Source organism: Ischnura elegans, chromosome X, assembly GCF_921293095.1.
Source record: "Ischnura elegans chromosome X, ioIscEleg1.1, whole genome shotgun sequence".
NCBI classification, from domain to species: domain Eukaryota; kingdom Metazoa; phylum Arthropoda; class Insecta; order Odonata; family Coenagrionidae; genus Ischnura; species Ischnura elegans.
In genome coordinates, this window is record NC_060259.1 from 69,577,871 (window position 1) to 69,721,066 (window position 143,196).

At 37.6% G+C, this 143,196-nt stretch overlaps 5 protein-coding genes and 5 long non-coding RNA genes across 10 annotated transcripts; 5 read left to right on the plus strand and 5 right to left on the minus strand.

Annotated features, from left to right (window-relative positions):
- The first annotated feature begins 3,859 nt into the window (after window positions 1-3,859).
- Window positions 3,860-8,155, plus strand: LOC124171373. The gene is made up of 4 exons (XM_046550546.1): window positions 3,860-3,952; window positions 4,051-4,426; window positions 6,169-6,396; window positions 7,578-8,155. Exons 2-4 carry the CDS (start codon window positions 4,103-4,105, stop codon window positions 7,740-7,742), a joined length of 717 nt encoding a protein of 238 aa, XP_046406502.1. The 5' UTR covers window positions 3,860-3,952; window positions 4,051-4,102; the 3' UTR covers window positions 7,743-8,155.
- A 23,844-nt stretch (window positions 8,156-31,999) lies between these two features.
- LOC124171698 lies at window positions 32,000-34,971 on the minus strand. Its single transcript, XR_006867914.1, has 3 exons — window positions 34,845-34,971; window positions 33,186-33,356; window positions 32,000-32,109 (listed from the first exon to the last, which is right to left on the minus strand). It is a non-coding gene; the product is annotated as an uncharacterized LOC124171698 (long non-coding RNA).
- A 19,729-nt stretch (window positions 34,972-54,700) lies between these two features.
- LOC124171718 lies at window positions 54,701-56,551 on the minus strand. Its single transcript, XR_006867921.1, has 2 exons — window positions 56,370-56,551; window positions 54,701-54,871 (listed from the first exon to the last, which is right to left on the minus strand). It is a non-coding gene; the product is annotated as an uncharacterized LOC124171718 (long non-coding RNA).
- A 532-nt stretch (window positions 56,552-57,083) lies between these two features.
- On the plus strand, window positions 57,084-65,883 carry LOC124171826. Its single transcript, XM_046551173.1, has 2 exons — window positions 57,084-57,132; window positions 65,370-65,883. The coding sequence occupies exon 2, from the start codon at window positions 65,370-65,372 to the stop codon at window positions 65,685-65,687; it is 318 nt and encodes a 105-aa protein (XP_046407129.1). The 5' UTR covers window positions 57,084-57,132; the 3' UTR covers window positions 65,688-65,883.
- Window positions 65,884-73,938: 8,055 nt separating this feature from the next.
- LOC124171640 lies at window positions 73,939-76,918 on the minus strand. The gene is made up of 3 exons (XR_006867894.1): window positions 76,793-76,918; window positions 75,131-75,301; window positions 73,939-74,048 (listed from the first exon to the last, which is right to left on the minus strand). It is a non-coding gene; the product is annotated as an uncharacterized LOC124171640 (long non-coding RNA).
- Window positions 76,919-77,506: 588 nt separating this feature from the next.
- On the plus strand, window positions 77,507-86,905 carry LOC124171719. The gene is made up of 2 exons (XM_046550992.1): window positions 77,507-77,555; window positions 86,392-86,905. Exon 2 carries the CDS (start codon window positions 86,392-86,394, stop codon window positions 86,707-86,709), a length of 318 nt encoding a protein of 105 aa, XP_046406948.1. The 5' UTR covers window positions 77,507-77,555; the 3' UTR covers window positions 86,710-86,905.
- A 14,201-nt stretch (window positions 86,906-101,106) lies between these two features.
- LOC124171621 lies at window positions 101,107-104,082 on the minus strand. Its single transcript, XR_006867886.1, has 3 exons — window positions 103,958-104,082; window positions 102,296-102,466; window positions 101,107-101,216 (listed from the first exon to the last, which is right to left on the minus strand). It is a non-coding gene; the product is annotated as an uncharacterized LOC124171621 (long non-coding RNA).
- Window positions 104,083-104,671: 589 nt separating this feature from the next.
- Window positions 104,672-111,099, plus strand: LOC124171744. The gene is made up of 2 exons (XM_046551021.1): window positions 104,672-104,720; window positions 110,586-111,099. The coding sequence occupies exon 2, from the start codon at window positions 110,586-110,588 to the stop codon at window positions 110,901-110,903; it is 318 nt and encodes a 105-aa protein (XP_046406977.1). The 5' UTR covers window positions 104,672-104,720; the 3' UTR covers window positions 110,904-111,099.
- Window positions 111,100-122,451: 11,352 nt separating this feature from the next.
- On the minus strand, window positions 122,452-127,200 carry LOC124171778. Its single transcript, XR_006867955.1, has 3 exons — window positions 127,083-127,200; window positions 125,409-125,575; window positions 122,452-122,559 (listed from the first exon to the last, which is right to left on the minus strand). It is a non-coding gene; the product is annotated as an uncharacterized LOC124171778 (long non-coding RNA).
- A 596-nt stretch (window positions 127,201-127,796) lies between these two features.
- LOC124171775 lies at window positions 127,797-134,222 on the plus strand. Its single transcript, XM_046551098.1, has 2 exons — window positions 127,797-127,845; window positions 133,709-134,222. Exon 2 carries the CDS (start codon window positions 133,709-133,711, stop codon window positions 134,024-134,026), a length of 318 nt encoding a protein of 105 aa, XP_046407054.1. The 5' UTR covers window positions 127,797-127,845; the 3' UTR covers window positions 134,027-134,222.
- The last annotated feature ends 8,974 nt before the right edge of the window (window positions 134,223-143,196 follow it).

Genomic DNA, 143,196 nt, shown 5'->3' on the forward strand with positions numbered 1-143,196 from the left:
AATTCGTGGAAAGGCAGCCATGAGAGCACATGAAAAATCGTAGACACATATATAGAAGGTTTAGATATAGAGTGGTTGAGGTTTTAATGGTTTTAGGACAGCACCTACTGCTGTTTTAATTTTTCCACCAAATTTCCACGTGGGTTCCACGTTGATTCCACGACCAAAAACACGTGGTATCCACGTTAATTCTCCACGTGGGTTCCACGTGGATTCCACCACCCATTTCTCACTGGGCTTGGATAGGAGGAGAGGGTCGTGAAGTGCGACACAAAGGGCACACTGCAGACGACGCTGTAGTTTACAGAGAAATCCGTTCCAGCAAAGATATAGATGAACTAACGAATGACATTGCTGCTATCCAAGCTTGGTGCGATGCTTGGCAGTTAGAATTAAATTTGAAAAAATGCGTCGCAATGAATTTCTGGAAGAAGAATAACTCCCTACAGCGTAACTATATCATTCGGGGCACCCAGTTAAAGGCAGTTGAATCCGTGAAATATCTAGGGGTTAGACTCAACAATGATCTATCGTGGAATAAACATATTCGAGAAATAACCGGTCAAGCTAATCGTAAAATGGGTTTTGTTAAAAGAGTATTAGGAAAGTGCGACGACAAAGTGAGAGAAATCTACTTTTCCCTCGTTAGACCACATCTGGAATACGCTGCCAGTGTTTGGGACCCTCATGAAAAAGGCTTAATAACAGAGTTAGAACGCGTGCAAAGAAGAGCTGCCAGAGGTATGTGAAAGGTCGTTACGATAGTCTTGTTAGTGTAACTGACCTCTTAGATAAACTCGGATGGGAATCTCTGTCGGACCGTAGATTGAAAAATAGACTAAACCTTTAAGGTAAATTCAAGAGCAGTGTCTTTTCTGACGAAGTTAACCATATCTTGCGGACGCCAACGTACTACGGAAGATCAGATCATATAAATAAAATAAGAGAGATAGATTGCAGAACAGACAGATTCCGAATGTCATTTTTTCCACGATCAATAAGAGATTATAACGGCAGCAATAGACCTCGTAAATAGATTGCATGACTGGTAGTGTAGCCTACTAACCTATGTAAAACTTAATGCATGTTTCTTAATTCAATTATTATTTCTAACAGCATATAGTAGTATAGTTTGTTATTATACGGGACGTTTTTTGGACGGTGTGGTGTGCATGTGGGAGTCCAAATGCATGCTGCATGCTGGTGATTGATCACCCCCTGCCAAACACCCTAGAGGTGGCTCGCAGGTTATTATGTAGATGTAGATGCACAACCAAAGATTATATACTCCTGCACACAAAGGATGGCTTTAGAAAGCGAAGCCGTTTCCCCACTTTGGACAGCTCGCGCTCCCTCGACAGAAGCCCCTGGAAGCAGTGGCGCAGCGAGGGGGGTGGGGGGTTTGGGGGATAAATCCCCCCCCCCCCCAGAGCTCAGAGAAACTTTTCATTTCAATGCATTTTACTTAATTTGATTGATATTACTCCTAGAAGAGTGTAAGGACCAATAAAATACCCCTCAGAAATCTGTAAAACTCACCATGTAGAACCATTTATCTTTAAAATTTTCTAGGCAAGGGCCCCCCGCACCTCACGCTTATCCTGGCGGGTATACCACCCTCCAGGTTTAGTTGCAACTAAAACCCCCCCTAGCCTTAATTCCTCGCTGCGCCCCTGTCTGGAAGAGCCTACTTTCTAAGAAACGGTCTTGGTCGCCTTGGTTGGAAAGAAGAAAAATCTTCTTGTATCTTCGATTTTCTTGCTTTGGTCTAAAATCATCATAGAATAGAAATCTTTATTGTAATTGGTCCAGAGTTGCTGAAAATAAAAATTCCGCAATCAGGGAACACGCATAATGTAATGGAATTAAAATTTTAAGACGTAAGAGCTGCGCAAACTGCTACCACCAATTCATATAAATTTATTCATTGAAATCAAAAGTATTATCGGGAATAACTAATGAAAAATCCTTATCTGAAATCTGCGTAAGTGTTTATGCAACCAGTTTCTCTTTATTCTGCTCTCAATACGATTATTTTTTGCATCCCGTACTTCTTATAACAAAATGAGTTTGACGAAAGATAAAATGTAACAGTGGAGAGGAAATAACAGAAAGAGATTGGCACAATTAAGTACAGAAATTATAGTTCGTTACGTAATACCGGTAGAATAAACAGTTTAGTGATATAACTATCAACCATTCGGCATATTTTTTTAAATATCCAATTCCGACATACTGATATAATTAATGTTGATCCCTAGTTTTCAAATATGTCGATGACCTCGCCAAATCTGATCATATTTTCAGCAAAAGATATGCCTGACATGAACTTATGAAAGAACTCTTATAAGTGTAAAAAGTATGCTTATGATACACGTAACTCCTTTTACTAAGTTTAATCTCCATTTTCGGGAGGACGTTTGGAAAATTAGAACTGATTATTACAATTTGTCAAAGAGATTATTTCACTTCCAATCTCATCCGCAGACACGGAAAATTCTAGTGCACTTGGACACAATCGTAGATTGAAATAATTTTCTACGGTTTTTTTTCTGCGTTTATTCACTTTTGAAGGGAGAACAGTTTCGTTTTCCTTCCAGCTGGTGTCGGAAGGCCCTGAATAAGACTCAATCTTTTTATTTATGAGATATTATTCCCGCGCTTACTCATCTGATGCGCATAAATTTGGACTCTATTACATAAAGAGCCGTGTTAACGTTGAAGCTGGTGGATAACTTGTGTCTCTGTTTAAGTTCTAAATACTTTTCACTGTTTCGATGGTTTTCTTTTCTAGCATTTATTATTTCCAAACTCTGCAGAAAGTCGCGTATCCAGTTTACTACCATTTATTTTGGTCTGCAAGACTGCAACTTGTATAAGTTCTTTTTGATGTACCGTGTCGAAGGCTTTACTAAAATCTAGAAATAATGCGTTGACTTGTCCATTCGATTCACTAGATTTGAGAACCTCGTGAAAAAAGAAAGCAAGCTGCGTTTCGCATGACCAAGCTTCCTAGCTTAATATTTAGATATTTATGAATTTTTCATATGAATCCGTGCTGACAGCCATGGAGGAAGTACTTACTGTCCATGAAAGTCATCATATTGCGAACGACGATATGTTCAATTGTCTCGCCTATAATCGATGCGAATGAAATTTGTCGATAGTTCCCGGCGTCATGTCTGTTTTTCTTTTTCAGTATCGGTGTAAAGTTTGCAATTTTCCAGCATATTATCTTTCAATCAGACAGTCACTTTTTAAATATCATCACTAAAAACGGTAAAACCGCAACCAAAAAAAGGAGCGGAATAGTTGACAGCAAAGAAAATATTGAAATATTTAATCGATACATGATGTCACAGAAACATGATGTCACATAAACATGATGCCATTGAATTAAGGAATCAGGAATGAAATTATCCGCCCTGTAAAACAATTAGCAGGATAGACGAGATATTCTCAGCATCCGAGACTTATGGACGTAAACAAATGATGTTGCTTGATAAAAATTCAACGGATAATCCTAATGCTCACAGCCATAACTTGCGGAAACAACATTTATTCATAGAGATAACAAATTTGACCAGCTCCGCATACCTCTCTGACAAATCATACCATCGCCGCTGCACCTCCCTTATCTGCTTCCAAAGTAGAATTGCCAGCCCAGCGTCTTTGACGGGATCCTCGTGTGGCTTTTTGATGAAATGACAAGCCACACATTTTGCACTTCTTCCAAATTCCTTCTTCACAGCTCATTGCCGGAGATATGTGGTGGGGAGGGGGTATAAGGGAGACAACCACAAATCTGAGGTCGCGCTTTGGTTGCACCGTCAGAGCGCGAATCAGTTGGTGTCGTGACTTCATATGAAGCAGATCAACACTGTGTACCACTAGTTAACCTTGTATTTCTCGTGAGTGAAATTGAAAAGCGCGTCCATCAACCATATCCTAAGTAAGTACAAACAAAGGTAGTTGCTTATTTACTTGGCAGAGGTATTTTATCACAGCAGTGAATATTTTACTCGGTAAAATTTTTCATTTTTTCCAAAGGTTTTGTTTTAAATAACCGCACCATTGCCATTGGAGAGGGAATCAGCCAACGATGCAATTCTTCCTTATCCTTGGTCTCATTACGGTGGCTACCGTGATTGTGAAACTGGGCTATAGTGAGAATGGTCCACCTCCGTTAGACAAATTTGCAAATGCCACCGAGATGAACGAGGATAACGTATCAGAAGTATTGAAGGGCCAGGGAATCGGTGGTGGTGAGCCTGGCATAGGAGGACCGGATGTGATTGAGAACACTACGGCGTCCGACACAGTACCAGACTTCGGATTAGACCACTTCCTCCCTCCCAATGCCACGGGCGGTGTAAGCACAACCATCGCCTCACTCCCCAACACCCAGGACGGTGACCACGAGAAGGTATGTCCAGTGAAAATACCAATTCTATTGAGAGTGATTAACGATTTAAATATTTAACGATTTTCGATTGGACAGTGTATCCCAGGTCTTGATGAAGGGTGCAATTATCAGTTTTTCCATGCATGTCAGGTTTAATTGATGTATACGACTGTAAATATTTGGTAACCTTGTGTCACTTCTATCCAGGTATAGTTACTGCTACCCATAGATAAAATCCGATTGGAATATTACTTCATAATTATTTTTCTGTGCTTAAAGTGTGCATAATTTTCTGGCTTGTATTATCTGCAAAATTGTTCAGGATAATTCTACACTAATTTTTGCAATCGATTAATATTAGCTTATCATACATAACGTTAGTGTTTCACAAAGAATCTAATATTTGCTCATTTATGAATTGTAGTATGCGAGGATAGCTATCAAGTACAGCAGAATGTTTCTACACGTGAAATATTTTTTTATAATTATTTCGAAAATGTACATGTTATAGAAACCAGGAATAGTTTTGACCGCATTCAAATTAAAACATCGGGAATAGTCCTATTATCTTGTAATTTTCCAAATTTTGGTACTGTAAACGTTGCTGTGAAAATTTCTTCGCGTTTAGTCAATGCAGGTTGATATGCAAGAGCTTAATAGTAATTTTTTAAATGCTAAGAAATTTCTATTCATACCAACGACGTCCTGGAAAATCGTTCTACAAATTATAATAAAACTGATCCTCTGAGTGTCATTCCTACGGCATGGATATTAAAAATGGGAGAGTATGGTTTTAGAGCCATAGTTAGTCAAACCTAATACCAACGATTCAAAGTGATCAGACGTATATTTTTGCAACTTTTGTTCTTTTGTTAAGTGAAAATATTTAAACAACATGCTGTATTTTGTACCTGTTTCAGAAGTTTTAACACAGCAGGTAATCCTTAGGTCATTGATTAGAAGGCATATAGCATGTGTTTTATTACTCGTAAAATAAAGACGATTTATGATCAATATGATGCAGCAAATTCACATTCAATCTTTTAATCGCATTTATGTGATATAATTTGCTTGTTTCCCGTCTTTTCTGAGGTTACGGAAAGCATCGCGTATGCGCATTATTGTGCATGGTAGATCGGTACATGCAGGATATAAATGCATCATTTTGAGATGCAGCTGTGTATCAACCTGATGTAATTAACAGCATCGTATATTAATATATTGTTATATCTCAAGAATTTCTTGCATTTCAAAATCTCATGCATGCATGCAAATTTATTCATTATTCACTTGTATAAGCCTGAAAATATTTTGTAATAATTGGCACCTTTATTTGCGAGTATTTTGTGTTTGTATTAATTTAAAATTAGTCCGTTGACATCGATGTTGATGTTTTTCTTTTTATTTCATAATGAAAACTTATCCCAAGTATTAAATAAATATTTATCTACATCTACATAATACTCTAAGAGCCACCTCTAGGGTTTTTGGCTGGGGTGATTTATGTTATGTAACGAAAGAGAGAGATCACAATTTTACACTCATTTATTTAATATTGTACCCCGCATTTTCACCGCCAGGTCATTTTCAAGTACATTGCACGGTACAATTGTACTTGAAAATGAACTAACGGTCGAAAAGCGTCGTAGATTATTTAATAAATTTATGTAAAATTTCCACCTCTCTTTTGCACTAAATCAGGATGACATTCCACTATATATCTCGCTTGTCTCCCTAACTTAAATATATATGTCTTTATTTAGGATATGAATAATGAGCAGAATATGAAGAAACCCCAGCGCGCCCGCGAAAATCGCAAAGGTGGAGCCAAAAGTGGCAAATCGGATCGCGGTAGCAACGGCATGCGCAATAGAGGAACCACCGCACCAGGCCTGCGGAGTGACCTCTCGACCGATGAGACATGGGCCACCTCATTTTCCCGCAATTCAACTGGAGGACCAAAGCCAACCGAACAGCCCGGCCGCCAAACGGTAGACTTGCGGAAAACTTTATACATACAACTCCTTACTCTCCTCTGGACACTAAAATCCTTCATGTATTCTGGTGGCTATCTTGAATGCAGGTGTTAAAGGCCCTGACGATTACTTTTTAACAAATCAAACTAGATTTCTCCCGATAGCATATCTTTGAAAACTTGACATCACCTGCCAATATTTCCATAAGTTTTCCAATTAGTCAACTACAATGCCTTTTCATCCTTATTAGCTCGAAAAATAGCATCAATTGTGATGAGCCATGGTAATCTTACAACTGTAAATTTTCAAACGTGTTTAGTTCACGATCTCCATCGGTTTGGACGGTTCCACGTCCACCGGTAAAGTTTAACTCTTTGACCCGTTGACTTCCATTGGGACCGTGCAATTAAAAAGTACGGATGAACACGAAGTTAACCATTTCAAAAGTTACTGTTCTCAAACCACAAAGATATGCGCGACTGCATCAGTTTAATTGAGAATCATAAGCATCCTATAGGCTAACATTTTTATGCCTACTATGGATATGCGTATCCATTATTTCAAGAAAATCTTCCCTCTTCTATCTCTCAGGAGATGTAAGGTTAAAAGCTAACACCTCCTAACAGTTAAGGTTAAGTAAGATAAGTATAAGGTTAACCTAACTTCAGTTGTACTGAACTGCATATGAAATCAGAACCATTCCTATACTTATGCTTTATCATTACAGTCGCACAATGATACATGAAACATCATTATTTGGGGTCAGCATTAAAATAAAAATATCATTATCACTTACTATAGCATCAGAAGACTTATCAAAATAACTACTGAAATGATGAAATTCGAATGTAGCTATTAATAATCTGCCCATCTTAGCGGTTATGATTCCATTAATAGAAAAATCAATTAACTTAATTAAAAAACTAACATTGGCAACTCCGGCGGAAATATTTAACTCATAATTAAGTGTTTTTCAACACAAGCCTTGAGTTTTTTCCATAGTTTATAGATCAAACATTATTGAATTTACATTATACCGCCAAAATAATACCCAGTCTTTATACTTAATTTATGCTAAAGATGGATATTGACTAATAATTAGATACTTGTCCACCGTTATAATTTCAAAGAAATTTTGCTGTGATTATGCCAAGTTCTGGTTTATTCGTGACTGAAGTAGTTATTTTTCCTTTCAGGTTATAGGAGTTCACACTGCTATCGTCGCATTATTATATTTTGGGATTATCCTTTCTCTTGCGGTACTAACATCAAAGTTTATCAAGAAAAGGTGGAGGTCCTGCCGAAATAGAAACACGCCATCCACGACAGACATCAACGAGAAATCAATCTACCCTTTGTAATGTTATAGACCCAAATATATCGCCGAAGATGTTACCCGGAGAGGCAGGAGGCGTTCGTTTGGAAACAAATTATTTTTAGAGAGGGGTTCATCAAGTATCTATGCTTTTGGGAGAGGGAAGTGATTCTCATTGTGCATTTGTGATGGTATCACCCAAGATTTTCGGGGTAGAGGGGTAAATTTATAATGCAATACATTTCAATAGGGTTTCGTTCAGAAGGCGTACGTTGCGATGTTTTCATTAAGAAGGGGAAGTATTCTGGACGTGGGAAGGAGACCGAGACAATATATTATTTTAATATTTCCAACGGAGTGGGATTTGAGCTCCTTGTCCAACACCTATGGCTTCGGCCACGTATTATTTCCGATCAGAACTTTATCTGTTCTACATGATATTTTTTCCCATAAGTAATTGAAAGGGCAAAAATGTTTATACCAAGCCAAAATGTTTCACTTGTAAAACAAATGCATGACACGGCGTTATTTTCTACTTATATATCTTGTATTTGGGCTAGTAACGAAATAAAGCTTTTTGATGAATAATATTTACCTCATGACAACTTTTCTTTCATAACTTACTCCTAAAATCTTTAGATTTATACATGCTTTTCGCTTCATACTTCGCTAGGTAAAAGTATTGCCATTATTTAGAATTTCTGTAGTTAAAACAAACTCTTGAAACGTTTCTTGCGCCGCAATGTTTCTGCAACGTTTTCACAACACCTTTGGTTTACAGAGGAGTCAAGTACTTTCCCTGAGCTGTCTCAAAATGCGGAAACAATGCTGTGGTTTCCACTTCTTAATCTGGGTTCAGAACTCAGAACCCTTGTGTGAGTAGCCCAACAATCTGCTGACTAGGCTACCACGCTCTTCGTAGTTTAAGATTTTGTATTCTCAATTGCACTAAAGAATTAAAATCAAAACAAGAGTCAAAAAGGGAGATGAATCAGTCGAGAAGATACCAAAAAGCAGGCAATGATAGAGATGGTACTGCAGAGGGAGTGTACCGAAATGGCATTTTGCAAATCCCTGAAAAACTGTGTATGAATTATTCGTATACTATAACTTTGTGCGAGTTGTGAGCTAGTTAGAATGGAAAATTTTACCATAGGCAAAAGGAAAGGAAAACATAACTTCAGGTTGACCAGTATAATAAATTTTAAAAATCTACATACGCTTAAAATATTAGTGCATGTAAATATTAGTTATGGGTTGATTCCACAATTTTAGCGATTCCGATTCTGACAATTCGATTCCGATTTCACCAATGTTGATTCAGACGATTATGACGCCAATGTCTCAAAAAAATTACTTAATTTCAGGCAACAAGAAAACCACGCAAAAAATTATTACTCTGTGAAATAATCAGTTAGCAAAAGCATCACAGCGTAACTAAAATGTAATAGCTACATTTCAGAACCAAACTTATGCATATTTAACATCATTACGGGACTGCGATATGGTATAAAAGGTCATTACGCTGATTCGAATGCATTTTGCTTTCACGATTATGTGGCGCGAATCAATTGAAATTTCAACTGACTGGTAAAAGCACGGTCGTATATAAATTTGTGGTTTGAAGTACTACTGGAATTGGAATCGATTATTCACCTTGGTAAGTACTCATCATCGAAAACCATTTGCGGGCAAGCCATCAAGGTCAAACTTACAAAATCCAGCTTGACAATGACATCAAGCATAGGTTTTACATCCAAACGAATTTACCCTAGAGAATTTGATAAATGATGCAATGAGCATAAATATAACATCTGAACAATTTTCATCAAAGATCCTGAGAAATCTAATTTTTTTCATTCGGCTATTGCGTTCTTATTCCGAAAATTAACGAATTAAAAATCTATGCTTTGCATTGCAATATATTTACTTTACCTCAGGATATGCTAAAGGTTTATATCGTTACTTAAGAAGCGCTATGTACTACACTCTTTTTCTGTTCGATCAATCAAAGCAAAAGAAATGTGACTGGTCTCCTAAAAATTCTGCAAACACAGTTGATTCATTTGTTTCCCATGTTCTATCGTTATCAGTAGTGTGCAGGCACCCACTAGTCCCATTTAACTCGTGGGGCCGGGCCGGTGGAAACTTGGAAGGTTGGCACATGAAGCAACCGGCATCACGGCACCAAGAGCCGACGCGTCTGAGCTATCGAAGCTGGAGTCAAACTCCAGGAGCAAGAGCACAAAAGAATAAAATTAGCGGACGAAATGCTCTGCTTAACTCACGTCCGCAAGTGGGAGTCGTTTGTGCCTACATACTATTGAAAACGATCGTACATTGCCCAGAGCATTTTAGGCTCCTGAGCGATATTCTGCCCTTACTTTGAATACTGACAGAATGCATTGATATGTGACGATTAACGAGGCCAAGTTTTTCATCCCTGAAGAAAGGGTTCACGCTCGAAATTATTAGAAATATCTTATGTTTTCATGGCGATGTGAAATGTGTATTAGCTTATGGGCACACACAGTTTTTTACAAGCATATCGACATCTAAGAAAAAAACATTTTCGAAGTCGATAAATTTACAATTACGGCGTTATTTTCAACTTTAAGGTACCTCATATGTTTATCATGTTGGATATTTATGCAGAAAATGAAGCATTAAGGGAAATGATTAAGAGAATGAAAATTCAATACGGCAAAGGAATATGATAGGTTAACCTCCCCGGATTTTTCTGCTTTAGGATGTTTTTTTTTACTATGGATAAGATGCGGTAATTATTTATTCTAAGGTTGAGGGGGGTGGTGCATTGGCTTACATAAAAAGCGGGGCAGAAGTTGCAATGAAGGAGGTAAATGATATTGGCGGAATTACAGGTGGTAGACGGATATATCGGGAGGCATTTAAGTTTGGGGAGGAAAGGGGTGGAGAGAAAATCTTGCAGATTTTACATCTGGGACGGTTACACGGTGAGGGTGGGGTAGTGGTGACTGAATGCGATTTTTGAAGAGGTCGAGTGGCTTTGAAGATGGTACTTAGGTTAGGTGGTCTCTTATAAGTGATCCGTGGAGTAGAAGGGAAAATCTGGGCGGTGGATTTATGGCTGGAGAGAATGAGGTAAAAGTCCTTCAGGATATCCTGTAGGGCATGAGCGTCGGGAAAGTAAGTGGTGAGCAGCGATGGGAAGCATTTTTTTCCGCACGGTGTTTATTAAAAATGCATGTTTTTTCTTATTTTATTAATTAAAAGTTTATCAGGATACCTGTGGCGGAGAAGAGACGTGCGTAGTTTGGAGAGCAACTTCTGAAGGTGTTCGGGGTTATTGCAGATCTTATGTCCACGGACGGAGAGAGAAAAGGGATTGAAGGTTAGGTGTGTGGTGTATAGCAACTGTTGTAGTGGAGGTATTGCTGTTTTTAGTGGCTTTGATGTGAACCGATGTCTTGAATATGTGTTTTTCAAAAAGGTGTATTTCGACATCAAAGAAAGTGATATTAGTTTTGGAGATGGAAGAAATAGAAGAAACTGAGGCAGAAGAGTTGAGTAAAGAAACAAAGGTGTTAAGAGAGTTGATATCATGAGACCAGAGAATAAAAAAGTCGTCAATGTATCTAAGCCAAAGAAGAGGTTTTAGAGGGTAATTGGCTAGGAAATTTTCTTCGAATAGGCCGAGGAAATGATTGGCATAAGAAGGGCTAAACCAACTTCCCACTGCACTGCCGGACATTTGCAGATAGTAGTTGTTATTGAAAGAGAAGGCGTTATGGGTGAGAATAAAATGGGAAAGATCGAGAAGAAAGTTAGTGCTAGGGTTTTGAGGTGTGGGTCGTAGTGAAAGATAGTGGCGGAGAGCAGCGAGACCCTCAGAGTGAGGGTCTCGCTGAATACATTAAGGTATAGAGGTGTGAATATAATTGAGGTATACAGTGAGGTTACATCAATAGTGGCCAGGGGTGCCGACTTACAAAAAATACTGGGGGGCCCAAACCGGGGATCTTGCCCCGGGAAATTTTATAAGTAGTTTTAAGCTTTTTGAGCATTTTAGAAGAGTCATATGATCAACATTAGAACCCTGATAACTCGAATCTCGACATCTGGACACTCCGGGGAAAATCGACAAGCCTGACACATTTTTTCCTCACATCCATAATGAATTTTTGAGGGGGCTCGGGCCCCTCAGGCCCCATGGAGTCGGCGCCACTGATGGTGGCCATGATAATGGGCTGATTGGAGGGGAGGGAAATAGAATTGAGTTCAGAAAAGAAGTCCTGAGAATCTGTGATGTATGATGGAAGGGACTGAACGAAGGGCCGGAGATGGAAATCAACGGATGCAGAGATGCGTTCCGTAGGAGAGTTTTCAGAGGAAACTATGGGGCCTGCGTCATTTGCTTTATGAATTTTAGGAAGGATATAGAAAGATGTCGTAGTGGCTATTAACATTATGTGCAACGAACATTTCATTTTTCCAAAACATTGTGTATATATTTTTTTAAATTTGAGCAGGATGTACCCTATGTAACCATCATCAATGTATGATTTTGCACATGTGTTCACTTAATTCACAGATTCGCTCGATTCATTCTGAAATGGACATTCGCAAACACAACAATATCAACGGGTGCCATTGCGTGTCTCGTGTAAATCGGTTTAAAAAATGGCCATGAGACTGCCTTTATGTGAACCGGATCTGAATTTTCTCTACAGAATCTGAATCAAGGGAAACGAAATGTTAGAAAATAATATCTGATGCTTTCCCGGCAAATATAGTCAAAGAAGGCTGTTCGAGCTTCCAGCTGGGTGGTCTCTCTCCGTTCTGCCGACGTTTCGGAACTCGATTCGCGTTCCATCCCCAGGGCTGATGGCGAGTGTCATCATCATCATCATCACACCTCAAATTGACTGGGTTATATACCCGTGGATGGTCCAGCTACCGGTGAGTATATATACCACCTCTTCAGCGGCGATGAATGTACGCAAAGTGCACACGGGGGACAATAAATACAATACAAGTGTAAAGGGACCAGTGTAGTGTGTTGTTAGACTGTTGTTAGTTGTGTGTAGACTTTCCAGTGTTAGTGAAGGAGAATTAGAAAGACAGGCTTCTAGTGAGCGCGTGCAAAAGCACTCTAAAATTAACAAGACTAATCCGAACCGGCGTCGGAAGCCGGGAACGGCCCTGATTGGCCCAAAACACGACATAACCAGAAATACAATTTTTCATGATTTTTCACAATTATTTCACGTTTTTTGGTGCATTAGTATGCATTTTGTTCATTTTATATATTTTTGCACATATTTTACCAATTGTATCATTCTTTGTTTTGAACAATTTTATATATACATTTTTTTATATGGCGATTGGATGAAGTTGGCCAGCTTAAATATTCTTCATCACGTGAGACCTTCTACCCGATGAAAAGTATATAAGCTGGCCAACTTCCTCCACTCGCACCGCTATCAAGGCATTGGTCATATCAAAAGTCACTGCACTTTACCTCCGAGGTGCGTTCGCTGCGGCCAGGACCATTTAAGTAATGATTGTGTTAAGCCTAAAGAACTGCCGGCTAAATGTGCTTTGTGTGATAACGCTCATCTTGCCAACTACCGCGGCTGCATCAAGCACAAGGTGGCAAAAGCGGCAATGGCCGCACGACGTGCCGCTGTTTTACAAAATCCTGCTCCCCCACCTCCCCTTACTAAATCATTCGCCGCTGCCGCAAACCCTGACTCCTTTCCTTCCCTGCCAACCAAACAACCTTCCTCTGTTCCTTCCGCCAACGAAAACCAAGACCTCATCTCATGGTTCTTAGGTATTAATTCACATTCATCCTCTCTAACTTCAATAGCCGAAAAAAATCGTTTCTACTGTCACAACTTTTCATTATCCATTCCCAATAATTGTCCAGGCTACAGGGCTATATTAAAACTTTCACAGACATTAATCAAATACAAATTAATTATTACTGCCTTAATTATTATTGACGACTAAGCAAAAGAGAAAAATGATATAACCTGATTAAAAAATGTTTCATCATCTTTCCTTTTCTACACAAACAATCATTTACACAGACAACGATACACTTGCGCCAATTTTAATCAATTTCTTTTGTAAACTGGCTGGTTGTGGTGAGTTTTGTTCTCGCCGGTACCGCAATAGTATACGCGCCTCAGGCGCTGACAATTAATGATGTCCACTCGTGTTGTCTCTCTGACGACGTGTTGTCCATACGTGACGACGGTTTCTCCAGCCATCCTGCTGGCGTCTTCAGGTCAGAATTAGCGATGTATAAATTTGGCCGTCTTATATCTTCCTTGCCATGGGTGCCTGGATGTGGTGTTTGACGGCGACACAAGTTGGTAGTGTGTTGGAATCTCTGCATCGTTGAAGGACAGCCAAGGAGGAGAGAAGTTTGCACTTCTTCTTCCGTAGCTTTTCAAATCTCCTATTCTTCCCGCAAATTTCCTCCCCATAGAGGCGTTTCAAGTTTGATCTGAGATTTCCGCGGCGTTTAATGATACTAACTTAATTTTTTATGACCATAATCCCATTCAGCTAATGAACGAGGTAACAGAAACTACACACAATTTGATGAACTGGCTCACCGATAATATGCTATCTTCAAACGTTAGTAAAGCCCATTATTTAAACTTCAATCTCAGAAAAAAGTTAATAAATTTTAATCCAATAATTAACAGTTACCCCATAAAAGAACTAAAGGTAACAAAGTTTCTATGTATTTGAATTGACTCTAATCTTTCAAGGGCAGATCCAAAGCTGATGGATCTGCCCTTTTGAGCGGATGTTCTCACCCAACTTCTGTGATTGCCTCACCCTTATTCCTCCCTACATTGCTTAATACCCCAAAACCAAAATACCTTCTCCCTTCAGAATCCAACTTCATGACTACTAGCTAGCATCGCATCCTCTCCCTCAAAATCAGTCCAAATCAACACCTCCCTCAGGAGGTCGTAAATCCCATGTGAGCATTTTAGCGACATTGAGATTGAATACGAGTCTATTTTTGTTGCTGTTGACAACAAAAATAGCACACATGCTGCTTTTAAAAATTTTTCACTGTTGTGAAAGCAATGTTAAAGAATAAATGTGCAACCCTTGGAACCCATTAAATACGTAGTAACTAGGTATTCAGTTTGGTGTATGTTTTTGCCAAATGCTCATTTTTCCATTATAAAAATAACGCAGAAATAAAGGCATTACTTAATTTTACGCGACGGAGCCTTTATTAATAATTCTTGGAAGTATGCAATAATTTGAAGGGTACTCATTAAGGGAAACCTATTGTAAAATAAGCATTATGGATCTCGTGGAAAAACTAATGAATTTCTGAATAAATTTTTTAACCACTCCTTATCAGCTTTTATCATTACATCGTAATTGCCCTATTATATTTTAGGACTACGTCGACGACGACGCCGGACGACGTCCCCCCAATTCTGGTTTAGCGTGTCCTGAAGGGAGTTGTGTCACCAAAACCCAAGCACCTTCATAGGGCGCGGGGAAACTACCCACGGGTTGATGTCATTCGGTGGTGGGGACCCTTTGATTACCAAAAGTTTGGACTTAGTCTCATTCGATTCTAGACCCCCGGGTTTGAAAGACGATATAATGTCGTGCGCCTGGCGCAGTTGTTCAGGTCGACTTATGAAGAGGGTCAGGTCGTCGGCGTAGAGGACGCCAGTGTGATGCATGCCATGCAGAGACACCCCGACGCCAGCCTCCCGCATGGCTCTGATGACCGGGTCCATGGCGAACGCGAAAAGGAGCATCGAGAGCGGGCACCCTTGGCGCACGGAGTTGGTGACAGGGAAGGGACCCAAGATCTCGTCGTAGACCCTCACGCGTGCGTTAGCATCGCGATACAAAATAAATAAATATTCAGTGAATAGATTAGGAAAGCTCATAGTTTTTAGGATAAAAACGATATATTCAATCCTGACAAAATCGAAGGCTTTCCTACAATCTACCGCTAAAATGCTGAAGAAGGGTTCAAGCGAGATAGGTGCGGATAGTAAAACATTCCGAATTAAAAATGATGAGTCGAAAATGTTACGACTGGGTGACACCGCGTACTGAGACGTATCCAAAACCTTGTCAGAGACCTTAAATAGTCTTAGTCTTAAAATGTGCGCTAAAATCTTGTAGTCAGAGTTTAAAAGCGCGATTGGCCGAAAATCGTCGAACGATTTCGGCCTATTCTTCTTTGGCAGCAGGGAGATCACTGCCTATGGGTCAGCGAGCCGTTGGCTAAAATCGCGTTAAATACGCGGGTTAGAACGGGTTATAAAATGTCCCAGTACGCGGTGTACACCACGAAGGGGAGACCATCCATGCCGGGAGCTTTCCCGCGAGGCAATGAAGAGTGCATCCATTTCTTTTCTGTTATTTTTCCGACTTGCAAGTCGCAGTCATCGGCAGGTTGGCGAGGGAGGGGCGGGAGGGGAGGGCAGTCGCTCTCCCTCCAGGGAGCGTACCTCGAAAATGTGGCCGCATAATGGGCGGTTGCGTCTTGCATTAGGGATTTTTTATTCTGGGTCGGCTCGTGTTCTCCCCGTGTAATCGCACGCTTCAATTCGGAGACTGTGAGGGGCCCCCAAGTATCAGGGTGGATCTCCTCCTGCCACCTGTTTGGGGCATACCGTGTTGTCTCCAGTTTGAAAATAATTCTCTTCAGGAGAGACGCCTGGCTACAGAAATCAGCGGGCTTCGTTAGTTCCTCTAACGCCTGCCTATGGAAATGGATGCTGTTTCCTAGCTCTCGCCGCCATTCTTTCGTCAGCAATTTGATATATTTCGCAACATTCGGTTTGAAGACGTTCTCCCACCACTCACTCGCATCAAGGAAATTGTCCATGTCATTGGCGAGTTTGGCTATTTTGACGCGAAGAATCCCTCGGAAGTCACGATCCGCGAGGATTCTAATGTCCATCCTTCAGAGGGGAGGTGGACGGCGGGGAGGGTAAGACAGTGGTGGGAGGGGGTGGGACAAAGTAGATAAGACGGCAAGGTGGTCGGAGAGAGAATATGGCAGGGTCTGGCATGAGGTGAGGTGACATGAGAGAAAACGCGAAACAAAAACGTAGTGTATTCGACTTCGTGACGCGTTGCCTATCCTTGAGAAGGGGATTTGCGATCCGACGTCGAAAGCAACCGCCGCATCCACCGCACACGTGGACGCAACGAACTCACTAAGAGCGCGGCTCGGCCGATGCATGACGCAGTTGACGGGAGTCCGAGTCTTGGACACGATAGATGGCGTTGAAATCTCCCCCCAGCACCGCCTTCCCTGCAAAACACTCCACGTAGGGAACGATCGTCTCCTCGAGAAATACCTCCCTTTCGGCTCTATTGGAATTACCCGAAGGCGCATAAAAGTTAATGAAGGTTGTGTCCCCTATTTACAGGGAGATGATTCTACCCGATTCATGACGGCGAAGGGCCTTCGCGCAATAGGTATTCTTCACCAAGGTTGTGATTCCATTTCGCGGACCAGTGGAATTGGAGTATGCATTATACAGGGGGTCGATCCAGGAGACTTCATTTGAAATCTCCTGTAGGAGGGCAACATCCGGGGAAAGATGGTGGATAAATTTTCGACGGTTGGGAGATCTTTGTCGGGTTGGAGATGCCTGCTATGTTAAGCGTCATGACTCTCAGGTGGGAGGTGGGTGGGTTACCTTCACTGACTCCTGCCATTGCGCCGCCCTTTGGATTTTCGTAAGCGGCGCCTGCCCTCTGGCGGTGACGTATGATGGGTCGTCTGCTACTCTGAATCCTGGTCCATCAAGGGCTGAAACTGATTGGGGGTGATGGAGGATAGGGGCGGAGTGCATGACGAGGTCGTGGCGGTCGGGGAGAGGGATCGCGAACGGGAAGTTGAATGGTGACGGGAAAAAGGGGTCCATTCTATGCCCGGGGTTTCAGATGCACGAAAGAGGGAAGGTGAGGAGAGGGTAAAATCCTCCACCTGGGCGTCATCTTCCGACACATACATATCCCCCCAATCTCTGGAATCTGCGATTGTCTTATCTCTCTCGTTGTGGGAGTGTTCCCCTACTCCTCCTTTCTCCCCCTCCTCAGCAGTCACTCTCCCCTCCGACGCCGCCTCCCCCTCCGCTGGAATCTTCCCCTCCACTGCCACCGCCGTCTTCTCCTCCGCCGTCCTCGTCTTACTCCTGCTCTTCTCTTCCTGCACGTCGCCTTTTTTCGTGGTGGCGTTGCTAGACAAGAGTTCGGGTATTGGGGGTGTGTTGGTTGCGGATATAATGGGAATGGGAGAGGGGTTGGGGGGAATGCCACGTGGTGGGGAGTCGGAGACGCGAGGCCATTTCGTGGATTCCTCCTAAATTTCCTGAGGGCCGCGTTTGACTCGTCCGGCTTCCAAAGTCTCCTCCGCTTCTTTGCCGGGCGTTGTCACATCCATCTGGGCAAGTTCCCTAGCTCGTTGCTCTAATATGTCCTCATCGTCTTGGATGGCGTCTGACACATTAGCGGCGTCTGCACAGCTTCGGGGAGCGTTATTTCTGGGGCAGTGGCGCCTCACAGGCCCCTCCTGATGACAGCGCGCATAGGTCCTGCGCTGCCCTTCGTACATCACGAGGCCGCGACCCCCATTCACCATGATATATGAGGGGATGTTCCTTTCTACAGTCATCTGGAATATTCTGGTCCCCGTCCTCACCCTCAAAAATCCCTTGCCCCCCCACTCGACGTCCCAGCTACGCTGTATTTTGCCGTATTTGATGAGCTCGGCTTCGATGTCCGCCATGGATGTTTCCCCAGGAAGGCACATCACCTTCACATTAGTCGGGGTCCCGGTGGCGATTTTTATTGTGCAGTCCATGACCCGATCCTCCTTCGTGGGAAAGGGCAGCTTACGGATCCGAGACTGGTATATTCTTTCTAGAATTTCGGCAGAGGCCATGTTCACAAACATGTTCCGTTTGGTGTACCCAAACTGAATAATCAGAACTTCGTGTTCAGTAGCTCCCAACGTTTCACGAATAAACCTATGGCATTCCAACGGCGTAGGTACGCGCTCACTCTGGCCAGTGGTGACCAGAAAGGTGTTCACCCTTGGTACCACGATTCTTCAACTCGCAATCAGCGAAAACACAATAAATGGCTTCAAATCACTCAAAGTTAAAAAGGTCCCGTCGTCACCTCCTCGCTGCACACCTTGGGCGAGATCACATGAGCCGAAGAAAACTTGAAAACCACTTTCACAAGAAAAATAGTGACAATTTCGGGGGACCGCCTCAAATCAGGGCACAAGGCCCGAGCTCCTCGTGGCCGGTTGCCGCCGGGCTACCGCAATCTGACCACTACCCTGCCAAAAACCGTTCCGCTCGGTTGCACACTGGAGCGACGTCGAGGCACGTCCGACCGCTAGGACGCTATCCAGGTTCTTTAATTCCCATGGCAATTATACCGAGGCTCATGGCATTTTTCTCATGGCAATTCTTGTATATTTCACCGCCGTTCACGCGGCAGGGTTAGAAACATTACAAAAATAGCACCATTTTTGCACATATCTTTAGCACAATTATTAAAAATCCCTAATGTAAAACTTTGAGGTGCAAAATTATTATTTTTAGGATCGTAAAAAAGTCGAAAAAGGACATTTTTGGATCCAGGAACGAGTTCTTTACGTTATAGCCAATCTTTTTTAAATTAATATATTTTCATCTGTCTCTGCTATCTCAATCGCAGAAGAAGCAACAATGTTTCGTGTCGTCAAGCTGTAATCCTAGTAAAATTGCAGCTACTTTTAAGTTGCCACAAATTTTGTGTAGTGAAAAATTTACTCCATATTCTGGTAAGATTCTTTCATGTAAGTTCCAGGAGCTAATGCTTTCAAGGGGAGTTAAATTCCATTATGTTAGAAAACAGCCTTTAAACTTACGTTAGAGGAATCAATGAACACTCCCTAATCATCTATGTTGAATTCAAAACTAAGAGCATCCATAACAGAGAGAACATCATTGAAAAAATTGACGTTTTTTGTATTTGGATCCCGCAAATACATGCCCTTCAATTGTGATCCTAAGATTTCACTCTGATTTCGAGACAAATTTTAATCCTATTTCGTCATAAAATGAGATCTAACAGATATGCTTGGTCCGAAAATTGGGTCTTTTGAGTTTTCGAATCCTTCATTCTCACATACTTTCTGAATATTCGCTGAGATTAACATTTTGTGCGGTTCCGGCACTGGTAAATTTTTCAAGTTGTTTGGATGTTTTACTGTGTGTTTTGACTTCGGCGTAAATCCTTTAATTCCTGTTCAACAAAAATAGTAGTCAGAAATATGATCCTTAGCTTCCCGCTGAATCACGAGGACGGCAAAATTCACATGATGTTTGCCATCCGTCCAACCAGTGAGAAGTTTTACACACCTGCTACATATCACATAAGGCTCCGATCCTTTATCCAGGTCACCAAAAGGATATTCAAAATAAAGTCTTAAACACTGTCTCCGTATTTAAGCCATGTTCCGCCTTTGAGTCTTGAAAGCAATTTCACCGCACACGTAACAAAAGTCATCGTGGTAGTTCACGCACTGTCTAGGCATGATGAAAACTAAGACACTTCACAACGATTACAATGTAATACGCTGATATTTCCTGCGAGCAAAAAAATTCTCAAACCGTCTTCAGATGAAAAACACACATCTTCACACGCCGACAGTCACATACTTATTTGGAGCGGCAGCTGATTATACGTTGCATCGACCAAAGCGATAGTTTATTGCAAGTTAAAATATGTTTTGTCGGGATAGGAAGGCATGCCATCGTAGGTAAACATGTTATGACAGGAATATTTATTTTTACCTGTTCATGTTATTATGATAGATAAATGAAATAAATTACTACTTTCGTAGAAGAAAAAACATACATTAAGCTGTCCTAAGGAAAGCAGACGTGATGGAAAGAATCTAAGCCCAAATTCCGAATCAGCACGAAAAATACGTCTAAGATCATCCAACGACGTCTCCAGGAAAATATCTTTATTCACCATTGTGGGAAGTTATGTGATTAAAAGCACTAATGCTTTCCTTCCATTGGGAGTGCGAACTACAAATATCTCTAAGGAATAAGTGGAAGTAAAATGGCACATCAAATCTTTCACCCTAAATAATCGGACGAAGGGGCGGCCTGGGGTGATTGCGTGACCTCGGCTGGGGCTCTCCTTCCTGGGGGATTCGGGGGTCCTCCCCCGGGATATTTTGGGAAGTCGCATGCCGAGAAATGGATTTTGACGCTATTCTGGCTCTTGAAATTTAGGTAAAAGTTAGCAATTTCGTAAATAAAAATTTTACAGCTTAAAAATGTAATTAGGTATAATGTGTCTATCGTCTATTTCATATATTTATTCCTTAAAACAACCCTGAAATATAGATAATCACCGCCAAAATAACTTTCGAATAACCCTTTCAAAAAGCATAAGGCTCCCTTTCTTCTCTTCACCTTCTTCTTTCCTTCATCTTCTAACACCTTTATTTAATTTATTTTTTTGCAACCTTTGTATGCTGATTATACTGTAAATAAAGCAAATAATTAAAGCTTAGAATTTTCGATTGTTAAAAATACTGTGGTTCAAGTAACCTGAGTTTTTTTACTACACCTTTCATATAAGCTTCGAGGTAGATCGGACAAAAATAAATAATTATAAATTTATGACCGATTGGATATCATCCATTTCTTCAACGGAGATTTGACAGTCGCAAGGATAAAATATAACCTCTGTCACTTCCCCTGATTATTTCCACTCATTGATTAGTCGCTAAAAAAATTCGGTGTTAATATCGGAGTCCGCACGGAGTCCGCAAGAAAACATTCCGACGGGTACACCTGTGCGTGAACATGAGTTTCCCCAATCCATTCTATCCGCTGGGGCATTTGAGCCTGTAGTTTGACTCCTGTCTCGCTAGCCCGGTCGCACAGTGGGCTGAAATCGAAAATAGCTGGCCAAAATTGAAAATCTCGACTTTTTCATTTCGAACCGGGAGTACTCTATTATCATTTTAGAAAGTCCAGGGCATGTAAAACTAAATTTAATTTTCTGTCAAAATTTTTTGTTTAATTTTTATAGCTCGCCAAAAATCAATAAAAATCTACGAAATCAAGAGTGCGCGATTTATACGTAAAATTTCAATGTTTGTTACCCATGAAATGAAATACAGTTAATAATTCGGAATTTTTGAGGATATTTATTGATAGTACCACTCTTTTACTTAATTAAGAGTGAACTTTTGTTTTAGTTCATTGTTATTTATAAACTTTATGAATTGTTAAATATATCACTGTTTTTCGTTAATTTTTTACCTAATGCTAGGATAAAAATAGTTACCGCCGCTTGCCGCTCCTATGATATTTACAGCAAGAGTTAGACTGAAGTCTATATTATTAGACGGAAAAGAAAAATCTTGCTCCAACTAGCTCCCCTCCGACTTTTTCGTGGTAAAGCAAAATGATGTCGGGCGGTTGTCGCGACCCATTACCCGCAATACACGGCGCACAGTGGGCTGAAATCGAAAAAAGCTGGCCAAAAATCGCTGTAGTCCTAAGTATTGCTAAATGAGTGAAACTTTTTGCGAATTGGTTATTGTATAGACACAATGAAACTTATTTAGGATTATTTAGTCCAGAACATTGTTTAGGAGGGCAGTTAAATTGAAAAATAGGTGAAAGTTATGCGGGAACCATAGTATACAGGGACAAGTCGAAATTTTTATATGGTATTATCAAGGGAAAAATAGCATTTCTTCCATATTCAACTATGTTTAGGCTATCTGGTAGCTTTTCATAAGGTATGTGATGATTGAAAATTGCTTTTGAGTCTTTTAAACCTGAAATTTTGGTCATTGAAGAGTAATAATAAAAATGAATACCATTGACAAATATTTTTATTGCAAATTTCTCAAAACAAAGCTGTGAGATATAAAAAAGAGACATACAAATAACCTGACTCAATGCTGTGGGGGACCCTAGGGGTGCAATAAAGCAGAACAACCTGGCCATCTGCGAGAGCAACAGGGGCAATGGGATAGTGATCTTGAATCGGGAAGACTACATCAGTAGGTAAGTGTCAAGACTTCCTAACCCAAAACAAGTGCGAAATTCTCCCGAAAAAACCCACACCTGCATTTAACACCCGAGTAAAGAGTGTGATAAAATCTAGCACCTCACTCTTTAAAATCAACAAACAAATCAGAGTCATGATCCCGGAGGCCCCAAAACTGTGTGCACTTCCTAAACTGCAACAAACCCAATGTTCTGATTAACCTGTTGTATCAAACCGAAACTCACCCTCTCATAAGCTTGCCTTTAAGCTGAACCATATCTTCAGAGAAATCACTAATTTTAAAGCTAAATATTCAATAGACAATTCGATCACATTAACGAATGAGCTTAAAAATTAAGTAATACTTATTACTGCCAAACTAGTATTTTTTGATGTCACAAATCTTTTCACTTCCATCCCAGCACGTGAAACAAATGGCAAAAGAAATTCTACTCAACACTGCTACACCGAATGAACAAATTCAACACATTTATGTGCCCATGAATCTTTGCGTAGAGCATAATTATTTCAGGTCAAATAACCAGTTTTTTAAACTACGGGAAGGGCTTGCTATGAGTTCCCCTTTTTTCTCTTCTTTTAGCTGAGCTATTTTCATGGTTAACTAGAAGAACAAAATCTATAGCTCAAACCAAACCACGACAAATAACAAAATATACTGGTATAGATATGTAGACGACATCCTATAATCCTGGGGATGAACTAAAAGACAACTAAACACCTTCTCCAAATTCCTGAACCCCTCACACAGAAACATCAACTCAGGAGCAGACACAGATGAAACTCAAGGGGGTGGCACAAAGGATATCTTGAGCTACCTTTGCTTTTATCGTAATAAAAAATTAATCGAACCATGTTTTGAAGTTGAAGAAAGTTTTATTGAAACTCATATCACACGTATATAAGACAATATCTTACAATATAAAAAGTTGAAATTGTGGTTCTACAATGTTCAGCAAAGGGGGCGGCCCCGCAAGGGGGGGCAAGCACCCCCTGTGCCAATCATCTGTATCCACCACTGCATCAACTTCATCATATTAGTCGGAATATTGTAGAAGTTGTTCAATATCTTGGTGGCAATAAATGTTAAGTCAGTTCGCATATATGTATTCCGAAAGTCAAAAGTCAAATGATTCCACAGTGGTTAGACACATTTATTTTGTACTGAATTCCAATGGAACCTATCACCCTTATCTTGTTGGTTTAATTTTTGAGTGCCATAGTGCCTCACTAATTCTATTGCATTAGGTACAAAAGTCTCTGACATATTTGTGTTACCAGTTTTTTAAACCAAATAGTGCTTTGATTTTCAGTAATTTACTCCTCTATCAGAATAACTATCATTTTTTAGTATTGCGGATATTTAAATAGATTTCCAGCATTGGTAATAAAAGAGTTTGTGAACACAAGATACTTAGACTAAATCCAGAAGTTTGTTATGAGTAATACTAAAATTTTGTTTAAAAATTATATAACCACTTCACAATGGATTCCGGCAGTAAGGGGGATCATAAATGAGTGAGAGGGTCAAGCTAAATTACCGAGGAGTGGCCCTAAGATCCCGCTAAGCTGTGTCTCAGGCAGGACCTGAATGCATCTGAGAATTCCCCTTTCCTAGCACCAGTTAAAGCCAATGCCCAGTCGTTTGCGTTGATCCATGCCAGCTATATCCGACGTTAGCTTTCTGTCTATGAAATTGCTTCTCGGTTCCACCCAGCATTCAGCATGAAAGGGTTAATGAGATGGGACTTCATATGGAGGTAGATAGAGGTCTATAATTGCAGTGGTATCAGAGGACTGCTAAAAAGGAATATTCTTGAATCCCCCATTCAAAAGCACTAATGTGAAACTGAGAACCTATTTGAATGCTTGATTTACGCTGCTGGGTATCATGTGGGTGCATGCTCAGTTTCAGGGTTGGGTCATACAATTTACCTCATTTAATCAAGAGAAACAGTGGTCTGCCCATTATATATGTGAATTGCAGAGAGAAATCCTCTAAAATTCATTTTCCTTAGGTTTTTCAGCAGTTAGTGTTACATGGCAAATCCCCGGATCTTCATACCATGAACACTCATTTGTTCCATTATGCTAGATAACCATTTGGAGTTGCATTAGCCCCAGCCTTTCTTCATAGAATCATTGATCAAGCCATGCAGGGTCTGAAAGGAGTTGTTTGCTTACAGGATGATATTGTTGTAACTGGAAGCAGTGACAAGGAACACTTGATGAGCTTAGAAAGGGTGATGAATAAGTTAGGTAACTGACTTGGGGTTCAAAGTTAACAAAGGGAAATGCAAGTTTAGGCTAGAATATGTGGAGTTTCCGGGCTGCCAAATAGATCAAGAAAGACTTCATCTCACTAATTCCTAAATTGAGGCTATATCGTATGCAGAACCTATTCACCAAAGGCACAAAGGAACAAGTCGCTTAGTAGGGTACTAGATTTTTGTAAAGGGTAGAACCAAAAAGTAGTAGGACTGAATTAATACTGAACTAATTGGAACAAATCCTTAGTATACCTTGAAATAGCCCCCTTTTGCTTTGAGATAACCTGTATAACGCACTTTCCATTGTAAGCATGCCTTCTGGAGTTTTCTTTCATGGATCTCCTTCCGAGAGCCAGTCACGGCCCCTTGGTCATCTTTTAGGGTGCTGCATTAGTTTCCCTTAAGGTCTCACTTGATCCGAGGAAAAAGAAAGAAGTCTGGTGGTGCCAGATCTGGACTGTAAAAAGTCTGGTGAGGTGGCATTGTAACTCTGTACTTGGCCAGAAACTCCCTCACCAGTAGTTCGGCATGGCACAGCCCATTGCCAAGGTGAAGCTACCAACATTCCATGTGTGATCAACAACCAAAGATGGTCTGTGCTGCTGCAATTAAATCCTTCTACTTTATGATCCTAACCTAAATGTTTGGATGGCCCACCAAATACGAAGTGAAGTATTTGAATGACAGCGGAGCGAGGGCGAATACTGTGGGGTAATAGGGTGATCATCCCATTGAGATCCTTGGTTTTGAGGGAATTACATGCAGGCCACCAGAGGAATTTGTCAAAATGAAATCCTTGGCTGGGTCTTATGTTTGGTGGCCAAAGTTGGATATGGCTCTGTAGTTATTTGTGAAATGTTTAGAGTTATGAATAGACTTTTAACAAGGACGCAATAGACTTTTAACAATAGAAGGCCCCCTTCGTTGTAGGGATAGGCTTGAAAGAGCACATGGACTCAGTGAGTCCATTTTTTAATAATATTTTCTTGATAGTGTTTCATAGTGTGACCAAATGGCTGGTGGTGGCCCAGTTAAAGAATAAGGGAGCTGGGAAATTGTAAATTATTTACAACTTTTGTTTTCAACACAAGGGCGGCCGGGACAGATTGTCAGAGATATGGTTCACCATTTGGTTCACCTACACCACTTCAACAGCAGTTATGTAAACCAAATGGAATTTTTCATAAAATGTATCCTCCCATCCACCCACCAACCAACAAGTGGGGCAGCAGAAAATCTAGTGAAGTGATTAAAAATGAAATGATGACCTCATTACATTCAGGGGTTCTATTACACATGGTTTTGTCTCAATACCTGTTTAATTAATTAATAGGATAAGCCCTCACAGTGCCATCGGAGAAGTGCTTAACAAACTAATAATTGGTCGCTCACTTAGGTCTCCGTCAGCCCTCCTACTTCGGTTACACATATCTTGGTGGAAACCTTCTATGTACTTCTTCATCTTCATATTCTGATACAGGCAATTGAACCTGCACCGCAGCAGTAGCTACGGGTATAGTTTCTATCTTCATCATTATAATCCTTTCATTAAACTACAGGTAGCTTTTTAACACACATTCTAGTACTCTTTCTAAGCATTATCCCTACTCCAGCATTACCATTCAGCTATCCCATGTGTATCCTCTTGTTGACTCAAAAAAAGGGTAACTGGTGTACTATACAGAGTTTGAATCTGCAGCGGCATATTTTCCACCGTATCCTTAGGTGGAATTTCAAAAGTCATGCATGCTAATGATGAACTCCAGCTGTTTCTGATCAAACTCAGACAGGGGTTAACAAATATAAGCTTTATGAATTTGGTTTGGGGTTACATTGGAAACACTGAAGTTAGCGTTCAACTACTGGTTACTAATGGTATACTTTTGCCAGGGATGCCTAAACATTTTCCCACATAGGGATGTTATACGTATCAAGATTCACTCCTCCTGAATTAAAAAATAATCCTGACCACTGTAATTATTCTTGATACTACGGAGGTGAAGATAGGAATACTGTCATCGTTATTGTTGCAGCGGCAATTATTTTCTACTAACAAATCTGCCAGCATCTTAAAAGGGCTGGTTGACTGTGATCCAAGGGATGGAATTATTGTTGTCCCCCTGTTGTTCACCAAATAAATATCTGACAATCAGGTAACTGAGGTGAATAGCATGTATGAGTTTACATTTCAGTGAAAAATACCAATAACCCAGATTTTCCTCATAAACGAAATGTGGTCAGTATGCAGCATTCTTTCTGTGTTCAGGTGTATCACTCAGAGTAAATGTTATTAATACGATAGCGCCCATATTTTCCTAGCCTTATGATTGCATGATTTATTTTTATTTTTTTTTAGTGAATGACCTTGATTTATCCTTCTGTGTCTGTTTTTATATATTACAACCATGTTTGTAATTCTGATATTTTTGCATACAGCCCCTATTGCTAGTTCCTACAACTGAAATGAATCTATTTCTTTAGCTTTTTATATCTCAGTAAACTTAAGTTCCATCATTATTAAGAACCACATACTCATTAAATATGAGTTGACCGCGTACAGGTTAAATTTTGCAGCCATTCTTTTTTTATCAAAGGTCCTGTGTTTATTCCTATGATATGACCTCGATTGCATTTATAGTTCCTCCTTTTGCAGTATGCATTTGAATTCGGGAAATACTTAACAGATAAATACTGTGGTGGTACAGGTTTCCACGTCTAAGAAGGCGATAAGGATCAACCCTTTTAACGGCCAAGGGACATACATGTCCCAAATATTCTGAATTCTTTCAAAATAAAATGTGAGGGTCAATGATTATAACAATAGGTTCTACTGAAGGATAGGCTATTGGTTTCTAGTTTTAAATTCTGTTTATGATATCCTTTACATATTGTTGTTTCCTCATTGCTAACAACTTTTACTTGAAATGCTGTTTACGAAGCGGGAATTTAATATTTTATAACAAATCAATGACAAGGTCAACTATAACAGAACTTTCAGTTTAGACTTTATGTGCATCTAGCCTATGGAGTTAGTACAAAATAATTTGCAGCTGTGCTTTAGTTTTGACAAAATTAGTGTTTATATGCCATGGGACACATATGTCCCTATGGACCATAAGGGAGCGAGAATTGGTATTATTTCACTTAAATTGATTGGTAATTGAATGGCTAACGATATTAGTACCACGTAAACAGTAACTGAGGTTGAATGCAATAGCTACCCCACATTGAGATGGATTTAAATTTTTGCTTTGTGACTGTTCTGGAAATGGAAGGCTGGAGGTAATATGTTGCTTGCTGTGTCCCAATTTAGAGGTATTGTTTCCAGCAGTGGCGCAGCCAAGAATAAAGGGTAGGGGGGGCTTTAGGCACAACTAATACTTTGGGGATCTGGGTATTGCATACCTACCAGGGTAAGCATGAGTTACGGGGGCCCTCCTCCAGAAAATTTTAAGATTACTGGTTCAAAATGGCGAGTTTTAAGGCTTTCTGAGGGATATTTGATTAATCATAACACTATTCTATAAGTAATACTGATCCAATGTAAGTAAAATGGATTAAACTCAAAAATTTCTCTAAGCTCTGGGGGGGGTTTTATCCCCCAAAACCCCCCCTCGCTGCGCCACTGGTTTCCAGTATTCCAGCTGACGCTTGCATGCAGTATTATAACCTGCTCTCGGTACCATGTTCCCTGGCAGAAGGGAAACTGCCTTTACGTTTTGTATGCCGTGTGTTACCTCTTGGTGTAGATAAATTTACTAGACACTGACCCTGGAGAAAATTTACATATGCTAAACTGACTGGATGCCACTGGTCCCACTATCCTCCATGGTACAAGCCTTCTGCAAAACTCCAGCCCTACAAATATTTCTTTATCATATTTGAATCACAAAGTGTTCCTAATGATCTCAAAACTCCTTCCAGACATTATATTGTGAATTATTGACAATATACGGCACTTGCATGTCAGGATCAGAGGACCAATAGTCCCTAAAACTCGGAACCACATGATAACTCATCACAAAATTCATCACCAAACATGCTAATCTCTGCAACAGTATTTTGGAAAGAAGAAATGGAAGATGCCCCCATTTGTTTCCTGTTCAGTTCACTTTGTAGAACGATAATAGTGACCAGTTCATCAAAACCGCATGCTTTTCTAAACACATTCCTAAATGAATTTTCTTATTTGAGGGGAGTATAGACCCTTGTGGTTGTGGCTGTGGTCTCCATCTAGAAGGCAGGCAATGAATGAAATGCTTCCTCCCCACTTTTGATGAGCTGTGTCGTAGTTTGGCAATGTACACAATAATATCACAACACATGGGATAATTTTCTGACGTCTTTGGCACTCCATGCTCAGAACTAACCAGAAAAGCAGCAAAAATAATACATCCATGCATAAATCAACAAGCCCACTGTTTGCTCTTGTCACGATTGCTAACTGCAAACAGGATGATGACTCCGCACATTTTTATACAAAGTAAATTCAGAGGTCTATAACAAATTATCCATATTTATGCACATATTTACCGTAATTTAGCATTAATTTTTTTGACACCTGCCTGGGCCCTAAGAAGTCCAAATCATTTGCTTATCATTTGGGGTGCAGTTTTTTTCTCTTTTCAGCACCTCTGCAAAAAAGAATGGCATTAGCTGCTAAATTGTTAAAATACTCAGCTTTGTAAATTTCAGGGCATGAGAGGTAGCTCTGATGATGATACAATTTCTCATCTTTTCATGTCTTTTTGACTCTTCCTTTTGTTAGCTGTCCGCTTGTTCGAATATACCACGACCCATGGCCTACTTTAATATAAGAATTAACGGATCAGTGGCACCCACCTTATGACGATGCGGTAGTGTTGTACAGTGAAAATTTTCATTTCATGAATATGATGATGACTATTATTCACATAATATCACAAAAGGGAGGTATAATATTGATATTTACCAAGAGAATTGAAAACTCGTTAAGTTATAATTATCCTCTTTTTTAATGTGAAATGGAAAGAACCACATAAACAAGATGTATATTGGGGGATTCGTCACCTGGGTTATTATGGTGGATTTAGGGGGGCATGTTCACGCCCGACCCCCGTAGACGCTGAAAAAATAGACAAGATTTTTAACATGGCTATGACTTGGTTCGTTTTTTTTTGCATTACAGAACCTTGATATTTTTAGCCTTAGCCCCAGTCAAGAAGACAGAGTTGGCCTTTTGCTAATCAGCTCTCGAAAAAAATTATCACCCAAGTGGGAAAAGGGCTCGAAAAATATTATTGCCACTATACATATATGTTATTAATTTGCATTTATCATATTAAAAATAATGATAATACTTTGTATAGTAATTTTTATATGTTGTTATTAATTTCAAATATGAGATAATCTTTGGCCTGTCACTCACACTCTTAGGCCCCAGAAAAAATCTATGATCTACCCTTGCCTGGGATCCCCCCACAGAGCAAAGTCATCCTTAGGTTGCAACTTATCTAATCGTTAGGACAAACATTCCACCAGGATGTGTATAATTTCCATTCTGCCACGTTAACGGCCGTGAAAATCACATTATAGCCATGAGAAAGTAATCCACTAGACCGGGTATGGAACTAAGGTCCTCAGGCTTTCCGGACCATCGCGCACACTACTACACTATCTACGTTCATGAATTACGTACTAAAGAATTGTACCAAGGCTCAAGGTACCAAGCGGGCGACATTTTCATGTGGATTTGGCCTTTTTGGGGAGTCCTTACCCCTGTCACCACTCCCCACTGCTACGCATATGATCCACGAACACTCATTTCTGAATGAGAAATGCATTTTTAAATAAGACTCTGATTACAACAGTTGTATCTGAACTAAGCTTGAAATGTCCTTTAGGTTCTATGACCTTGCCTTAAATGAGAATCAGAAGTATTAACTATAATATGTATCAATAGTACTTCAAATATTACCGAAATTAAAGCATCACATTGTTTTGGAAAGTAACTTGGTGGAAATTGATACTATGATTGAGTAAATAAGAGAGGACTAATTTTATTTATAGTATTATTTCCATGTTTATTGAAATATACCTAATATTTTGCCTAGCTACACTTTGATAATTCTCATGAGAGAATACCTTACCCATATGAACAGTAGCCATTAGCTAGGACCATTTGACTGGAATGTTTTATAGATCAAATCCGATCTTTGATGACCGCTTTCTTTTACAAACCCAGCGTCATTCCTCTCTTTTCTCTAAAGCACATACATATGCTTTACCCTGCTATCATATACATGTCTTCTCTTTTCTTGTGCCTGAATCTTTTCCTGCAAATCTTTTATTCATTCAATTCAACGCATTTACTTTTATATCCTTTCTAACCAATCTGCTCCACCTATACACATTCAATGCACATTTCAGCAAAGCATCAATCACATACGTAAAAGCCTCAAAAGAGAGACTGAAGGAAAAATACTCTGCGATGCCTGGTGCGATTTAAAAAAATACATGTGACATCTGACAGGAAACATTCCAAAGATAATAGCAGGAATGGACCGGATAATGAACACGAGCAAGTCAAACTCTACTCCGCGTCTTCATTGGATGGAAAACATTGGATATTCAGCAAGGGAAAAAAGAAATTATCCCAAATTAAGGTCTTTATGCGATCCAGGAAAATAAATTATCTTAAAAAGTGATAACTGCTTCAGAAGGTATTTATAATGTTTCTACTAAATGACTACTCGACAGTCCAATCCAATTCCCAGCAGCTAAAGGATATTTACATGACATTGTAATTTATATTAAGTAAAAACAGAACTAAAAAAAGATAACTTAAGACTTTTTTTTATCCCCCAACCAAGGGTGTTTCATTCACATATTACCAAATTTTAATCTCAGGGTCAGGATCTAGGAAGAATACATGAAACGCCAATAAAGGAATCAAATCTTTGATTATTTATTATTCCTAGCTGTCGGGTAGACCCAATTTACATTTTTATACTCTTCATTTTTACTTCTGTCTTTTCTCCCCTTTTCCTGCATCTGCAAAAAAGTAATATTATCAAAAATAAGTGAAATTTAAATTTTAAAAACCAACAAAATTTTCAAGTTCCTTACATTTTGCAAAATAATGAGTTTTATATATTTAAAACTATTAACCAAAACTTTCACTGATGACAGCAATTGATTCTGAATGCAGCTTTCAATTTCGGGGGCACCCTCTGTAATGACTGACTTGTTTCCATTGAGCAGTCAGAAACTTACAATTATACATGATTATTTGTGTTTGAGAATTTTTATTTGTCTTCTCATAAGGGGATATTATGAGTATTTACTAAGAATTTTAGACAAATATGTTGAAATATGTAAGTAATCTAGGTTCAAAGTCATTAAAAAGTATGAAAGGGACAAAACGACAATGAAAAGCAGGAAACCTTAAGCTGAAAAACCCAGCTCATATCAGTTCCATTTAATGAATTCTGGAAAACTGACTGAATGTCGAGAAACTAGTGAGGATCAAAATGATATCTGCCAAGGATTTTACAGTAGTCCCTTTAGAAGTTTGTTCAAAGAAAAGTTGTATTGTATTGTTGTTCAATATTTGTTTGTTCAAGTTATATAGTGCTGGAGAAGATTATATAAATAATATCATCATCAAATTAAAGCCGTGGGACAAAATTCATGCAGCACCAGATATCCTTAGCATTTTCATGATATGCAACACGAATCAAAGTTTTTCAGGACAGAAACATACTAAAGAAATCAACTTGAATTTAGACATATTTGTTGAAGTGAAGACAGAATTTATAGGTCAGTGGGTTCTAGTGCAATACAATGGCGATTTATTTCGAGGCAAAATCAAAGTAATTGTCTCAGAGAAGCAATGTAAGTCAAAGTCATGGTACCCAGAGGCTAAGCCAGAGGGGGAAGGGTTTGGGGGATAAATCCTCCCCCCCCCCCCCCCACAAGAGCTCAGATAAATGTTTAAGTTTCATCTAATTTAGTTGATTGGATCAATATTTAATCTAACAATTTATAGCTGTTTCAATTAAATACAAAAAATATAAGGAGCAGAAATAATATTTTAAAGTTGTAAAAATTAGTACAATTGTCCATACTTAACGGGCCTGAGATATATTCCGTATGGGCCGTATATCAATTCGTCGAACATGGCCATCCTGTGATAAGAGGGTGATCACGACTACGCGGCACCTTTCAGCAACCTGGGTGTTTGTTTCGGTTGGTCCCTCAGACTCCTCCATCTCCATCCTTTTCCGTTTTCCTCCCATCTGTTCAAAGAAAAAATTCAATGTAATATAAGATAACCCACAGTATGAAATGCAACGTGTGGGTTAAGCGACATCTACTGGAAGCTAAATTTTTAGTGCAAAAATTATATAAAATGTATTTTTAAGCATGTCCTCTTTCAAAATATTTACCAGATTTCGCCTGGGGGAGAGGGGTCGCCATTCCATCCCACCCGAGGGATGTTCCTGGTTACGCCACTGGGTAGGTAAGATATTTTTCCCTGTCAATGTTGTGTTTGAAAAAGTGAATCCCAAGGCATGCTTATTATTATCTTGCCATTCTAAGGTAGTTCAGGCACATGACCAGAGGGTTCGGGTGCTTCATCCCCCCTGAAATCTTTCGCCTCGCAATGACTATCCATGATACATCTGCTGATGAGACTTCCAGTCCAGGGGCATGTATCCCATGATAGTCCATCTTTCGATTACGGTCACATTTCATGATTTCTGCCGATTGCAAACGGTGAATTTAGCTTACAGCAGTGTGAGTAAGAAATATCTAGCTGAACTATTGAAATTTATGGTTTTCCGATGCGTGAGAGTTGGAATCCGTATGCACATGCAACCAACATTCTCCTCAAGCACTCCCTGGAGTAAATTTCAGATCACGTGATTAATGTTGTCGAAATTAATTGAGCTTACTTTTAATAAGCGCAAAATTCGCATGCTCCTAGATAAACCCATAATGTAGATTACAGCACAGTCTCCTACTAAGTGCGATGGCAAATGCAGGCTTACTTTAGCATAACCTAAAAGCCAGAAATTGCATGCTACTTTAGTCCACTATTTTCAAGAGCTGATATTACCACGTTTTTATTCAGCCCCTTCTTTACAGGAGCAGCAAGGAATTAAGGCTGGGGGGGGGGGTTAGGTACAACTAATAACGTAGTGTGTGGGGGTATGGAATACCCACCAACATAAGTGTTAGGTGCGAGATCAATAAATTGCGGAATTTTAAGATAAATGGTTCAAAATGGTGAACTTTGACGGCTTTCGGAGGGATATTTTATAAATTTTTACACTCGTCTATAAGTAATATTATTCGAATAGAGTAAAATAGATATCCTTTAATAATAAAGCTTTAAGCATAGGTATTCAATTATAAATTACAAGAAAACAGTTTGGTGTTTTGAAAATTCTGAATGAACGCCGATTTCACGACTGCGGCGTGGAGACACTAGCCACGCCAACGAGAAATCTTTTACGATTAGGCTTAAGAATATACACCTTTAGCTAATGTCTTCAAATAGTACACATCTTCAGCACTGTGTATCAAAAATGAATTCCCAATTTTAACTATAAGTTAACAAAACGGCAACTTTGCCGCTTTTGCTTCGCAAGACAAACGTCCCCGTCCACAACGTTTTCTTAAGATAAATGTGGGAAATTTAGCGTGCCTATTAGCTTTTAGTAGGTAGGCATATACCTTACAAATAATCTTAAAAGTTGAAATTTATTTAATTTACTCACCTTCTTTGCCTTTTCGTAGATTCAGGAGATATATTTGTTTGGCCTGGTGGTTAAGTCGACGACCAAAGACGGCACTGATACTTTCTTGGCACTGGTTCGCCGATGTATGGATATTCTTCTTTCCTCACGTGGTCTCAGGAATGTGTAAATACTGATATTCTTCCCGTGAATGGAAGATATTTCCTATTTGTTGAATATAATTCAATATCTTTTCAGCCAGTTATTCTAATGTCAAATATTTTTTACATCAAGAGTTTATTATTTGGCACTATTTTGTCAGCGCGGAACAAATTCGCGCTAAAATATCTGGTAGGGTTTACATATTTTGGCGCGAACTTTTCCCGCCTTGTTCGTTAAATATTCTTTACACATTTTTTCTGCCAGGTTTTCGGAAGTAAAATATTTTTCTGCATCGAAATTATTTTTTTGGAACTTTTTTCACACGGTACAAGTTCACGCCAAAAGATGTTAGCCTACAATATATTTTGGCGCGAACTTGTCCCGCGAAGACAAAATAGTACTAAATAATGTACCCTTGACGCAGAAAAATATTCTACCCCGGAAAAACTCCCTAAAAATATGTATGAATTTAATTTATAGGAAAGGAAATATATTCCATTACTTCAAAAACACTCACGGAAAGAATAACATTATTTATGCATCTCGTCACCGCATGACGCAATAACCACATTCATACATCGACTGACAAGAGCCAACACCTACCTGTCCTTCGGTACGAAATCAGCTGCTTTTCAGACATAAGGTGGGTAAATTAAAGAAATAACGACTAATAATAATAATTTAAATGTATATGTTAACCTACTGCAAACCAATACTCACGCTAAATTAGCCGCAGTTATTCGAGCATAACTTTGTGGACGGGCACGTTGTCTTGCGCAGCAATAACGGCTACGTCGCCATTTGGTAAACGTATAGTTGCAATAGAGGAGGGTGGCATTGCCTTCAACCTGAAGTCAAGCTAACATCGACTTTGGAAGGCCATGCTTTTTATATTCGTTTACATCTATGTACACCGTCATTGGCGCCGACTCCATGGGGCCTGAGTGGGCCCGAGCCCCCTCAAAAATTCGTTATGAGTGTGAGAAAAAAATTGCCAGGCTTTTCGATTTTCCCCGGAGTGTCCAGATATCAAGATTAAATTTATCAGGGTTCTAATGTCGATCATATGACTCTTCTAAAATGCTTAAAAAAAACTTAAAACTCAATACTTAAAAAAATTCCCGGAGCAAGATCCCTAGTTTGGGCCCCCCCAATAATTTTTCTAGGTCGGCACCCCTGTAAACCGCTATATTTTTGTTATTCTACAATTATAGTTGCGGTAGATTTGTTAACGTTGATTTCTGTAGGAAAGGCTGGGACTGATGATTACCCACTCAAAAGTGTTCTATTGAGGACCAGAGGTGTCACAAAGGGTTGACATTTGCGCTAGGAGCCAAAAGGTCACGGGATTTAATCCTGGTGATGCCTTTGTAAACCATCATACAACGTCGCAGGATAAAACGACTCAGGCATGGGCCTACCCAGCGAGGGGCAGAGGGGGGTAGCTTCCCCCTCAAGAAGCAAAAATGAAAAAGTCTTTAAGCAAAATCAGTACCTACTGAAATGAAACTAAAGCATTCAACAAATTTTCTTTTAACCCACAAAAAATAATATGTATTATTTTAAGATACGTAACATAAATAGAACTATTTTTTAAGGAAAAAATCTCATTAACTAATAAAGCGCTGTTATAATTTTCTTAAAATGTTGGTTTCATTCACCTTTTCCATGCTAAAATGTCACCACTGGGCTTGCCCCCCCCCCCCCCGTTATGATCCCGAGTACGCCCTTGACTGAGGCAAAGGAGTTGACCGTCCCACTGTGTGTGCGACCGCTGCAACTCCTAGTTCCTACTCCGGTAATACGATCCAGGTTGTCTCAACATAATCGGTAGAGAATTTACGATACATCGCATATCATTTTTTTCCTTCACTCTATGTGGAGATTTTTTCAATGTAAGCGATTTTATTTCATTCAATGCGCTCGTAAAACATAATATCATTCAAATCATGACATATATTTGGAGTTAAGCTTCAGCAGGAATCTGATGAATTGTAACATTAAGCCTTGACGATCATGAGTTTACGTCATAAATTTAACAATGTATCGTTGTAATTAAATATTTTTTGATTCTTTTGGCTCTAAACCCCAGAGCTAGAGTGAAAGTACTTGTGAATGTGTACCAGCAAATGCGGAAAAACTTACTTACATGTTCAACCCTATTATATTACATTTACGTTTTAAATAAAACCATGCAAGGGGGTGTCTAGTAACCATTACCGATTTTCGTTAGTCTTATTATGCGAAATAAGCATGCTAATGGTGAATTGTACTAAGCTCAGAACGAAAGTTATGAACCTTTGAACATAGGTACGTCAAGCCACGGAGGAAAAACTGAATTATAACGTAAATACTAATAACTGTGGAACAAAGAACATAGAGCAGTATATTTGTTGTTTATTTTAAAGAAGTTACTTAATTTATACTATTTTTGCACAGTTTAAAGGCTTTGAAAAACATAATAAGCAAGTAGGACTTATTTAACCAATCAAAATTTGCAACTATTTAATTGATACCTGAAAGAGGCGTCCTTTTATTTTCCTCAAATTTCTGCAGTAGCTTGATCTAAAAAAGAATACTTTTCCATCCGCATCAAAGAGCAAAAAATTATACCTTTTCATTTTTTTAATTGAGTGATCATCGCTAACTACTGCATAAGTTTGAGAAAAATAAGAGGCCGCCTCTTTCAGACATCATTTTCCACCAAATCTTTTCATGCACTCCTTCTCGCACACCAAAGGGAATTTACATCAAGGGGGATAAACGATGTTCATCATACACTGTATCACAGGCGGATGTAGGGAGGGGGGTGGGGGAGAGACGGTTAGGTTAGGTTAGACCCACCTAGATGCTTGAAAAATAGGCAAACTTTTTTATACGGTTATCATCACATTCGTTTTGCTTCGTTTATTTAAGAGCTCCACGCATAAAATGTCATATTAATAACTGTAAATTGAAAAAAAAATATTACTTCACACCATGATTGTTGTATGTTGTTTATAATCTCATTTATGAGATGATTGTTTATCGGTCAAACCCTTGAGCCCCCCCATAAAATATTCAGGATCCCCCCTGCTCATTATGCACAATGGATAAGAAGTGCTTACTGCAGCTATTTTTACATCCTGTTACTGAATACAAGTTAAATAAGGTGCTCTTATGTAGCAACAAATTCATGTTAATGCCCATGTGTGTTAAAACTTGAATAGAACATTTTTAGGGCAATACTGACACACCTCTTTCAAGAATGGTCTCCAAAAACATAAGAATAGCCTATAAATGTGATAATATTACCATGCTCCTGGAAAGGTACAGCAGTGAGTTTAGTGTTCTGCCTCTAAATGAAATAAACACTCACAATGAAGCCATTGAAGGGAGTCTTGAACACTGATGTGTCCTCATTTATCTATTATTCCCAGAGAATTATAGACTCTATTACTCTCACTTCCTCTTTACTTGTGTGGTTTACTGAGTGAATGATTATGGGCTTGTGTCTGTTCGTAACACAGACAAAGCAGCTGTTTGTGCAGTGAAGTTCGACCCAATCATTGTTTTTTGTCTGAAACAAGGTCATTAATCATATGGGAAATCTAAAAGTTTCATATCAAGAATTCTTTTCTTACATGCTTTAGAAAGGATTCACTGTGTTGATACACTCAACATAGAAGTAATACATACCTAGAATTAAAAAGTTTCAACTGCAAAGTTATTTGCATTCATATGATTTTTCATTTGTTGCTCGGAGAAGTACTTCTTCCTTATATCTATATGACTTCTCAAGTAAGTGCAATATTTTGACCAATCTTATTCCATCACACTGCTCTTTTCTATGTTCAATTTACCCAAACCACCTATGACATTCCTTGAATTCACCATTTGACACAGCTGAAACATATGAAATCTATTTTTAGAATGAGCATCCATTCCATCAGAAGTATATTTTTTATATTTCCGTTTGAAATTTATTGTGGGCATGTCATTTTCTTCTATATTCTAAATTGCAGGTGAAGCACATGCCGTGTCATTAGGCAGCTTCTCTGAATGAATACCTTAGCTCTTGATCCCTTTGTCACATAATCCCAAATAGTTAAATATTGAAAGCTGTACTTTTTGCCCCTGATTACGAACTTCACAAGAAAGAACCACCCTCCTATTTTCAGTTAAGTCATAATTTAGCACTTATTCCACCCCTTTTCGAGCTTTTAATTTCTCTTCTTTCTGACTTGATCTATCACACATCTGAATTTCATGAATAATGTACGGTATAAGACCTTTCATGGAGTAATCCTGAACTTTAACAATTTCAGCTTTCACTGACGTTGTCTTTTTCATGAATCACTTGTCACCCAATACCATGAATGCCATTTATAGGCTCTAAATTTCTGGAATTAGGCCACATTCTTGGAATCAGCCATCTACTAAGGCAGTTTCACAAAGACTAACTATAATATTGGCTTCGAGGTTACCACACCAAGTAGTGAACAGTTCCATCTGCTTCTGGAATTGGAGCCTAATAGTTGTATTTCAGACAACCTTTCTCCTCCTGTCCAGGAAGCATCTACAGTTCATAGATAAATTTGCTGCAACATCAATTGATTTATACTTTGGCAGGTGACTCGCTGGTTCGTGCCATTTTTTTGGCCATTTATCATCTATTCCATGCCAATGTAAGTTAATAGCTATATTCTACATTGAGGTTATTTTAACATTCTGTGTCTTTCAAATCTTCCTTTATTAACCTACTGAAGTATTCACTTTCCTGGCTCTAAACCTCCATCTCCTGAAAACATTTGGTATAATGGATGGGAGCAGTCCAGGCATTACTGCCAATGCTTCAGGGCAGTTCAAATAATGCAACTCAGATTCAATGCAAATGCAAATTCATAATAGAGTAAATAAAACTTAAATGAATGATTATATTCTATGATTAGGTGTTATATATAGGTTAATCTGTAGCATATAGGTTTGAAATTTGAGCAATCATACCATAGAAAATATCATCCTTTCTTAGTGGCTTTGGTTTCTCTAGATTGCAAGTTTGTGAATTACTTTTATCACTTCATACCACTCATAATGATTTCCAACATATCTCGCTGATTGGGACGTAAACAAGAGCAACTATATTCTTCATCCATATCATAGGGAGAAATATTAATATGCTCATCAGAAAGGAAATTTCCACAGCAGACTTCAGTCAAGACCATTATTTCTGGATGTTTTGGGTCTACATGATTTTAGAACAAAAGTTTTGATTGAACTAGGACAAGATATCATAATTTCTTGCTTGGAGTAACTTGTTGGTACGAGTATCAAAATTTAAACTTTATCACAGATTTTGGTAGTTGCCACTACTGGCTATAATAAAAGCTGCTGAGATGTCCTTCGACGGTGACGTTCATGTTTCACATTTATCAGTTTTAGTAATACTTGATTCATCTTGAGCATCATACGATATACTTATGTCATTGATGACTTCCGGGAAAAGATGATTTCAGGCAGCTTCCTTTTGCCCCACAAAACCCTTCAATCAGGTCACATACTTGTTAAGATTCTCATGAAGGAAATTGATCCCATTGGATTACTACCTATACTAGTCATACATTATCTGCCTAGACTTCTAGACGGTTATATCTACCAATAAAAGTATCATAATTTTTCTCAATTGCAACTAAAATATCTCCATTGATCTTGTAGTCAAATGAATTGAGATAATCAATAACCTATATGGCCATATTTTTTATATTTTTGGGAGATTTAAGCACATATCTCTCATAGGTTTGCATTTCTTCTTCTATTATTTTGAAACTATGTGTATCTGAACTCAATATCATCTACATTAAATAGCCCATCAAACATTTTATTTACATTGAACAATTTGTGATTTTGCAAAGTGTTTTACAATCAGGCTGTGGATTTTGACTATCAATCGCACTCCTCCTAATTCTCAGTAAAGAGCCAGGAGCGTTATCATGCTCCATACGCAATGTCACTGTAAGATGCTGATAATTAACTAATCATACAATTGTCAATGTTCATTTTATTTTAAAATTAACTATTTTCTTTAAATTATAAAAATTAACTCATATTGCCAGAAATTCATGAAATAATATAATAGAATATTACACATATGATAAAGATTTCCTAAAGTTTTTGAACATTTATAATTACTTGTTTTTGAAACCTAATCCTTTTTTCCTAACCTACTGCAAAATCAGCAAAAATGCCTTGGCACTTATGGCATAGTGCCTAGAAAATCAGTTGGCACTCAAAGGGTTAAGGAAACAAATTGACCCTGGTGCAATTTCAGTGTTAACATAATTTCACGGCATTCTCATGTACTGCCCTGATAATTAAGCAGCTCTTGGTGGGTTAACTTGAAGGTCAATTTTTGGATCCTGTCATATAGGGCAAAAAATATTTTATTACTTGTATATACATTTGTTGAAATATACCACGAGTGATCAAGATTTCTATAGGATAAGCTGGCTAAGATTTCTCATTGCCTTTCAGATGGCTGAAAGAAATCAACCCCCACGCAGGTCGCAGAGAACACAACCACCATCGAGGGTTGAGTCAGAAAATAGTCGTAGGCTCAGAGAAGAAAGAGCAGATGCTGCCGCTGCAGCAATCCAATTGGCGCTTCAGCGTCAAGAGCAGCAAAATGTCGCCATTGCACCAGCAACAGGCCCGCACGGTGATGCCGCTGCCACTCCTGGAGGAGGAGATGTCCCTGGGGGCAACAGGGCCCAAATTCCACAACAAGGGGCCAACCAAGGCATACTCCAACGTCATCACACAGTCAGCCGAAGAGGCGATGTCCCTCCTTGAATTCTTAAAATTTTATAATCTAGCTGTTGTAGTGCATTTTCATGAGTGATACAACCTGACATTCATTAGTTTTGTGATGTTCTACATACATTTAATGATCTTACTCACTATTAATTGTTACTTTACAAATACCCAGCTTAAGACAATGTTGGTTTGATTAAAGTACACGAATAAAATAAAAGTACAATATTTTTGATCAAAAAACTCCAAATCTTTCATCAATCTCCAGACATGGTCTTTCATTAATATTTTAAGATTTCATCCACCCAAGAACCACTTACTTTCTGAATGGAGTAGCATGGAACACAGAAATAACCAATGACCTGTGTTACATAGATATGGATACACCCATGCACGGAGAAAGATACCCTACCTTTAAATCTCCCACCATTCCCCCCACCCTAACCACCCCCGACACCCTCATGACAACACCAGTCTTCTGCTGTACCAACTGACACATTCACTGCACAACACTAGTTTATCAGCTTGAACTTGTTGAACATTAGAAAAATTTATTTTGATGTTACATATTTATTATTTACTAGTCTCTGGGTTCTTCCTGGGGCTGCAAGGAATGGCAATGGGAAAGACCATATAACAGATATCACTCCTAAAATAACATACATCATTAGAGTCCCAATTCCCGAGTGCCTTCCACATAAAAGACCCACTTCTTGCTTACCTTGCACCGACCTTGTGGTACCCTGTTGGCATTTTGTAACCTGAGGTGCCAGGTATTTTTCCATGACGGCAATTTTAAGGATTGGGAACCTGCAACATATGACAGTGAAAGTTATAAGTAACTAAGGTGGGGTTGGTGCCAGAAAATCACCTACAGTGATATTAGAAATTGTATCATTGTCCCAATGACAACCTACCGTAGTGTATTACTCTATCTCTTTGGTGAGGGAGTTTTCTATCCCCATTGGTATTCATTTCATTGCATGAATTTAGCTCATAGGATTTTAGATCAATTGCAATTATACACCCCAATAAAGCCATACCGTCTCCACAAGGAGGTCATCTTTGGCTTTAAAAAGAGGCAGATTTTCTGTATGTATTCTTCTATCATCCTGCCCTACCCTATAAGCTTAATTTATTTCCCTAGCTACTTTTTCATTTTGAGATTTTCATTAAAACTCTTCCTTTCTATCCATATAATTGGCGATATATGTATGTACCTTCTGATAGCCTGAACCATTTCAAGCATTTGAGGATCATCTTCAACTGCAATATTTATCGGTGAACACATGACTACAATATCTAAATTCATCCCCAGGACATATTAAAAACTGAGGGAGAATTGTAGAATTTAGAAATTTTAATGACCCAATGCATGTTACAAACACTGTGCAATGCATGTGGTCACAAAGCAAAGAAACACTTGCCAGTTACTTGATTTGAACTCTTTTAAGACTAATATGTCATCATATTTGAAAGCAGATGGTTTTCCTTTTTTCAAATAGCGAATACAAAGATGAGGAAAATGGACTAATTTTTTAGAAACCACATTAAATACAGGTACATCGTAATACATTATTTGTGAATGCTCAAAGTAAGCCTGATTCTCCATCTACCGAACGTCCACCCTTCATTACTGGCATGAGCAGTTTGTGATCACTTTGGACATTGATATTGAACTCAAAGATGAAATCACAAGTTCACTCAATTGAATGAATGGATCCCATGATTTCCAGTTTCCTCTTATCCTTTGGTCAGTGACAGCAGAACTTATCGTAATAACTTGGCGGAATTATATGGGTGGGGATAATCTCATTCACCTAACTTGGGCTCCTTGAAGTTTGTGTTTCCAGGAGACACGTAAAAAGTAATTAATACTTTCAGATAACAATTAGTGGTAGTAAGCAAGTAATAGTTACACTTTTTCAAACAACAAAAGGAAAAAAAAGTGGAAATATGCAGCAATAGGGATTTGATGGTATCGTAGTACTGTCAAAAATTTAAAATTTCCATTTTCAAACAGATTCTGGGATGTACTCCCAGTGGCAAATGGTGGTAATTTATCTAGGGTGTGCATTAGAGCAGATATATAGGATTATTTAATTATATTATGTTAATCCTAATCCATGAGCATCATATTTCGTTACAGATGGCTCTGTAGACGGACTAGGGTCCTTGGCGCAGGTAGTGTAGGTGACGGCTACACCACTACACTACCTACTAGTCAGTCACCAAAAATATGCACGTGCGCACTCGCATCGTTTTGAGTCCACTCCCATCACCCATTTGAACAGCACACACCCCCCCACTTACCTCGTCCCGCCAGAGCACCCTCAAGCGATCGCACAGACCGAAAATGTGCCCGGCATTATGCCACGGGATCACACACTTGTAGAGCGGTGATTTCGAAAAGGAGATAGCTGTAGCGTTCGGAGGCTCAGGTTTATTGCATATGCAGACAGTACTTCTATCCTTCTCGTTGCAAAGAAATAGTTTTCTTTTATAATTTATTCATCTTTGGGTGTGCACTTGCTAACATGCGTATACGCACGCGCCGCCACTGTGTACTACAGTGAAATAATACATGGGTTCCAATAGCATATTTTGAATAATGGGGGAAATGGGGTGGTTCACTCACAGGTAATATCCTCTTATGGGTGGGAAAGGAAAGTAATGAAAAAGAAACTTCCTTATTTCCTCCTTTTTTTCATGAATTTAAAGTAAAAATGGTATTGCTGCCCACCATAAGAGTCCCAGTTCATATACATATTCAGCGATAACTGCAAAATGCAGAAAGGAATTTCTCACATGGGCTGATTGAGGTAAATTATTGTTCCACAGTGCCTTAGCCCCTCAAGATTGTTTGCACCCATGCCTTCCGAAATAAGGAATCGTGGACTCATTAACTGATACATGCCTCTCATCTGGAGTGTTTGCAATGAATGATTCATTCAACTTATTTTGGAAAGGTCTCACTTTCTCCATTCTGTTGCCTGGAGTTATAAAACCATTTTTGCATGCATGTAACAATCTTAAAATCTCCTCGAATAAGTTTCTTCTCGTTGAATTTACAAGTAATGAATTCCAGCATCATCTGCACTCTCCCAGTACATGTGCCGGTGGGGAAGCGGTTCATAACCATTCAAATATAATACACCAATGAAATAGTACATCTCCTCATCAGTTAGCTGAAAATTAGGACAATTCTTTGTAACGACGTTTTCAATGGTTAATTTCAACAAACTCAGTTCTTAGTTCCTCACTAATAAATGCTTTCCAAAATGAATTGGGTTTGAAAATAATGGTGTGTGTGTGCCTCGTGCAGGAGGCGACGGCGTACTCTCTTGTGCCCTCTGCCCCATGCACCCCTAGTGAAGACAAGTGTGGGGGGACGGAGGCTCCGTCTGGGATTATGGGCCCATTAAAGAGTTAGTGGTACCCACAGGGTTTCCTGAGTGGCCGTGGCATCAATGGACGACATGTCTCAGCCCAACGCGTGTCATATAATGGGCGTACCCAGCAAGGGCCAGGAGGGGGCAGCTGGCAGGGGGCGCCCCCCCTAGATACAAAAATTACAAATGTCTTTAAGGCAAATAAAATTTTTTCAAGGAAATAATTTTGAAAACTAATTAAGAGCCATTACAGTTTCCTTAAAATGTTGATTTCATTCACCTTTTCTCTGCTAAAATCTTACCTTAAACTTTTGCCCCCATAGTTTTGGTCCTGGGTACGCCTTTGTGTCATATGCAATTGTCTTTCAGGCATAATGTAGGTAAAATCATAAAAAGAATATTGAAATACATTTGCCACAAGTTAAAGAATAAGAGAACTGGGAAATTGTAAATTATTTACAAGGAATGTTTTCAACACAAGGGCTAATGGGACAGATTGTCAAAGACAATGGTTCACCATTTACTTCAACAGCAGTTATATTAACCAAATGGAATTTTTCATAAATTCTATCCTCCCATCCACCCACCAACCAACAAGTGGGGCTGCAGAAAATCTAGAGAAGTGATTTAAAATAAAATAATGACCTTATTACATTCAGGAGTTCTATTACATATTGTCTTGTCTCAATACCTGTTAAATTAATTAATAAGATAAGCCCTCACAGTGCCATCGGAGAAGTGCTTAACAAACTAATAATTGGTCGCTCACTTAGGTCTCCATCAGCCCTCCTACTTCGGTTATACATATCCCTCTGTGTCTGTTTTTCTATATTGCATACAGCATAGAGAGGGGCTTCTTGGTGGAAACCTTCTATGTACTTATTCATCTTCATAATCTGATACAGGCATTTAAACCTGCACCACAGCAGTAGCTACGGGTATAGTTTCTATCTTCACCATTACTATCCTTTCATTAAACTACAGGTAGCTTTTTAACACACATTCTAGTACTCTTTCTAAGCATTATCCCTACTCCAGCATTACCATTCAGCTATCCCATGTGTATCCTCTTGTTGACTCAAAAAAAGGGTAACTGGTGTACTATACAGAGTTTGAATCTGCAGCGGCATATTTTCCACCGTATCCTTAGGTGGAATTTCAAAAGTCATGCATGCTAATGATGAACTCCAGCTGTTTCTGATCAAACTCAGACAGGGGTTAACAAATATAAGCTTTATGAATTTGGTTTGGGGTTACATTGGAAACACTGAAGTTAGCGTTCAACTACTGGTTACTTATTGTATACTTTTGCCAGGGATGCCTAAACATTTTCCCACATAGGGATGTTATACGTATCAAGATTCACTCCTCCTGAATTAAAAAATAATCCTGACCACCGTAATTATTCTTGATACTATGGAGGTGAAGATAGGAATACTGTCATCGTTGTTGTTGCAGCGGCAATTATTTTCTACTAACAAATCTGCCAACATCTTAAAAGGGCTGGTTGACTGTGATCCAAGGGATGGAACTATTGTTGTCCCCCTGTGGTTCACCAAATAAATATCTGACAATCAGGTAACTGAGGTGAATAGCATGTATGAGTTTACATTTCAGTGAAAAATACCAATAACCCAGATTTTCCTCATAAACGAAATGTGGTCAGTATGCAGCATTCTTTCTGTGTTCAGGTGTATCACTCAGAGCAAATGTTATTAATACGATAGCGCCCATATTTTCCTAGCCTTATGATTTCATGATTTATTTTTATTTTTTTAGTGAATGACCTTGATTTATCCTTCTGTGTCTGTTTTTATATATTACAACCATGTTTGCAATTCTGATATTTTTGCATACAGCCCCTATTGCTAGTTCCTACAACTGAATTGAATCTATTTCTTTAGCTTTTTCTATCTCAGTAAACTTAAGTTCCATCATTATTAAGAACCACATACTCATTAAATATGAGTTGACTACATACAGGTTAAATTTTGCAGTCATTCTTTTTTTTATCAAAGGTCCTGTGTTTATTCCTATGATATGACCTCGATTGCATTTATAGTTCCTCCTTTTGCAGTATGCATTTGAATTCGGGAAATACTTAACAGATAAATACTGTGGTGGTACAGGTTTCCACGTCTAAGAAGGCGATAAGGATCAACCCTTTTAACGGCCAAGGGACATGCATGTCCCAAATATTCTGAATTCTTTCAAAATAAAATGTGAGGGTCAATGATTGTAACAATAGGTTCTACTGAAGGATAGGCTATTGGTTTCTAGTTTTAAATTCTGTTTATGATATCCTTTACATATTGCTGTTTCCACATTGCTAACAACTTTCACTTGAAATGCTGTTTACAAAGCGGGAATTTGATATTTTATAACAAATCAATGACAAGGTCAACTATAACAGAACTTTCAGTTTAGACTTTATGTGCATCTAGCCTATGGAGTTAGTACAAAATAATTTGCAGCTGTGCTTTAGTTTTGACAAAATTAGTGTTTATATGGCTTATATTATATCCAAGAATAAAGGGTAGGGGGGGCTTAAGGCACAACTAATACTTTGGGGTGCTGGGTATTGCATACCTACCAGGGTAATCATGAGTTACGGGGGCCCTCCTCCAGAAAATTTTAAGATTACTGGTTCAAAATGGCGAGTTTTAAGGCTTTCTGAGGGATATTTGATTAATCATAACACTATTCTATAAGTAATACTGATCCAATGTGAGTAAAATGGATTAAACTCAAAAATTTCTCTAAGCTCTGGGGGGGGTTTTATCCCCCAAAACCCCCCCTCGCTGCGCCACTGGTTTCCAGTATTCCAGCTGACGCTTGCATGCAGTATTATAACCTGCTCTCGGTACCATGTTCCCTGGCAGAAGGGAAACTGCCTTTACGTTTTGTATGCCGTGTGTTACCTCTTGGTGTAGATAAATTTACTAGACACTGACCCTGGAGAAAATTTACATATGCTAAACTGACTGGATGCAACTGGTCCCACTATCCTCCATGGTACAAGCCTTCTGCAAAACTCCAGCCCTACAAGTATTTCTTTATCATATTTGAATCACAAAGTGTTCCTAATGATCTCAAAACTCCTTCCAGACATTATATTGTGAATTATTGACAATATACGGCACTTGCATGTCAGGATCAAAGGACCAATAGTCCCTAAAACTCGGAACCACATGATAACTCATCACAAAATTCATCACCAAACATGCTAATCTCTGCAACAGTATTTTGGAAAGAAGAAATGGAAGATGCCCCCATTTGTTTCCTGTTCAGTTCACTTTGTAGAACGATAATAGTGACCAGTTCATCAAAACCGCATGCTTTTCTAAACACATTCCTAAATGAATTTTCTTATTTGAGGGGAGTATAGACCCTTGTGGTTGTGGCTGTGGTCTCCATCTAGAAGGCAGGCAATGAATGAAATGCTTCCTCCCCACTTTTGATGAGCTGTGTCGTAGTTTGGCAATGTACACAATAATATCACAACACATGGGATAATTTTCTGACGTCTTTGGCACTCCATGCTCAGAAGTAACCAGAAAAGCAGCAAAAATAATACATCCATGCATAAATCAACAAGCCCACTGTTTGCTCTTGTCACGATTGCTAACTGCAAACAGGATGATGACTCCGCACATTTTTATACAAAGTAAATTCAGAGGTCTATAACAAATTATCCATATTTATGCACATATTTACTGTAATTTAGCATTAATTTTTTTGACACCTGTCTGGGCCCTAAGAAGTGGAAATCATTTGCTTATCATTTGGGGTGCAGTTTTTTTCTCTTTTCAGCACCTCTGCAAAAAAGAATGGCATTAGCTGCTAAATTGTTAAAATACTCAGCTTTGTAAATTTCAGGGCATGAGAGGTAGCTCTGATGATGATACAATTTCTCATCTTTTCATGTCTTTTTGACTCTTCCTTTTGTTAGCTGTCCGCTTGTTCGAATATACCACGACCCATGGCCTACTTTAATATAAGAATTAACGGATCAGTGGCACCCACATTATGACGATGCGGTAGTGTTGTACAGTGAAAATTTTCATTTCATGAATATGATGATGACTATTATTCACATAATATCACATAAGGGAGGTATAATATTGATATTTACCAAGAGAATTGAAAACTCGTAAAGTTATAATTATCCTCTTTTTTAATGTGAAATGGAAAGAACCACATAAACAAGATGTATATTGGGGGATTCGTCACCTGGGTTAATATGGTGGATTTAGGGGGGCATGTTCACGCCCAACCCCCGTAGATGCTGAAAAAATAGACAAGATTTTTAACATGGCTATGACTTGGTTCGTTTTTTTTTGCATTACAGAACCTTGATATTTTTAACCTTAGCCCCAGTCAAGAAGACAGAGTTGGCCTTTTGCTAATCAGCTCTCGAAAAAAATTATCACCCAAGTGGGAAAAGGGCTCGAAAAATATTATTGCCACTATACATATATGTTATTAATTTGCATTTATCATATTAAAAATAATGATAATACTTTGTATAGTAATTTTTATATGTTGTTATTAATCTCAAATATGAGATAATCTTTGGCCTGTCACTCACACTCTTAGGCCCCAGAAAAAAATCTATGATCTACCCTTGCCTGGGATCCCCCCACAGAGCAAAGTCATCCTTAGGTTGCAACTTATCTAATCGTTAGGACAAACATTCCACCAGGATGTGTATAATTTCCATTCTGCCACGTTAACGGCCGTGAAAATCACATTATAGCCATGAGAAAGTAATCCACTAGACCGGGTATGGAACTAAGGTCCTCAGGCTTTCCGGACCATCGCGCACACTACTACACTATCTACGTTCATGAATTACGTACTAAAGAATTGTACCAAGGCTCAAGGTACCAAGCGGGCGACATTTTCATGTGGATTTGGCCTTTTTGGGGAGTCCTTACCCCTGTCACCACTCCCCACTGCTACGCATATGATCCACGAACACTCATTTCTGAATGAGAAATGCATTTTTAAATAAGACTCTGATTACAACAGTTGTATCTGAACTAAGCTTGAAATGTCCTTTAGGTTCTACGACCTTGCCTTAAATGAGAATCAGAAGTATTAACTATAATATGTATCAATAGTACTTCAAATATTACCGAAATTAAAGCATCACATTGTTTTGGAAAGTAACTTGGTGGAAATTGATACTATGATTGAGTAAATATGAGAGGACTAATTTTATTTATAGTATTATTTCCATGTTTATTGAAATATACCTAATATTTTGCCTAGCTACACTTTGATAATTCTCATGAGAATACCTTGCCCATATGAACAGTAGCCATTAGCTAGGACCAATTGACTGGAATGTTTTATAGATCAAATCCGATCTTTGATGACCGCTTTCTTCTACAAACCCAGCGTCATTCCTCTCTTTTCTCTAAAGCACATACATATGCTTTACCCTGCTATCATATACATGTCTTCTCTTTTTTTGTGCCTGAATCTTTTCCTGCAAATCTTTTATTCATTCAATTCAACACATTTACTTTTATATCCTTTCTAACCAATCTGCTCCACCTATACACATTCAATGCACATTTCAGCAAAGCATCAATCACATACGTAAAAGCCTCAAAAGAGAGACTGAAGGAAAAATACTCTGCGATGCCTGGTGCGATTTAAAAAAATACATTTGACATCTGACAGGAAACATTCCATTGATAATAGCAGGAATGGACCGGATAATGAACACGAGCAAGTCAAACTCTACTCCGCGTCTTCATTGGATGGAAAACATTGGATACTCAGCTAGGGAAAAAAGAAATTATCCCAAATTAAGGTCTTTATGCGGTTCAGGAAAATAAATTATCTTAATAAGTGATAACTGCTTCAGAAGGTAACTGTAATGTTTCTACTAAATGACTACTCGACAGTCCAATCCAATTCCCAGCGGCTAAAGGATATTTATATGACATTGTAATTTATATTAAGTAAAAACAGAACTAAAAAAAGATAACTTAAGACTTTTTTTTAATCCCTCAACCAAGGGTGTTTCATTCACATATTACCAAATTTTAATGTCAGGGTCAGGATCTAGGAAGAATACATGAAACGCCAATAAAGGAATCAAATCATTGATTATTTATTATTCATAGCTGTCGGGCAGACCCAATTTACATTTTTATACTCTTCATTTTTACTTCTGCCTTTTCTCCCCTTTTCCTGCATCTGCAAAAAAGTAATATTATCAAAAATAAGTGAAATTTAAATTTTAAAAACCAACAAAATTTTCAAGTTCCTTACATTTTGCAAAATAATGAGTTTTATATATTTAAAACTATTAACCAAAACTTTCACTGATGACAGCAATTAATTCTGAATGCAGCTTTCAATTTCGGGGGCACCCTCTGTAATGACTGACTTGTTTCCATTGAGCAGTCAGAAACTTACAATTATACATGATTATTTGTGTTTGAGAATTTTTATTTGTCTTCTCATAAGGGGATATTATGAGTATTTACTAAGAATTTCAGACAAATATGTTGAAATATGTAAGTACCTAATCTAGGTTCAAAGTCATCAAAGAGTATGAAAGGGACAAAACGACAATGAATAGCAGGCTACCTTAAGCTGAAAAATCCAGCTCATATCAGTTCCATTTAATGCAATTCTGGAAAACTGACTGAATGTCGAGAGACTAGTGAGGATCAAAATGATATCTGCCAAGGATTTTGCAGTAGTCCCTTTAGAAGTTTGTTCAAAGACAAGTTGTATTGTATTGTTGTTCAATATTTGTTTGTTCAAGTTCTATAGTGCTGGAGAAGATTATATAAATATTATCATCATCAAATTAAAGCCGTGGGAAAAATTCATGCAGCACCAGATATCCTTAGCATTTTCATGATATGCAACACGAATCAAAGTTTTTCAGGACAGAAACATACTAAAGAAAACAACTTGAATTTAGACATATTTGTTGAAGTGAAGACAGAATTTATAGGTCAGTGGGTTCTAGTGCAATACAATGGCGATTTATTTCGAGGCAAAATCAAAGTAATTGTCTCAGACAAGCAATGTAAGTCAAAGTCATGGTACCCAGAGGCTAAGCCAGAGGGGGAAGGGTTTGGGGGATAAATCCTCCCCCCCCCCCACAAGAGCTCAGATAAATGTTTAAGTTTCCTCTAATTTAGTTGATTGGATCAATATTTAATCTAACAATTTATAGCTGTTTCAATGATATACAAAAAATATAAGGAGCAGAAATAATATTTTAAAGTTGTAAAAATTAGTACAATTGTCCATACTTAACACATTCAGTGCGGATGACATATATATATGTCATGAGGGCTTTTCCACTCAGGCGGATGACATAAATGTATGTCTTCGGGAGTACGTTTTTCCGCTGGTCACTAGGGTGCTCCGAGCGCGCCTAGCGTTACTTTTTCACCCTCCCGCAGTTCGGGATTGACCTTACACCATTGCGGAAGTGTCCGTTTCTAGTTCTACGTGTTCCTTCATTTTTAGTGTTTTTTTGTTTACTTTACTGCTGTTTTTGGAACAATTTGGCAGGTTGAGATTTTTCTTTTCATTTCCTTCAACTCTTTTTCATCATTCTTATCGTAAATATCATAATCATGTCTTACATATGGATTATTATTTTAAATTTGTTTTTTTACCTTTATTTTTAATTTATTCATATTTTATGTGCTATCACAAAAATTATGATTAGACTAACTTTTTTATTGAAGATATTTATCCCCGTTTCATACTCACTACATTATAAAAAAATGATCTTAGTGCGGCGCTTCAGTTAATGATGTTATATTTGAATTTCTTTTGCTAGGAACATTTTTTATTAATGCAAATTACGTTTATCCTGGGTGATTTTTTTTTGGGTCTTTTTCCTACTTTTACTGCATATTTTCTCATTCGTTTCCCTAGGTCAATTACCAATCCTCTATTCATTTCTATTTTATTTCAGTTTCTGAGTTATTCATACGTGTTGGGTTAGTTGCAGATTTTCTTCCTTTTCATAAAAAAATAACATATTAATGGCGTATGCAACACTGCATTACATTATCTACAGTATTGGTCTGTATTTTTTTACTTGTTTATTTGTTTCCTTAGCTTTGTAAACGAAATTGCGGAAAAAAATAGACTCAGAGGTATTTTAAGCATTACGGCATTTAACCATTATTTATTCCCTTGAAATAGTATTTTTATCTTATTTTTTAATTTATTCATATCTTATGTACAACCACAAAAATTATTATCAGACTTAGTTTTTGTTAATAACGTGTATTCCCGTCTCAAAACTTACTATTTTGTTCAAAAATGTTTCCATGCGGTCCAAAAGGTCGTATTTTATACTTTATTAATAATTTTAAAATAATTATTGCAAATTACGTTTTTTACATAATTTGTTTTTTTTTCCTAATTTTACGGCATATTTTCTCAGTCATTGCTCCGCATCAATTACTTGTCCTCTGATCATTATGGTGTTTTCATTTTGTAGGTCATTAATACATTCTAGTGTTAGGTACAGATACTGTCTTAATTTTCATAAAAACTAAGGTATTAATCACATATGCAACACTCCATTACACAAATTGTACTATTTTGCTTGATAATTTTTAAGGCTCAAGGTTGGAGTCCCTCCCTACCAGCGGCACTCCCAGAGATTATTTCAACTTGCAAATGATATTTTCTTTGAAATAATCCTCTCATAGACGGAGAAAAATGCTGTAAGCATTTTCTTCCAAAATCCTTCACCAAGGGCCTTCACTAAGGGCATAATGGATTGGAAGCTGTTAGACAGGGAGAACTGGAAACTTCGCTGGGCCTTCTTCTCCACATGGGCGCAATTAGGGTTAACACGATTTTTAACGATTGGAGGTCAGAATTAGTGTGAGTACCGATATTCGGGAGAAAATGTGCCGTGATAGGTTTTTAGGAATGATGCAGGCTCTTCATTTCTCCGCTAACCGTGAAGGCATCCGAAGGACAGTGACTGCAATTTGCCCAGAATGTGAAGGTCAACCAGGGCTATAAGGCCTTGCTTTCAAATATATCATTAACATTTGTGAGAATTTTTATTGAAATGTTTCAATTTTGCAATAACTCTGGGGTAACATAGATTTAAAAAAATGTTTATCCCATAAATTTATATTTTTCTTGCCGTTCATTGTGTGTTCTACTTCAGTGACTTGAAAAAATTAAATCTACGGCCGTTGAAACAAAAAAAATACACGTAAAGACTAATTCCAAGATATTTCCGCCATTAACCTAAGGAATCAATGGTAGAAGAAGTATTATAAATGGAAATATGAAAAGTTCACTCCTTCATACAAGGAAAATTGCATGTGTGTAATGCGGGTTGCGTGAATTGTCAATTACTGGTGACGGGTGGCATACATGTATGTCATTAGGGTTTTTTACTAATTGCTTGAAATAGAAACGAAAAAAATTGCAAATTCTGTTGTATTACTTCCAAGACCACCGTTATGAAGCAAAATCACCCATCCGTCACTGGAGGTTTCGGTGAAAATATCATCCGCATTGAATGTGTTAACGGGCCTGAGATATATTCCGTATGGGCCGTATATCAATTCGTCGAACTTGGCCATCCTGTGATAAGAGGGTGATCACGACTACGCGGCACCTTTCGGCAACCTGGGTGTTCGTTTCGGATGGTCCCTCAGACGCCTCCATCTCCATCCTTTTCCGTTTTCCTCCCATCTGTTCAAAGAAAAAATTCAATGTAGTATGAGATAACCCACAGTATGAAATGCAACGTGTGGGTTAAGCGAAATCTACTGGAAGCTACATTTTTAGTGCAAAAATGATATAAAATGTATTTTTAAGCATGTCCTCTTTCAAAATGTTTACCAGATTTCGCCTGGGGGAGAGGGGTCGCCATTCCATCCCACCCGAGGGATGTTCCTGGTTAAGCCAATAGGTAGGTAAGATATTTTTCCCTGTCAATGTTGTGTTTGAAAAAGTGAATCCCAAGGCATGCTTATTATTATCTTGCCATTCTAAGGTAGTTCAGGCACATGACCAGAGGGTTCGGGTGCTTCATCCCCCCTGAAATCTTTCGCCTCGCAATGACTATCCATGATACATCTGCTGATGAGACTTTCAGTCCAGGGGCATGTATCCCATGATAGTCCATCTTTCGATTACGGTCACATTTCATGATTTCTGCCGATTGCAAACGGTGAATTTAGCTTACAGCAGTGTGAGTAAGAAATATCTAGCTGAACTATTGAAACTTATGGTTTTCCGATGCGTGAGAGTTGGAATCCGAATGCACATGCAACCAACATTCTCCTCAAGCACTCCCTGGAGTAAATTTCAGATCACGTGATTAATGTTGTCGAATTTAATTGAGCTTACTTTTAATAAGCGCAAAATTCGCATGCTCCTAGATAAACCCATAATGTAGATTACAGCACAGTCTCCTACTAAGTGCGATGGCAAATGCAGGCTTCCTTTAGCATAACCTAAAAGCCAGACATTGCATGCTACTTTAGTCCCCTATTTTCAAGAGCAGATATTACCACGTTTTTATTCAGCCCCTTCTTTACAGGGGGCAGCAAGGAATTAAGGCTGAGGGGGGGGGGGGGGGTTAGGTACAACTAATAACGTAGTGTGTGGGGGTATGGAATACCAACCAACATAATAAGCGGTAGGTGCGAGATCAATAAATTGCGGAATTTTAAGATAAATGGTCCAAAATGGTGAATTTGACGGCTTTCGGAGGGATATTTTATAAATTTTTACACTCGTCTATAAGTAATATTATTCGAATTAAGTAAAATAGATTATCCTTTAATAATAAAGCTTTAAGCATAGGTATTCAATTATAAATTACAAGAAAACAGTTTGGTGTTTTGAAAATTCTGAATAAACGCCGATTTCACGACTGCGGCGTGGAGACACTAGCCACGCCAACGAGAAATCTTTTACGATTAGGCTTAACAATATACACCTTTAACTAATGTCTTCAAATAGTACACATCTTCAGCACTGTGTATCAAAAATGAATTCCCAATTTTAACTATAAGTTAACAAAACGGCAACTTTGACGCTTTTGCTTCGCAAGACAAACGTCCCCGTCCACAACGTTTTCTTAAAATAAATGTGGGAAATTTAGCGTGCCTATTAGCTTTTAGTAGGTAGGCATATACCTTACAAATAATCTTAAAAGTTGAAATTTATTTAATTTACTCACCTTCTTTGCCTTTTCGTAGATTCAGGAGATATATTTGTTTGGCCTGGTGGTTAAGTCGACGACCAAAGACGGCACTGATACTTTCTTGGCACTGGTTCGCCGATGTATGGATATTCTTCTTTCCTCACGTGGTCTCAGGAATGTGTAAATACTGATATTCTTCCCGTGAATGGAAGATATTTCCTATTTGTTGAATATAATTCAATATCTTTTCAGCCAGTTATTCTAATGTCAAACATTTTTTACATCAAGAGTTTATTATTTGGCACTATTTTGTCAGCGCGGAACAAGTTCGCGCTAAAATATCTGGTAGGGTTAACATATTTTGGCGCGAACTTTTCCCGCCTTGTTCGTTAAATATTCTTTACACATTTTTTCTGCCAGGTTTTCGGAAGTAAAATATTTTTCTGCATCGAAATTATTTTTTTGGAACTTTTTTCACACGGTACAAGTTCACGCCAAAAGATGTTACCCTACAATATATTTTGGCGCGAACTTGTCCCGCGAAGACAAAATAGTACTAAATAATGTACCCTTGACGCAGAAAAATATTCTACCCCGGAAAAACTCCCTAAAAATATGTATGAATTTAATTTATAGGAAAGGAAATATATTTCATTACTTCAAAAACACTCACGCAAAGAATAACATTATTTATGCATCTCGTCACCGCATGACGCAATAACCACATTCATACATCGACTGACAAGAGCCAACACCTACCTGTCCTTCGGTACGAAATCAGCTGATTTTCAGACATAAGGTGGGTAAATTAAAGAAAAAACGACTAACAATGATAATTTAAATGTATATGTTAACCTACTGCAAACCAATACTCACATTAAATTAGCCGCAGTTATTCGAGCATAACTTTGTGGACGGGCACGTTGTCTTGCGCAGCAATAACGGCTACGTCGCCATTTGGTAAACGTATAGTTGCAATAGAGGAGGGTGGCATTGCCTTCAACCTGAAGTCAAGCTAACATCGACTTTGGAAGGCCATGCTTTTTATATTCGTTTACATCTATGTACACCGTCATTGGCGCCGACTCCATGGGGCCTGAGTGGGCCCGAGCACCCTCAAAAATTCGTTATGGGTGTGAGAAAAAAATTGCCAGGCTTTTCGATTTTCCCCGGAGTGTCCAGATATCAAGATTAAATTTATCAGGGTTCTAATGTCGATCATATGACTCTTCTAAAATGCTTAAAAAAACTTAAAACTCAATACTTAAAAAATTTCCCGGAGCAAGATCCCTAGTTTGGGCCCCCCCAATATTTTTTCTAGGTCGGCACCCCTGTGTTTTTCTACAATTTTTTTGTTATTCTACAATTATAGTTGCGGTAGATTTCTTAACGTTGATTTCTGTAGGAAAGGCTGGGACTGATGATTACCCACTCAAAAGTGTTCTCTTGAGGACCAGAGGTGTCACAAAGGGTTGACATTTGCGCTAGGAGCCAAAAGGTCACGGGATTTAATCCTGGTGATGCCTTTGTAAACCATCATACAACGTCGCAGGATAAAACGACTCAGGCATGGGCCTACCCAGCGAGGGGCAGAGGGGGGTAGCTTCCCCCTCAAGAAGCAAAAATGAAAAAGTCTTTAAGCAAAATCAGTACCTACTGAAATGAAACTAAAGCATTCAACAAATTTTCTTTTAACCCACAAAAAATAATATGTATTATTTTAAGATACGTAACATAAATAGAACTATTTTTTAAGGAAAAAATCTCATTAACTAATAAAGCGCTGTTATAATTTTCTTAAAATGTTGGTTTCATTCACCTTTTCCATGCTAAAATGTCACCACTGGGCTTGCCCCCCCCCCCCCCCGTTATGATCCCGAGTACGCCCTTGACTGAGGCAAAGGAGTTGACCGTCCCACTGTGTGTGCGACCGCTGCAACTCCTAGTTCCTACTCCGGTAATACGATCCAGGTTGTCCCAACATAATCGGTAGAGAATTTACGATACATCGCATATCATTTTTTTCCTTCACTCTATGTGGAGATTTTTTCAATGTAAGCGATTTATTTCATTCAATGCACTCGTAAAACATAATATCATTCAAATCATGACATATATTTGGAGTTAAGCTTCAGCAGGAATCTGATGAATTGTAACATTAAGCCTTGACGATCATGAGTTTACGTCATAAATTTAACAATGTATCATTGTAATTAAATATTTTTTGATTCTTTTGGCTCTAAACCCCAGAGCTAGAGTGAAAGTACTTGTGAATGTGTACCAGCAAATGCGGAAAAACTTGCTTACATGTTCAACCCTATTATATTACATTTACGTTTTAAATAAAACCATGCAAGGGGGTGTCTAGTAACCATTACCGATTTTCGTTAGTCTTATTATGCGAAATAAGCATGCTAATGGTGAATTGTACTAAGCTCAGAACGAAAGTTATGAACCTTTGAACATAGGTACGTCAAGCCACGGAGGAAAAACTGAAATATAACGTAAATACTAATAACTGTGGAACAAAGAACATAGAGCAGTATATTTGTTGTTTATTTTAAAGAAGTTACTTAATTTAAACTATTTTTGCACAGCTTAAAGGCTTTGAAAAACATAATAAGCAAGTAGGACTTATTTAACCAATCAAAATTTGCAATTATTTAATTGATACCTGAAAGAGGCGTCCTTTTATTTTCCTTAAATTTCTGCAGTAGCTTGATCTAAAAAAGAATACTTTTCCTTCCGCGTCAAAGAGCAAAAAATTATACCTTTTCATTTTTTTAATTGAGTGATCATCGCTAACTACTGCATAAGCAGTGGCGGTTTGCCCATAAGGACTCTCGGACGCCGCCCCTCCCAAATATTTGAAAAAGTAAAAAAAATAAATATCCATTAATTTATAATTATACATCTGATTAATCAAAGCGTTTTTTCAGTCACATACATCGAAAGTGTTGGAAAAACACGAAAAGAAATAGCGCGAGAAGTTCGTTTTTGTAGCCGTGGGGCGCTGGCCAGAACGTCCCAATCCATCCCCATGCAGTTATATGGAGAGTGGTAGTGGTGGGGGCCGCTGGTGCTATGACGCGTCTAACGTTGTGTCTTATGGAAGTCTTGGGACGTCGTCCGAAAATGCGCAGAGCGACGAGTGAGTTGACATCGCTGCGCAGGCCGGCGGGCGTATAATCTGGCGTCTACTTGGTGCTGCCACAGAAAAGGGACCTACGGAATCAGAATGGTCACTGTACTGGGTGTAGTTATACGATTTTAATTTTTAATTACTGGTAGGTATTGCTACAGTAAATAAATTATCCCATTATGCTTGCGTTTTTTGGTGTTTGAATTCCGGAACACATAAAATCCAACCAGTTAAAGGCCGTATTGAAGAAGGAAAACTATTCTCGAGTATTTGACACAGTTCTGTTATGATTACGAATTTCAAGAACCTTGGGGAAACTAATATTATAATATTTAGGCCTTAACAATGTATTCATATCTTCCCGGTGATTAGAAATGCGGTACCTATTTTTCAGATAAATTTATCAAAAGACCTGCAGTATTAGGAAAATTCAGTTAACATTCCCCACTGATTTATAATTTAAGAAATAGTTGCGTGCGTGATAGGGTGAAGAATTAAATATGATTTAAATTGTTAAGCGCGACTTTAAACAGAGTCATTCAATTAATGTCATGAAGTGCCGCGTACAATGCACCTTTTGTGTGTAGGTTCATCATTTTTCTAGCCGTCCTTGTTGTATTAGTTCATGTTCACCTAATTCCTCAGCGGCAGAGCGGTAGCTGTCTGACGGAAAATGCCCACTTGGGTCTGATTTAAGTGGCCTTGAAGAGTTCATATCAGTGCGGAAATCCTTACAGCTCCCATCTGTGGCTCAGTCGAGTCGTGTTCTTTTACGATCTAGAACTTATTTTCTATTATATCATGGCAATGATTTCGAAGACACGGTTATTCCAAATGCGACCCGTTGGCGTCTCTTGTGTTTACCACATATGAATCTTAGACTCAAGGAGATGGTCCGTGACGTCCTTTGTTTGCTTGAATGCTTTTGCTGACCTTAAATTCGTCCCTCAGCTGAATCAGCATTAGTGGACCACGACTTCTATCTCAGTTGAGTCGTCCTTATAGTAACGGCAAGACTCTCGGAAAGAACGGAGTGAAATGAGTTCAGATATCATTTTCGAGGAGTTAATTGTGCGTAATTGCCGATTAAGAAGTTTCTTAGTGCTGTGTACATTCAAGAAGACAATTTTGAATTAATCAACAGTGCTCGTTTTTTTAAGGGAAATATTGGGAAAAATTGTCCCAATTCTGTGTCCAGGCACCTTGTTCTTTTTGGTCGTATTTTTCGTCGGCCTATTTTGTGTCGTCCCTTGTTTATTTATAGACTAGTGCCCTTGCCATGTGTTCAGTCAGAAAGAAATTGTTGTCCAGCGCTGATTTCAACGAACGTGTAATTAATCACTTTGCTGGACAAAATGAAAGAAGGATGGACTTTTGCAATATAACTAAAGGCCTGTGAGTATTTCATATTTTGTTACAAATGTGTGAAAAATGTCTAATTGTTGATTTTAAATCATACTGTATTCAAGAAGCAACGCGAACACCGCCATCAAAGTTTACATCTGCAATAGCAAAGCGCGCGCATTCTGGTAGTGTTTGTTGCCTAGTGGAAGTCAGATACACTCTCCTCCCTCCTCAGGTGTTACAAGTGTCATTGCTACCTAAATCATTGCCAATGTTGTATAGATTTGACAAATAACGCATTATGATTGCAAAACGAACAACAGAAGTGTATTGCGGGCATATCCGCACGAAGAATGTAGACGCTAAAACCTAAAGTTACGTATTTTCGTTTGTATTTGCAAAATATCGCAGCAAATATATTTTTATTCTTCAAGATCATTGATCAGTATCATCGAGAGTCCGGACTAAGCCGATCCGTATGACCGAGAGTCTACTGCATTTAGTATTTATTAATCAAGCTTTATTAGGAAAACTAGGTATTTTTGTTGAAAAAACGGAACGTATGGCATCACAGAATTTAATTCCTAGATTGCCGTAAAAACTTAATAAAATACACGAAATATTAAAAAATTATGACCCCCCGGTGGAGTGCGCCCCCCCTAGCATTTGACTCACGAGCCGCCACTGTGCATAAGTTTGAGAAAAATAAAAGGCCGCCTCTTTCAGACATAATTTTCCACCAAATCTTTTCATGCACTCCTTCTCGCACAACAAAGGGAATTTACATCAAGGGGGATAAACGATGTTCATCATACACTGTATCACAGGCGGATGTAGGGACGGGGGTGGGGGAGAGACGGTTAGGTTAGGTTAGACCCACCTAGACGCTTGAAAAATAGGCAAACTTTTTTATACGGTTATCATCACATTCGTTTTGCTTCGTTTATTTAAGAGCTCCACGCATAAAATGTCATATTAATAACTGTAAATTGAAAAAAAAATATTACTTCACACCATGATTGTTGTATGTTGTTTATAATCTCATTTATGAGATGATTGTTTATCGGTCAAACCCTTGAGCCCCCCCCAGAAAATATTCAGGATCCCCCCTGCTCATTATGCACAATGGATAAGAAGTGCTTACTGCAGCTATTTTTACATCCTGTTACTGAATACAAGTTAAATATGGTGCTCTTATGTAGCAACAAATTCATGTTAATGCCCATGTGTGTTAAAACTTGAATAAAACATTTTTAGGGCAATACTGACACACCTCTTTCAAGAATGGTCTCCAAAAACATAAGAATAGCCTATAAATGTGATAATATTACCATGCTCCTGGAAAGGTACAGCAGTGAGTTTAGTGTTCTGCCTCTATAAATGAAATAAACACTCACAATGAAGCCATTGAAGGGAGTCTTGAACACTGATGTGTCCTCATTTATCTATTATTCCCAGAGAATTATAGACTCTATTACTCTCACTTCCTCTTTACTTGTGTGGTTTACTGAGTGAATGATTATGGTCTTGTGTCTGTTCGTAACACAGACAAAGCAGCTGTTTGTGCAGTGAAGTTCGACCCAATCATTGTTTTTTGTCTGAAACAAGGTCATTAATCATATGGGAAATCTAAAAGTTTCATATCATGGAATTCTTTTCTTACATGCTTTAGAAAGGATTCACTGTGTTGATACACTCAACATAGAAGTAATACATACCTAGAATTAAAAAGTTTCAACTGCAAAGTTATTTGCATTCATATGATTTTTCATTTTTTGCTCAGAGAAGTACTTCTTCCTTATATCTATATGACTTCTCAAGTAAGTGCAATATTTTGACCAATCTTATTCCATCACACTGCTCTTTTCTATGTTCAATTTACCCAAACCACCTATGACATTCCTTGAATTCACCATTTGACACAGCTGAAACATATGAAATCTATTTTTAGAATGAGCATCCATTCCATCAGAAGTATATTTTTTATATTTCCGTTTGAAATTTATTGTGGGCATGTCGTTTTCTTCTATATTCTAAATTGCAGGGGAAGCACATGCTGTGTCATTAGGCAGCTTCTCTGAATGAATACCTTAGCTCTTGATCCCTTTGTCACATAATCCCAAATAGTTAAATATTGAAAGCTGTATTTTTTGCCCCTAATTACGAACTTCACAATAAAGAACCACCCTCCTATTTTCAGTTAAGTCATAATTTAGCACTTATTCCACCCCTTTTCGAGCTTTTAATTTCTCTTCTTTCTGACTTGATCTATCACACATCTGAATTTCATGAATAATGTGGTATAAGACCTTTCATGGAGTAATCCTGAACTTTAACAATTTCAGCTTTCACTGACGTTGTCTTTTTCATGAATCACTTGTCACCCAATACCATGAATGCCATTTATAGGCTCTAAATTTCTGGAATTAGGCCACATTCTTGGAATCAGCCATCTACTAAGGCAGTTCCACAAAGACTAACTATAATATTGGCTTCAAGGTTACCACACCAAGTAGTGAACAGTCCCATCTGCTTCTGGAATTGGAGCCTAATAGTTGTATTTCAGACAACCTTTCTCCTCCTGTCCAGGAAGCATCTACAGTTCATAGATAAATTTGCTGCAACATCAATTGATTTATACTTTGGCAGGTGACTCGCTGGTTCGTGCCATTTTTTTGGCCATTTATCATCTATTCCATGCCAATGTAAGTTAATAGCTATATTCTACATTGAGGTTATTTTAACATTCTGTGTCTTTCAAATCTTCCTTTATTAACCTACTGAAGTATTCACTTTCCTGGCTCTAAACCTCCATCTCCTGAAAACATTTGGTATAATGGATGGGAGCAGTCCAGGCATTACTGCCAATGCTTCAGGGCAGTTCAAATAATGCAACTCAGATTCAATGCAAATGCAAATTCATAATAGAGTAAATAAAACTTAAATGAATGATTATATTCTATTATTAGGTGTTATACATAGGTTAATCTGTAGCATATAGGTTTGAAATTTGAGCAATCATACCATAGAAAATATCATCCTTTCTTAGTGGCTTTGGTTTCTCTAGATTGCAAGTTTGTGAATTACTTTTATCACTTCATACCACTCATAATGATTTCCAACATATCTCGCTGATTGGGACTTAAACAAGAGCAATTATTTTCTTCATCCATATCATAGGGAGAAATATTAATATGCTCATCAGAAAGGAAATTTCCACAGCAGACTTCAGTCAACACCAATATTTCTGGATGCTTTTTGGGTCTACATGATTTTAGAACAAAAGTTTTGATTGAACTAGGACAAGATATCATAATTTCTTGCTTGGAGTAACTTGTTGGTACGAGTATCAAAATTTAAACTTTATCACAGATTTTGGTAGTTGCCACTACTGGCTATAATAAAAGCTGCTGAGATGTCCTTCTACGGTGACGTTCATGTTTCACATTTATCAGTTTTAGTAATACTCGATTCATCTTGAGCATCATACGATATACTAATGCCATTGATGACTTCCGGGAAAAGATGATTTCAGGCAGCTTCCTTTTGCCCCACAAAACCCTTCAATCAGGTCACATACTTGTTAAGATTCTCATGAAGGAAAATGATCCCATTGGATTACTACCTATACTAGTCATACATTATCTGCCTAGACTTCTAGACGGTTATATCTACCAATAAAAGTATCATAATTTTTCTCAAGTGCAACTAAAATATCTCCATTGATCTTGTAGTCAAATCAATTGAGATAATCAATAACCTATATGGCCATATTTTTTATATTTTTGGGAGATTTAAGCACACATCTCTCATAGGTTTGCATTTCTTCTTCTATTATTTTGAAACTATGTGTATCTGAACTCAATATCCTCTACATTAAATAGCCCATCAAACATTTTATTTACATTGAACAATTTGTGATTTTGCAAAGTGTTTTACAATCAGGCTGTGGATTTTGACTATCAATCGCACTCCTCCTAATTCTCAGTAAAGAGCCAGGAGCGTTATCATGCTCCATACGCAATGTCACTGTAAGATGCTGATAATTAACTAATCATACAATTGTCAAAGTTCATTTTATTTTAAAATTAACTATTTTCTTTAAATTATAAAAATTAACTCATATTGCCAGAAATTCATGAAATAATATAATAGAATATTACACATATGATAAAGATTTCCTAAAGTTTTTGAACATTTATAATTACTTGTTTTTGAAACCTAATCCTTTTTTCCTAACCTACTGCAAAATCAGCAAAAATGCCTTGGCACTTATGGCATAGTGCCTAGAAAATCAGTTGGCACTCAAAGGGTTAAGGAAACAAATTTACCCTGGTGCAATTTCAGTGTTAACATAATTTCACGGCATTCTCATGTACTGCCCTGATAATTAAGCAGCTCTTGGTGGGTTAACATGAAGGTCAATTTTTGGATCCTGTCATATAGGGCAAAAAATATTTTATTACTTAAAGATACATTTGTTGAAATATACCACGAGTGATCAAGATTTCTATAGGATAAGCTGGCTAAGATTTCTCATTGCCTTTCAGATGGCTGAAAGAAATCAACCCCCACGCAGGTCGCAGAGAACACAACCACCATCGAGGGTTGAGTCAGAAAATAGTCGTAGGCTCAGAGAAGAAAGAGCAGATGCTGCCGCTGCAGCAATCCAATTGGCGCTTCAGCGTCAACAGCAGCAAATTGTCGCCATCGCACCAGCAACAGGCCCGCACGGTGATGCCGCTGCCACTCCTGGAGGAGGAGATGTCCCTGGGGGCAACAGGGCCCAAATTCCACAACAAGGGGCCAACCAAGGCATACCCCAACATCATCACACAGTCAGCCGAAGAGGCGATGTCCCTCCTTGAATTCTTAAAATTTTATAATCTAGCTGTTGTAGTGCATTTTCATGAGTGATACAACCTGACATTCATTAGTTTTGTGATGTTCTACATACATTTAATGATCTTACTCACTATTAATTGTTACTTTACAAATACCCAGCTTAAGACAATGTTGGTTTGATTAAAGTACACGAATAAAATAAAAGTACAATATTTTTGATCAAAAAACTCCAAATCTTTCATCAATCTCCAGACATGGTCTTTCATTAATATTTTAAGATTTCATCCACCCAAGAACCACTTACTTTCTGAATGGAGTAGCATGGAACACAGAAATAACCAATGACCTGTGTTACATAGATATGGATACACCCATGCACGGAGAAAGATACCCTACCTTTAAATCTCCCACCATTCCCCCCACCCTAACCTCCCCCGACACCCTCATGACAACACCAGTCTTCTGCTGTACCAACTGACACATTCACTGCACAACACTAGTTTATCAGCTTGAACTTGTTGAACATTAGAAAAATTTATTTTGATGTTACATATTTATTATTTACTAGTCTCTGGGTTCTTCCTGGGGCTGCAAGGAATGGCAATGGGAAAGACCACATAACAGATATCACTCCTAAAATAACATACATCATTAGAGTCCCAATTCCCGAGTGCCTTCCACATAAAAGACCCACTTCTTGCTTACCTTGCACCGACCTTGTGGTACCCTGTTGGCATTTTGTAACCTGAGGTGCCAGGTATTTTTCCATGACGGCAATTTTAAGGATTGGGAACCTGCAACATATGACAGTGAAAGTTATAAGTAACTAAGGTGGGGTTGGTGCCAGAAAATCACCTACAGTGATATTAGAAATTGTATCATTGTCCCAATGACAACCTACCGTAGTGTATTACTCTATCTCTTTGGTGAGGGAGTTTTCTATCCCCATTGGTATTCATTTCATTGCATGAATTTAGCTCATAGGATTTTAGATCAATTACAATTATACACCCCAATAAAGCCATACCGTCTCCACAAGGAGGTCGTCTTTGGCTTCAAAAAGAGGCAGATTTTCTGTATGTATTCTTCTATCATCCTGCCCTACCCTATAAGCTTAATTTATTTCCCTAGCTACTTTTTCATTTTGAGATTTTCATTAAAACTCTTCCTTTCTATCCATATAATTGGCGATATATGTATGTACCTTCTGATAGCCTGAACCATTTCAAGCATTTGAGGATCATCTTCAACTGCAATATTTATCGGTGAACACATGACTACAATATCTAAATTCATCCCCAGGACATATTAAAAACTGAGGGAGAATTGTAGAATTTAGAAATTTTAATGACCCAATGCATGTTACAAACACTGTGCAATGCATGTGGTCACAAAGCAAAGAAACACTTGCCAGTTACTTGATTTGAACTCTTTTAAGACTAATATGTCATCATATTTGAAAGCAGATGGTTTTCCTTTTTTCAAATAGCGAATACAAAGATGAGGAAAATGGACTAATTTTTTAGAAACCACATTAAATACAGGTACATCGTAATACATTATTTGTGAATGCTCAAAGTAAGCCTGATTCTCCATCTACCGAACGTCCACCCTTCATTACTGGCATGAGCAGTTTGTGATCACTTTGGACATTGATATTGAACTCAAAGATGAAATCACAAGTTCACTCAATTGAATGAATGGATCCCATGATTTCCAGTTTCCTCTTATCCTTTGGTCAGTGACAGCAGAACTTATCGTAATAACTTGGCGGAATTATATGGGTGGGGATAATCTCATTCACCTAACTTGGGCTCCTTGAAGTTTGTGTTTCCAGGAGACACGTAAAAAGTAATTAATACTTTCAGATAACAATTAGTGGTAGTAAGCAAGTAATAGTTACACTTTTTCAAACAACAAAAGGAAAAAAAAGTGGAAATATGCAGCAATAGGGATTTGATGGTATCGTAGTACTGTCAAAAATTTAAAATTTCCATTTTCAAACAGATTCTGGGATGTACTCCCAGTGGCAAATGGTGGTAATTTATCTAGGGTGTGCATTAGAGCAGATATATAGGATTATTTAATTATATTATGTTAATCCTAATCCATGAGCATCATATTTCATTTAAATAGAATACATAGCAAGCAAAACATATCACTGGTACATTCTACCCTTAAAATTGCATGAACAGAAATAATATTAGCATGCATGGAAATAATTATTCTCCACACACCTTTACAAGTGACGGTAGTTGAAATTCATTCTCTTTTCCTTACACCCTATGAGGAAGTAGAGTAGAAAACGGCCGTACAGATGGCTCTGTAGACGGACTAGGGTCCTTGGCGCAGGTAGTGTAGGTGACGGCTACACCACTACACTACCTACTAGTCAGTCACCAAAAATATGCACGTGCGCACTCGCATCGTTTTGAGTCCACTCCCATCACCCATTTGAACAGCACACACCCCCCCACTTACCTCGTCCCGCCAGAGCACCCTCAAGCGATCGCACAGACCGAAAATGTGCCCGGCATTATGCCACGGGATCACACACTTGTAGAGCGGTGATTTCGAAAAGGAGATAGCTGTAGCGTTCGGAGGCTCAGGTTTATTGCATATGCAGACAGTACTTCTATCCTTCTCGTTGCAAAGAAATAGTTTTCTTTTATAATTTATTCATCTTTGGGTGTGCACTTGCTAACATGCGTATACGCACGCGCCGCCACTGTGTACTACAGTGAAATAATACATGGGTTCCAATAGCATATTTTGAATAATGGGGGAAATGGGGTGGTTCACTCACAGGTAATATCCTCTTATGGGTGGGAAAGGAAAGTAATGAAAAAGAAACTTCCTTATTTCCTCCTTTTTTTCATGAATTTAAAGTAAAAATGGTATTGCTGCCCACCATAAGAGTCCCAGTTCATATACATATTCAGCGATAACTGCAAAATGCAGAAAGGAATTTCTCACATGGGCTGATTGAGGTAAATTATTGTTCCACAGTGCCTTAGCCCCTCAAGATTGTTTGCACCCATGCCTTCCGAAATAAGGAATCGTGGACTCATCAACTGATACATGCCTCTCATCTGGAGTGTTTGCAATGAATGATTCATTCAACTTATTTTGGAAAGGTCTCACTTTCTCCATTCTGTTGCCTGGAGTTATAAAACCATTTTTGCATGCATGTAACAATCTTAAAATCTCCTCGAATAAGTTTCTTCTCGTTGAATTTACAAGTAATGAATTCCAGCATCATCTGCACTCTCCCAGTACATGTGCCGGTGGGGAAGCGGTTCATAACCATTCAAATATAATACACCAATGAAATAGTACATCTCCTCATCAGTTAGCTGAAAATTAGGACAATTCTTTGTAACGACGTTTTCAATGGTTAATTTCAACAAACTCAGTTCTTAGTTCCTCGCTAATAAATGCTTTCCAAAATGAATTGGGTTTGAAAATAATGGTGTGTGTGTGCCTCGTGCAGGAGGCGATGGTGTACTCTCTTGTGCCCTCTGCCCCATGGACCCCTAGTGAAGACAAGTGTGGGGGGACGGAGGTCCCCGTCTGAGATTTTGGGCCCATTAAAGAGTTTGTGGTACCCACAGGGTTTCCTAAGTGGCCGTGGCATCAATGGACGACGTGTCTCAGCCCAACACGTGTCATATAATGGGCGTACCCAGCAAGGGCCAGGAGGGGGCAGCTGGCAGGGGGCGCCCCCGCTAGATACAAAAATTACAAATGTCTTTAAGGCAAATAAAATTTTTTCAAGGAAATAATTTTGAAAACTAATTAAGAGCCATTACAGTTTCCTTAAAATGTTGATTTCATTCACCTTTTCTCTGCTAAAATCTTACCTTAAACTTTTGCCCCCCTAGTTTTGGTCCTGGGTACGCCTTTGTGTCATATGCAATTGTCTTTCAGGCATAATGTAGGTAAAATCATAAAAAGAATATTGAAATACATTTGCCACAAGTTAAAGAATAAGAGAACTGGGAAATTGTAAATTATTTACAAGGAATGTTTTCAACACAAGGGCTAATGGGACAGATTGTCAAAGACAATGGTTCACCATTTACTTCAACAGCAGTTATGTTAACCAAATGGAATTTTTCATAAATTCTATCCTCCCATCCACCCACCAACCAACAAGTGGGGCTGCAGAAAATCTAGAGAAGTGATTTAAAATAAAATAATGACCTTATTACATTCAGGAGTTCTATTACATATTGTCTTGTCTCAATACCTGTTAAATTAATTAATAAGATAAGCCCTCACAGTGCCATCGGAGAAGTGCTTAACAAACTAATAATTGGTCGCTCACTTAGGTCTCCATCAGCCCTCCTACTTCGGTTATACATATCCCTCTGTGTCTGTTTTTCTATATTGCATACAGCATAGAGAGGGGCTTCTTGGTGGAAACCTTCTATGTACTTATTCATCTTCATAATCTGATACAGGCATTTAAACATGCACCACAGCAGTAGCTACGGGTATAGTTTCTATCTTCACCATTACTATCCTTTCATTAAACTACAGGTAGCTTTTTAACACACATTCTAGTACTCTTTCTAAGCATTATCCCTACTCCAGCATTACCATTCAGCTATCCCATGTGTATCCTCTTGTTGACTCAAAAAAAGGGTAACTGGTGTACTATACAGAGTTTGAATCTGCAGCGGCATATTTTCCACCGTATCCTTAGGTGGAATTTCAAAAGTCATGCATGCTAATGATGAACTCCAGCTGTTTCTGATCAAACTCAGACAGGGGTTAACAAATATAAGCTTTATGAATTTGGTTTGGGGTTACATTGGAAACACTGAAGTTAGCGTTCAACTACTGGTTACTTATTGTATACTTTTGCCAGGGATGCCTAAACATTTTCCCACATAGGGATGTTATACGTATCAAGATTCACTCCTCCTGAATTAAAAAATAATCCTGACCACCGTAATTATTCTTGATACTACGGAGGTGAAGATAGGAATACTGTCATCGTTATTGTTGCAGCGGCAATTATTTTCTACTAACAAATCTGCCAACATGTTAAAAGGGCTGGTTGACTGTGATCCAAGGGATGGAATTATTGTTGTCCCCCTGTGGTTCACCAAATAAATATCTGACAATCAGGTAACTGAGGTGAATAGCATGTATGAGTTTACATTTCAGTGAAAAATACCAATAACCCAGATTTTCCTCATAAACGAAATGTGGTCAGTATGCAGCATTCTTTCTGTGTTCAGGTGTATCACTCAGAGTAAATGGTATTAATACGATAGCGCCCATATTTTCCTAGCCTTATGATTTCATGATTTATTTTTATTTTTTTAGTGAATGACCTTGATTTATCCTTCTGTGTCTGTTTTTATATATTACAACCATGTTTGCAATTCTGATATTTTTGCATACAGCCCCTATTGCTAGTTCCTACAACTGAATTGAATCTATTTCTTTAGCTTTTTATATCTCAGTAAACTTAAGTTCCATCATCATGCTTTTCTAAACACATTCCTAAATGAATTTTCTTATTTGAGGGGAGTATAGACCCTTGTGGTTGTGGCTGTGGTCTCCATCTAGAAGGCAGGCAATGAATGAAATGCTTCCTCCCCACTTTTGATGAGCTGTGTTGTAGTTTGGCAATGTACACAATAATATCACAACACATGGGATAATTTTCTGACGTCTTTGGCACTCCATGCTCAGAACTAACCAGAAAAGCAGCAAAAATAATATATCCATGCATAAATCAACAAGCCCACTGTTTGCTCTTGTCACGATTGCTAACTGCATACAGGATGATGACTCCGCACATTTTTATACAAAGTAAATTCAGAGGTCTATAACAAATTATCCATATTTATGCACATATTTACTGTAATTTAGCATTAATTTTTTTGACACCTGCCTGGGCCCTAAGAAGTCGAAATCATTTGCTTATCATTTGGGGTGCAGTTTTTTTCTCTTTTCAGCACCTCTGCAAAAAAGAATGGCATTAGCTGCTAAATTGTTAAAATACTCAGCTTTGTAAATTTCAGGGCATGAGAGGTAGCTCTGATGATGATACAATTTCTCATCTTTTCATGTCTTTTTGACTCTTCCTTTTGTTAGCTGTCCGCTTGTTCGAATATACCACGACCCATGGCCTACTTTAATATAAGAATTAACGGATCAGTGGCACCCACATTATGACGATGCGGTAGTGTTGTACAGTGAAAATTTTCATTTCATGAATATGATGATGACTATTATTCACATAATATCACATAAGGGAGGTATAATATTGATATTTACCAAAAGAATTGAAAACTCGTAAAGTTATAATTATCCTCTTTTTTAATGTGAAATGGAAAGAACCACATAAACAAGATGTATATTGGGGGATTCGTCACCTGGGTTAATATGGTGGATTTAGGGGGGCATGTTCACGCCCAACCCCCGTAGACGCTGAAAAAATAGACAAGATTTTTAACATGGCTATGACTTGGTTCGTTTTTTTTTTGCATTACAGAACCTTGATATTTTTAACCTTAGCCCCAGTCAAGAAGACAGAGTTGGCCTTTTGCTAATCAGCTCTCGAAAAAAATTATCACCCAAGTGGGAAAAGGGCTCGAAAAATATTATTGCCACTATACATATATGTTATTAATTTGCATTTATCATATTAAAAATAATGATAATACTTTGTATAGTAATTTTTATATGTTGTTATTAATTTCAAATATGAGATAATCTTTGGCCTGTCACTCACACTCTTAGGCCCCAGAAAAAATCTATGATCTACCCTTGCCTGGGATCCCCCCACAGAGCAAAGTCATCCTTAGGTTGCAACTTATCTAATCGTTAGGACAAACATTCCACCAGGATGTGTATAATTTCCATCCTGCCACGTTAATGGCCGTGAAAATCACATTATAGCCATGAGAAAGTAATCCACTAGACCGGGTATGGAACTAAGGTCCTCAGGCTTTCCGGACCATCGCACACACTATACACTATCTACGTTCATGAATTACGTACTAAAGAATTGTACCAAGGCTCAAGGTACCAAGCGGGCGACATTTTCATGTGGATTTGGCCTTTTTGGGGAGTCCTTACCCCTGTCACCACTCCCCACTGCTACGCATATGATCCACGAACACTCATTTCTGAATGAGAAATGCATTTTTAAATAAGACTCTGATTACAACAATTGTATCTGAACTAAGCTTGAAATGTCCTTTAGGTTCTACGACCTTGCCTTAAATGAGAATCAGAAGTATTAACTATAATATGTATCAATAGTACCTCAAATATTACCGAAATTAAAGCATCACATTGTTTTGGAAAGTAACTTGGTGGAAATTGATACTATGATTGAGTAAATAAGAGAGGACTAATTTTATTTATAGTATTATTTCCATGTTTATTGAAATATACCTAATATTTTGCCTAGCTACACTTTGATAATTCTCATGAGAGAATACCTTACCCATATGAACAGTAGCCATTAGCTAGGACCAATTGACTGGAATGTTTTATAGATCAAATCCGATCTTTGATGACCGCTTTCTTCTACAAACCCAGCGTCATTCCTCTCTTTTCTCTAAAGCACATACATATGCTTTACCCTGCTATCATATACATGTCTTCTCTTTTTTTGTGCCTGAATCTTTTCCTGCAAATCTTTTATTCATTCAATTCAACACATTTACTTTTATATCCTTTCTAACCAGTCTGCTCCACCTATACACATTCAATGCACATTTCAGCAAAGCATCAATCACATACGTAAAAGCCTCAAAAGAGAGACTGAAGGAAAAATACTCTGCGATGCCTGGTGCGATTTAAAAAAATACATTTGACATCTGACAGGAAACATTCCATTGATAATAGCAGGAATGGACCGGATAATGAACACGAGCAAGTCAAACTCTACTCCGCGTCTTCATTGGATGGAAAACATTGGATACTCAGCTAGGGAAAAAAGAAATTATCCCAAATTAAGGTCTTTATGCGATTCAGGAAAATAAATTATCTTAATAAGTGATAACTGCTTCAGAAGGTAACTGTAATGTTCCTACTAAATGACTACTCGACAGTCCAATCCAATTCCCAGCGGCTAAAGGATATTTATATGACATTGTAATTTATATTAAGTAAAAACAGAACTGAAAAAAGATAACTTAAGACTCTTTTTTTTAATCCCTCAACCAAGGGTGTTTCATTCACATATTACCAAATTTTAATGTCAGGGTCAGGATCTAGGAAGAATACATGAAACGCCAATAAAGGAATCAAATCATTGATTATTTATTATTCATAGCTGTCGGGTAGACCCAATTTACATTTTTATACTCTTCATTTTTACTTCTGCCTTTTCTCCCCTTTTCCTGCATCTGCAAAAAAGTAATATTATCAAAAATAAGTGAAATTTAAATTTTAAAAACCAACAAAATTTTCAAGTTCCTTACATTTTGCAAAATAATGAGTTTTATATATTTAAAACTATTAACCAAAACTTTCACTGATGACAGCAATTAATTCTGAATGCAGCTTTCAATTTCGGGGGCACCCTCTGTAATGACTGACTTGTTTCCATTGAGCAGTCAGAAACTTACAATTATACATGATTATTTGTGTTTGAGAATTTTTATTTGTCTTCTCATAAGGGGATATTATGAGTATTTACTAAGAATTTCAGACAAATATGTTGAAATATGTAAGTACCTAATCTAGGTTCAAAGTCATCAAAGAGTATGAAAGGGACAAAACGACAATGAATAGCAGGCTACCTTAAGCTGAAAAATCCAGCTCATATCAGTTCCATTTAATGCAATTCTGGAAAACTGACTGAATGTCGAGAGACTAGTGAGGATCAAAATGATATCTGCCAAGGATTTTGCAGTAGTCCCTTTAGAAGTTTGTTCAAAGACAAGTTGTATTGTATTGTTGTTCAATATTTGTTTGTTCAAGTTCTATAGTGCTGGAGAAGATTATATAAATATTATCATCATCAAATTAAAGCCGTGGGAAAAATTCATGCAGCACCAGATATCCTTAGCATTTTCATGATATGCAACACGAATCAAAGTTTTTCAGGACAGAAACATACTAAAGAAAACAACTTGAATTTAGACATATTTGTTGAAGTGAAGACAGAATTTATAGGTCAGTGGGTTCTAGTGCAATACAATGGCGATTTATTTCGAGGCAAAATCAAAGTAATTGTCTCAGAGAAGCAATGTAAGTCAAAGTCATGGTACCCAGAGGCTAAGCCAGAGGGGGAAGGGTTTGGGGGATAAATCCTCCCCCCCCCCCCCCCCCACAAGAGCTCAGATAAATGTTTAAGTTTCCTCTAATTTAGTTGATTGGATCAATATTTAATCTAACAATTTATAGCTGTTTCAATGATATACAAAAAATATAAGGAGCAGAAATAATATTTTAAAGTTGTAAAAATTAGTACAATTGTCCATACTTAACGGGCCTGAGATATATTCCGTATGGGCCGTATATCAATTCGTCGAACTTGGCCATCCTGTGATAAGAGGGTGATCACGACTACGCGGCACCTTTCGGCAACCTGGGTGTTCGTTTCGGATGGTCCCTCAGACGCCTCCATCTCCATCCTTTTCCGTTTTCCTCCCATCTGTTCAAAGAAAAAATTCAATGTAGTATGAGATAACCCACAGTATGAAATGCAACGTGTGGGTTAAGCGAAATCTACTGGAAGCTACATTTTTAGTGCAAAAATGATATAAAATGTATTTTTAAGCATGTCCTCTTTCAAAATGTTTACCAGATTTCGCCTGGGGGAGAGGGGTCGCCATTCCATCCCACCCGAGGGATGTTCCTGGTTAAGCCAATAGGTAGGTAAGATATTTTTCCCTGTCAATGTTGTGTTTGAAAAAGTGAATCCCAAGGCATGCTTATTATTATCTTGCCATTCTAAGGTAGTTCAGGCACATGACCAGAGGGTTCGGGTGCTTCATCCCCCCTGAAATCTTTCGCCTCGCAATGACTATCCATGATACATCTGCTGATGAGACTTTCAGTCCAGGGGCATGTATCCCATGATAGTCCATCTTTCGATTACGGTCACATTTCATGATTTCTGCCGATTGCAAACGGTGAATTTAGCTTACAGCAGTGTGAGTAAGAAATATCTAGCTGAACTATTGAAACTTATGGTTTTCCGATGCGTGAGAGTTGGAATCCGAATGCACATGCAACCAACATTCTCCTCAAGCACTCCCTGGAGTAAATTTCAGATCACGTGATTAATGTTGTCGAATTTAATTGAGCTTACTTTTAATAAGCGCAAAATTCGCATGCTCCTAGATAAACCCATAATGTAGATTACAGCACAGTCTCCTACTAAGTGCGATGGCAAATGCAGGCTTCCTTTAGCATAACCTAAAAGCCAGACATTGCATGCTACTTTAGTCCCCTATTTTCAAGAGCAGATATTACCACGTTTTTATTCAGCCCCTTCTTTACAGGGGGCAGCAAGGAATTAAGGCTGAGGGGGGGGTTAGGTACAACTAATAACGTAGTGTGTGGGGGTATGGAATACCCACCAACATAATAAGCGGTAGGTGCGAGATCAATAAATTGCGGAATTTTAAGATAAATGGTTCAAAATGGTGAATTTGACGGCTTTCGGAGGGATATTTTATAAATTTTTACACTCGTCTATAAGTAATATTATTCGAATTAAGTAAAATAGATTATCCTTTAATAATAAAGCTTTAAGCATAGGTATTCAATTATAAATTACAAGAAAACAGTTTGGTGTTTTGAAAATTCTGAATAAACGCCGATTTCACGACTGCGGCGTGGAGACACTAGCCACGCCAACGAGAAATCTTTTACGATTAGGCTTAACAATATACACCTTTAACTAATGTCTTCAAATAGTACACATCTTCAGCACTGTGTATCAAAAATGAATTCCCAATTTTAACTATAAGTTAACAAAACGGCAACTTTGACGCTTTTGCTTCGCAAGACAAACGTCCCCGTCCACAACGTTTTCTTAAAATAAATGTGGGAAATTTAGCGTGCCTATTAGCTTTTAGTAGGTAGGCATATACCTTACAAATAATCTTAAAAGTTGAAATTTATTTAATTTACTCACCTTCTTTGCCTTTTCGTAGATTCAGGAGATATATTTGTTTGGCCTGGTGGTTAAGTCGACGACCAAAGACGGCACTGATACTTTCTTGGCACTGGTTCGCCGATGTATGGATATTCTTCTTTCCTCACGTGGTCTCAGGAATGTGTAAATACTGATATTCTTCCCGTGAATGGAAGATATTTCCTATTTGTTGAATATAATTCGATATCTTTTCAGCCAGTTATTCTAATGTCAAACATTTTTTACATCAAGAGTTTATTATTTGGCACTATTTTGTCAGCGCGGAACAAGTTCGCGCTAAAATATCTGGTAGGGTTAACATATTTTGGCGCGAACTTTTCCCGCCTTGTTCGTTAAATATTCTTTACACATTTTTTCTGCCAGGTTTTCGGAAGTAAAATATTTTTCTGCATCGAAATTATTTTTTTGGAACTTTTTTCACACGGTACAAGTTCACGCCAAAAGATGTTACCCTACAATATATTTTGGCGCGAACTTGTCCCGCGAAGACAAAATAGTACTAAATAATGTACCCTTGACGCAGAAAAATATTCTACCCCGGAAAAACTCCCTAAAAATATGTATGAATTTAATTTATAGGAAAGGAAATATATTTCATTACTTCAAAAACACTCACGCAAAGAATAACATTATTTATGCATCTCGTCACCGCATGACGCAATAACCACATTCATACATCGACTGACAAGAGCCAACACCTACCTGTCCTTCGGTACGAAATCAGCTGATTTTCAGACATAAGGTGGGTAAATTAAAGAAAAAACGACTAACAATGATAATTTAAATGTATATGTTAACCTACTGCAAACCAATACTCACATTAAATTAGCCGCAGTTATTCGAGCATAACTTTGTGGACGGGCACGTTGTCTTGCGCAGCAATAACGGCTACGTCGCCATTTGGTAAACGTATAGTTGCAATAGAGGAGGGTGGCATTGCCTTCAACCTGAAGTCAAGCTAACATCGACTTTGGAAGGCCATGCTTTTTATATTCGTTTACATCTATGTACACCGTCATTGGCGCCGACTCCATGGGGCCTGAGTGGGCCCGAGCACCCTCAAAAATTCGTTATGGGTGTGAGAAAAAAATTGCCAGGCTTTTCGATTTTCCCCGGAGTGTCCAGATATCAAGATTAAATTTATCAGGGTTCTAATGTCGATCATATGACTCTTCTAAAATGCTTAAAAAAACTTAAAACTCAATACTTAAAAAATTTCCCGGAGCAAGATCCCTAGTTTGGGCCCCCCCAATATTTTCTAGGTCGGCACCCCTGTGTTTTTCTACAATTTTTTTGTTATTCTACAATTATAGTTGCGGTAGATTTCTTAACGTTGATTTCTGTAGGAAAGGCTGGGACTGATGATTACCCACTCAAAAGTGTTCTCTTGAGGACCAGAGGTGTCACAAAGGGTTGACATTTGCGCTAGGAGCCAAAAGGTCACGGGATTTAATCCTGGTGATGCCTTTGTAAACCATCATACAACGTCGCAGGATAAAACGACTCAGGCATGGGCCTACCCAGCGAGGGGCAGAGGGGGGTAGCTTCCCCCTCAAGAAGCAAAAATGAAAAAGTCTTTAAGCAAAATCAGTACCTACTGAAATGAAACTAAAGCATTCAACAAATTTTCTTTTAACCCACAAAAAATAATATGTATTATTTTAAGATACGTAACATAAATAGAACTATTTTTTAAGGAAAAAATCTCATTAACTAATAAAGCGCTGTTAAAATTTTCTTAAAATGTTAGTTTCATTCACCTTTTCCATGCTAAAATGTCACCACTGGGCTTGCCCCCCCCCGTTATGATCCCGAGTACGCCCTTTACTGAGGCAAAGGAGTTGACCGTCCCACTGTGTGTGCGACCGCTGCAACTCCTAGTTCCTACTCCGGTAATACGATCCAGGTTGTCCCAACATAATCGGTAGAGAATTTACGATACATCGCATATCATTTTTTTCCTTCACTCTATGTGGAGATTTTTTCAATGTAAGCGATTTATTTCATTCAATGCACTCGTAAAACATAATATCATTCAAATCATGACATATATTTGGAGTTAAGCTTCAGCAGGAATCTGATGAATTGTAACATTAAGCCTTGACGATCATGAGTTTACGTCATAAATTTAACAATGTATCATTGTAATTAAATATTTTTTGATTCTTTTGGCTCTAAACCCCAGAGCTAGAGTGAAAGTACTTGTGAATGTGTACCAGCAAATGCGGAAAAACTTGCTTACATGTTCAACCCTATTATATTACATTTACGTTTTAAATAAAACCATGCAAGGGGGTGTCTAGTAACCATTACCGATTTTCGTTAGTCTTATTATGCGAAATAAGCATGCTAATGGTGAATTGTACTAAGCTCAGAACGAAAGTTATGAACCTTTGAACATAGGTACTATCATTTGCAAAAGTCTTGCAACAAATCGAGCGGCGCCACTTTCGCTCCACAAAAATTGTGCCCGGAAATAGTATGGTTTTCGGGTGTATGCAACAATCCAATACTAGCCTTCATGGTTCAATGCATGGAGAACGGGTCATTGGGTGGTTGAGGTATTTTGTCATCCTTTTCAGTCTCGGGATTTGACCGCTTCCATTTAAGTGAAATTATTGTTCATGATATTCCCCCAAACACATTGTAAATAGCAATTAATGCAGTAGGAAAGATCGAAGGTAATTCCTCGGAGAGATTTTAAAAAGTTGGTAGCTTGGCTCTTTTTGAGTGATCTCAGCTCTTTTCAGAGAGCTGGAAATCACGAGTCGTTCACTGTGAACATGGTAGACTTTTGTTTACATCTATCGACTCGGGTTGATGTTTTAATACAATATATACGGCATATGATACGAGGCAGCTTTGAAATTTCCAGTGTTTCATCATATAAATATCTGAGCAAACACGTAAAGTATGAATTAGTTAAGCTGATCGGCATTAATCGTTGCGTAAGTAATAACAGAGTTCTCCGACGTCCGTCAATCGGTAAAGATGTATTCCTTTCCACTTATTCAAAGTATGAAGAGGAAAACTTAATTCCAGCCTTAAGTCCCATTTTTAATGATTGTCGGATTTCAACAGGTATTGTTTGATAATATGTTCTACTGCTGAATTAGTGTGAATGCGAATAATAACTCTGCTAAGCTGCTATGTCGTTGATGATTAAGTTATCTTATTTAGATGCAATCATTTACATATACACTGATGAATTCGGGATAATGTAGGATACTTACTTAGCATTATTAATTGAATTATCTACTTGCATTAAGTAGGTTACATTGTATAAGGAAATGTGTTTGTTGGCCATACGTTTTATGTTTAAGGCATCAGTGGAACTGCAGCTCATTTCATAAAACCTTTCAAGTCGAGTAAGAAGGACGTAAGCAAATCCTGACAGAATTTCTGTTTGTAATGAATGTATACGCTTGCTTCATTAGAAATACAAGTACCGAGTTTGAAACATAATAACAAATGATAATGACTTAAAAAGACGGCACCATACCGAAGTCGCAGGCGACAACATCATTATATTCCTATTGTATATACTAACCAGCCGAAACATAGAGTATGCGAAAGCCTCCGTGCTCAAGTTATAAACATATCAACGAATAAACGACTAATATACCGAGAAAGTGATTATTTTGATCAAATTCGTTCAAGTGAGAAGGCATAGCAGAAGCACAGGAAGGAGCTCAGTGTTACAATACCAACAAATAATCAAAATTACGACGCAATGACCTTGAGATAGAAATAGCTCAGTGGATAAACAGTCGGGCTGGTAATAGGAGGGGCCCGCGTTCAAGTCCTTCCCGTGGCCGAAAATTTTTATCCTCCGCACAGCCGTATTTTAAAGTTTTTTTTATTTTTGAAATTTATGTTAAGAGGGTACCAGCTGTTGCATTTGAGCATTTTTTGCAACAATTTCTAATTTAAATGACCGTGCGACGGGAATCATGCGTAGTTAGCGCGGTAGGACGAATCAATTGCGTTTTCTTGAAGGAACTCCAATCAGAATCACTGGTGAATGTAATTCCTAGTGCTATATGGTTTCCTTTACAGGTCCGTAACTGCTCAACATTATTAACCTTTGGAATGAGAACTATCGTAATAATCTAAGGTTCCATATACGTAATTTCTTAAATAGATCAATTTTATCTGATTAAAAAGAAAATTATGAATGATATTTTGGAGCGATTATGCTGCCCGCCTATGTTGTATGCTGCCTATTTGTCATCAACTTGTCGCCATTTCCCACCAAGTTAATTTCTCCAGTAAAGTTTTTCAGAACAATTTTACCCTTTTTCGTTTCGTAAATGAGCAGTGACGGAAACTTTTCTTAGAGATAGAAAAAGATATAAATTAAGAGAAGAATTTTACTTTTAAACCTTAGGCTTCAGTATTCTACAATCAGTGGTTTTTTTAATACAGTAATTTTGTTGGAAAGGGACAGAATGTGAGACTAGCTGATCTACTAAGTACAATCCTAGGAATAACCTATGTAATGGTAATCCTTAATCGTGCACGCACCACGGCGCTTATTTTTAAATATAGGAAAGGCTTATCTTGAGGTGTTTATCAACTATTTTTCTAGTGCGTATTTTCTTCAAGCAAATTGTGGCATCAACATGTATATATGATAGGGCTACAAATTGGCCCTATTTTCACTATTTTGGAAGTACGTGAGAATCACTTACGGCCTGCAAGTTTTACTCCAGGTAACCTACTTCCTCATCCCTGGCTGGTAAAGTTGGGATAAAGATGTAGGGCAAGACGAGGTGCAGGGCCTATTAGCTGACGTAAAGAACTATTTAATGCCAGTCAATTAAATATGGTGGAGACGACAGAGTCGTGTTTTTTTTTCGGAAAATTGCCAGTTAATTTTTTTTTCATTTATTAATTCTTCTATATCGAAAAAATATTTCAACAACTTAATATAAAGTCTCCTGAACGACGTTGAATCCCTAAAAAAAAGGGTTACGAGCGAGTTGATTTCCGTGTTCCTAATGGCGAAATCGTGCCCCCAGCCGGCCTTTTGGGGTTTACCATTGGAAGCCAGGCGTCATAGGTAACTCTCACCACTCTTTTAACGGGTAAATATTTTCAATTATCTACTCCAGTCAACTACGGGTACAAAAATAATCTCAAACGCCGCGACGACTTAACAAAATCTACGCTCGTTTACTCAACTGAACATCGTAATGACTTCCTACGTCCACTCCCGTGTCACGATGACCCGTTCGTGAGTCGTTCCCGAGCTACCATGAAGATTCATACCTAGATAGTGATCATTCAAACTTAATGGTGGCCAGAAATCGACAATGGAGCGAAAGTGGCGCCGCTCGATTTGTTGCAAGACTTTTGCAAATGATAGTACGTCAAGCCACGGAGGAAAAACTGAAATATAACGTAAATACTAATAACTGTGGAACAAAGAACATAGAGCAGTATATTTGTTGTTTATTTTAAAGAAGTTACTTAATTTAAACTATTTTTGCACAGCTTAAAGGCTTTGAAAAACATAATAAGCAAGTAGGACTTATTTAACCAATCAAAATTTGCAACTATTTAATTGATACCTGAAAGAGGCGTCCTTTTATTTTCCTTAAATTTCTGCAGTAGCTTGATCTAAAAAAGAATACTTTTCCTTCCGCGTCAAAGAGCAAAAAATTTTACCTTTTAATTTTTTTAATTGAGTGATCATCGCTAACTACTGCATAAGTTTGAGAAAAATAAAAGGCCGCCTCTTTCAGACATCATTTTCCACCAAATCTTTTCATGCACTCCTTCTCGCACACCAAAGGGAATTTACATCAAGGGGGATAAACGATGTTCATCATACACTGTATCACAGGCGGATGTAGGGAGGGGGGTGGGGGAGAGACGGTTAGGTTAGGTTAGACCCACCTAGACGCTTGAAAAATAGGCAAACTTTTTTATACGGTTATCATCACATTCGTTTTGCTTCGTTTATTTAAGAGCTCCACGCATAAAATGTCATATTAATAACTGTAAATTGAAAAAAAAATATTACTTCACACCATGATTGTTGTATGTTGTTTATAATCTCATTTATGAGATGATTGTTTATCGGTCAAACCCTTGAGCCCCCCCATAAAATATTCAGGATCCCCCCTGCTCATTATGCACAATGGATAAGAAGTGCTTACTGCAGCTATTTTTACATCCTGTTACTGAATACAAGTTAAATAAGGTGCTCTTATGTAGCAACAAATTCATGTTAATGCCCATGTGTGTTAAAACTTGAATAGAACATTTTTAGGGCAATACTGACACACCTCTTTCAAGAATGGTCTCCAAAAACATAAGAATAGCCTATAAATGTGATAATATTACCATGCTCCTGGAAAGGTACAACAGTGAGTTTAGTGTTCTGCCTCTATAAATGAAATAAACACTCACAATGAAGCCATTGAAGGGAGTCTTGAACACTGATGTGTCCTCATTTATCTATTATTCCCAGAGAATTATAGACTCTATTACTCTCACTTCCTCTTTACTTGTGTGGTTTACTGAGTGAATGATTATGGTCTCGTGTCTGTTCGTAACACAGACAAAGCAGCTGTTTGTGCAGTGAAGTTCGACCCAATCATTGTTTTTTGTCTGAAACAAGGTCATTAATCATATGGGAAATCTAAAAGTTTCATATCAAGAATTCTTTTCTTACATGCTTTAGAAAGGATTCACTGCGTTGATACACTCAACATAGAAGTAATACATACCTAGAATTAAAAAGTTTCAACTGCAAAGTTATTTGCATTCATATGATTTTTCATTTGTTGCTCGGAGAAGTACTTCTTCCTTATATCTATATGACTTCTCAAGTAAGTGCAATATTTTGACCAATCTTATTCCATCACACTGCTCTTTTCTATGTTCAATTTACCCAAACCACCTATGACATTCCTTGAATTCACCATTTGACACAGCTGAAACATATGAAATCTATTTTTAGAATGAGCATCCATTCCATCAGAAGTATATTTTTTATATTTCCGTTTGAAATTTATTGTGGGCATGTCATTTTCTTCTATATTCTAAATTGCAGGTGAAGCACATGCCGTGTCATTAGGCAGCTTCTCTGAATGAATACCTTAGCTCTTGATCCCTTTGTCACATAATCCCAAATAGTTAAATATTGAAAGCTGTATTTTTTGCCCCTGATTACGAACCTCACAAGAAAGAACCACCCTCCTATTTTCAGTTAAGTCATAATTTAGCACTTATTCCACCCCTTTTCGAGCTTTTAATTTCTCTTCTTTCTGACTTGATCAATCTCACATCTGAATTTCATGAATAATGTGGTATAAGACCTTTCATGGAGTAATCCTGAACTTTAACAATTTCAGCTTTCACTGACGTTGTCTTTTTCATGAATCACTTGTCACCCAAAACCATGAATGCCATTAATAGGCTCTCAATTTCTGGAATTAGGCCACATTCTTGGAATCAGCCATCTACTAAGGCAGTTTCACAAAGATTAACTATAATATTGGCTTCGAGGTTACCACACCAAGTAGCGAACAGTTCCATCTGCTTCTGGAATTGGAGCCTAATAGTTGTATTTCAGACAACCTTTCTCCTCCTGTCCTGGAAGCATCTACAGTTCATAGATAAATTTGCTGCAACCTCAATAGATTTATACTTTGGCAGGTGACTCGCTGGTTCGTGTGGTTTTTTTGGCCATTTATCATCTATTCCATGCCAATGTAAGTTAATAGCTATATTCTACATTGAAGTTATTTTAACATTTTGTGTCTTTCAAATCTTCCTTTATTTACCTACTGAAGTATTCACTTTCCTTGCTCTAAACCTCCATCTCCTGAAAACATTTGGTACATATAATGGATGGGAGCAGTCCAGGCATTACAGCCAATGCTTCAGGGCAGTTCAAATAATGCAACTCAGATTCAATGCAAATGCAAATTCATAATAGAGTAAATAAAACTTAAATGAATGATTATATTCTATAATTAGGTGTTATACATAGGTTAATCTGTAGCATATAGGTTTGAAATTTGAGCAATCATACCATAGAAAATATCATCCTTTCTTAGTGGCTTTGGTTTCTCTAGATTGCAAGTTTGTGAATTACTTTTATCACTTCATACCACTCATAATGATTTCCAACATATCTCGCTGATTGGGACTTAAACAAGAGCAATTATTTTTTTCATCCATATCATAGGGAGAAATATTAATATGCTCATCAGAAAGGAAATTTCCACAGCAGACTTCAGTCAACACCAATATTTCTGGATGCTTTTTGGGTCTACATGATTTTAGAACAAAAGTTTTGATTGAACTAGGACAAGATATCATAATTTCTTGCTTGGAGTAACTTGTTGGTACGAGTATCAAAATTTAAACTTTATCACAGATTTTGGTAGTTGCCACTACTGGCTATAATAAAAGCTGCTGAGATGTCCTTCGACGGTGACGTTCATGTTTCACATTTATCAGTTTTAGTAATACTTGATTCATCTTGAGCATCATACGATATACTAATGCCATTGATGACTTCCGGGAAAAGATGATTTCAGGCAGCTTATTTTTGCCCCACAAAACCCTTCAATCAGGTCACATACTTGTTAAGATTCTCATGAAGGAAATTGATCCCATTGGATTACTACCTATACTATAGTCATACATTATCTGCATAGACTTCTAGACGGTTATATCTACCAATAAAAGTATCATAATTTTTCTCAATTGCAACTAAAATATCTCCATTGATCTTGTAGTCAAATCAATTGAGATAATCAATAACCTATATGGCCATATTTTTTATATTTTTGGGAGATTTAAGCACATATCTCTCATAGGTTTGCATTTCTTCTTCTATTATTTTGAAACTATGTGTATCTGAACTCAATATCATCTACATTAAATAGCCCATCAAACATTTTATTTACATTGAACAATTTGTGATTTTGCAAAGTGTTTTACAATCAGGCTGTGGATTTTGACTATCAATCGCACTCCTCCTAATTCTCAGTAAAGAGCCAGGAGCGTTATCATGCTCCATACGCAATGTCACTGTAAGATGCTGATAATTAACTAATCATACAATTGTCAAAGTTCATTTTATTTTAAAATTAACTATTTTCTTTAAATTATAAAAATTAACTCATATTGCCAGAAATTCATGAAATAATATAATAGAATATTACACCTATAATAAAGATTTCCTAAAGTTTTTGAACATTTATAATTACTTGTTTTTGAAACCTAATCCTTTTTTCCTAACCTACTGCAAAATCAGCAAAAATGCCTTGGCACTTATGGCATAGTGCCTAGAAAATCAGTTGGCACTCAAAGGGTTAAGGAAACAAATTGACCCTGGTGCAATTTCAGTGTTAACATAATTTCACGGCATTCTCATGTACTGCCCTGATAATTAAACAGCTCTTGGTGGGTTAACATGAAGGTCAATTTTTGGATCTTGTCATATAGGGCAAAAAATATTTTATTACTTGAAGATACATTTGTTGAAATATACCATGAGTGATCAAGATTTCTATAGGATAAGCTGGCTAAGATTTCTCATTGCCTTTCAGATGGCTGAAAGAAATCAACCCCCACGCAGGTCGCAGAGAACACAACCACCATCGAGGGTTGAGTCAGAAAATAGTCGTAGGCTCAGAGAAGAAAGAGCAGATGCTGCCGCTGCAGCAATCCAGTTGGCGCTTCAGCGTCAACAGCAGCAAAATGTCGCCATTGCACCAGCAACAGGCCCGCACGGTGATGCCGCTGCCACTCCTGGAGGAGGAGATGTCCCTGGGGGCAACAGGGCCCAAATTCCACAACAAGGGGCCAACCAAGGCATACTCCAACGTCATCACACAGTCAGCCGAAGAGGCGATGTCCCTCCTTGAATTCTTAAAATTTTATAATCTAGCTGTTGTAGTGCATTTTCATGAGTGATACAACCTGACATTCATTAGTTTTGTGATGTTCTACATACATTTAATGATCTTACTCACTATTAATTGTTACTTTACAAATACCCAGCTTAAGACAATGTTGGTTTGATTAAAGTACACGAATAAAATAAAAGTACAATATTTTTGATCAAAAAACTCCAAATCTTTCATCAATCTCCAGACATGGTCTTTCATTAATATTTTAAGATTTCATCCACCCAAGAACCACTTACTTTCTGAATGGAGTAGCATGGAACACAGAAATAACCAATGACCTGTGTTACATAGATATGGATACACCCATGCACGGAGAAAGATACCCTACCTTTAAATCTCCCACCATTCCCCCCACCCTAACCTCCCCCGACACCCTCATGACAACACCAGTCTTCTGCTGTACCAACTGACACATTCACTGCACAACACTAGTTTATCAGCTTGAACTTGTTGAACATTAGAAAAATTTATTTTGATGTTACATATTTATTATTTACTAGTCTCTGGGTTCTTCCTGGGGCTGCAAGGAATGGCAATGGGAAAGACCACATAACAGATATCACTCCTAAAATAACATACATCATTAGAGTCCCAATTCCCGAGTGCCTTCCACATAAAAGACCCACTTCTTGCTTACCTTGCACCGACCTTGTGGTACCCTGTTGGCATTTTGTAACCTGAGGTGCCAGATATTTTTCCATGACGGCAATTTTAAGGATTGGGAACCTGCAACATATGACAGTGAAAGTTATAAGTAACTAAGGTGGGGTTGGTGCCAGAAAATCACCTACAGTGATATTAGAAATTGTATCATTGTCCCAATGACAACCTACCGTAGTGTATTACTCTATCTCTTTGGTGAGGGAGTTTTCTATCCCCATTGGTATTCATTTCATTGCATGAATTTAGCTCATAGGATTTTAGATCAATTGCAATTATACACCCCAATAAAGCCATACCGTCTCCACAAGGAGGTCATCTTTGGCTTTAAAAAGAGGCAGATTTTCTGTATGTATTCTTCTATCATCCTGCCCTACCCTATAAGCTTAATTTATTTCCCTAGCTACTTTTTCATTTTGAGATTTTCATTAAAACTCTTCCTTTCTATCCATATAATTGGCGATATATGTATGTACCTTCTGATAGCCTGAACCATTTCAAGCATTTGAGGATCATCTTCAACTGCAATATTTATCGGTGAACACATGACTACAATATCTAAATTCATCCCCAGGACATATTAAAAACTGAGGGAGAATTGTAGAATTTAGAAATTTTAATGACCCAATGCATGTTACAAACACTGTGCAATGCATGTGGTCACAAAGCAAAGAAACACTTGCCAGTTACTTGATTTGAACTCTTTTAAGACTAATATGTCATCATATTTGAAAGCAGATGGTTTTCCATTTTTCAAATAGCGAATACAAAGATGAGGAAAATGGACTAATTTTTTAGAAACCACATTAAATACAGGTACATCGTAATACATTATTTGTGAATGCTCAAAGTAAGCCTAATTCTCCATCTACCGAACGTCCACCCTTCATTACTGGCATGAGCAGTTTGTGATCACTTTGGACATTGATATTGAACTCAAAGATGAATTCACAAGTTCACTCAATTGAATGAATGGACCCCATGATTTCCAGTTTCCTCTTATCCTTTGGTCAGTGACAGCAGAACTTATCGTAATAACTTGGCGGAATTATATGGGTGGGGATAATCTCATTCACCTAACTTGGGCTCCTTGAAGTTTGTGTTTCCAGGAGACACGTAAAAAGTAATTAATACTTTCAGATAACAATTAGTGGTAGTAAGCAAGTAATAGTTACACTTTTTCAAACAACAAAAGGAAAAAAAAGTGGAAATATCCAGCAATAGGGATTTGATGGTATCGTAGTACTGTCAAAAATTTAAAATTTCCATTTTCAAACAGATTCTGGGATGTACTCCCAGTGGCAAATGGTGGTAATTTATCTAGGGTGTGCATTAGAGCAGATATATAGGATTATTTAATTATATTATGTTAATCCTAATCCATGAGCATCATATTTCGTTGTAATAGAATACATAGCAAGCAAAACATATCACTGGTACATTCTACCCTTAAAATTGCATGAACAGAAATAATATTAGCATGCATGAAAATAATTATTCTCCACACACCTTTACAAGTGACGGTAGTTGAAATTCATTCTCTTTTCCTTACACCCTATGAGGAAGTAGAGTAGAAAACGGCCGTACAGATGGCTCTGTAGACGGACTAGGGTCCTTGGCGCAGGTAGTGTAGGTGACGGCTACACCACTACACTACCTACTAGTCAGTCACCAAAAATATGCACGTGCGGACTCGCATCGTTTTGAGTCCACTCCCATCACCCATTTGAACAGCTTACCTCGTCCCGCCAGAGCACCCTCAAGCGATCGCACAGACCGAAAATGTGCCCGGCATTATGCCACGGGATCGCACACTTGTAGTGCGGTGATTTCGAAAAGGAGATAGCTGTAGCGTTCGGAGGCTCAGGTTTATTGTATATGCAGACAGTACTTTTATCCTACTCGTTGCAAAGGAATAGTTTTCTTTTATAATTTATTCATCTTTGGGTGTGCACTTGCTAACATGCGTATACGCACGCGCCGCCACTGTGTACTACAGTGAAATAATACAAGGGTTCCAATAGCATATTTTGAATAATGGGGGAAATGGGGTGGTTCACTCACAGGTAATATCCCCTTATGGGTGGGAAAGGAAAGTAATGAAAAAGAAACTTCCTTATTTCCTCGGTTTTTTCATGAATTTAAAGTAAAAATGGTATTGCTGCCCACCATAAGAGTCCCAGTTCATATACATATGCAGCGATAACTGCAAAATGTTGAAAGGAATTTCTTACATGGGCTGATTGAGGTAAATTATTGTTTGGGGGCCTGGTACTGGGTTCATCACATTCCACAGTGCCTTCAATTTCAACAAACTCAGTTCTTAGTTCCTCGCTAATAAATGCTTTCCAAAATGAATTGGGTTTGAAAATAGTGGTGTGTGTGTGCCTCGTGCAGGAGGCGACGGCGTACTCTCTTGTGCCCTCTGCCCCATGCACCCCTAGTGAAGACAAGTGTGGGGGGACGGAGGTCCCCGTCTGGGATTATGGGCCCAGTAAAGAGTTCGTGGTACCCACAGGGTTTCCTGAGTGGCCGTGGCATCAATGGACGATGTGTCTCAGCCCAACACGTGTCATATAAAGGGCGTACCCAGCAAGGGTCAGGAGGGGGCAGCTGGCAGGGGGCGCCCCCCCTAGATACAAAAATTACAAATGTCTTTATGGAAAATAAATTTTTTTCAAGCAAATAATTTTGAAAACAACTCATAATTAAGAGCCATTACAGTTTCCTTAAAATATTTAGTTTGACCAAATGGCTGGAGGTGGCCCAGTTAAAGAATAAGGGAGCTGGGAAATTGTAAATTATTTACAAGGAATGTTTTCAACACAAGGGCTAATGGGACAGATAGTCAGAGACAATGGTTCACCATTTACTTCAACAGCAGTTATGTAAACCAAATGGAATTTTTCATAAATTCTATCCTCTCATCCACCCACCAACCAACAAGTGGGGCTGCAGAAAATCTAGAGAAGTGATTTAAAATAAAATAATGACCTTATTACATTCAGGAGTTCTATTACATATTGTCTTGTCTAAATACCTGTTAAATTAATTAATAAGATAAGCCCTCACAGTGCCATCGGAGAAGTGCTTAGCAAACTAATAATTGGTTGCTCACTTAGGTCTCCATCAGCCATCTTACTTCGTTTATACATATCTTGGTGGAAACTTCTATGTACTTCTCTATCTTCATATTCTGATACAGGCAATTGAACCTGCACCGCAGCAGTAGCTACGGGTATAGTTTCTATCTTCACCATTATAATCCTTCCATTGAACTACAGGTAGCTTTTAACATGCATCCCAGCACTCTTTCTAAGCATTATCCCTACTCCAGCATTACCATTTAGCTATCCCATGTGTATCCTCTTGTTGCCTCAAAAAGAGGTTACCTGGTGTACTATATAGAGTTTGAATCTGAAGGGCATATTTTACCTTAAAAATTTTTCCACCGTCTCCTTAGGTGGAATATCAAAAGTCATGCATGCTAATGATGAACTCCAGCTGTTTCTGATCAAACTCAGAGAGGGGTTAAAAAATATTAGCTTTATGAATTTGGTTTGGAGTTACATTGGAAACACTGAGGTTAGCGTTCAATTACTGGTTACTTATTGTATACTTTTGCCAGGGATGCCTAAACATTTTCCCACACAGGGATGTTATACGTATCAAGATTCACCCCTCCTGAATTAAAAAATAATCCTGACCACCATAATTATTCTTGATAATATGAAGGTGAACATAGAATTACTGTCATCGTTATTCTTGCAGCGGCAATTATTTTCTACTAACAAATCTGCCAACATCTTAAAAGGGCTGGTTGACTGTGATCCAAGGGATGGAATTATTGTTGTCCCCCTGTCGTTCACGGGGTAAATATCTGACAACCAGGTAACTGAGGTGAATAGCATGTATGAGTTTATGAGGTGCTGAGGCAGAAATTATGGCTGATGACATTCACAAAGGGGATATTGTCATGCCAGACAAAGGTATATGTATCAGAAATGGAATTGAAGTTATTGCTATTTCTTAATCCCAGGAAATTAATTAACTCTTCATGACCAGTTCTTATCAATTTTAGAGAAGGAAGTGTATTTAACTTGGGTGATAGCATCTGGCCAAGTTTATGTGAAGATAGCAATAAGGAGCATTAAATCTTTTCAAACATTTCAGCAAAAAATACCAATAACCCAGATTTTCCTCACAAACGAAATATGGTCAGTATGCTGCCTTCTTTCTGAGTTCAGGTGTATCACTCAGAGTAAATAGTGTAAATACGATAGCACCCATATTTTCCTAGTGAATTTTTTAGTGAATGACCTTGATATATCTTCTGTGTCTGTTTTCCTATATTACAACCATGTTTGTAATTCTGATATTTTTGCATACAGCCCCTATTTCTAGTTCCTACAACTGAATTGAATCCATTTCTTTAGCTTTTTATATCTGAGTAAACCTAAGTTCCATCATTATTAGAGAAAAGGGATATATCATTAAAGAATAAGGGAGCTGGGAAATTGTAAATTATTTACAAGTTTTGTTTTCAACACAAGGGCGGCCGGGACAGATTGTCAGAGATATGGTTCACCATTTGGTTCACCTACACCACTTCAACAGCAGTTATGTAAACCAAGTGGAATTTTTCATAAATTCTATCCTCCCATCCACCCACCAACCAACAAGTGGGGCTGCAGAAAATCTAGTGAAGTGATTAAAAATGAAATGATGACCTATTACATTCAGGGGTTCTATTACACATGGTTTTGTCTCAATACCTGTTTAATTAATTAATAGGATAAGCCCTCACAGTGCCATCGGAGAAGTGCTTAACAAACTAATAATTGGTCGCTCACTTAGGTCTCCATCAGCCCTCCTACTTCGGTTATACATATCCCTCTGTGTCTGTTTTTCTATATTGCATACAGCATAGAGAGGGGCTTCTTGGTGGAAACCTTCTATGTACTTATTCATCTTCATAATCTGATACAGGCATTTAAACCTGCACCACAGCAGTAGCTACGGGTATCGTTTCTATCTTCAACATTACTATCCTTTCATTAAACTACAGGTAGCTTTTTAACACACATTTTAGTACTCTTTCTAAGCATTATCCCTACTCCAGCATTACCATTCAGCTATTCCATGTGTATCCTCTTGTTGACTCAAAAGAAGGGTAACTGGTGTACTATACAGAGTTTGAATCTGCAGCGGCATATTTTCCACCGTATCCTTAGGTGGAATTTCAAAAGTCATGCATGCTAATGATGAACTCCAGCTGTTTCTGATCAAACTCAGACAGGGGTTAACAAATATAAGCTTTATGAATTTGGTTTGGGGTTACATTGGAAACACTGAAGTTAGCGTTCAACTACTGGTTACTAATTGTATACTTTTGCCAGGGATGCCTAAACATTTTCCCACATAGGGATGTTATACGTATCAAGATTCACTCCTCCTGAATTAAAAAATAATCCTGACCACCGTAATTATTCTTGATACTACGGAGGTGAAGATAGGAATACTGTCATCGTTATTGTTGCCGCGGCAATTATTTTCTACTAACAAATCTGCCAACATCTTAAAAGGGCTGGTTGACTGTGATCCAAGGGATGGAATTATTGTTGTCCCCCTGTTGTTCACCAAATAAATATCTGACAATCAGGTAATTGAGGTGAATAGCATGTATGAGTTTACATTTCAGTGAAAAATACCAATAACCCAGATTTTCCTCATAAACGAAATGTGGTCAGTATGCAGCATTCTTTCTGTGTTCAGGTGTATCTCTCAGAGTAAATGGTATTAATACGATAGCGCCCATATTTTCCTAGCCTTATGATTGCATGATTTATTTTTATTTTTTTAGTGAATGACCTTGATTTATCCTTCTGTGTCTGTTTTTATATATTACAACCATGTTTGTAATTCTGATATTTTTGCATACAGCCCCTATTGCTAGTTCCTACAACTGAATTGAATCCATTTCTTTAGCTTTTTATATCTGAGTAAACCTAAGTTCCATCATTATTAAGAACCACATACTCATTAAATATGAGTTGACCACGTACAGGTTAAATTTTGCAGTCATTCTTTTTTTTATCAAAGGTCCTGTGTTTATTCCTATGATATGACCTCGATTGCATTTATAGCTCCTCCTTTTGCAGTATGCATTTGACATTGGGAAATACTAAACAGATAAACACTGTGGTGGTACAGGTTTCCACGTCTAAGAAGGCAATAAGGATCAACCCTTTTAACGGCCAAGGGACATACATGTCCCAAATATTCTAAATTCTTTCAAAATAAAATGTTAAGGTCAATGATTGTAGCAATAGGTTCTACTGAAGAATAGGCTATTTGCTCCTAGTTTTAAATTTTGTTTATGATATTCTTTACATATTGTTGTTTCCTCATTGTTAACAACTTTCACTTGAAATGCTGTTTATGAAGCGGGAATTTGATATTTTATAACAAATCAATGACAAGGTCAACAATAACAGAACTTTCAGTTTAGACTTTATGTGCATCTAGCCTATGGAGTTAGTACAAAATAATTTGCAGCTGTGCTTTAGTTTTGACAAAATTAGTGTTTATATGGCATGGGACACATATGTCCCTATGAACCATAAGGGAGCGAGAATTGGTATTATTTACCGTAAATTGATTGGTAATTGAATGGCTAACGATATTAGTACCACATAAACAGTAACTGTGGTTGAATGCAATAGCTACCCCACATTGAGATGGGTTTAAATTTTTGCTTTGTGGCTGTTCTGGAAATGGAAGGCTGGAGGTAATATGTTGCTTGCTGTGTCCCAATTTAGAGGTATTGTTTCCAGCAGTGGCGCAGCCAAGAATAAAGGGTAGGGGGGGCTTTAGGCACAACTAATACTTTGGGGTGCTGGGTATTGCATACCCACCAGGTAAAGCAGGAGTTGCGGGGGACCTCCTCCATAAAATTTTAAGATTAATGGTTCTAAATGGCAAGTTTTAAGACTTTCTGAGGGATATTTGTTTAATCATAACACTATTCTATAAGTAATACTGATCCAATGTAAGTAAAATGGATTAAACTCAAATTTTCTCTAAGCTATGAGGGGGGGGGGGGTTTATACTCCAAAACCCCCCCTCGCTGCGCCACTGGTCTCCAGTATTCCAGCTGACGCTTGCATGCAGTATTATAATCTGCTCTCGGTGTCATATTCCCTGGCAGAAGGGAAACTGCCTTTACTTTTGTATGCCGTGTGTTATCTCTTGGTGTAGATAGATTTACTAGACACTGACCCTGGGGAAAATTAAATATGCTAAACTGACTAGATGCCGCTGGTCCCAACTATCCTCCATGGTACAACCCTTACGCAAAACTCCAGTCCTACAAGTATTTCTTTATTATTTTTGAAACACAAAGTGTTCCTAATGATCTCGAAACTCCTTCGAGACATGATATTGTCAATTATTGACAACATTATGTCTCGAAGGGACTTGCATGTTAGGATCAGAGGACCTATAGTCCCTAAAACTTGGAACCACGTGATAACTCATCACAAAATTCATCACCAAACATGCTAATCTCTGCAATAGTATTTTGGAAAGAAGAAATGGAAGATGCCCCCATTTGTTTCCTTTTCAGTTCACTTTGTAGAACGATAAGATTGACCAGTTCATCAAAATTGCATGCTCTTCTAAACACATCCCTAGACGAATTTTCTTATTTGAGGGGGATATAGACCCTCGAGGTTGTGGCTGTGGTCTCCATCTAGAAGGTAGGCAATGAATGAAATGCTTCTTCCCCACTTTTGATGAGCTGTGTCGTAGTTTGGCAATGTACACAATAATATCAACACAAGGGATAATTTTCTGACATCTTTGGCACTCCATGCTAAGAACTAACCAGAAAAGCAGCAAAAATATGTAATACATCCATGCATAAATCAACAAGCCCACTGTTTGCTCTTGTCACGATTGCTAACTGAAAACAGGATGATGATTCCGCACATTTTTATACAAAGTAAATACAAATTAAATACAAAAAGAAGAATACAAAGTCTATAACAAATTATCTGTATTTAGGCACACCTTTACCGTAATTTAGATTTAATTTTTTTGACACCTGCCCGCACCCTAGGAAGGCAAAATCATTTGCTGATCATTTGGGGGTGCAGTTTTTTTTCTCTTTTCAGCACCTCTGCAAAACAGTATGGCATTAGCTGCTAAATTGTTAAAATACTCGTCTTAGTAAATTTCAGGGCATGAGAGGTAACTCTGATGATGATACAATTTCTCATCTTTTCATGTCTTTTTGACTCTTCCTTTTGTTAGCTGTCCGCTTGTTCGAATATTCCACACACCGTGGCCTCCTTTAATACAAGTATTAAAGGGTCAGTGGCACCGTCCTCATGACGATGCAGTAGTGTTGTACAGTGAAAATTTTAATTTCATGAATATGATGATGACTATCATTCACATAATATCACATAAGGGAGGTATAATATTGATATTTACCAAGGGAATTGGAAACTTGTAAAATTATACATATCCTCTTTTTTAATGTGAAATGGAAAGAATCACATAAACAAGATGTATATTGGGGGATTCGTCACCTGGGTTAATATGGTGGATTTAGGGGGGCATGTCCACGCCCAACCCCCATAGACGCTGAAAAAATAGACAAGATTTTTAACACTGCTATGACTTGGTTCGTTTTTTTTGTATTACAGAACCTCAATATTTTTAACCTTAGCCCCAGTCAAGAAGACAGAGATGGCCTTTTGCTAATCAGCTCTCGAAAAAAATTATCACCCAAGTGGGAAAAGGGCTCGAAAAATATTATTGCCACTATACATATATGTTATTAATTTGCATTTATCATATTAAAAATAATGATAATACTTTGTATAGTAATTTTTATATGTTGTTATTAATTTCAAATATGAGATAATCTTTGGCCTGTCACTCACACTCTTAGGCCCCAGAAAAAAATCTATGATCTACCCTTGCCTGAGATCCCCCCCACAGAGCAGAGTCGCCCTTAAGTTGCAACTTATGATATCATTGGGGCAAACATTCCACCAGCATGTGTATAATTTCCATCCTGCCGCGTTAATGGCAGTGAAAATCACATAATAGTCATGAGAAAGTAATCCACTAGACCGGGTATCGAACTAAGGTCCTCAGGCTTTCCTGACCATCGCGCCCACTACTACACTATCTACATTCATGAATTAGGTACCAAAGAATTGTACCAAGGCTCAAGGTACCAAGCGGGCGACATTTCCATGTGGATTTGGCCTTTTTGGGGAGTCCTTACCCCTGTCACCACTCCCCACTGCTACGCATATGATCCACGAACACTCATTTCTGAATGAGAAATGCATTTTTAAATAAGACTCTGATTACAACAGTTGTATCTGAACTAAGCTTGAAATGTCCTTTAGGTTCTACGACCTTGCCTTAAATGAGAATCAGAAGTATTAACTATAATATGTATCAATAGTACTTCAAATATTACCGAAATTAAAGCATCACATTGTTTTGGAAAGTAACTTGGTGGAAATTGATACTATGATTGAGTAAAAAAGAGAGGACTAATTTTATTTATAGTATTATTTCCATGTTTATTGAAATATACCTAATATTTTGCCTAGCTACACTTTGATAATTCTCATGAGAGAATACCTTGCCCATATGAACAGTAGCCATTAGCTAGGACCAATTGACTGGAATGTTTTATAGATCAAATCCGATCTTTGATGACAGCTTTCTTTTACAAACCCAGCGTCATTCCTCTCTTTTCTCTAAAGCACATACATTTGCTTTACCCTGCTATCATATACATGTCTTCTCTTTTCTTGTGCCTGAATCTTTTCCTGCAAATCTTTTATTCATTCAATTCAACGCATTTACTTTTATATCCTTTCTAACCAATCTGCTCCACCTATACACATTCAATGCACATTTCAGCAAAGCATCAATCACATACGTAAAAGCCTTAAAAGAGAGACTAAAGGAAAAATACTCTGCGATGCCTGGTGCGATTTAAAAAAATACATTTGACATCTGACAGGAAACATTCCATTGATAATAGCAGGAATGGACCGGATAATGAACACGAGCAAGTCAAACTCTACTCCGCGTCTTCATTGGATGGAAAACATTGGATACTCAGCTAGGGAAAAAAGAAATTATCCCAAATTAAGGTCTTTATGCGATTCAGGAAAATAAATTATCTTAATAAGTGATAACTGCTTCAGAAGGTAACTGTAATGTTTCTACTAAATGACTACTCGACAGTCCAATCCAATTCCCAGCGGCTAAAGGATATTTATATGACATTGTAATTTATATTAAGTAAAAACAGAACTAAAAAAAGATAACTTAAGACTCTTTTTTTTAATCCCTCAACCAAGGGTCCCAGATAACACGGCATTTGTATTACATCTGTATAACATCAATAATACACAAAAAATACGTGACCAAATACATATGTATAAGATGGAATACGATCGTATTACATCGGTATATTTCACGTAGAAGTGGTTCAAAAGTCCCTATGGATGTATGTATTCGTGCGTATTACAAATTGGAAATCTGAATACCCATACATGAATTATACATATGTATACAATGGAATACAATCGTATTACGTCTGTATATTTCACGTAAAAGTGGCTGAAAAGTCCCTCAGGATGTATGTATACATGCGTATTACAAATTGGAAATCTGAATATCCTTACATGTAATATACATGTGTATCTGCAGGCCCTCGTACACGAATTATACATATTGATTTTCTGACCCACATCCGCTTAATATCAATACGGATCAAACAGATGAATAAACATAAGGAAACCAGAACATACAGATAATAAAACATTTATTCAAAGAGAAAAATAAAATAATACACACAAATAACAAGTGTGGCCATGAATATTGCTAACAAGCATTAAGGGCCAGCAAACAGTAGGTGAAACTTAGTTTAAAAAAATGGCACAAAGATAAATCAAGTACAAACAATGGTTTGAGTTGGAAAATAGAAAAAAATGTTAGCACGGAACAAGCGTTGTAACCCATTGCACAAGAAGAAACCTGAATTCAGGAAACCAACTCTGCACCATTAGCCACTTCCTGAAAGGAGAAAAGAAGAAGTCAAGTTTAAAATTCATGCAAAAATATATCTTTTTGTAAGATCTGAATATAGGAGCTACAGGCCTTTCAATTTTATTTTTTTCAATTCATATAGGCAGTCAGTATTCTGTGAAGTCTGTAATTTTAGTACTAATTCTGTATTCTGAATGCAAATGAAAGTTTGGCTTCTCTGCTAGATTCCAGACATAAGTTTTAAATTTTTTCATTTACCAATTATGTCGAGGTACCAGCTAGCACAGATTTGACCTTGTCCTTTGAGAAATCATATATTTTGGGGATATGCTTTCATTTTACAAAATTAATAGCCTTTCTCTTAAGAAGAATGAGAAATATGAGAAAAGATCATATGACTACTTTTAAATATAAATTAACTAGGAAAACGTGAATCCATTGGTATGCTTATTTAGTACATGATACTAATATATTAGTACCATGATTTAGTAGCGGATGACTCACACAGAAAAAATATAAACTTGTGATATCAAATTTTCAAACAAATAAATTTCATACATAACCGATAATTTCAGGCTTAACTTTAAGAAACCTCTCCATTATGGTAAAAAAAAATTTCCCTCAAAGCTTACCTCGGTATTAACAATTCCACCTGGTCTTCTGGCTTTGCTTCGTCGTCTTTTCCGTAATCCATTCTCCTCTTGTCCAGGCCAAGCTATTTACATCGTCGCCTGCTGGGTAAGCGCGAAAGAGCATGAAAAGAAAATTACAATTACCTAATTAATTTGGCCCGTACGCACCTTTTTCTTACATATAATGACAAACTTTCGCATGAAAATTACGTATTTATCTTGTGTTAATAATAATGACGACATGCACCTTGATTGACTGCATTTCAAGATGAAAGAAATATTACATTTTGCTTTAAGGGAACCGATATTACACGACCAATACTTCTTGTTCGTTAAATAATTAGAAGTAGAGGGCAAAACCGCTCGGAACCTCGAGGAATCTAATAGTGACAAGGCTACGCTGATAAGTCTAAGGTCAAAGATGTTATGACTAAAGCATAGGATAACTAGGAATGCAAGAACTACAATACAGTAGGTTGTGGTAATAAACAGCGATAAAACAACTTACACGTGAACGAAAACATTCCTTTAAACAATTTTTTCTGCTCTTAATTAAGAGAAGAAAAAATGTAACTTCAGCCGCGAAGCACGGAATTACTATAAGACGCATAATCTATTAATTTATACGTACAAGATTGACATTACTATGTTTTACCCGTTTTACCATATAACTTCAATGGAGACCAGTCTCCTCGATACATAACTCAACAAAAAAGGAAAACAATAGCCAAACAGTGGTCAACACATTGCGCCAATAGTTGTATCCAAATATACTCAAATAACATAATTAATGTAGTCTATGTATGCGTACAATATAATAAAAGATAAATCATACCTTACCTTAATTATCCAGTGACAGGAAACTGTTGGAGCTGGCTTGCACGAATCGCAATAACGTGCGGGATTGAAGCACATTTCCAGCAAAACATAGCTTCGGTTTGAGCACACCATCCACACGCACCGGTTATCGAGGATTAAAACACTATGTCAATTCTTCCAATACGTATAATAATACAAACAAATATAAAATTAACTATACATCAGTAGCCGGAGTTCCTTCTACAGCACGTTCTTGACGTTCTCGTAGTCTCGAACGAAATGCCGAGCTAACTGTTAACGAGATTATCACTCCCACTCACTTCCCTAGCTTATTGCGACAGAATTGAGAATTTAATTTTTTTGTTTAAACAGTTAATTTAAAATATTGTTTAAAAAATTAAACTTCGCTTTTACTTTTGCGCTGTGCAAGAACTATTTTTTGTATTTTTCATGTATTGTGAACCATTTTCCATGTGTATATTTCGCGGATGGAAACTGAATTTTACATATGTAATACGTCTGTATTTCGCGTGCATTTACAAATTAACATAAATATGGTCGCCATACTACCCTTGCTCACATCGATCAGTATATGATTTATTTTTAAGCTTCCTGGGTATAAATTCGAATGGATGAATGATCATTGAAATGAGGAAATCTGGCGTTTGCAGTGAACATATTATTTCTGCAAAAATGTTTCTGAACATTTCACTAGACGCCACGAAAATCCACCTCTCAAAAATAACAGAAAATATACATAATGTATATTTTGTGTATTTTTGACCACATTTACATATTTATTTCCTCTGTATTCATACATATGTAAAAGTAACAAGTGTTACACGATATTTACATTTGTATTTTTGACCACATTTACATAAGTATTCAAATTTCAAAAATACAAATGTATTTATCGTGTAAACACGTACCACTTTTACATATGTATGAATACAAAGGAAATACATCCAATAATACATATGTATTACACATGTTATACATAACAAAAATACATATGTATGTGACCCATGAAAATACAATATAAATACATTATGTATATCCAAATGTGTGCTGTTGGGGGTGTTTCATTCACATATTACCAAATTTTAATGTCAGGGTCAGGATCTAGGAAGAATGCATGAAACGCCAATAAAGGAATCAAATCATTGATTATTTATTATTCATAGCTGTCGGGTAGACCCAATTTACATTTTTATACTCTTCATTTTTACTTCTGCCTTTTCTCCCCTTTTCCTGCATCTGCAAAAAAGTAATATTATCAAAAATAAGTGAAATTTAAATTTTAAAAACCAACAAAATTTTCAAGTTCCTTACATTTTGCAAAATAATGAGTTTTATATATTTAAAACTATTAACCAAAACTTTCACTGATGACAGCAATTAATTCTGAATGCAGCTTTCAATTTCGGGGGCACCCTCTGTAATGACTGACTTGTTTCCATTGAGCAGTCAGAAACTTACAATTATACATGATTATTTGTGTTTGAGAATTTTTATTTGTCTTCTCATAAGGGGATATTATGAGTATTTACTAAGAATTTCAGACAAATATGTTGAAATATGTAAGTACCTAATCTAGGTTCAAAGTCATCAAAGAGTATGAAAGGGACAAAACGACAATGAATAGCAGGCTACCTTAAGCTGAAAAATCCAGCTCATATCAGTTCCATTTAATGCAATTCTAGGAAAACTGACTGAATGTTGAGAGACTAGTGAGGATCAAAATGATATCTGCCAAGGATTTTGCAGTAGTCCCTTTAGAAGTTTGTTCAAAGACAAGTTGTATTGTATTGTTGTTCAATATTTGTTTGTTCAAGTTCTATAGTGCTGGAGAAGATTATATAAATATTATCATCATCAAATTAAAGCCGTGGGAAAAATTCATGCAGCACCAGATATCCTTAGCATTTTCATGATATGCAACACGAATCAAAGTTTTTCAGGACAGAAACATACTAAAGAAAACAACTTGAATTTAGACATATTTGTTGAAGTGAAGACAGAATTTATAGGTCAGTGGGTTCTAGTGCAATACAATGGCGATTTATTTCGAGGCAAAATCAAAGTAATTGTCTCAGACAAGCAATGTAAGTCAAAGTCATGGTACCCAGAGGCTAAGCCAGAGGGGGAAGGGTTTGGGTGATAAATCCTCCCCCCCCCCCCCACAAGAGCTCAGATAAATGTTTAAGTTTCTTCTAATTTAGTTGATTGGATCAATATTTAATCTAACAATTTATAGCTGTTTCAATGATATACAAAAAATATAAGGAGCAGAAATAATATTTTAAAGTTGTAAAAATTAGTACAATTGTCCATACTTAACGGGCCTGAGATATATTCCGTATGGGCCGTATATCAATTCGTCGAACTTGGCCATCCTGTGATAAGAGGGTGATCACGACTACGCGGCACCTTTCGGCAACCTGGGTGTTCGTTTCGGATGGTCCCTCAGACGCCTCCATCTCCATCCTTTTCCGTTTTCCTCCCATCTGTTCAAAGAAAAAATTCAATGTAGTATGAGATAACCCACAGTATGAAATGCAACGTGTGGGTTAAGCGAAATCTACTGGAAGCTACATTTTTAGTGCAAAAATGATATAAAATGTATTTTTAAGCATGTCCTCTTTCAAAATATTTACCAGATTTCGCCTGGGGGAGAGGGGTCGCCATTCCATCCCACCCGAGGGATGTTCCTGGTTAAGCCAATAGGTAGGTAAGATATTTTTCCCTGTCAATGTTGTGTTTGAAAAAGTGAATCCCAAGGCATGCTTATTATTATCTTGCCATTCTAAGGTAGTTAAGTCACATGACCAGAGGGTTCGGGTGCTTCATCCCCCCTGAAATCTTTCGCCTCGCAATGACTATCCATGATACATCTGCTGATGAGACTTTCAGTCCAGGGGCATGTATCCCATGATAGTCCATCTTTCGATTACGGTCACATTTCATGATTTCTGCCGATTGCAAACGGTGAATTTAGCTTACAGCAGTGTGAGTAAGAAATATCTAGCTGAACTATTGAAACTTATGGTTTTCCGATGCGTGAGAGTTGGAATCCGAATGCACATGCAACCAACATTCTCCTCAAGCACTCCCTGGAGTAAATTTCAGATCACGTGATTAATGTTGTCGAATTTAATTGAGCTTACTTTTAATAAGCGCAAAATTCGCATGCTCCTAGATAAACCCATAATGTAGATTACAGCACAGTATCCTACTAAGTGCGATGGCAAATGCAGGCTTCCTTTAGCATAACCTAAAAGCCAGACATTGCATGCTACTTTAGTCCCCTATTTTCAAGAGCAGATATTACCACGTTTTTATTCAGCCCCTTCTTTACAGGGGGCAGCAAGGAATTAAGGCTGAGGGGGGGGTTAGGTACAACTAATAACGTAGTGTGTGGGGGTATGGAATACCCACCAACATAATAAGCGGTAGGTGCGAGATCAATAAATTGCGGAATTTTAAGATAAATGGTTCAAAATGGTGAATTTGACGGCTTTCGGAGGGATATTTTATAAATTTTTACACTCGTCTATAAGTAATATTATTCGAATTAAGTAAAATAGATTATCCTTTAATAATAAAGCTTTAAGCATAGGTATTCAATTATAAATTACAAGAAAACAGTTTGGTGTTTTGAAAATTCTGAATAAACGCCGATTTCACGACTGCGGCGTGGAGACACTAGCCACGCCAACGAGAAATCTTTTACGATTAGGCTTAACAATATACACCTTTAACTAATGTCTTCAAATAGTACACATCTTCAGCACTGTGTATCAAAAATGAATTCCCAATTTTAACTATAAGTTAACAAAACGGCAACTTTGACGCTTTTGCTTCGCAAGACAAACGTCCCCGTCCACAACGTTTTCTTAAAATAAATGTGGGAAATTTAGCGTGCCTATGAGCTTTTAGTAGGTAGGCATATACCTTACAAATAATCTTAAAAGTTGAAATTTATTTAATTTACTCACCTTCTTTGCCTTTTCGTAGATTCAGGAGATATATTTGTTTGGCCTGGTGGTTAAGTCGACGACCAAAGACGGCACTGATACTTTCTTGGCACTGGTTCGCCGATGTATGGATATTCTTCTTTCCTCACGTGGTCTCAGGAATGTGTAAATACTGATATTCTTCCCGTGAATGGAAGATATTTCCTATTTGTTGAATATAATTCAATATCTTTTCAGCCAGTTATTCTAATGTCAAACATTTTTTACATCAAGAGTTTATTATTTGGCACTATTTTGTCAGCGCGGAACAAGTTCGCGCTAAAATATCTGGTAGGGTTAACATATTTTGGCGCGAACTTTTCCCGCCTTGTTCGTTAAATATTCTTTACACATTTTTTCTGCCAGGTTTTCGGAAGTAAAATATTTTTCTGCATCGAAATTATATTTTTGGAACTTTTTTCACACGGTACAAGTTCACGCCAAAAGATGTTACCCTACAATATATTTTGGCGCAAACTTGTCCCGCGAAGACAAAATAGTACTAAATAATGTACCCTTGACGCAGAAAAATATTCTACCCCGGAAAAACTCCCTAAAAATATGTATGAATTTAATTTATAGGAAAGGAAATATATTTCATTACTTCAAAAACACTCACGCAAAGAATAACATTATTTATGCATCTCGTCACCGCATGACGCAATAACCACATTCATACATCGACTGACAAGAGCCAACACCTACCTGTCCTTCGGTACGAAATCAGCTGATTTTCAGACATAAGGTGGGTAAATTAAAGAAATAACGACTAACAATGATAATTTAAATGTATATGTTAACCTACTGCAAACCAATACTCACGCTAAATTAGCCGCAGTTATTCGAGCATAACTTTGTGGACGGGCACGTTGTCTTGCGCAGCAATAACGGCTACGTCGCCATTTGGTAAACGTATAGTTGCAATAGAGGAGGGTGGCATTGCCTTCAACCTGAAGTCAAGCTAACATCGACTTTGGAAGGCCATGCTTTTTATATTCGTTTACATCTATGTACACCGTCATTGGCGCCGACTCCATGGGGCCTGAGTGGGCCCGAGCACCCTCAAAAATTCGTTATGGGTGTGAGAAAAAAATTGCCAGGCTTTTCGATTTTCCCCGGAGTGTCCAGATATCAAGATTAAATTTATCAGGGTTCTAATGTCGATCATATGACTCTTCTAAAATGCTTAAAAAAACTTAAAACTCAATACTTAAAAAATTTCCCGGAGCAAGATCCCTAGTTTGGGCCCCCCCAATATTTTTTCTAGGTCGGCACCCCTGTTTTTTTCTACAATTTTTTTGTTATTCTACAATTATAGTTGCGGTAGATTTCTTAACGTTGATTTCTGTAGGAAAGGCTGGGACTGATGATTACCCACTCAAAAGTGTTCTCTTGAGGACCAGAGGTGTCACAAAGGGTTGACATTTGCGCTAGGAGCCAAAAGGTCACGGGATTTAATCCTGGTGATGCCTTTGTAAACCATCATACAACGTCGCAGGATAAAACGACTCAGGCATGGGCCTACCCAGCGAGGGGCAGAGGGGGGTAGCTTCCCCCTCAAGAAGCAAAAATGAAAAAGTCTTTAAGCAAAATCAGTACCTACTGAAATGAAACTAAAGCATTCAACAAATTTTCTTTTAACCCACAAAAAATAATATGTATTATTTTAAGATACGTAACATAAATAGAACTATTTTTTAAGGAAAAAATCTCATTAACTAATAAAGCGCTGTTAAAATTTTCTTAAAATGTTAGTTTCATTCACCTTTTCCATGCTAAAATGTCACCACTGGGCTTGCCCCCCCCCGTTATGATCCCGAGTACGCCCTTTACTGAGGCAAAGGAGTTGACCGTCCCACTGTGTGTGCGACCGCTGCAACTCCTAGTTCCTACTCCGGTAATACGATCCAGGTTGTCCCAACATAATCGGTAGAGAATTTACGATACATCGCATATCATTTTTTTCCTTCACTCTATGTGGAGATTTTTTCAATGTAAGCGATTTATTTCATTCAATGCACTCGTAAAACATAATATCATTCAAATCATGACATATATTTGGAGTTAAGCTTCAGCAGGAATCTGATGAATTGTAACATTAAGCCTTGACGATCATGAGTTTACGTCATAAATTTAACAATGTATCATTGTAATTAAATATTTTTTGATTCTTTTGGCTCTAAACCCCAGAGCTAGAGTGAAAGTACTTGTGAATGTGTACCAGCAAATGCGGAAAAACTTGCTTACATGTTCAACCCTATTATATTACATTTACGTTTTAAATAAAACCATGCAAGGGGGTGTCTAGTAACCATTACCGATTTTCGTTAGTCTTATTATGCGAAATAAGCATGCTAATGGTGAATTGTACTAAGCTCAGAACGAAAGTTATGAACCTTTGAACATAGGTACATCAAGCCACGGAGGAAAAACAGAAATATAACGTAAATACTAATAACTGTGGAACAAAGAACATAGAGCAGTATATTTGTTGTTTATTTTAAAGAAGTTACTTAATTTAAACTATTTTTGCACAGCTTAAAGGCTTTGAAAAACATAATAAGCAAGTAGGACTTATTTAACCAATCAAAATTTGCAACTATTTAATTGATACCTGAAAGAGGCGTCCTTTTATTTTCCTTAAATTTCTGCAGTAGCTTGATCTAAAAAAGAATACTTTTCCTTCCGCGTCAAAGAGCAAAAAATTTTACCTTTTCATTTTTTTAATTGAGTGATCATCGCTAACTACTGCATAAGTTTGAGAAAAATAAAAGGCCGCCTCTTTCAGACATCATTTTCCACCAAATCTTTTCATGCACTCCTTCTCGCACACCAAAGGGAATTTACATCAAGGGGGATAAACGATGTTCATCATACACTGTATCACAGGCGGATGTAGGGAGGGGGGTGGGGGAGAGACGGTTAGGTTAGGTTAGACCCACCTAGACGCTTGAAAAATAGGCAAACTTTTTTATACGGTTATCATCACATTCGTTTTGCTTCGTTTATTTAAGAGCTCCACGCATAAAATGTCATATTAATAACTGTAAATTGAAAAAAAAATATTACTTCACACCATGATTGTTGTATGTTGTTTATAATCTCATTTATGAGATGATTGTTTATCGGTCAAACCCTTGAGCCCCCCCATAAAATATTCAGGATCCCCCCTGCTCATTATGCACAATGGATAAGAAGTGCTTACTGCAGCTATTTTTACATCCTGTTACTGAATACAAGTTAAATAAGGTGCTCTTATGTAGCAACAAATTCATGTTAATGCCCATGTGTGTTAAAACTTGAATAGAACATTTTTAGGGCAATACTGACACACCTCTTTCAAGAATGGTCTCCAAAAACATAAGAATAGCCTATAAATGTGATAATATTACCATGCTCCTGGAAAGGTACAACAGTGAGTTTAGTGTTCTGCCTCTATAAATGAAATAAACACTCACAATGAAGCCATTGAAGGGAGTCTTGAACACTGATGTGTCCTCATTTATCTATTATTCCCAGAGAATTATAGACTCTATTACTCTCACTTCCTCTTTACTTGTGTGGTTTACTGAGTGAATGATTATGGTCTTGTGTCTGTTCGTAACACAGACAAAGCAGCTGTTTGTGCAGTGAAGTTCGACCCAATCATTGTTTTTTGTCTGAAACAAGGTCATTAATCATATGGGAAATCTAAAAGTTTCATATCAAGAATTCTTTTCTTACATGCTTTAGAAAGGATTCACTGTGTTGATACACTCAACATAGAAGTAATACATACCTAGAATTAAAAAGTTTCAACTGCAAAGTTATTTGCATTCATATGATTTTTCATTTGTTGCTCGGAGAAGTACTTCTTCCTTATATCTATATGACTTCTCAAGTAAGTGCAATATTTTGACCAATCTTATTCCATCACACTGCTCTTTTCTATGTTCAATTTACCCAAACCACCTATGACATTCCTTGAATTCACCATTTGACACAGCTGAAACATATGAAATCTATTTTTAGAATGAGCATCCATTCCATCAGAAGTATATTTTTTATATTTCCGTTTGAAATTTATTGTGGGCATGTCGTTTTCTTCTATATTCTAAATTGCAGGGGAAGCACATGCTGTGTCATTAGGCAGCTTCTCTGAATGAATACCTTAGCTCTTGATCCCTTTGTCACATAATCCCAAATAGTTAAATATTGAAAGCTGTATTTTTTGCCCCTGATTACGAACCTCACAAGAAAGAACCACCCTCCTATTTTCAGTTAAGTCATAATTTAGCACTTATTCCACCCCTTTTCGAGCTTTTAATTTCTCTTCTTTCTGACTTGATCTATCACACATCTGAATTTCATGAATAATGTGGTATAAGACCTTTCATGGAGTAATCCTGAACTTTAACAATTTCAGCTTTCACTGACGTTGTCTTTTTCATGAATCACTTGTCACCCAATACCATGAATGCCATTTATAGGCTCTAAATTTCTGGAATTAGGCCACATTCTTGGAATCAGCCATCTACTAAGGCAGTTTCACAAAGACTAACTATAATATTGGCTTCGAGGTTACCACACCAAGTAGTGAACAGTTCCATCTGCTTCTGGAATTGGAGCCTAATAGTTGTATTTCAGACAACCTTTCTCCTCCTGTCCAGGAAGCATCTACAGTTCATAGATAAATTTGCTGCAACATCAATTGATTTATACTTTGGCAGGTGACTCGCTGGTTCGTGCCATTTTTTTGGCCATTTATCATCTATTCCATGCCAATGTAAGTTAATAGCTATATTCTACATTGAGGTTATTTTAACATTCTGTGTCTTTCAAATCTTCCTTTATTAACCTACTGAAGTATTCACTTTCCTGGCTCTAAACCTCCATCTCCTGAAAACATTTGGTATAATGGATGGGAGCAGTCCAGGCATTACAGCCAATGCTTCAGGGCAGTTCAAATAATGCAACTCAGATTCAATGCAAATGCAAATTCATAATAGAGTAAATAAAACTTAAATGAATGATTATATTCTATAATTAGGTGTTATACATAGGTTAATCTGTAGCATATAGGTTTGAAATTTGAGCAATCATACCATAGAAAATATCATCCTTTCTTAGTGGCTTTGGTTTCTCTAGATTGCAAGTTTGTGAATTACTTTTATCACTTCATACCACTCATAATGATTTCCAACATATCTCGCTGATTGGGACTTAAACAAGAGCAATTATTTTCTTCATCCATATCATAGGGAGAAATATTAATATGCTCATCAGAAAGTTAATTTCCACAGCAGACTTCAGTCAACACCAATATTTCTGGATGCTTTTTGGGTCTACATGATTTTAGAACAAAAGTTTTGATTGAACTAGGACAAGATATCATAATTTCTTGCTTGGAGTAACTTGTTGGTACGAGTATCAAAATTTAAACTTTATCACAGATTTTGGTAGTTGCCACTACTGGCTATAATAAAAGCTGCTGAGATGTCCTTCTACGGTGACGTTCATGTTTCACATTTATCAGTTTTAGTAATACTCGATTCATCTTGAGCATCATACGATATACTAATGCCATTGATGACTTCCGGGAAAAGATGATTTCAGGCAGCTTCCTTTTGCCCCACAAAACCCTTCAATCAGGTCACATACTTGTTAAGATTCTCATGAAGGAAATTGATCCCATTGGATTACTACCTATACTAGTCATACATTATCTGCCTAGACTTCTAGACGGTTATATCTACCAATAAAAGTATCATAATTTTTCTCAAGTGCAACTAAAATATCTCCATTGATCTTGTAGTCAAATCAATTGAGATAATCAATAACCTATATGGCCATATTTTTTATATTTTTGGGAGATTTAAGCACACATCTCTCATAGGTTTGCATTTCGTCTTCTATTATTTTGAAACTATGTGTATCTGAACTCAATATCATCTACATTAAATAGCCCATCAAACATTTTATTTACATTGAACAATTTGTGATTTTGCAAAGTGTTTTACAATCAGGCTGTGGATTTTGACTATCAATCGCACTCCTCCTAATTCTCAGTAAAGAGCCAGGAGCGTTATCATGCTTCATACGCAATGTCACTGTAAGATGCTGATAATTAACTAATCATACAATTGTCAAAGTTCATTTTATTTTAAAATTAACTATTTTCTTTAAATTATAAAAATTAACTCATATTGCCAGAAATTCATGAAATAATATAATAGAATATTACACATATGATAAAGATTTCCTAAAGTTTTTGAACATTTATAATTACTTGTTTTTGAAACCTAATCCTTTTTTCCTAACCTACTGCAAAATCAGCAAAAATGCTTTGGCACTTATGGCATAGTGCCTAGAAAATCAGTTGGCACTCAAAGGGTTAAGGAAACAAATTGACCCTGGTGCAATTTCAGTGTTAACATAATTTCACGGCATTCTCATGTACTGCCCTGATAATTAAGCAGCTCTTGGTGGGTTAACATGAAGGTCAATTTTTGGATCCTGTCATATAGGGCAAAAAATATTTTATTACTTGAAGATACATTTGTTGAAATATACCACGAGTGATCAAGATTTCTATAGGATAAGCTGGCTAAGATTTCTCATTGCCTTTCAGATGGCTGAAAGAAATCAACCCCCACGCAGGTCGCAGAGAACACAACCACCATCGAGGGTTGAGTCAGAAAATAGTCGTAGGCTCAGAGAAGAAAGAGCAGATGCTGCCGCTGCAGCAATCCAGTTGGCGCTTCAGCGTCAACAGCAGCAAAATGTCGCCATTGCACCAGCAACAGGCCCGCACGGTGATGCCGCTGCCACTCCTGGAGGAGGAGATGTCCCTGGGGGCAACAGGGCCCAAATTCCACAACAAGGGGCCAACCAAGGCATACTCCAACGTCATCACACAGTCAGCCGAAGAGGCGATGTCCCTCCTTGAATTCTTAAAATTTTATAATCTAGCTGTTGTAGTGCATTTTCATGAGTGATACAACCTGACATTCATTAGTTTTGTGATGTTCTACATACATTTAATGATCTTACTCACTATTAATTGTTACTTTACAAATACCCAGCTTAAGACAATGTTGGTTTGATTAAAGTACACGAATAAAATAAAAGTACAATATTTTTGATCAAAAAACTCCAAATCTTTCATCAATCTCCAGACATGGTCTTTCATTAATATTTTAAGATTTCATCCACCCAAGAACCACTTACTTTCTGAATGGAGTAGCATGGAACACAGAAATAACCAATGACCTGTGTTACATAGATATGGATACACCCATGCACGGAGAAAGATACCCTACCTTTAAATCTCCCACCATTCCCCCCACCCTAACCTCCCCCGACACCCTCATGACAACACCAGTCTTCTGCTGTACCAACTGACACATTCACTGCACAACACTAGTTTATCAGCTTGAACTTGTTGAACATTAGAAAAATTTATTTTGATGTTACATATTTATTATTTACTAGTCTCTGGGTTCTTCCTGGGGCTGCAAGGAATGGCAATGGGAAAGACCACATAACAGATATCACTCCTAAAATAACATACATCATTAGAGTCCCAATTCCCGAGTGCCTTCCACATAAAAGACCCACTTCTTGCTTACCTTGCACCGACCTTGTGGTACCCTGTTGGCATTTTGTAACCTGAGGTGCCAGGTATTTTTCCATGACGGCAATTTTAAGGATTGGGAACCTGCAACATATGACAGTGAAAGTTATAAGTAACTAAGGTGGGGTTGGTGCCAGAAAATCACCTACAGTGATATTAGAAATTGTATCATTGTCCCAATGACAACCTACCGTAGTGTATTACTCTATCTCTTTGGTGAGGGAGTTTTCTATCCCCATTGGTATTCATTTCATTGCATGAATTTAGCTCATAGGATTTTAGATCAATTGCAATTATACACCCCAATAAAGCCATACCGTCTCCACAAGGAGGTCATCTTTGGCTTTAAAAAGAGGCAGATTTTCTGTATGTATTCTTCTATCATCCTGCCCTACCCTATAAGCTTAATTTATTTCCCTAGCTACTTTTTCATTTTGAGATTTTCATTAAAACTCTTCCTTTCTATCCATATAATTGGCGATATATGTATGTACCTTCTGATAGCCTGAACCATTTCAAGCATTTGAGGATCATCTTCAACTGCAATATTTATCGGTGAACACATGACTACAATATCTAAATTCATCCCCAGGACATATTAAAAACTGAGGGAGAATTGTAGAATTTAGAAATTTTAATGACCCAATGCATGTTACAAACACTGTGCAATGCATGTGGTCACAAAGCAAAGAAACACTTGCCAGTTACTTGATTTGAACTCTTTTAAGACTAATATGTCATCATATTTGAAAGCAGATGGTTTTCCATTTTTCAAATAGCGAATACAAAGATGAGGAAAATGGACTAATTTTTTAGAAACCACATTAAATACAGGTACATCGTAATACATTATTTGTGAATGCTCAAAGTAAGCCTAATTCTCCATCTACCGAACGTCCACCCTTCATTACTGGCATGAGCAGTTTGTGATCACTTTGGACATTGATATTGAACTCAAAGATGAATTCACAAGTTCACTCAATTGAATGAATGGACCCCATGATTTCCAGTTTCCTCTTATCCTTTGGTCAGTGACAGCAGAACTTATCGTAATAACTTGGCGGAATTATATGGGTGGGGATAATCTCATTCACCTAACTTGGGCTCCTTGAAGTTTGTGTTTCCAGGAGACACGTAAAAAGTAATTAATACTTTCAGATAACAATTAGTGGTAGTAAGCAAGTAATAGTTACACTTTTTCAAACAACAAAAGGAAAAAAAAGTGGAAATATGCAGCAATAGGGATTTGATGGTATCGTAGTACTGTCAAAAATTTAAAATTTCCATTTTCAAACAGATTCTGGGATGTACTCCCAGTGGCAAATGGTGGTAATTTATCTAGGGTGTGCATTAGAGCAGATATATAGGATTATTTAATTATATTATGTTAATCCTAATCCATGAGCATCATATTTCGTTGTAATAGAATACATAGCAAGCAAAACATATCACTGGTACATTCTACCCTTAAAATTGCATGAACAGAAATAATATTAGCATGCATGAAAATAATTATTCTCCACACACCTTTACAAGTGACGGTAGTTGAAATTCATTCTCTTTTCCTTACACCCTATGAGGAAGTAGAGTAGAAAACGGCCGTACAGATGGCTCTGTAGACGGACTAGGGTCCTTGGCGCAGGTAGTGTAGGTGACGGCTACACCACTACACTACCTACTAGTCAGTCACCAAAAATATGCACGTGCGGACTCGCATCGTTTTGAGTCCACTCCCATCACCCATTTGAACAGCTTACCTCGTCCCGCCAGAGCACCCTCAAGCGATCGCACAGACCGAAAATGTGCCCGGCATTATGCCACGGGATCACACACTTGTAGAGCGGTGATTTCGAAAAGGAGATAGCTGTAGCGTTCGGAGGCTCAGGTTTATTGCATATGCAGACAGTACTTCTATCCTTCTCGTTGCAAAGAAATAGTTTTCTTTTATAATTTATTCATCTTTGGGTGTGCACTTGCTAACATGCGTGTACGCACGCGCCGCCACTGTGTACTACAGTGAAATAATACATGGGTTCCAATAGCATATTTTGAATAATGGGGGAAATGGGGTGGTTCACTCACAGGTAATATCCTCTTATGGGTGGGAAAGGAAAGTAATGAAAAAGAAACTTCCTTATTTCCTCCTTTTTTTCATGAATTTAAAGTAAAAATGGTATTGCTGCCCACCATAAGAGTCCCAGTTCATATACATATTCAGCGATAACTGCAAAATGCAGAAAGGAATTTCTCACATGGGCTGATTGAGGTAAATTATTGTTCCACAGTGCCTTAGCCCCTCAAGATTGTTTGCACCCATGCCTTCCGAAATAAGGAATCGTGGACTCATCAACTGATACATGCCTCTCATCTGGAGTGTTTGCAATGAATGATTCATTCAACTTATTTTGGAAAGGTCTCACTTTCTCCATTCTGTTGCCTGGAGTTATAAAACCATTTTTGCATGCATGTAACAATCTTAAAACCTCCTCGAATAAGTTTCTTCTCGTTGAATTTACAAGTAATGAATTCCAGCATCATCTGCACTCTCCCAGTACATGTGCCGGTGGGGAAGCGGTTCATAACCATTCAAATATAATACACCAATGAAATAGTACATCTCCTCATCAGTTAGCTGAAAATTAGGACAATTCTTTGTAACGACGTTTTCAATGGTTAATTTCAACAAACTCAGTTCTTAGTTCCTCGCTAATAAATGCTTTCCAAAATGAATTGGGTTTGAAAATAATGGTGTGTGTGTGCCTCGTGCAGGAGGCGATGGTGTACTCTCTTGTGCCCTCTGCCCCATGGACCCCTAGAGAAGACAAGTGTGGGGGGACGGAGGTCCCCGTCTGAGATTTTGGGCCCATTAAAGAGTTTGTGGTACCCACAGGGTTTCCTGAGTGGCCGTGGCATCAATGGACGACGTGTCTCAGCCCAACACGTGTCATATAATGGGCGTACCCAGCAAGGGCCAGGAGGGGGCAGCTGGCAGGGGGCGCCCCCCCTAGATACAAAAATTACAAATGTCTTTAAGGCAAATAAAATTTTTTCAAGGAAATAATTTTGAAAACTAATTAAGAGCCATTACAGTTTCCTTAAAATGTTGATTTCATTCACCTTTTCTCTGCTAAAATCTTACCTTAAACTTTTGCCCCCCTAGTTTTGGTCCTGGGTACGCCTTTGTGTCATAGGCAATTGTCTTTCAGGCATAATGTAGGTAAAATCATAAAAAGAATATTGAAATACATTTGCCACAAGCCTAAAATATGATATATTGGCCAAATACTCAACGAAAGATCTTAATTGGGAATTTATACTAAAACATCAGAATCTGAAATACAGCCAGGCTTATGGAACATGGCCAATGGCACAACACCAAAGGCCATACAAAATCAAGCAAAAATTGCAAATGTCTTAAGGAAAATAAATTTTTTTCAAGCAAATAATTTTGAAAACAACTCATAATTAAGAGCCATTACAGTTTCCTTAAAATGTTTAGTTTGACCAAATGGCTGGAGGTGGCCCAGTTAAAGAATAAGAGAACTGGGAAATTGTAAATTATTTACAAGGAATGTTTTCAACACAAGGGCTAATGGGACAGATTGTCAGAGACAATGGTTCACCATTTACTTCAACAGCAGTTATATTAACCAAATGGAATTTTTCATAAATTCTATCCTCCCATCCACCCTCCAACCAACAAGTGGGGCTGCAGAAAATCTAGAGAAGAGATTTAAAATAAAATAATGACCTTATTACATTCAGGAGTTCTGTTACATATTGTCTTGTCTCAATACCTGTTAAATTAATTAATAAGATAAGCCCTCACAGTGCCATCGGAGAATTGCTTAGCAAACTAATAATTGGTTGCTCACTTAGGTCTCCGTCAGCCCTCCTACTTCGGTTACACATATCTTGGTGGAAACCTTCTATGTACTTCTTCATCTTCATATTCTTATACAGGCAATTGAACCTGCACCGCAGCAGTAGCTACGGGTATAGTTTCTATCTTCACCATTATAATCCTTTCATTAAACTACAGGTAGCTTTTAACATGCATCCCAGCACTCTTTCTAAGCATTATCCCTACTCCAGCATTACCATTTAGCTATCCCATGTGTATCCTCTTGTTGCCTCAAAAAAAGGCTACCTGGTGTACTATATAGAGTTTGAATCTGCAGCGGCATATTTTCCACCGTATCTTTAGGTGGGATTTCAAAAGTCATGCATGCTAATGATGAACTCCAGCTGTTTCTGATCAAACTCCGACAGGGGTTAACAAATATAAGCTTTATGAATTTGGTTTGGGGTTACATTGGAAACACTGAAGTTAGCGTTCAACTAATGGTTACTAATTGTATACTTTTGCCAGGGATGCCTAAACATTTTCCCACATAGGAATGTTATACGTATCAAGATTCACTCCTCCTGAATTAAAAAATAATCCTGACCACCATAATTACTCTTGATACAACGAGGGTGAAGATAGAAATACAGTCTTCGTTATTGTTACAGCAGCAATTATTTTCTACTAACAAATCTGCCAACATCTTAAAAGGGCTGGTTGACTGTGATCCAAGGGATGGAATTATTCATTTCATTCATTCATTCTTTTTTTTTAATCAAAGGTCCTGAGTTTATTCCTATGATATGACCTCGATATCATTTATAGTTCCTCCTTTTGCAGTATGCATTTAAATTCGGGAAATACTAAACAGATAAATACTGTGGTGGTACAGGTTTCCACGTCTAAGAAGGCGATAAGGATCAACCCTTTTAACGGCCAAGGGACATACATGTCCCAAATATTCTAAATTCTTTCAAAATTAAATGTAAGGGTCAATGATTGTAACAATAGGTTCTACTGAAGAATAGGCTATTTGCTCCTAGTTTTAAATTCTGTTTATGATATCCTTTACATATTGTTGTTTCCACATTGCTAACAACTTTCACTTGAAATGCTGTTTACGAAGCGGGAATTTGATATTTTATAACAAATCAATGACAAGGTCAACTATAACAGAACTTTCAGTTTAGACTTTATGTGCATCTAGCCTATGGAGTTAGTACAACATAATTTGCAGCTGTGCTTTAGTTTTGACAAAATTAGTGTTTATATTCCATGGGTCACATATGTCCCTATGGACCATAAGGGAGCGAGAATTGGTATTATTTCACGTAAATTGATTGGTAATTGAATGGCTAATGATAATAGTACCACGTAAACAGTAACTGAGGCTGAATGCAATAGCTACCCAACATGGAGATGGGTTTAAATTTTTGCTTTGTGACTGTTCTGGAAATGGAAGGCTAGAGGTAGTATGTTGCTTGCTGTGTCCCAATTTGGAGGTATTGTTTCCAGTATTCCGGCTGATGCTTGCATGCAGTATTATAACCTGCTCTCGGCGTCATGTTCCCTGGCAGAAGGGAAACTGCCTTTACATTTTGTATGCCATGTGTTATCTCTTGATGTAGATAGATTTACTAGACACTGATCGTAGAGAAAATTTACACATGCTATACTGACTGGACGCCACTGATCCCAACTATCCTCCGTGGTACAACCCTTCTGCAAAACTGCAGCCCTACAAGTATTTCTTTATTATTTTTAAAACACAAAGTGTTCCTAATGATCTCGAAGGGACTTGCATGCCAGGATCAGAGGACCAATAGTCCCTAAAACTCGGCACCACATGATAACTCATCCCATATTCATCACCAAACATGCTAATCTCTGCGACAGTATTTTGGAAAGAAGGAATGGAAGATGCCCCCATTTGTTTCCTTTTCAGTTCAATTTGTAGAACGATAAGAGTGACCAGTTAATCAAAACTGCATGCTTTTCTACACACATCCCTAAATAAATTTTCTTATTTGAGGGGGATATAGACCCTCGAGGTTGTGGCTGTGGTCTACATCTAGAAGGCAGGCAATGAATGACATGCTTCTTCCTCACTTTTGATGTGCTGTGTCGTAGTTTGGAAAAAATATGTATGACCAAAAATGTAATAGGTTTGGTATGAGGAGCAAGAAAAAGGGGGGCAAGATAGGTACAAAGTAAAAAGGGGCCCTGGGGTCCTCTGAAGAAAAGGCAAAACATATTGCTTTGGCGCTGACGACCACCCCTTCCTTCCATGGTAAGAACTCTCCTTCCACTTGTGTGGGGTGTTCAGGCTCTGCGACTCTTATTCATCCGCTTGTTGTGTTTTGATTCAGTTCTGTGCAGACCGCCACGCAACGCAATTGCCTCTGCTGGTTGAGAGATTCTCCTGTTTTTACTGTGGTTAAGTACAGAGAGCAGCAAGATGAATGAATTCCCTTTACTTCAAAAGAAGTTCATGCAATTTAGAATTAGTGTTGGTGCTAACACTTCTCAACTGCTTTGTTATAATGGTTAACCAACTGAAAAGAACGCCAATAATAGAACCCTTTTTTGTGTTTATTTGGGGAAGAATTTTGTGATGAGTTATCCACTCATTTCATTTCAAGTTTTAGGGACTATTGGTCTTCTGATCCTGACATGCAAGTGCTGGAAATTGCCAATATAATAACTGGATGGCATTTTGAATTCATCAGGAACACTTTGCGTTTTGAAAATAATAAAAAAAATTCTTCCCAGAAGTTTAGTCGATTAAGATCAAGAACCTCATCATTGGTAGGTTGTGGTGGTCATTTCCATGAGGATGTACGCGATTATATCGACACATGGGATAATTTTCTGACATCTTTGGCACTCCATGCTCAGAACTAACCAGGAAAGCAGCAAAAATAATACATCCATGCAGAAATCAACAAGCCCACTGTTTGCTCTTGTCACGATTGCTAACTTCAAACAGGGTGATGATTCCGCACATTTTTATACAAAGTAAATTCAGAAGTCTATAACAAATTATCTGTATTTAGGCACATCTTTAACTAAATTTAGCATTAATTTTTTTGACACCTGCCCACACCCTAGGAAGGCAAAATCATTTACTTATCATTTGGGGCGCAGAGTTTTTTCTCTTTTCAGCACCTTTGCAAAAAAGTATGGCATTGGCTGCTAAACTGTTAAAATACTCGTCTTTGTAAATTTCAGGGCATGAGAGGTAGCTCTGATGATGATACAATTTCTCATCTTTTCATGTCTTTTTGACTATTCCTTTTGTTAGCTGTCTGCTCGTTCGAATATACCACATACCATGGCCTACTTTAATATAAGTATTAAAGAATCAGTGGCACCGACCTCATGACGATGCGGTAGTGTTGTACAGTGAAAATTTTAATTTCATGAATATGATGATGACTATTATTCATATAATATCACATAAGGGAGGTATTGATATTTACCAAGAGAATTGAAAACTCGTAAAATTATAATTATCCTCTTTTTTAATGTGAAATGGAAAGAACCACATAAACAAGATGTATTCGTCACATGGGTTAATAGGTGGATTTAGGGGGACATGTACACGCCCCAACCCAGTAGGCGCTGAAAAATTAGACAAGATTTTTAACACGGCTAAGTCTTGGTTCGTTTTTTTTTGCATTGCAGAACCTTTTTATTTTTAACCTTAGCCCCAGTCAAGAAGAGAGTGTTGCCGAATGTTGGTCTTTCGCTAGTCAGCTCTCAAAAAAAATTATCACCCGAGTGGGAAAAGGGCTCGAAAAATATTAATGCCACTATCCATATATGTTATTAAGTTGTATTTTCATATTAAAAATAATGAGAATACTTTGCATAGTAATTTTTATATGTTGTTATTAATATCAAATATGGGATAATGGTTTGCCTTTCGACTCTTGTGCCCCAGAAAAATCTAGGATCTGCCCTTGCCTGAGATCCCCCCCACAGAGCAGAGTCGCCCTTAAGTTGCAACTTATGATATCATTGGGGCAAACATTCCACCAGCATGTGTATAATTTCCATCCTGCCGCATTAATGGCAGTGAAAATCACATAATAGTCATGAGAAAGTAATCCACTAGACCGGGTATCGAACTAAGGTCCTCAGGGTTTCCGGGCCATCGCGCACACTACTACACTATCTACGTTCATGAATTAGGTACCAAAGAATTGTACCAAGGCTCAAGGTACCAAGCCGGCGACATTTCCAAGTGGATTAGCCTTTTTGGGGAGTCCTGACCCCTGTCACCACTCCCCACCACTACACATATGATCCAGGAACATTCATTTTTGAATGAGAAATGGATTTTAAAATTAGACTTTGATTACAATAGTTGTATCTGAACTAAGCTTGAAATGTCCTTAAGGTTCTACGACCTTGCATTAAATGAGAATCAGAAGTATTAACTATGATATATATATCAATGGTACTTCAAATATTACCGAAATTAAAGCATCACATAGTTCTGGAAAGTACCTAACTTGGTGGATATTGATACTATGATTGAGTAAATCAGAGAAGATTTATTTTATTTATAGTATTATTTCCATGGTTATTGAAATATATCTAATATTTTGCCTAGCTACACTTCGATAAATCTTGTGAGAGGATATGTTCCCCGTATGAACAGTAGCCATTAGCTATTGATTCTTGGACCAATTGACCGAAATGTTTTATAGATCAAATCCGATCTTTGATGACAGCTTTCTTTTACAAACCCGGTGTCATCCCTGTCTCTTCTCTAAAGCACATACATATGCTTTACCCCCTTATCATATACATGTCTTCTCTTTTTTTGTGCCGGAATATTTTCCTGCAAAGCATTTTCTTCATTCAATTCTACTAATTTACTTTTATATCCTTTCTACGTAGTCTGCTCCACCTATCCACTTTCAATGTACATTTCAGCTAAGCATCAATCACCTATGTAAATGGCTCAAAAGAGAGACTGAAGGAAAAATATTCTGCAATACATGTTGCGATTGAAAAACAATACATTCAACATCTAACGGGAAAAATTCCAAAGATAATAGCAGGAATCGACCGGATAATGAACACGAGCAAGTCAAACTCTACTTCACCTCTTTATTGGATGGGGAACATTGGATATTCACCTAGGGAAAAAAGAAATTATCCCAAATTAAGGTCTTTAAGCGAATCAGAAGTATAAATTATCTTAATAAATAGGTAAAGTTACTGAGTACCTCATATTATGTTTACAACATTTCGGTTGGTAACTAAGTCCTTTAAACTTAAAACGTCACAAAATCTCTATTAGATTAGTAGATGTGATGAATTTGTAAGCTATTCAACATAATTGTATCGTTACCGCATTTCTGATGCGAAATGCCCACGCATAAAATAAGTGAAGTGTATCAAGTCATTTCAATCTCAAAGCTGGGAGTCATTTCAAGTGAGGTAAATAGGAGCGACCTAGTTAATACCACACAAAGCAGTATCAACAGCATGTCAGAATGGTGTCATGATAACGCCCTTCAAGTCAACATTGACAAAACAGTTTTTCTTCAGTTCCATGGCAACCGGTCTCCATGTACCTCAAGTATGATCTTAAATGTTGGTCCTCACGTGATTTCCCGGGCACATTCAACAAAATTATTAGGTGTTATCCTCACTGACAACCTTGACTGGTCATCACATATTGATTATATAATGAATAAACTATCCACTGGCATATTTATTATAAGAAAGCTGGCTGAAGTAACTACCATTGATACTCTGAAGATGATATATTATGCCAAAATATATCCTCACCTAACTTATGGCATCATCTTTTGGGGTAATGCTAGCTGCTGCCACTAAGTTTTCTCTATGCAGAAACGTGCAGTGAAAGCAATGGCCAGAGTTTCTATGCGAGCACCTGGCTCACCTCTTTACAATGATCTGAAAATACTAACATTCCCATCACTGTACATACTCAACTGTGCCTCTTTTGTTAAGAATAACCCTGAATACTTTCCAAAAAATAGTTCTCTCCATAATCACGCTACCAGAACCACCAATGACATTCACCTCAAAGACTACCATAGCACTTTCTGCCAAAAAGGACCCCTTTTCTCCCTATCAAAAATATATACAGGCTACCATATGATATTAAATGTCTTCCGCCTACACCATTCAAGAATGCTTTGAAGAAATATTTAATGGAAAATAACTATTATAGCCTGAAGGATTTTATGTTGGGCTCGGAGTAATCTTTGCCCATCAACCACTAAAATTGTAACTTTTTTTCTTTTATCTGTAAAAATTGTAAATTTTATATCACTTCATTTATTTGTAACTATTACTTTAATTATTTACTTTATTTTGACGACTTCCAATGTCACCGGAACATGTGATCTCTAGGAGCAATAAAAATTATTATTATTGTTATTATTATTATTAAGAGTGTGGGTGACAAATGGGGAACAGGGATTGGGAATGTGCAACCCTCCATCATTTCACCTCTTTCCTTCTGTCAAGTCACTGGACAACTCCAACAGGCTGGAATGTTTGTGCATAAATTATCTGAGAAGGTGAAATCCTTGTAGCAGGTAGAAAAGAAGGAGAGATTTAGTCAACGTTCAGGGGAGATACTCCTAAAAGCATCAAATACATTAGCTTACATGACACTTTGAGTTGATATTAAATTTTAAAAAAAATGAAATTGTTGCACAAAATTTCCGTAGAAACAGATAATAGCTGAAACATTTAAGTAAAACAAATGGATGGTTTGATTACTGCTTGAGTAGGTATATATAATGTCTCTACTAAATGACTACTCGACAGTCTAATCCAGTTCCCAGCAGCAAAAGAACATTTACATGACATTGTAATTTATATTAAGTAAAAACAGAACTAAAACACGATAACATAAGATTCTTTTTTTTAATCGCTCAACCAAGGGTATATCATTCACATATTACCAAATTTTAATCTCAGGTTCAGGATCTAGGAAAAATACATGAAACGCCAATAAAGGAATCAAATCTTTGATTATTTATTATTCCTAGCTGTAGGGTACACCCAATTTACATTTTTATACTCTTCATTTTTACTTCTGCTCTTTCTCCCCTATTCCTGCATCTGCAAAAAAGTTATATTATCAAAAATTAGTGAAATTTTAATTTTAAAACCAACAAAATTTTCAAGTTCACTACATTTTGCAAAAAAATGAGTTTCATTTATTTAAAACTATTAACCAAAACTTTCAGCGATGACAGCAATTGATTCTGAATGCAGCTTTCAATATCAGAGGCAACCTCTGTAATGACTGTCTTGTTTCCATTGAGCAGTCAGAAACTTACAATTTCCCATGATTATTTGTGTTTGAGAATTTTTAATTTTTCACAAATCTATTTCTTCAGCAGTTACACATACATCTAATTTACTTTAATGAATATTACATCTTTCAAGTTTGTTCTCGATGACATTTTCTGACTGTTCATTGCTTTTTTAACACTTGATTTTTCATAATTGGGCATTTATTTTTTCAGAATATCAACTTTTTTTAGGATAAATATAAAATTTTAGTTAAATTATTCTGGACCCTAAAGGTTTTTTTAAATGCACCTTTTTAGAACCAAACATAGGCGGATCCAGGGGGGGGGCACGGGGGCACGTGCCCCCCCCCAGACCCTTAAGAATATGCTAGGTTTTTAATACGGTCCCATTATCATTTCGTTCGTTTTGTATAACAAGGTATCCTTGTGCCCCCCCCTGAACAAAATTCTGGATACGGCCTTGCTTGTGCCCCTCCCAGAAAGAAATCCTGGATCCGCCCCTGGAACCAAAGAATGTAGCTGATTGGAAGCAAAAAGGATTACATTGAAAAAGTGTCCTTTAGCTGGTGCCACATAAATAAATCTAATGTAGAGAGCGAAATCGAGGTTAAGAGCCTAAGCGGTCATCCGATAAATTTGTGTGTGTGAGAAAAGTATAAATTGCCTTATTGGATTCGAAGAGAGAACTTCTCTGGGGAGTGGAGTGGTCATTTACAGAGGAAACACAATTGGGAAGGGTGTCATTAGGAGGTGATTCTCCTGAGAAGCATCACTCCTGCATGAGAGTTTCTAAAACTAAGTGATAATAATTTTGCAATAATATAATGGTAAAAATCAGTGTTTAAAAATACAATGTTTCTTGGTCCTGTACGTAACATAAAATAGATAAATTTCTCTTTTCACTAAGTTTCTCGACAGACAACTACCAAAAATATGATTTTCTATACAGGTTTTTTGTCAAACTAAATGATGATAATGTTGTAAAAAAATAATTGTATTTAAACATACCCTTATGTTCAATTTCTTGCTGTCCCATATGTAACGTTACGTACGGGACATTTCACAAAATAATGTACAATACACATAAAATGAATTCACTAGGTCATATCATCACTATATGTTGAAAATATTTCACAATAAAACAGATTATGAAACCATATTTACATTTACGCCAGAAAAGTCTAGGTCTATGGTAATAAAAACTTAAAATTGTGCTCTGGACACTCTAAGGTTAGGGAGTTTGGCATCAGTTAATAGAAGGGCTATGAATAGAAGTATTATGTTTCATGTCATGAAATTACAAAGTAGCAGAGAAGTAGGGGCTATGGTTGAAAGTTTGCATTGTAGTAAACAGAAGAACAAGTGAAATTTTAGGTACACAGAGGATAGAGAGGGTTACAAAAATTCAGGTGAATGAAATGGTAAAACATGGTTGTTTAACACCCATATTTTATTTTATTTTGTCACCTCAATAATCTCCAGTTCTTTTAAACAGGAAGAAGGAACTTTGTTTCTTTTGTCTCAGTGTGTGGTAGACCTCAGATGTGAAATCACTGAGATAGTTGTTCTCGATCAGGTGTTTGGTGATACTAGAATCTACAGTCACCTTTAGCCAGCACGTCATACATGTTTCATTGCGCGAGTGATTATAACACGCTATTTTTGTGACTGATTACTACCAGGGGATCAAGGTCAGAAAATGATCTATGTGGACTACATGAAGTATTTTTATTTAAATAAGATTACATAAGCACCACAGAGTGATGCCTGAAACTTTTAAGATTATAAATTTAATGCTTTTTCAGAATTTAAATGGTGGTGGAAGTCAACTGCTGCTGCTATAGTAAAGAAAATGCATGGTACACACAAAGCTAGTGATCATGATGGGTTCTTAAAAAAACAAAGGAAGAGGATAAATTTATTAAGAAAAAAAAGCAGAGAGAAAATATTACTGACAAAGAAAAGGCATGAAAGAAACAAAACGACAATGAAATATCAGTTCCACTTAATGCAATTCTGGAGAACTGACTGAATGTCAAGAGAATAGTGAGGATCAAAATGATATCTGCCAAGGATTTTACAGTAGTCCCTTTAGAAGTTTGTTCAAAGACAAGTTGTATTGCATTGTTGTTCAATATTTGTTTGTTCAAGTTATATAGTGCTGGAGAAGATTATATAAATAATATCATCATCAAATTAAAGCCGTGGGACAAAATTGATGCAGCACCAGATATCCTTAGCATTTTCATGATATGCAACACGAATCAAAGTTTTTCAGGACAGAAACATACTAAAGAAATCAACTTGAATTTAGACATATTTGTTGAAGTGAAGACAGAATTTATAGGTCAGTGGGTTCTAGTGCAATACAATGGCGATTTATTTCGAGGCAAAATCAAAGTAATTGTCTCAGACAAGCATTGTAAGTCAAAGTCATGGTACCCAGAGGCTAAGCCAGAGGGGGAAGGGTTTGGGGGATAAATCCCCCCCCCCCCCCCACAAGAGCTCAGATAAATGTTTAAGTTTCATCTAATTTAGTTGATTGGATCAATATTTAATCTAACAATTTATAGCTGTTTCAATGATTTACAAAAAATATAAGGAACAGAAATAATATTTTAAAGTTGTAAAAATTAGTACAATTGTCCATACTTAACGGGCCTGAGATACATTCCGTATGGGCCGTATATCAATTCGTCGAACTTGGCCATCCTGTGATAAGAGGGTGATCACGACTACGACCTTTCGGCAACCTGGGTGTTTGTTTCGGTTGGTCCCTCGGACACCTCCATCTCCATCCTTTTCCGTTTTCCTCCCATCTGTTCAGAGAAGAAATTCCATGTAATATAAGATAACCCACAGTATGAAATGCAACGTGTGGGTTAAGCGACATCTACTGGAAGCTAAATTTTTAGTGCAAAAATTATATAAAATGTATTTTTAAGCATGTCCTCTTTCAAAATATTTACCAGATTTCGCCTGGGGGAGAGGGGTCGCCATTCCATCCCACCCAAGGGATGTTCCTGGTTACGCCGCTGGGTAGGTAAGATATTTTTCCCTGTCAATGTTGTGTTTGAAAAAGTGAATCCCAAGGCATGCTTATTATTATCTTGCCATTCTAAGGTAGTTCAGGCACATGACCAGAGGGTTCGGGTGCTTCATCCCCCCTGAAATCTTTCGCCTCGCAATGACTATCCATGATACATCTGCTGATGAAACTTCCAGTCCAGGGGCATGTATCCCATGATAGTCCATCTTTCGATTACGGTCACATTTCATGATTTCTGCCGATTGCAAAAGGTGAATTTAGCTTACAGCAGTGTGAGTAAGAAATATCTAGCTGAACTATTGAAATTTATGGTTTTCCTATGCGTGAGAGTTGGAATCCGAATGCACATGCAACCAACATTCTCCTCAAGCACTCCCTGAAGTAAATTACAGATCACGTGATTAATGTAGTCGAATTTAATTGAGCTTACTTTTAATAAGCGCAAAATTCGCATGCTCCTAGATAAACCCATAATGTAGATTACAGCACAGTCTCCTACTAAGTGCGATGGCAAATGAAGGCTTCCTTTAGCATAACCTAAAAGCCAGAAATTGCATGCTACTTTAGTCCCCTATTCTCAAGAGCTGATATTACCACGTTTTTATTCAGCCCCTTCTTTACAGGGGGGAGCAAGGAATTAAGGCTGGGGGGGGGGGGGGTTAGATACAACTAATAACCTAGTGTGTGGGGGTATGGAATACCCACCAACATAAGCGGTAGGTGCGAGACCAATAAATTGCGGAATTTTAAGATAAATGGTTCAAAATGGTGAACTTTGACGGCTTTCGTAGGGATATTTTATAAATTTTTACACTCGTCTATAAGTAATATTATTCGAATTAAGTAAAATAGATTATCCTTTAATAATAAAGCTTTAATAAGAAAGCTTTAAGCATAGGTATTCAATTATAAATTACAAGAAAACAGTTTGGTGTTTTGAAAATTCTGAATGAACGCCGATTTCACGACTGCGGCGTGGAGACACTAGCCACGCCAACGAGAAATCTTTTACGATTAGGCTTAAGAATGTACACCTTTAGCTAATGTCTTCAAATAGTACACATCTTCAGCACTGTGTATCAAAAATGAATTCCCAATTTTAACTATAAGTTAACAAAACGGCAACTTTGCCGCTTTTGCTTCGCAAGACAAACGTCCCCGTCCACAACGTTTTCTTAAAATAAATGTGGGAAATTTAGCGTGCCTATTAGCTTTTAGTAGGTAGGCATATACCTTACAAATAATCTTAAAAGTTGAAATTTATTTTATTTACTCACCTTCTTTGCCTTTTCGTAGATTCAGGAGATATATTTGTTTGGCCTGGTGGTTAAGTCGACGACCAAAGACGGCACTGATACTTTCTTGGCACTGGTTCGCCGATGTATGGATATTCTTCTTTCCTCACGTGGTCTCAGGAATATGTAAATACTGATATTCTTCCCGTGAATGGAAGATATTTCCTATTTGTTGCATATTATTCAATATCTTTTCAGCAAGTTATTCTAACGTCAAATATTTTTTACATCAAGAGTATTATTTGGCACTATTTTGTCAGCGCGGAACAAGTTCGCGCTAAAATATCTGGTAGGGTTAACATATTTTGGCGCGAACTTTTCCCGCCTTGTTCGTTAAATATTCTTTACACATTCTTTCTGCCAGGTTTTCGGAAGTAAAATATTTTTCTGCATCGAAATTATATTTTTGGAACTTTTTTCACACGGTTCAAGTTCACGCCAAAAGATGTTACCCTACAATATATTTTGGCGCGAACTTGTCCCGCGAAGACAAAATATAGTACTAAATAATGTACCCTTGACGCAGAAAAATATTCTACCCCGGAAAAACTCCCTAAAAATATGTATGAATTTAATTTATAGGAAAGGAAATATATTTCATTACTTCAAAAACACTCACGGAAAGAATAACATTATTTATGCATCTCGTCACCGCATGACGCAATAACCACATTCATACATCGACTGACAAGAGCCAACACCTACCTGTCCTTCGGTACGAAATCAGCTGATTTTCAGACATAAGGTGGGTAAATTAAAGAAATAACGACTAACAATGATAATTTAAATGTATATGTTAACCTACTGCAAACCAATACTCACGCTAAATTAGCCGCAGTTATTCGAGCATAACTTTGTGGACGGGCACGTTGTCTTGCGCAGCAATAACGGCTACGTCGCCATTTGGTAAACGTATAGTTGCAATAGAGGAGGGTGGCATTGCCTTCAACCTGAAGTCAAGCTAACATCGACTTTGGAAGGCCATGCTTTTTATATTCGTTTACATCTATGTACACCGTCATTGGCGCCGACTCCATGGGGCCTGAGGGGGCCCGAGCCCCCTCAAAAATTCGTTATGGGTGTGAGAAAAAAATTGCCAGGCTTTTCGATTTTCCCCGGAGTGTCCAGATATCAAGATTAAATTTATCAAGGTTCTAATGTCGATCATATAACTCTTCTAAAATGCTTAAAAAAACTTAAAACTCAATACTTAAAAAATTTCCCGGAGCAAGATCCCTAGTTTGGGCCCCCCCAATATTTTTTCTAGGTCGGCACCCCTGTAAACCGCTATATTTTTGTTATTCTACAATTATAGTTGCGGTAGATTTCTTAACGTTGATTTCTGTAGGAAAGGCTGGGACTGATGATTACCCACCCAAAAGTGTTCTCTTGAGGACCAGAGGTGTCACAAAGGGTTGACATTTGCGCTAGGAGCCAAAAGGTCACGGGATTTAATCCTGGTGATGCCTTTGTAAACCATCATACAACGTCGCAGGATAAAACGACTTAGGCATGGGCCTACCCAGCGAGGGGCAGAGGGGGGTAGCTTCCCCCTCAAGAAGCAAAAATGAAAAAGTCTTTAAGCAAAATCAGTACCTACTGAAATGAAACTAAAGCATTCAACAAATTTTCTTTCAACCCACAAAAAATAATATGTATTATTTTAAGATATGTAACATAAATAGAACTATTTTTTAAGGAAAAAATCTCATTAACTAATAAAGCGCTGTTATAATTTTCCTAAAATGCTAGTGTCATTCACCTTTTCCATGCTAAAATGTCACCACTTGGCTTGCCCCCCCAGTTATGATCCCTAGTACGCCCTTGACTGAGGCAAAGGAGTTGACCGTCCCACTGTGTGTGCGACCGCTGCAACTCCTAGTTCCTACTCCGGTAATACGATCCAGGTTGTCCCAACATAATCGGTAAAGCATTTACGATACATCGCATATCATTTTTTTTCCTTCACTTTATGTGGAGATTTTTTCAATGTAAGCGATTTTATTTCATTCAAAGCACTCGTAAAACATAATATCATTCAAATCATGACATATATTTGGAGTTAAGCTTCAGCAGGAATCTGATGAATTGTAACATTAAGCCTTGACGATCATGAATTTACGTCATAATTATAACAATGTATCATTGTCATTAAATATTTTTTGATTCTTTTGGAACTAAACCCCAGAGCTAGAGTGAAAGTACTCCTGAATGTGTACCAGCAAATGCGGAAAAAACTTGCTTATATGTTCAAGCCTATTATCTTACATTTACGTTTTAAATAAAACCACGCAAGGGGGTGTCTAGTAACCATTACCGATTTTCGTTAGTCTTATTATGCGAAATAAGCATGCTAATGGTGAATTGTACTAAGCTCAGAACGAAAGTTATGAACCTTTGAACATAGGTACGTCAAGCCACGGAGGAAAAACTGAATTATAACGTAAATACTAATAACTGTGGAACAAAGAGCATAGAGCAGTATATTTGTTGTTTATTTTAAAGAAGTTACTTAATTTAAACTATTTTTGCGCAGTTTAAAGGCTTTGAAAAACATAATAAGCAAGTAGGACTTATTTAACCAATCAAAATTTGCAACTATTTAATTGATACCTGAAAGAGGCGTCCTTTTATTTTCCTCAAATTTCTGCAGTAGCTTGATCTAAAAAAGAATACTTTTCCTTCTGCGTCAAAGAGCAAAAAATTATACCTTTTCATTTTTTTAATTGAGTGATCATCGCTAACTACTGCATAAGTTTGAGAAAAATAAAAGGCCGCCTCTTTCATACATCATTTTCCACCAAATCTTTTCATGCACTCCTTCTCGCACACCAAAGGGAATTTACATCAAGGGGGATAAACGATGTTCATCATACACTGTATCACAGGCGGATGTAGGGAGGGGGGTGGGGGAGAGACGGTTAGGTTAGGTTAGACCCACCTAGATGCTTGAAAAATAGGCAAACTTTTTTGTACGGTTATCATCACATTCGTTTTGCTTCGTTTATTTAAGAGCTCCACGCATAAAATGTCATATTAATAACTGTAAATTGAAAAAAAAATATTACTTCACACCATGATTGTTGTATGTTGTTTATAATCTCATTTATGAGATGATTGTTTAGCGGTCAAACCCTTGAGCCTCTCCCAGAAAATATTCAGGATCCCCCCTGCTCATTATGCACAATGGATAAGAAGTGCTTACTGCAGCTATTTTTACATCCTGTTACTGTATACAAGTTAAATAAGGTGCTCTCATGTAGCAAAAAATTCATGTTAATGCCCATGTGTGTTAAAACTTGAATAGAACATTTTTAGGGCAATACTGACACACCTCTTTCAAGAATGGTCTCCATAAAGATAAGAATAGCCTATAAATGTGATAATATTACCATGCTCCTGGAAAGGTACAGCAGTGAGTTTAGTGTTCTGCCTCTAAATGAAATAAACACTCACAATGAAGCCATTGAAGGGAGTCTTGAACACTGATGTGTCCTCATATATCTATTATTCCCAGAGAATTATAGACTCTATTACTCTCACTTCCTCTTTACTTGTGTGGTTTACTGAGTGAATGATTATGATCTTGTGTTTTCGTAACACAGACAAAGCAGCTGTTTGTGCAGTGAAGTTCGACCCAATCATTGTTTTTTGTCTGAAACAAGGTCATTAATCATATGGGAAATCTAAAAGTTTCATATCATGGAAGTCTTTTCTTACATGCTTTAGAAAGGATTCACTGTGTTGATACACTCAACATAGAAGTAATACATACCTAGAATTTAAAAGTTTCAACTGCAAAGTTATTTGCATTTATATGATTTTTCATTTTTTGCTCGGAGAAGTACTTCTTCCTTATATCTATATGACTTCTCAAGTAAGTGCAATATTTTGACCAATCTTATTCCATCACACTGCTCTTTTCTATGTTCAATTTATCCAAACCACCTATGACATTCCTTGAATTCACCATTTGACACAGCATAAACATATGAAATCTATTTTTAGAATGAGCATCCATTCCATCAGAAGTATATTTTTTATATTTCCGTTTGAAATTTATTGTGGGCATGTCGTTTTCTTCTATATTCTAAATTGCAGGTGAAGCACATGCTGTGTCATTAGGCAGCTTCTCTGAATGAATACCTTAGCTCTTGATCCCTTTGTCACATAATCCCAAATAGTTAAATATTGAAAGCTGTATTTTTTGCCCCTGATTACGAACTTCACAAGAAAGAACCACCCTCCTATTTTCAGTTACGTCATAATTTAGCACTTATTCCACCCCTTTCAAAGCTTTTAATTTCTCTTCTTTCTGACTTGATCTATCACACATCTGAATTTCATGAATAATGTGGTATAAGAGCTTTCATGGAGTAATCCTGAACATTAACAATTTCAGCTTTCACTGACGTTGTCTTTTTCATGAATCACTTGTCACCCAATACCATGAATGCCATTTATAGGCTCTAAATTTCTGGAATTAGGCCACATTCTTGGAATCAGCCATCTACTAAGGCAGTTTCACAAAGACTAACTATAATATTGGCTTCGAGGTTACCACACCAAGTAGTGAACAGTTCCATCTGCTTCTGGAATTGGAGCCTAATAGTTGTATTTCAGACAACCTTTCTCCTCCTGTCCTGGAAGCATCTACAGTTCATAGATAAATTTGCTGCAACCTCAATAGATTTATACTTTGGCAGGTGACTCGCTGGTTCGTGCCATTTTTTTAGCCATTTATCCTCTATTCCATGCCAATGTAAGTTAATAGCTATATTCTACCTTGAAGTTATTTCAGTATTTTGTGACTTTCAAATCTTCCTTTATTAACCTACTGAAGTATTCACTTTCCTGGCTCTAAACCTCCATCTCCTGAAAACATTTGGTATAATGGATGGGAGCAGTCCAGGCATTACAGCCAATGCTTCAGGGCAGTTCAAATAATGCAACTCAGATTCAATGCAAATGCAAATTCATAATAGAGTAAATAAAACTTAAATGAATGATTATATTCTATGATTAGGTGTTATATATAGGTTAATCTGTAGCATATAGGTTTGAAATTTGAGCAATCATACCATAGAAAATATCATCCTTTCTTAGTGGCTTTGGTTTCTCTAGATTGCAAGTTTGTGAATTACTTTTATCACTTCATACCACTCATAATGATTTCCAACATATCTCGCTGATTGGGACTTAAACAAGAGCAATTATTTTCTTCATCCATATCATAGGGAGAAATATTAATATGCTCATCAGAAAGGAAATTTCCACAGCAGACTTCAGTCAACACCAATATTTCTGGATGCTTTTTGGGTCTACATGATTTTAGAACAAAAGTTTTGATTGAACTAGGACAAGGTATCATAATTTCTTGCTTGGAGTAACTTGTTGGTACGAGTATCAAAATTTAAACTTTATCACAGATTTTGGTAGTTGCCACTACTGGCTATAATAAAAGCTGCTGAGATGTCCTTCGACGGTGACGTTCATGTTTCACATTTATCAGTTTTAGTAATACTCGATTCATCTTGAGCATCATACGATATACTAATGCCATTGATGACTTCCGGGAAAAGATGATTTCAGGCAGCTTCCTTTTGCCCCACAAAACCCTTCAATCAGGTCACATACTTGTTAAGATTCTCATGAAGGAAATTGATCCCATTGGATTACTACCTATACTAGTCATACATTATCTGCCTAGACTTCTAGACGGTTATATCTACCAATAAAAGTATCATAATTTTTCTCAAGTGCAACTAAAATATCTCCATTGATCTTGTAGTCAAATCAATTGAGATAATCAATAACCTGTATGGCCATATTTTTTATATTTTTGGGAGATTTAAGCACATATCTCTCATAGGTTTGCATTTCTTCTTCTATTATTTTGAAACTATGTGTATCTGAACTCAATATCATCTACATTAAATAGCCCATCAAACATTTTATTTACATTGAACAATTTGTGATTTTGCAAAGTGTTTTACAATCAGGCTGTGGATTTTGACTATCAATCGCACTCCTCCTAATTCTCAGTAAAGAGCCAGGAGCGTTATCATGCTCCATACGCAATGTCACTGTAAGATGCTGATAATTAACTAATCATACAATTGTCTATGTTCATTTTATATTAAACATTAACTATTTTCTTTAAATTATAAAAATTAACTCATATTGCCAGAAATTCATGAAATAATATAATAGAATATTACACCTATCATAAAGATTTCCTAAAGTTTTTGAACATTTATAATTACTTGTTTTTGAAACCTAATCCTTTTTTCCTAACCTACTGCAAAATCAGCAAAAATGCCTTGGCACTTATGGCATAGCGCCTAGAAAATCAGTTGGCACCCAAAGGGTTAAGGAAACAAATTGACCCTGGTGCAATTTCAGTGTTAACATAATTTCACGGCATTCTCATGTACTGCCCTGATAATTAAACAGCTCTTGGTGGGTTAACATGAAGGTCAATTTTTGGATCCTGTCATATAGGGCAAAAAATATTTTATTACTTGAAGATACATTTGTTGAAATATACCATGAGTGATCAAGATTTCTATAGGATAAGCTGGCTAAGATTTCTCATTGCCTTTCAGATGGCTGAAAGAAATCAACCCCCACGCAGGTCGCAGAGAACACAACCACCATCGAGGGTTGAGTCAGAAAATAGTCGTAGGCTCAGAGAAGAAAGAGCAGATGCTGCCGCTGCAGCAATCCAGTTGGCGCTTCAGCGTCAACAGCAGCAAAATGTCGCCATTGCACCAGCAACAGGCCCGCACGGTGATGCCGCTGCCACTCCTGGAGGAGGAGATGTCCCTGGGGGCAACAGGGCCCAAATTCCACAACAAGGGGCCAACCAAGGCATACTCCAACGTCATCACACAGTCAGCCGAAGAGGCGATGTCCCTCCTTGAATTCTTAAAATTTTATAATCTAGCTGTTGTAGTGCATTTTCATGAGTGATACAACCTGACATTCATTAGTTTTGTGATGTTCTACATACATTTAATGATCTTACTCACTATTAATTGTTACTTTACAAATACCCAGCTTAAGACAATGTTGGTTTGATTAAAGTACACGAATAAAATAAAAGTACAATATTTTTGATCAAAAAACTCCAAATCTTTCATCAATCTCCAGACATGGTCTTTCATTAATATTTTAAGATTTCATCCACCCAAGAACCACTTACTTTCTGAATGGAGTAGCATGGAACACAGAAATAACCAATGACCTGTGTTACATAGATATGGATACACCCATGCACGGAGAAAGATACCCTACCTTTAAATCTCCCACCATTCCCCCCACCCTAACCTCCCCCGACACCCTCATGACAACACCAGTCTTCTGCTGTACCAACTGACACATTCACTGCACAACACTAGTTTATCAGCTTGAACTTGTTGAACATTAGAAAAATTTATTTTGATGTTACATATTTATTATTTACTAGTCTCTGGGTTCTTCCTGGGGCTGCAAGGAATGGCAATGGGAAAGACCACATAACAGATATCACTCCTAAAATAACATACATCATTAGAGTCCCAATTCCCGAGTGCCTTCCACATAAAAGACCCACTTCTTGCTTACCTTGCACCGACCTTGTGGTACCCTGTTGGCATTTTGTAACCTGAGGTGCCAGGTATTTTTCCATGACGGCAATTTTAAGGATTGGGAACCTGCAACATATGACAGTGAAAGTTATAAGTAACTAAGGTGGGGTTGGTGCCAGAAAATCACCTACAGTGATATTAGAAATTGTATCATTGTCCCAATGACATATTACTCTATCTCTTTGGTGAGGGAGTTTTCTATCCCCATTGGTATTCATTTCATTGCATGAATTTAGCTCATAGGATTTTAGATCAATTGCAATTATACACCCCAATAAAGCCATACCGTCTCCACAAGGAGGTCATCTTTGGCTTTAAAAAGAGGCAGATTTTCTGTATGTATTCTTCTATCATCCTGCCCTACCCTATAAGCTTAATTTATTTCCCTAGCTACTTTTTCATTTTGAGATTTTCATTAAAACTCTTCCTTTCTATCCATATAATTGGCGATATATGTATGTACCTTCAGATAGCCTGAACCATTTCAAGCATTTGAGGATCATCTTCAACTGCAATATTTATCGGTGAACACATGACTACAATATCTAAATTCATCCCCAGGACATATTAAAAACTGAGGGAGAATTGTAGAATTTAGAAATTTTAATGACCCAATGCATGTTACAAACACTGTGCAATGTGCAATGCATGTAGTCACAAAGCAAAGAAACACTTGCCAGTTACTTGATTTGAACTCTTTTAAGACTAATATGTCATCATATTTGAAAGCAGATGGTTTTCCTTTTTTCAAATAGCGAATACAAAGATGAGGAAAATGGACTAATTTTTTAGAAACCACATTAAATACAGGTACATCGTAATACATTATTTGTGAATGCTCAAAGTAAGCCTAATTCTCCATCTACCGAACGTCCACCCTTCATTACTGGCATGAGCAGTTTGAGATCACTTTGCACATTGATATTGAACTCAAAGATGAATTCACAAGTTCACTCAATTGAATGAATGGATCCCATGATTTCCAGTTTCCTCTTATCCTTTGGTCAGTGACAGCAGAACTTATCGTAATAACTTGGCGGAATTATATGGGTGGGGATAATCTCATTCACCCAACTTGGGCTCCTTGAAGTTTGTGTTTCCAGGAGACACGTAAAAAGTAATTAATACTTTCAGATAACAATTAGTGGTAGTAAGCAAGTAATAGTTACACTTTTTCAAACAACAAAAGGAAAAAAAAGTGGAAATATGCAGCAATAGGGATTTGATGGTATCGTAGTACTTACTGTCAAAAATTTAAAATTTCCATTTTCAAACAGATTCTGGGATGTACTCCCAGTGGCAAATGGTGGTAATTTATCTAGGGTGTGCATTAGAGCAGATATATAGGATTATTTAATTATATTATGTTAATCCTAATCTATGAGCATCATATTTCGTCGTAATAGAATACAAAGCAAGCAAAACATATCACTGGTACATTCTACCCTTAAAATTGCATGAACAGAAATAATATCAGCATGCATGAAAATAATTATTCTCCACACACCTTTACAAGTGACGGTAGTTGAAATTCATTCTCTTTTCCTTACACCCTATGAGGAAGTAGAGTAGAAAACGGCCGTACAGATGGCTCTGTAGACGGACTAGGATCCTGGGCGAAGGTAGTGTAGGTGGCGGCTACACCACTACACTACCTGCTAGTCAGTCACCAAAAATATGCACGTGCGGACTCGCATCGTTTTGAGTCCACTCCCATCACCCATTTGAACAGCTTACCTCGTCCCGCCAGAGCACCCTCAAGCGATCGCACAGACCGAAAATGTGCCCGGCATTATGCCACGGGATCGCACACTTGTAGTGCGGTGATTTCGAAAAGGAGATAGCTGTAGCGTTCGGAGGCTCAGGTTTATTGTATATGCAGACAGTACTTTTATCCTACTCGTTGCAAAGGAATAGTTTTCTTTTATAATTTATTCATCTTTGGGTGTGCACTTGCTAACATGCGTATACGCACGCGCCGCCACTGTGTACTACAGTGAAATAATACAAGGGTTCCAATAGCATATTTTGAATAATGGGGGAAATGGGGTGGTTCACTCACAGGTAATATCCCCTTATGGTAGGGAAAGGAAAGTAATGAAAAAGAAACTTCCTTATTTCCTCGGTTTTTTCATGAATTTAAAGTAAAAATGGTATTGCTGCCCACCATAAGATTCCCAGTTCATATACATATGCAGCGATAACTGCAAAATGTTGAAAGGAATTTCTCACATGGGCTGATTGAGGTAAATTATTGTTTGGGGGCCTGGTACTGGGTTCATCACATTCCACAGTGCCTTCAATTTCAACAAACTCAGTTCTTAGTTCCTCGCTAATAAATGCTTTCCAAAATGAATTGGGTTTGAAAATAGTGGTGTGTGTGTGCCTCGTGCAGGAGGCGACGGCGTACTCTCTTGTGCCCTCTGCCCCATGCACCCCTAGTGAAGACAAGTGTGGGGGGACGGAGGTCCCCGTCTGGGATTATGGGCCCAGTAAAGAGTTCGTGGTACCCACAGGGTTTCCTGAGTAGCCGTGGCATCAATGGACGATGTGTCTCAGCCCAACACGTGTCATATAAAGGGCGTACCCAGCAAGGGGCAGGAGGGGGCAGCTGGCAGGGGGCGCCCCCCCTAGATACAAAAATTACAAATGTCTTTATGGAAAATAAATTTTTTTCAAGCAAATAATTTTGAAAACAACTCATAATTAAGAGCCATTACAGTTTCCTTAAAATATTTAGTTTGACCAAATGGCTGGAGGTGGCCCAGTTAAAGAATAAGGGAGCTGGGAAATTGTAAATTATTTACAAGGAATGTTTTCAACACAAGGGCTAATGGGACAGATAGTCAGAGACAATGGTTCACCATTTACTTCAACAGCAGTTATGTAAACCAAATGGAATTTTTCATAAATTCTATCCTCTCATCCACCCACCAACCAACAAGTGGGGCTGCAGAAAATCTAGAGAAGTGATTTAAAATAAAATAATGACCTTATTACATTCAGGAGTTCTATTACATATTGTCTTGTCTAAATACCTGTTAAATTAATTAATAAGATAAGCCCTCACAGTGCCATCGGAGAAGTGCTTAGCAAACTAATAATTGGTTGCTCACTTAGGTCTCCGTCAGCCATCTTACTTCGTTTATACATATCTTGGTGGAAACCTTCTATGTACTTCTCTATCTTCATATTCTGATACAGGCAATTGAACCTGCACTGCAGCAGTAGCTACGGGTATAGTTTCTATCTTCACCATTATAATCCTTCCATTGAACTACAGGTAGCTTTTAACATGCATCCCAGCACTCTTTCTAAGCATTATCCCTACTCCAGCATTACCATTTAGCTATCCCATGTGTATCCTCTTGTTGCCTCAAAAAGAGGTTACCTGGTGTACTATATAGAGTTTGAATCTGAAGGGCATATTTTACCTTAAAAAATTTTCCACCGTATCCTTAGGTGGAATTTCAAAAGTCATGCATGCTAATGATGAACTCCAGCTGTTTCTGATCAAACTCAGAGAGGGGTTAAAAAATATTAGCTTTATGAATTTGGTTTGGAGTTACATTGGAAACACTGAGGTTAGCGTTCAATTACTGGTTACTTATTGTATACTTTTGCCAGGGATGCCTAAACATTTTCCCACACAGGGATGTTATACGTATCAAGATTCACTCCTCCTGAATTAAAAAATAATCCTGACCACCATAATTATTCTTGATAATATGAAGGTGAACATAGAATTACTGTCATCGTTATTCTTGCAGCGGCAATTATTTTCTACTAACAAATCTGCCAACATCTTAAAAGGGCTGGTTGACTGTGATCCAAGGGATGGAATTATTGTTGTCCCCCTGTCGTTCACGGGGTAAATATCTGACAACCAGATAACTGAGGTGAATAGCATGTATGAGTTTATGAGGTGCTGAGGCAGAAATTATGGCTGATGACATTCACAAAGGGGATATTGTCATGCCAGACAAAGGTATATGTATCAGAAATGGAATTGAAGTTATTGCTATTTCTTAATCCCAGGAAATTAATTAACTCTTCATGACCAGTTCTTATCAATTTTAGAGAAGGAAGTGTATTTAACTTGGGTGATAGCATCTGGCCAAGTTTATGTGAAGATAGCAATAAGGAGCATTAAATCTTTTCAAACATTTCAGCAAAAAATACCAATAACCCAGATTTTCCTCACAAACGAAATATGGTCAGTATGATGCCTTCTTTCTGAGTTCAGGTGTATCACTCAGAGTAAATAGTGTAAATACGATAGCACCCATATTTTCCTAGTGAATTTTTTAGTGAATGACCTTGATATATCTTCTGTGTCTGTTTTCCTATATTACAACCATGTTTGTAATTCTGATATTTTTGCATACAGCCCCTATTTCTAGTTCCTACAACTGAATTGAATCCATTTCTTTAGCTTTTTATATCTGAGTAAACCTAAGTTCCATCATTATTAAGAACCACATACTCATTAAATATGAGTTGACCACGTACAGGTTAAATTTTGCAGTCATTCTTTTTTTTATCAAAGGTCCTGTGTTTATTCCTATGATATGACCTCGATTGCATTTATAGCTCCTCCTTTTGCAGTATGCATTTGAATTCGGGAAATACTAAACAGATAAACACTGTGGTGGTACAGGTTTCCACGTCTAAGAAGGCAATAAGGATCAACCCTTTTAACGGCCAAGGGACATACATGTCCCAAATATTCTAAATTCTTTCAAAATAAAATGTTAAGGTCAATGATTGTAGCAATAGGTTCTACTGAAGAATAGGCTATTTGCTCCTAGTTTTAAATTTTGTTTATGATATTCTTTACATATTGTTGTTTCCTCATTGTTAACAACTTTCACTTGAAATGCTGTTTACGAAGCGGGAATTTGATATTTTATAACAAATCAATGACAAGGTCAACAATAACAGAACTTTCAGCTTAGACTTTATGTGCATCTAGCCTATGGAGTTAGTACAAAATAATTTGCAGCTGTGCTTTAGTTTTGACAAAATTAGTGTTTATATGGCATGGGACACATATGTCCCTATGAACCATAAGGGAGCGAGAATTGGTATTATTTACCGTAAATTGATTGGTAATTGAATGGCTAACGATATTAGTACCACATAAACAGTAACTGAGGTTGAATGCAATAGCTACCCCACATTGAGATGGGTTTAAATTTTTGCTTTGCGGCTGTTCTGGAAATGGAAGGCTGGAGGTAATATGTTGCTTGCTGTGTCCCAATTTAGAGGTATTGTTTCCAGCAGTGGCGCAGCCAAGAATAAAGGGTAGGGGGGGCTTTAGGCACAACTAATACTTTGGGGTGCTGGGTATTGCATACCCACCAGGTAAAGCAGGAGTTGCGGGGGACCTCCTCCATAAAATTTTAAGATTAATGGTTCTAAATGGCAAGTTTTAAGACTTTCTGAGGGATATTTGTTTAATCATAACACTATTCTATAAGTAATACTGATCCAATGTAAGTAAAATGGATTAAACTCAAATTTTCTCTAAGCTCTGAGGGGGGGGGGGGTTTATACTCCAAAACCCCCCCTCGCTGCGCCACTGGTCTCCAGTATTCCAGCTGACGCTTGCATGCAGTATTATAACCTGCTCTCGGTGTCATGTTCCCTGGCAGAAGGGAAACTGCCTTTACTTTTGTATGCCGTGTGTTATCTCTTGGTGCAGATAGATTTACTAGACACTGACCCTGGGGAAAATTAAATATGCTAAACTGACTAGATGCCGCTGGTCCCAACTATCCTCCATGGTACAACCCTTACGCAAAACTCCAGTCCTACAAGTATTTCTTTATTATTTTTGAAACACAAAGTGTTCCTAATGATCTCAAAACTCCTTCGAGACATGATATTGTCAATTATTGACAACATTATGTCTCGAAGGGACTTGCATGTCAGGATCAGAGGACCTATAGTCCCTAAAACTCGGAACCACGTGATAACTCATCACAAAATTCATCACCAAACATGCTAATCTCTGCAACAGTATTTTGGAAAGAAGAAATGGAAGATGCCCCCATTTGTTTCCTTTTCAGTTCACTTTGTAGAACGATAAGATTGACCAGTTCATCAAAATTGCATGCTCTTCTAAACACATCCCTAGACGAATTTTCTTATTTGAGGGGGATATAGACCCTCGAGGTTGTGGCTGTGGTCTCCATCTAGAAGGTAGGCAATGAATGAAATGCTTCTTCCCCACTTTTGATGAGCTGTGTCGTAGTTTGGCAATGTACACAATAATATCAACACAAGGGATAATTTTCTGACATCTTTGGCACTCCATGCTAAGAACTAACCAGAAAAGCAGCAAAAATATGTAATACATCCATGCATAAATCAACAAGCCCACTGTTTGCTCTTGTCACGATTGCTAACTGAAAACAGGATGATGATTCCGCACATTTTTATACAAAGTAAATACAAATTAAATACAAAAAGAAGAATACAAAGTCTATAACAAATTATCTGTATTTAGGCACACCTTTACCGTAATATAGCATTAATTTTTTTGACACCTGCCCACACCCTAGGAAGGCAAAATCATTTGCTTATCATTTGGGGGTGCAGTTTTTTTTCTCTTTTCAGCACCTCTGCAAAACAGTATGGCATTAGCTGCTAAATTGTTAAAATACTCGTCTTAGTAAATTTCAGGGCATGAGAGGTAACTCTGATGATGATACAATTTCTCATCTTTTCATGTCTTTTTGACTCTTCCTTTTGTTAGCTGTCCGCTTGTTCGAATATTCCACACACCGTGGCCTCCTTTAATACAAGTATTAAAGGGTCAGTGGCACCGTCCTCATGACGATGCAGTAGTGTTGTACAGTGAAAATTTTAATTTCATGAATATGATGATGACTATCATTCACATAATATCACATAAGGGAGGTATAATATTGATATTTACCAAGGGAATTGGAAACTTGTAAAATTATACATATCCTCTTTTTTAATGTGAAATGGAAAGAATCACATAAACAAGATGTATATTGGGGGATTCGTCACCTGGGTTAATATGGTGGATTTAGGGGGGCATGTCCACGCCCAACCCCCATAGACGCTGAAAAAATAGACAAGATTTTTAACACTGCTATGACTTGGTTCGTTTTTTTTGTATTACAGAACCTCAATATTTTTAACCTTAGCCCCAGTCAAGAAGACAGAGATGGCCTTTTGCTAATCAGCTCTCGAAAAAAATTATCACCCAAGTGGGAAAAGGGCTCGAAAAATATTATTGCCACTATACATATATGTTATTAATTTGCATTTATCATATTAAAAATAATGATAATACTTTGTATAGTAATTTTTATATGTTGTTATTAATCTCAAATATGAGATAATCTTTGGCCTGTCACTCACACTCTTAGGCCCCAGAAAAAAATCTATGATCTACCCTTGCCTGGGATCCCCCCACAGAGCAAAGTCATCCTTAGGTTTCAACTTATCTAATCGTTAGGACAAACATTCCACCAGGATGTGTATAATTTCCATCCTGCCACGTTAACGGCCGTGAAAATCACATTATAGCCATGAGAAAGTAATCCACTATACTGGGTATGGAAATAAGGTCCTCAGGCTTTCTGGACCATCGCGCACACTACTACACTATCTACGTTCATGAATTACGTACTAAAGAATTGTACCAAGGCTCAAGGTACCAAGCGGGCGACATTTCCATGTGGATTTGGCCTTTTTGGGGAGTCCTTACCCCTGTCACCACTCCCCACTGCTACGCATATGATCCACGAACACTCATTTCTGAATGAGAAATGCATTTTTAAATAAGACTCTGATTACAACAGTTGTATCTGAACTAAGCTTGAAATGTCCTTTAGGTTCTACGACCTTGCCTTAAATGAGAATCAGAAGTATTAACTATAATATGTATCAATAGTACTTCAAATATTACCGAAATTAAAGCATCACATTGTTTTGGAAAGTAACTTGGTGGAAATTGATACTATGATTGAGTAAATAAGAGAGGACTAATTTTATTTATAGTATTATTTCCATGTTTATTGAAATATACCTAATATTTTGCCTAGCTACACTTTGATAATTCTCATGAGAGAATACCTTACCCATATGAACAGTAGCCATTAGCTAGGACCAATTGACTGGAATGTTTTATAGATCAAATCCGATCTTTGATGACCGCTTTCTTTTACAAACCCAGCGTCATTCCTCTCTTTTCTCTAAAGCACATACATTTGCTTTACCCTGCTATCATATACATGTCTTCTCTTTTCTTGTGCCTGAATCTTTTCCTGCAAATCTTTTATTCATTCAATTCAACACATTTACTTTTATATCCTTTCTAACCAATCTGCTCCACCTATACACATTCAATGCACATTTCAGCAAAGCATCAATCACATACGTAAAAGCCTCAAAAGAGAGACTGAAGGAAAAATACTCTGCGA

Coding starts and splice junctions, on each gene's coding strand:
- LOC124171373 (XM_046550546.1), top strand. CDS start 4,103: ATGCAATTCTTCCTTATCCTTGGTCTCATTACGGTGGCTACCGTGATT. Junction 4,427..6,168: donor AGGACGGTGACCACGAGAAG/GTATGTCCAGTG, acceptor GTCTTTATTTAG/GATATGAATAATGAGCAGAA. Junction 6,397..7,577: donor AACAGCCCGGCCGCCAAACG/GTAGACTTGCGG, acceptor TTTTCCTTTCAG/GTTATAGGAGTTCACACTGC.
- LOC124171826 (XM_046551173.1), top strand. CDS start 65,370: ATGGCTGAAAGAAATCAACCCCCACGCAGGTCGCAGAGAACACAACCA.
- LOC124171719 (XM_046550992.1), top strand. CDS start 86,392: ATGGCTGAAAGAAATCAACCCCCACGCAGGTCGCAGAGAACACAACCA.
- LOC124171744 (XM_046551021.1), top strand. CDS start 110,586: ATGGCTGAAAGAAATCAACCCCCACGCAGGTCGCAGAGAACACAACCA.
- LOC124171775 (XM_046551098.1), top strand. CDS start 133,709: ATGGCTGAAAGAAATCAACCCCCACGCAGGTCGCAGAGAACACAACCA.